Below are 142,910 nucleotides of genomic sequence, written 5' to 3'. Positions count from 1 at the left end.
GCCAGAAATAGCCAGAAGGCCTGGAGTGGGGGTGAGCTGCGGTGGTGCAATCCCGAGATCCCGGCACTCCAGAGGCTGAGGCAGGAAGAGAGCAAACCTGGGCTACATCAGAGTTCTAGACTAGCCTGAGCTAGAGAGAGAGACAGATGTTGGGAAAGAAAGAGAGGAAGTAAGGGAGAGAGGGAGGGAGGGAGGGAGGGAGGGAGGGAGGGAGGGAGGGAGGGAGGAAGGGAGGGAGGGGAAAGGAAGAGAGGAGGGAGGGAGGGGGAAGGAAGAGAGGAGGGAGGGAGGGAGGGAGGGGGAAGGAAGGGAGGAGGGAGGGAAGGAGGAAGGAAAAGGCACGCAAGTCTTGTTACAATGGGCATGGCAGGCCCCACCCATGCACATCCAAGTCCAGCGATGGGGCACAGCCTGAGAAACCAGACGTGCAGCGTGTTCCCAGGGCGGTCCCTGAAGCACGCCAGCAGCACGTTCGTAAATGGCCTCTATGGTCCAGCCTGCGGCGGTGGAAGGCGAAAAGCAGAGTTAACTAAAAAAAAGCGGCGTTAACTAAAGCAGCCAGGAGGTATTGAATCGGCTCTAATGGGCTCTGAATAACACTTGGAACTGAAGCAGCCTCAGTGTCACTAACGTATCCTGCGGGGTTGGTATCGATTACTAACTCAACAGAGAGTAGACTTGCCGAGCAGGCAGGCCGGCCTCTAGGCACACCTGTGAGGGGTCATTTAGATGAGTTAGCGTGAGGGAGTCTCATGCTTAGGTTAGTGGGGAGACCCACCCTAAAGGAGGACTACACAGTTCCCTGCCCTTGGTCCTGGCCTGCATATAAACAGAAATGTTGCTGAGTAGTCCTTTTTTAAAAACTATTTTAAATCTATTTTCTTTTATGTGTGTGGATGTTTAACCTGAATGTGTGCTTGTGCCTGGTGCCCTCAGAGGTGAGAAGAGGGTGTTGGAGTCCCTGGAACTGGAGTTAGGGATGGTTGTGAGCCCCCATGTGGGTTCTGGGAACCGAACCCAGATCCTCTGCAAGAGCAGTAAGTATGTTTAGCCACTAAAACATCTATCCAGACACATCCAGCCTGTGTGTGTGTGCGTGTGCGTGTGTGTGTGTGTGTGTGTGTGTGTGTGAGTGTGTGTGCATGCCTGCATATAGGTCTGTGTGAGGGTGTTTGTTGGATCTCCTGGAACTGGAGTTACAGACAGTTGTGAGCTGCCATGTGGGTGCTGGGAACTGAACCTGGGTCCTTTGGAAGAGCAGCCAGGGCTCTCAACCACTGAGCCATCTCTCCACCAGCCTTTTCTTTTTTTAAATATGTTTTATGTCGTGTATGAAAGAGAAAAAGAAATAAAAAGGCGAGCCGGCGGTGGTGGCGCACACCTTTAATCCCTGCACTCAGAAGGCAGAGGCAGGTGGATCTCTGTGAGTCTGAGGCCGGCCTGGTCTACAGAGTGAGTTCTAGGACAGTCAGGGCTACACAGAGAAACCCTGTCTTAAAAAACAAAACAAAAAAGAAATAAATGAAAGGAAAGGACATGGCTGTTCCTACAAACGGTGGAGAAGGGCAATTTAGATCTGTGGGAGAGCAAAGTCTGAGGCGGGACATCTGGGAGAGTCCAGAGTGGACGTGACCAGACTGAGCTGGACCATGTGAGGGGGGGGGGACCACAAGGCACAGCGGCCAGAATCACCGAAGGCACAAACAGTGTGGGCAACCAAAATGGCCGGATTATGTAAGGAGAGTTGACCTGGAGCATTCAGGGTAGGGGACCTGTAACCGGTAGGGACTGGAAAACCTAGGACCAGCAGCCGCTTTGATATGTTAAATGGGTACCTCGGCCCTCTGCCCCGGTTTGACACCCAACAGTGTGGCCAGGGGACCCCCTTGTCTTACTCTCGCCCTGTGAGGAGCCGCCCTCGCTATCGCTATTGCCGTTAGAAGATGGCGCTGACATCTGCTGTCAGTTGGAGTTAACCGTTAGAAGATGGCGCTGACATCTGCTGTCAGTTGGAGTTAACCGTTTAAGCTGTGCCTCTCCCGTGGCGTCATCTGGGGTGATGTGCAAACCACCAATCCCGGCTCTACACGTCTCACTCGGAGCTCCTAGGCTTATATAAGGGGCTGGGTTTCTTAGCTTGGGGTCTCCCTCTAAGAAGCTGATCATCTATCTCTCAAGATGCATTAAAGCTTTACTGCAGAAGGATCCGAGTGTTCTGCGTCGTTCTTGCTGGCGAGACGGTAGCGCGGGACATCTGGTGCCGAAACCCGGGAACTCTTCAACATCGCCGGTGCCGCGGGAGACCCCTCGGAAGACGGGGTGGATTCAGAACTGCAGGGACGTAAGTTCAGAGAGGTATGCTTTATCCTGAATACCCCCTTTCTCGACTTTGGCCTTAGTTTGTCATCACCGTGGGACGGGTCAGTGGAGGCTTTGGTGCTAGTCCTGTTTGTCCTTCTCCTTCATCGTGGCTGGTGCTGACAGAACGGCGCTGTCCGTCTGGCGCTGTCCGTCTGGCGCTGTCCATCTGGCGCTGTCCATCTGGCGCTGTCCATCTGGCGCTGTCCATCTGGCGCTGTCAGTCTGGTGCTGTCAGTCTGGTGCTGTCAGTCTGGTGCTGTCAGTCTGGTAACGGAGTTGAGCGCGTTTTTTAGATAAGCTGTCAGCGCGATGGGGTCGTCACAGTCAGTGGTTACAGCCTTACAGACTGTGCTAAAACAAAGAGATCTTAAAATTGCACCACGAACACTTCAAAATTTTGTGAAGGAGGTAGATAGAGTGGCACCATGGTATGCTTGTTCCGGGTCCCTCACTGTGGCCTCATGGAACAAGCTAGGTAAAGAACTAGACAGGAAGCATGCAGAAGGAGATCTCTGCTTAGGTACCAAAGCCATTTGGAAGCTAGTTAAAAACTGCTTGGAGGATGAGGCCTGTCACCCTGCTATAATAGAAAGTCAGGGAACCTTAGAGGAAGTTCAGGATAGCATGTCAGAAACTGAACGGAGTGAGAGAATGGGAGCTCGCAAAAGAAAAGACATGTCTAAGAAAAAAGGCCCTCCCCAGGAAGTTAAGAAAGGGGGAGAGAAAGAAGGGAGTTATCATTCACCCCTTAACAAATCTAAGAAAAAGAAAAAGCCAGAATCTAGTCTATACCCTGCAGTAGAGCTAGAAGCCTTGGAGCTAGATAATTCTGATTCTGACACTCTGGATTCTAGCGAAGAAGGTGGTCTAGAGGAGGAGGTGGCACGGTATGAGGAAAAAGATATCACCCTGATAGACACCGGCCACTGAAAACAAAAATGAATGTGAGGCCACCGCCTATAAATCCGGCGGGCTCACGCCTCTCAGCGCCTCCGCCAGTATGAGCTTCGGCTGAATACTGGTACTGACTCCTTTTTACCTTTAGAGGAACGGAGAAAAATACAAATGGCTTTTCCAGTATTCGAGAATGTGGAAGGCGGAAGAGTACATACCCCCGTAGATTACAATCAAATTAAAGAATTGGCCGAATCCGTTCGTAATTATGGGGTCAATGCTAACTTTACCACATTACAGGTGGAAAGGCTTGCTAATTTTGCCATGACTCCCACTGACTGGCAAACGACAGTGAAAGCAGTGCTTCCCAACATGGGACAATACATGGAATGGAAGGCTCTCTGGTATGATGCAGCCCAGGCACAAGCTAGAGTTAATGCCACGGCTGAAGATGAGAATCAGAGGCAGTGGACATTTGAAATGCTGACAGGTCAGGGTCAACATGCCCTTAATCAAACCAACTACATCTGGGGCGTCTATGGTCAGGTGTCGGCCGCCGCTATTAAAGCATGGAAGGCCCTCACAAAAAGGGGAGAGTCCAGTGGACACCTTACAAAGATTGTCCAAGGACCCCAAGAGCCATTTTCAGACTTTGTGGCCAGAATGACAGAGGCCGCCAGTCGCATCTTTGGTGATTCAGAACAAGCTATGCCCCTGATTGAGCAACTTGTCTATGAACAAGCAACCCAGGAATGTCGAGCGGCTATCGCCCTCGCAAAAGCAAAGGTTTACAAGATTGGCTCAGAGTGTGCAGGGAGCTGGGGGACCCCTAACCAATGCAGGACTAGCTGCCGCCATTTTACAAACGCACAGGTATAGAGATTTATCTAATCGAAAAGCTTGTTTTAATTGTGGGAGAATGGGGCACCTTAAGAAAGATTGTCAAGCCCCTGAAAGAACAAGAGAATCGAAGCTTTGCTATCGTTGTGGTAAAGGTTATCATAGGGCTAGCGAATGCAGGTCAGTCCGGGATGTAAAAGGGAGGCTTCTGCCCCCTATTGAAGAACCCAAGGTACCCCAATCAAAAAACGGGTCACGGGGCCCATGGTCCCAGGGCCCTCAGAAATATGGGAACCAATTTCAGAAAAGCAATCAAGAGGAAGTAGAGGTTTCCGAGGAACCTCCGGAATGGACTTGCGTGCCGCCTCCGACTTCTTACTCATGCCCCAAATGAATGTTCAACCGGTCCCAGTCCATTCCCCTGGACCTTTGCCCCCTGCCACCATTGGGCTTATTCTGGGCCGTGGCTCCTTAACTTTACAGGGACTCATTATATATCCTGGGATTGTTGACCCATATCATAAAGAGGAGATTCAAGTTCTCTGTTCTAGCCCTCGGGGTGTATTTTCTATAAAGCAGGGAGATAGAATTGCACAACTGGTGTTGCTGCCCTCCCTCGGGGATGGAGAAACCTACACTTTACAAAAAAGGGCTATGGGATCTTCTGGAAGTGATTCAGCCTATCTGGCTATACCCCTAAATGAGAGACCTACAATAAAATTGTTAATTAATGGAAAAGAATTTGAAGGGATAATGGATATCGGGAGCAGACAAAAGCATTATTTCACTCCATTGGTGGCCGAAGTCTTGGCCCACTGTTGTTTCATCTCATTCTCTACAAGGTCTTGGATACCAGTCCTCTCCTGCCATCAGTGCCTCAGCCTTAACCTGGCGGGATGCTGAAGGCAAACAGGGATGTTTTACCCCCTATGTGTTGCCACTCCCTGTAAATTTATGGGGACGAGATGTGTTACAAGCCATGGGCATGACCCTAACTAATGAATACTCCCCCAGGCATCAGCCATTATGGCAAAGATGGGGTATACAAATGGTAGAGGCTTGGGTAGGCAAGAACAAGGCAGAATAAAACCCATTACACAACACGGAAATCGGGGTAGAAAAGGACTGGGTTTTATTTAGGGGCCGTTGAGGCTTCACGACCCATACCATGGAAAACAGAGGAGCCGTTATGGGTCTCTCAATGGCCTCTATCCTCTGAAAAATTAGAGGCTGTCACAAGATTAGTGCAAGAACAGGAACGGCTGGGGCATCTAGAGCCTTCTACCTCCCCATGGAATACACCAATTTTTGTTATTAAGAAGAAATCTGGGAAGTGGAGATTACTCCACGACCTGCGGGCCATTAACAATCAGATGCATCTTTTTGGCCCTGTTCAAAGAGGCCTTCCTTTGCTTTCTGCACTTCCTCAAGATTGGAAGCTTATTATTATAGATATTAAGGATTGTTTCTTCTCTATTCCACTTTACCCACGGGATAGACCAAGGTTTGCCTTCACTATCCCTTCTCTTAATCATATGGAACCAGACAAGAGATTTCAGTGGAAGGTACTGCCGCAAGGCATGGCCAATAGCCCAACAATATGTCAGCTATATGTGCAGGAGGCTTTGGAGCCAATTAGGAAGCAATTTACATCTTTAATCGTTATCCATTATATGGACGATATTCTTATTTGTCACAAAGAGTTAGATGTTTTACAAAAGGCTTTTCCCATGCTGGTGGCTGAATTAAAACAGTGGGGATTAGAGATTGCCTCAGAAAAGGTTCAAATTGCAGATACAGGGCTCTTTTTGGGCTCAAAGATTACTCCCAAAAATATAGTTCCTCAGAAAATAGAAATTCGCAAAGACCACTTACAAACATTAAATGATTTTCAGAAACTTCTGGGAGATATAAATTGGTTGAGGCCCTTTTTAAAAATTCCATCTGCTGATCTAAAACCCCTCTTCGATCTCCTGGAGGGTGAGCCTCATATCTCCTCACCCAGAAAATTTACCCCTGCCGCCCACCGAGCCTTACAGATGGTGGAAGAGGCCTTACAGGAAGCACAATTACAACGAATTGAGGAGTCACTACCTTTTAATCTGTGTGTTTTTAAGACAGCTCAATTGCCAACTGCAGTCCTGTGGCAACATGGACCATTACTTTGGATTCATCCAAATGCTTCCCCTGCTAAGATTATTGACTGGTACCCTGATGCTGTTGCACAGCTCGCGCTTCGCGGAATAAAAGCAGCTGTTACACATTTTGGCAGGGATCCTGATTCCTTGATTGTGCCTTATACTGCTGCACAAGTTCAGACCTTGGCAGCCACATCTAGTGATTGGGCAGTTTTAGTTACTTCCTTTTCAGGACAAATTGATAATCATTTTCCAAAGCATCCAATTTTACAGTTTGCCCTAAACCAGGCTATAGTGTTTCCACAAGTGACAGCTAAAGACCCACTCCCAGATGGGACTGTGGTGTACACTGATGGATCAAAAACTGGTATGGGAGCTTATGTGGTCAAGGATAGGGTTATATCTAAACAATATAATGAAACTTCACCTCAAGTTGTAGAATGTCTGATAGTACTGGAGGTTCTTGAGGCTTTTCCAGGACCCCTCAATATTGTATCAGATTCCTCTTATGTGGTTAATGCAGTTAATCTCCTTGAGATAGCTGGAATAATAAGATCCTCCAGCAGAGTTGCTAACATCTTTCAGAAGATACAAGCTGCCTTGTTAAATAGGAGATTTCCTGTTTTCATTACCCATGTCCGAGCACATTCTGGACTCCCAGGTCCCATGTCCTTAGGGAATGACTTAGCGGACAAGGCTACAAAGCTGGTGGCCGCTGCCTTGTCTACCCATGCACAAGCAGCAAAAGAATTCCATAAGCGCTTTCATGTGACGGCTGAGACCTTGCGCCGTCGTTTTGCTCTATCCAGGAAAGAGGCTAGGGAAATTGTTACTCAATGCCAGAATTGCTGCGAATTCTTACCTACTCCCCACATGGGAATAAACCCACGTGGCATTAGACCATTGCAGATGTGGCAGATGGATGTTACTCATATTCCCTCTTTTGGAAGGCTTCAATATGTTCATGTTTCTGTTGACACCTGTTCTGGCGTAATGTTTGCCACACCCCTAACAGGGGAAAAGGCCTCATATGTGATTCAACATTGCCTTGAGGCCTGGAGTGCTTGGGGAAAACCCAGAATTTTAAAAACAGACAATGGACCAGCATATACCTCTCAAAAATTCCGACAGTTTTGTCGGCAAATGGATGTTACCCATCTAACTGGCCTACCTTATAACCCTCAAGGACAGGGCATTGTGGAACGTGCCCATCGTACACTCAAATCATATCTGATTAAACAAAAGGGGAGTATTGAGGATGTTCTACCCTCGGTACCAAGAGTTGCTGTATCCATGGCACTTTTTACCCTTAATTTCTTGAACTGTGATGCCCAAGGCCACACTGCGGCTGATCGCCACAGTTTAGAGCCTGATAGGCCAAAAGAAATGGTAAAATGGAAAGATGTCTTGACTGATCTCTGGAAAGGCCCGGATCCTATTCTTATAAGATCCAGGGGAGCTGTGTGTGTTTTTCCACAGGAGGAAGAAAACCCCCTGTGGATCCCTGAAAGACTCACTCGAAGAGCTCCTTCACAACTCCAGAATAAGAAGGATGGAGGCCAAGTGGGTGATGAAGACTCTCCTACTCGGGATGATGGTTCCTAGTATGATGGGAGAGTTACGGTGGGCCATCATGTCTACCTTCCCCTACCGATGCCAGTGATGCAGAATGCCCAGGTGTTCCCTAGATTTTTCACAACTAATAGAGAGTTGGGGCTTGCCTTTTTGCCTTTAGATCCTCAGATACAGAGTTTTCAGGATGAGAGAACCTTGTCATTAGTAGGAAGCTTGTGCTTTACTGTGATTTCTTCATTAAAGGATAATTTTATTCATATGGATCCAGAAAGATCTAATGCTAATCCTTTTGAATTAATGGAAGCTGTACTGATCTTTCTCCTATGATAGTGAGAAGGGACAGATTACTTTTGATTGGAAAGGGGCATTAGGCAACAGTCTGAGTGAGGGACAGAGCTATGGATCATCTGATTGGTCCTCCTCCAATGTTAAGTATACCCCTTTTAAGAGAACTAATTATTCAGCTGCCCTTTATTTGGGTTGTGAGTAATGATACCTTAGGTAAGAATCAGAAAGAAATAAATTGCTCTGCTTAGAATTGTTTTTATGCATTATGCTGGGATGCTATTAAGCACCCTTTTGCTTTGGTAATGCGCATGCCTCGATTTGTTCCAGTTCCTGTTGAGACGCCAAGTAATTTGAGTTTGTTTAGGGAAAAGCGAGATTTTTGGGATCTCTGCTATTATTGTGGGCCTGATAGCCACCGCCGCGGTTACTGCTTCGGTTACCGCCTCGGCCCTTGCACTTTCTGCCACTGTGCAGACAACTCAAACCATTAATGAACTATAGGCCACTGTGACCATGGTCCTAGATAAACAGGCCACTGCCAATTCTCAGATACAAGGAGGCCTGATGTTGGTAAACCAACAGATTAATTTGGTTCAGGAACAATTGGATATATTGTGGCAGATGGCCCAATTGGGATGTGAACAAAAGTTGCCTGGCCTTTGTGTCACTTCAGTACAATATGAGAATTTTACAAGAGCAGCTAACCTGTCACAAGCTCTGTCTCAACATTTATTACAGAATTGGACTTTTGAGTTTGAGCAGACACTCCGTGAGTTGAGAATGGCGATCCTGCAAGTGAATTCGACGCATCTGGATCTTTCTCTGATGGAAGGCCTCTCCTCCTGGATTTCATCTGCATTTTCTTATTTTAAGGAATGGGTGGGGGTAGGATCATTTAGCCTAGTTCTCTGCTGTGGAATAGTGTTGATGCTTTGGATGGTGTGTAAGCTCAGAGCCCAAACAAAAGAGACAAAGTGGTGGTGGCACAAGCACTTGCTGCCTTAGAACACGGAGCCTCCCTGACATTTGGTTAACCATGTTAAAGCAATAGGTCGCTGGCCTCCCAGCTCTTGCACCCCACGAGGCTAGTCTCATTGCACGGGATAGAGTGGGTAGGCTTCAGCAGCCCAAGGAGTTGCAAGGCTAAGCACTGCACAGGAGAGGTCTGCGGTATAACGACTTTCTCCTGGGAGATAAGTCATCTTGCATGAAGGTTCTATGTCATGATCTCCTTCCCCCAGAAAAAAGACATCGGACTGGTCAGGACTTCCTCTGGGGATAAGACCCTGGAGAGGAGCTTTGTACATGTTCCGAATTTGCACATGGGGATTTGACCTCTATCTCCACTCCAAAGTTGTGGGTGTCCTATTGCTTCAAAAATAAATGAATAGGGGAGATGTGAGGAGCCGCCCTCGCTATCGCTATTGCCGTTAGAAGATGGCGCTGACATCTGCTGTCAGTTGGAGTTAACCGTTAGAAGATGGCGCTGACATCTGCTGTCAGTTGGAGTTAACCGTTTAAGCTGTGCCTCTCCCGTGGCGTCATCTGGGGTGATGTGCAAACCACCAATCCCGGCTCTACACGTCTCACTCGGAGCTCCTAGGCTTATATAAGGGGCTGGGTTTCTTAGCTTGGGGTCTCCCTCTAAGAAGCTGATCATCTATCTCTCAAGATGCATTAAAGCTTTACTGCAGAAGGATCCGAGTGTTCTGCGTCGTTCTTGCTGGCGAGACGGTAGCGCGGGACATCGCCCGGCCAGGGCATGTATAGAATACAAGAACATGTCCTGGATTGGCGCTGGACGTTAGCAGGCTGTCAGCCGGATTGGAATTTATCAGAGTTGGGGGAGAATTCACTCCCTGAGATCTCCCAGGGCTTGGTGTGGCCAGAACCACCGCTCAAGCCTAATTAGATGAATTAAGTACCCGAAGGCGCTGGCAGGACTTCGGCGCCTGGGGCACAGTGAGGCTCTGCCTGGCAGAGGCTGATGCCCAGGGAAGGTGGAGCGAGGGCAGGGCACCCTGCCATCTCTGGCTTGAGCTCAACTGGATGCCTGCATCCTGAACATCACAGCAGGGAGACGCTGCGGCCAGGTTGGTGAGAAAGCGGAGCTTGAACACAAGAAAGAATTTGCCGTTCTTTCACTTTGACGCAGACCACGTGGGTTATGCTCAAAGAGACCCTGGCTGAGACCCCTCTGTGTAAGCAGAGGGACAATAAAGCCAGGTGTGGAGGTGCAGGCTTGTCATCTGGTACTCAGGCAGCAGGAGACCACGAGCTCAAAGCCGGCCTGGGCTGCATAGTGAGAGCCTGTCTCAGAAGAAAATGCACAGAGCAAAGCAAACTAAGTAACAACAAAAAGTAACAGCGCAGAGGGCGTGTCTGTCTGCACGGGGCCCTGGGGTCCAGGTCTGTCGCCCCACACCCCGGGTATGGTGGCACGAGCCTGTAATCCCAGCAATTAGGAGGCAGAGGCCGGACGACCAGAAGTTCTATGTCATCCTGGCCTACAGTGAGTTGGAGGACAACCTGGGCTATGAGAGATTCCGTCTCAAGGAATACATAAACGGGGTACGTTATCCCCGGGTCTTTCCCTGAGACTCCCCCAGATGTGACCCAAGGCCTCAGTTACAACAAGGTCACCTCTCCCGACCCCCAGAGAAAGGACTGGAACAACTGGCCCTGGGGTAGGGTGTGATCACGCCCTAGATAGGTCACTTTTCCAGCGGGCCGTTCTTTTCCACAGCAGCTGACCCACAGACAGCTGGAAAACTGGCCGGCTCAAGTGGGAGGGATGAGGGACAGGAGGAGGGTGGCAGAGGTGGCCTTGACCCTGCCCTGCCTTCCACCTCCCAGCACATTGGTGGAGTGACCGGAGGTTTGGCTTGGTTTGAAGCAGAGACAAGATTACAAATGTAACTTGGGAAGATGAATTAAGTATCCAAAGCTCTCTCTCTCTCTCTCTCTCTCTCTCTCTCACACACACACACACACACACACACACACACACACACCCTGTCTCTACCTGTGTATAAATCACTTATGCCTAAAGGTTGGGTCCCAGAGCTCACATCTCTGAGCACAGAAAAGCCGGGTAACGTTGTCATGACTTTTAATCCCAGCATCCCAGAGACCGAGCCGGATGATGGAAAGACTAAAGCCAGCCTGGGCTACATAGTGAGACCTTGTCTGAAAACAAGCAGGGCTGGGGATGTGTCTCAGTTGGTGGAGTGTTTGCCCAGCATGCCCGGAGCCCTGGGGTTAACCCCACCAAGCACTCTGTAAACCGGGTGTTTGCACACACCTGTGACTGCTCGGAACTAGAAGCAGGAAGGTCAGAAGGTCAGTGTCACCCTTAGCTACTTAGAGAGTTTGAAAACAGCCTGGGCTACTTAAGCCACCGTTTATTTATTTATTTAAATTTATTTATTTATTTGGTTTTTCGAGACAGGGTTTCTCTGTTTAGTCCTAGCTGGCCTGAAACTAGGTCTGCTGTAGACCAGGCTGGCCTTGAACTCACAGAGATCCGCCTGCCTCTGCCTCCTGAGTGCTGGGATTAAAGGCGAGTGCCACCACCTGGTTTAAGACCCCATTTTAACAACAAACTAAAAGTAGCCTAGCATGGCATGAAGCCTTACATCGAACCCCAGCACCACCCTCCCCCCAAATCAAATCAAATGCTGTCCCAGTCACAAATCCCCACTCCATAAAGTCCTGAGGGCCCGGCAGTGTCCATGGTGACTTGTCCCCAGATGACCTTACTGCAAAACTTAAACTCCTCCTCAGGGACTCAGGGGTTTCCCACCTGAATCTTGATTCAGGTTCTCCTAAGGTCCCCTTCCCTTCTGCCTCAGTTTCCCCTGTTGTCAGAAGACATGCACCAGGGTGCTTATTTAGGGTTCCTCGGCACACACCACGCCCATTGTCACCTTGCCGTCACACTTCCTCCAAGAGATAGTAGAGGACAATGACAGGGTGCAGTCCAGGTAGGCTACCCGGCTCCCACCTCCCTCCGTCAGACTCTACTGTCATCTGTCCCTTTGTGAGCAGGCCGGCGCCAGCCCAGCTCCCCTAACCCCACCTTCCCCAATGAGCCTTCCAGCCCGGGGGGCCACTCCTGTCTTGGGAGGTGAATGCAGTCAGCAAGCTGCTGCCAGGAGAGGAATGGAAACCTGGCCCTGACCGTCAAAGCAGGCGTGACGGGGCTGAGTCTGGGGGGTGGCCGGTTGGCCAGGCCGACTCCGTCCCCTGGGCAGGCCCGCCTCAGCAGCCTGCCACGGGGCTATTTTTACTCGTGCTAGGAAACAGTGTGATTTATGTGTGGCCTGGTCCCCTTCAAGGCCGGATTATAAATACACCCAGCCCCACAATATCATTCGCTTGAAGAGAAAGCCCAGGCCCTGGCCTGCATGGCCTGCTTCCCACCTCAAATGCTCACCTGGGTCCCTGAGGCTTTAGTGGCTTTATTGTTGGGGGTGGGCGTGGGCTCTGCTCACAGTGGGGAGAGAGACAGAGAAACAGGATTAGGATGGTCAGAGGAGTTAGGGCAACAGAACGGACCCGGGAGTCAGGCAGGACGTAGGAATGGCACTTCATCTTTTCCAAAATGAACAGCAGGAAGCCCCTCCCAGAGACTATTTCAAGTGGTTTTGAGCCCCAAATTGGCCTTACGCAGACCCTGCTCCTTCCTTTAGTCTGGCCTCAGACACCCTTCCATTTGCCAACTGTGGGAACTCAGGCGAGACCTATTCATTTCTCTGATCCTTGGGGCTGGCAAGATGGCTTAGAGGGTTAATACACTTGCCACTATGCCTGATGACCTGAGTTCAATCCCCAGAACCTACATGGTGGGAGGCGAGAACCAATCCAGTCCTTCAAGTTGCCCTCTGACCTCCGCACTCATCTGGACACGTGTGTACCTACACATACACAAAATAAACAGATGTAACAGAGAAATTTTAAAATGTAAAATTTATCTTCTCCTCTGTTTCCTTCTGGAAAATGGACGTTAAGATGCCTTCCAGGAGGGATGGAGAGATGGGGATCCACGTCTGAAGACCTGAGTTCGATCACAGAACCCACCCACACAGTAGGAGAGGACTAATTCCCCGACGTTGTCCTCTCTGACCTCCACACATGCGCAGAGGTGCGTGCCCACACCTACACATGCACACAGGATAAACGAATAAAACACTATTTTTTGTTTGTTTGTTTTTTGTTTTACAAGACAGGGTTTCTCTGTATTGTTTTGGCCTCAGACTCACTGAGATCCACCTGCCTCTGCCTCCCCAGTGCTAGAATTAAAGGTGTGCGCCACCACCACCCAGCACACTATTTTTTTTTTTTTTTTTGGTTTTTTGAGACAGGGTTTCTCTGTATTGTTTTGGAGACTGTCCTGGAACTCACTCTGTAGACCAGGCTGGCCTCGAACTCAGAGATCCGCCTGCCTTTGCCTCCGGAATGCTGGGATTAAAGGCATGCGCCACCACTGCCAGGCAAAACACTATTTTTTTTTAAACCCACTCTTTTTTTTTTTAAAGATTTATTTATTTATTACATATACAGTGTTCTGCCTACATACCAGAAGATGGCACCAGACTGAATTGTAGATGGTTGTGAGCCACCATGTGGTTGCTGGGAATTGAACTCAGGACCTCTGGAAGAGCAGTCAGTGCTCTTAACCTCTGAGCCATCTCTCCAGCCCCAAAACACTATTTTTTAAAAGCTGTATTTTTGCATGTTGATATGCATGACATTTAGGGAGGTCTGGGCTGAAGAAGGACGTTTCCAGGACCAGTGATGATGGCTGACATCACTGGTTTCTTTTGATGCTTCGTTCCTTAAGTGGAGACGGTCACCGTCACATCTCTCCACCTCCCTGCTTTTCCACCAGGAAGACAGGCCCGGCTGCTTGTCCACCAGTTCAAGGACTCTTGTGGAAGATTACTTTAACTGTGTAAAGGTGTGTTATATTTGTTTATGCTGCATTTGTGTAACAACGTAAGGCTGTGTGTTTAATTATGTAAAGATGTGTTGCTTCTGTTTCACCTTGCCTGCCTAAGACACCTGATTGGTCTAATAAAGAGACGAACAGCCAATAGCTAGGCAGAGAAACGACAGGCGGGGCTGGCAGGCAGAGAGAATAAGTAGGAGAGAATAAGGGTCACACGGGGCAAGAGCCGCCCAGTTAGACACGAGAAGCCGTGAAATTCTAAGATTTGGGAGGAAAGTCAAAAGCCCTGAGGCAGGTGGGCAGTAATGGTGCCCAGCGCTTGGGAGGCGGAGGCAGGAGGATCTCAGTGTATTCGAGGCCAGCCTGGTCTCCAGAGCAAGGTCTGTTGCACAGAGAAACCCTGTCTTGAAAAACAAAAAGCCCTAGAGAAACAAGTTAATTTAAGTTAAAATAACTAGCCAGAAATGAGCCTAAGCTAGGCGGAGCACTCATACTAACGAGTCTCTGTGTCATGATTTGGGAGCCGGACGGTGGCCAAAAAGAAAAAGTCTAGGACAGAGGACCACTGGGAAGACAGAGAGCACTCTGTTCCCTACGTGGTGCAAAGACGTGGATATTCAAACCCTACTGATCATGAACTCCTTTCTCAGGGCTGGGGAGATGGTTCAATTCATAATATGTTTTCCTGTGCAAGCATGAGGACCCCAGGCCAGTCTCCAGAACCCATGTAAAAAGCTGGGTTGTGGGCCCTGAGAAGATGGTTCAGTGAGTAAGAGCACACCCTTGGCAAGCATGAGAATCCAAGTTCAAATTCCCTAGCACTCATGTAATTCCCTAGCTGGGCGAAATTACACATGCCTAGAGAGAGCCAGATCCGGAGAGCTCATTGGCCGCCCATGGCTCAATGAGACACCCCAACCCTCGAACCCACCCCCACTCTCCAACCCCCGCCTTAGCCCCCCTCCCCCACCTGAGGCTGAGAATGATAGAGAAGGCTATTAACTGACACCCCAATCTAGCCTTCACATGGGCACCATGGACGCTGGCACCCAGCCACACACATATAACACATGTACAAATGCACCTTCCTAAAGTGGGTGGTTCCACCCTGGGCAGGTGGTCCTGCTTGCTAGAAAAAAGCAGGTCGATGTGGGTGGTGACAGTGCACGATTTTTAATCCCAGCACTTGGGAGGAAGAGGCAGGCAGATCTCTGAGTTTGAGGCTAGTCTGGACCGTAGAGTGAATTTCAGAACAGTCAGGGGTACACAGAGAAACCCTGTTTCAGTTTGAGGCCAGCCTGGTCTTCAAAGAGAGTTCCAGGACAGTCTCCAAAAACTACAGAGAAACCATGTCTCGAAAAGAAAACAAACAAACCAACAAAAAAGAAGCCCTGTTTCAGGGGAGTGGCGGACGCAGGTTGAAGGGTCACAGAGATGGCTCAGCAGTGAAGAACACTGGCCACTCTTGCCGAAGACCTGAATTTGATTCTCAGCACCCACAAAACAGCTCAGCAGTTGCCTGTAACTCCTGTTCTAGGGGATCTGATGCCCTCTTCTGACCTCCACAGGGACCAGGTCCACACACCAGGTACACACGACATACATGCAAAGCAGAGCATCCATCCACTTAGAGTGAATTAAGATATAAAATTGGAAAAGAAAGCAGTCTCAGCAAGCCATGGGGAACAAGCCTGCAAGCAGAACCCCTCCATAGTGCCTTCCTTGAATTCCTGCTACAGCTTTTACTGTAAGCCAAAAAAAAAAACCCTTTTGTCCCCAAGGCCTTTATCTCAGAAACAGAAGACACCAATCATGCTGAACATGTAGTTCTCGAAGAATACAGAAAGTCTTCCTCAAGTCTCTTCAAACACTTCCTCAAGTCTCTGTTTTGTTATCCACACACAGTTAGACCTCCCACCCAGGGCATGGACCACTTCTGTGTGCAGAGTTCAGTACTAAGTAAGCACTTGTCAAATGCCAGCAGACAGAAGAAGGACTGGAGAGCATGGAGGGGGTAAGGGTGAATGCAAAATGTTGGTGCAGAGCAGCCTCTTTCCGAGTATGTGCCATGGCCACAGACAGGTTGGAGCAGATGGGTGGGTGGGAGATAGGTAATGGGTGAATAGTGGTGGATGATGGAAGGACAGGGAAAGGCTGGTAGGTAGGCAACGGACACAGTATGGGAGGATGGTGGATGGATGATGGACCTCAGAAGGATGGTGGATGGATGATGGTCTACAGAAAGATAATAGAAGTACAATGGGTTATGGGAGGATGGTGGATGGATGATGGACTATGGTGGATGATGGATGGATGATGGACCACAGAAGGATGATGGATGGATGATGATGGACCACAGAAGGGTGGTGGATGATGATGGACCACAGAAGGGTGGTGGATGATGATGGACCACAGAAGGATGGTGGATGATGATGGACCACAGAAGGATGGTGGATGATGATGGACCACAGAAGGATGGTGGATGATGATGGACCACAGAAGGGTGGTGGATGATGATTGACCACAGAAGGATGGTGGATGGAATGGAAGGATGATGGATGGATGAAAGTCCTTGGATGGTGGATGGATGATGGACTATGGTGGATGATGGATGATGATGGACCACAGAAGGATGATGGATGGATGTGATGGACCACAGAAGGGTGGTGGATGATGATTGACCACAGAAGGATGGTGGATGGAATGGAAGGATGATGGATGGATGAAAGTCCTTGGATGGTGGATGGATGATGGACTATGGTGGATGATGGATGATGATGGACCACAGAAGGATGATGGATGGATGTGATGGACCACAGAAGGGTGTTGGATGATGATGGACCACAGAAGGATGATGGATGGATGTGATGGACCACAGAAGGATGGTGCATGATGATGGACCACAGAAGGATGATGTATGGATGATGATGGACCACAGAAGGATGATGGATGGATGTGATGGATCACAGAAGGATGGTGGATGATGATGGACCACAGAACGGTGGTGGATGGATGAACAATGGTGGATGTGTCATCCGCATGAGAGGAGCATGTGAGGACCAGGGAGTTAAAAGGAGGGGGAAGGATGAGTATGAGGGGTGCTTTTTCTGCCCGTGTACTCTCTCCATCCTCCTTTGACACTCGCAAGGCCATGGTGGGCCCGAGCAGGGACCTGGAAGGTGGTGAGGGCTCTGGGCAGAAGTGAGGTGGGGGCACTAGTCTGTCACCCGAGTCCTAGAGCTGGAGGGACTGCTCTTCACTCGCTATTATTACAGTTGTGGTCTTATTTGACACGGGGCCTCCTGTGGTCCAGGCTGACCTCAGGCTTCCTGTTAGACAAGAATGAGCTTGAATTCTCAATCCTCCTCCTCCATCTCCAAGAGACTAGGATTTTATAGGTGTGTCTGCCATGTCCAGTTTATGTCATGGTGGGATTCAAACCCTGGTCTTTGTGAATGCGAGGCAAGCGCCCACCAAGTGAGCTACAGCCTCAGCTCCCTTGCTTCTCTTCTCTCTCTTTCTTTCCTTACTTCCTTCTTTCTTTCTTTTGGTCGGAGTTTTCTGTGTAGCCCAGGCTGGCCTTGAACCGTCAGTCCTTCCACAGCCTCTCAAATGCTAGGTGGCAGTTGCCTACTGCCATGTGATTTCTTCCTTCCATTTTGGACAAGAAAATCAAGTCCCACTTGGGTGTTTCTTACGAAAAAGAGTAGGGTCTCCCACTCCCAAACACACGGAGCCTGCTGAGCGCCTGCATTATGTAACCAACCACGCTAAATGAGGAAAGGCCCCGGTTTTGAAGCCATGGAAACCGAAGCCAGAGGACAGCAAGCAACTGATGGACGTCAGAGCTGGAGACCAGGTGTTGTGGCTCTCCAGGAAGCGGTGTCCCATGGGAGGAACCCATGTCCAGAGCTAGATGTCAGTCATTTCCTTCCTGAAATCAACGCCAAGGAGGCACAGCAGCCCAGTGCTTGCCATGCACCCCAGATCCCCGTTCCGGAAAGCTCGTCAGCTGGTTTAGCCCCCTGCCCTAGCCCAGGCTTCCTCTTTGGGGGCAGCACCTGGAAGGGGGCAGGGTAGGGTGCCCAGGACAAGGCACTCAAACCTTCAAGAAGACCTTGTCTTTCCAGAGATTAAAAAAAAAAACTCTCAGAGAGTAAGGGCCCAGCCCGTGGGGTGCCAGGGAAGGAAAACCCCAACACCCTTTTCTCCACCCCAGGCCCCAACTTCTCTGTATTTATTTATTTACCTTGGAAAAGGCCCCAAGGCCTAGGCAGGAAATGGGCCAATTCCAGCAGGCTGAGCTGGGGAACAAGGAGCCACATTGTGTTCCCTGACTGCATTCCCCACCCTGGGCCAGCCACAGAAGCCCTGGGACAGGAGGCAGCATGGGGACCCAGGCAGGAAGGAGGCGTGGCCCCGAGCTGCCCGCGCTCAGAGCCGGCGGTGAAAGGGCTTCTGTGTGGGGTGGGACCCAGGGCTGCAGCTTGTGGTCCGTCTTGGGATGGACCAAGGCTGAGGAAGGGGTAAGGAAGGATGGAGGGAACCCTTCAAGGACCCCTCCAAGGCTAAGGTACCCGGTGGCTGACCTGCGAGCCCAGGATGGAGGGAAGAAACCTCCAGAGGCAGCTAACCTATCATGCTTACCCTGGGTCCAGCCTAGCATCTGCCCCACGTCTCACCAATCTCTGGTCGTCCTATCCATCCACTTCAGGGGCCTGAGGTTGGACGAGGCTGTGGTCAGAACTAGCTAGGGCCTTCGGACCCGATGTCCACGAGGAGAGGTTTGGGGAACCGTGACCTAAGCCAACTCTAGATTCTTCTTTCCTGGGAAGCCCGTGCTTGGGACCTGTTCATGCCTGCGTGTGTGCATTCACTCACTCATATACTCATCAGTTCAGTTATGCACCACTTGCTAAGTCAGGCACCCGTTCCTGTATGCATTCACTCACGCATACGTTCATTAATTCATGCATTCATTCCTTCATTTGGACATGCATGCGACTCAGGTCTTCCTGTCCACTGGACCAGTCAGCTCTTCACGCTTGTCACACCGCGCACCTCTGTTGACTGCTGACAGCAGCCTCACACATTCTCTGTAGTCTGTACTCTTGTTTCGGAGCAAGCTCAGGCTGTCGTCCAGCTTGCCACGTGGTCAAAGATGGCACTGAGATTCTGACCCCCTTGCCTCTGTCTCTTGAGTGTTGACATTGCAGGGCTGAGCCACCACCCTTGGCTTATGTGGTCTGAAGATGGTGCCCAGGCTTACTGCATGCCAGGCAAGCGTGCCACCAGCCAGCCCCAGCCCCAAATACGCCTCTGAGAATATCATCTTGACTTCTGTTTCTATTGTTTTGTTTTTCTTTCTTTTGAGGCTCCTTTGTTTGTTTGTTTGTTTGTTTGGTTGGTTGTTTTTTTGTTTTTGAGACAGGGTTTCTCTGTGTAGCCCTGTCTGTCCTGGAACTGCTCTGTAGATCAGGCTGATCCTGGACTCAGATCCACTCGCCTCTGCCTCCCAGTGCTGAGATTAAAAACAAGTGCAGCCACCACTGCCCAGCTCTGATAATGTCATCCTTTTAATTTAATTTATTTACTACTTTTATTTTATGAACATTGGTGTTTTGCCTGCACATTTGTGTGTGAGGGTGTCAGATCCCCTGGAACTGGAGTTACAAACAGCTGTGAGCTGCCCTGTGGGAGCTGGGAATTGAATCCAGGTCTTCCGGAATAGCGGCCAGTGAGACGTCTCTCCAGCCCCCGTAATGTTATCTTTACCTCAAAAAAACAACAAAAAGCTGGGTGGTGGTGCGCACCTCAAATTCCAGCACTAGGGAGGCAGAGGCAGGAGGATCTCTGTGAGTTCAAGGCCAGTCTGGTCTACAGAGTGAGCTCCAGGACAGCCTCCAAACCAATACAGAGAAATCCTGTCTGAAAAAAGAAAGAAAGAAACCAAAAGAAAAAAAAGATCAACAAGAAATGGAAGCTATTGTGTCAGGAGACCTAGGTTTGGGTCCCAGCCCCACATGATGGCTCACAGCCGTCTGCAACCTCAGTTCGGGGTACCCAATGCCTCCTCTAACCTGAGGGTCACCAGTCGTGCACATGGTATTGTAGTGATTTGAAGGAAAAATGGCTCCCAAAGAGACTGACGCTGTTAGAAGGTGTGGCTTTGTTGGAATAGTTGTGGCCTTGTTGGAGGGAGTTTTGGGGTCTCATATGTGCTCAAGCCACACCCAGTGTCCCAGTTCACTTCCTGTTGCTTGCACAAGATGTAGACCCTCAGCTACATCTCTAGCACCGTGTCTGGGTCTCCAAGCCCCAGACTACAGGGAGATTAAGCTGTTTGGGTTCCCAGGGACTGAGGATGGAGGACAGGGTCTCTGCTCCAACCCAGTGACCAAGGAGGACTAGTGTTAGATGAATCCAGCCAGCCGGAAGACAGAGCCGGTAGACCTCAGGAATGGACTGGGATCCAGGCCTCCAGCCGGCGGGGCATGCATATGCCAACACCAGAAGGAAGGGAGTACATTGTGTCTTTTTCTATTGGTCTCCAAATTCTCAAGCATTTGCTGATGTTTTGAAAGTAACATTTATTTGGGAGGCTGTGGAGCGAGCTGCAGCACGTGTGGAGTTCTCTTCCCACCGTGTGGGTCCTGGTGATTGTGGAAAGCACCTCTGTCTGCTGAGCTGTTTTGTCTGCCCATCTCCGCCTTGTTTTGAGACAGGGTTGCTCTGTGAGCCTGAGGCTCACCATTGTGGCCTGGTCTTCAAACTCCTAGTGTCTGATTGTCTCCACCCCGGAATGCTGGCTAGGGTTAGAGGCATATGCAACCACGCCTGAGTCTGCTGTTGGTGCTGGGGATTTGAACTCAGGTCCTCCTCCTTTCACAGCAAATGCATTTCCCCATTGAGCATCTCCCCAGCCTCCAGAATACTTTTACCAATATGATCTCTTTTCTCTTTGTTTCCTTATTGCATTTCTTTTTATGTTTTTATTGAGGGAGAGGCAAGACGCATGCATGCCAGAGCATGGATCTGGAGGTCAGGGGACAGCTCTTTCTAGCATGTGGGTCTCAGTGACCGAAGCCGGGTCAGCGGGCTTGACGGCCAGTGCTTCTACTCACCGAGTTCTTTTACGTCTTTGCATAGCTTTCTGCATGCTAGAGGTCACCACACACAGGAGAGCATCCTCAGCCTAGTTTCTGCATTCCACCAGTTCAGGGACTGGAGACGCAGGATCCCGATGAGTTTAAGGCCAGCCATAGCTACACACAGACACCCTGTCTTAGAGAAACGAACACATTATTGTTGTGCCCACAGAGTCCCCAGAGATCACCAGGAAGATAGACACATTAAACTGCAAACGCAAGGTTTTGATTGTTTATTCAACCATGACAGGGACCCAGTCTAGCAAGCCGACGCAGCAGCCTCCAGAGGGAGTGAAGTTCCCTGTCTACTGTTAGGTTTTTTTTTTTTTTTTGGTTTTTCGAGACAGGGTTTCTCTGTGGCTTTGAAGGCTGTCCTGGAACTTGCTCTTGTATACCAGGCTGGTCTCGAACTCACAGAGATCCACCTGCCTCTGCCTCCTGGGTGCTGGGATTAAAGGCATGTGCCATCAACACCCAGCCATTCTGTAGTTTCTATGGCATTATCTTGTTACTTGCAGGTGGCCTGTTGTACATAGATACCAATAGTTTTCATAACTATATCCTGGAGACTATAGGGGAGATTTTGGTCTCCCCTGGAGTTTCTTTTGTGGCCAAACAGTTCCCAGGAACCAAGTATCTAGGAGGCTAGGGGGGTCTGGAGTTTCTTTGTTGTCCAGTTTGGCCCTGGGCTCTGGGAGGCCAGAGGATCTGGAGTTTCCTTGTGTCAGAGGCCTACGTGTCTTTCCTGTAGCCTGTCATGGCTGCTAAAGCAGGGGCTGAGTGAGGGTCTGGTCCCTTTGTTTCTAGATTATTAGAAGTGAAGCCTTTGAGCTTAGTTTGCGCCTTTCAATTATCCCTAACGCCCTTGCCACTGAGCTGTACTACAGCTCTTGGGTGGGGTGGGGGAGGTGCCCTCAGCTTTCAGAGGCGTTGGATTCCCCTGGGTTAGAGCTGTAGAGGCATTCGGCAGCACCTGAGGCATCTCCACACACCCCTTCATGGGTTCTAGACAAGTACTGAATGTGTACTGCTGAGCTACATCACAGCCCCAAACCCTATTGTGAGACAAGGTCTCACTATTCTGCCCTCACTGTGAAGACCAGGCTGGCCTCCAGCTCAGACTTGGGCCTGCTTCGGCCTCCCGGGTGCTTGGATTAAGAGTGTGTGCCACCAGCCGGGCTGTGGTGGTGCACGCCTTTAATCCCAGCACTCAGGAGGCAGAGGCAGGCGGGTCTCTGTGAGTTCGAGGCCAGGCTGGACCGAACCGACAGCCTCCAAAACAATACAGAGAAACCCTGTCTCGTAAAACCAAAAAAAAAAAAAAAAAAAAAAAAAAAAGAGTGTGTGCCACCATGTCAGGCTGATCCCTTTTATTTATTTTGAGACAATGACACTGAGGAAATTGAGGTCCCTCATTGGACTCATTAGTAAAGACATTGAAGGCAGGCTCAAATGGAAGCCGGAGGACAGTTTTAAAGAAAAACCCAGGGCTGGGGGTTGATTCAATGGTTAAGAACATATGTAGCTCCTGTAGAGAACCCAACACCCACATAGCGGTTCATGACCACCTGTAAGTCCAGTTCCAGAGGATCCCACACTTTCTTCTGAGCCCAGAAGGCATCAGGCACACACACGTACGCGAGGGCAAAACACTCAGACGCATAAATACATCGGAAAGAAAGAGAGACAGAAGGCAGGTGAGCTACGGATCTTGGCAGCTGCCTTGGAGGACATACTGTTTGGGTTTAACCAGCAAGGAGGCCAGTAACATGATGGACAAGCAGCCACATGGCAGGCAGGGAGGGGAACTTTGGAGGGAGAATGAAAAAGGCCCAGAGAGCTGGGGAAAGCACAGTTGGGCTCTGGGGCCAGCATCCGAAAGAACAGGTGGACAGACTACTGGGAGAAAAGCCCCTGTCTGAGTCATGGGGACAGGAATTCTGGGAAGAAAAAGTAAATAATCTCATTAAAGGGCTAGTTATTCCTTCTACCTCTTCAGTTTGGCTTCGGGTGAAGCTGCCGTCCTGAGAAGCGGCCCCTTGGCCGTATGGTTGCCAGTCCAGATGGATCAACTCTTAAGGGGAGACAGTGGCAGGCCAGCATCCAGGAGTAGGTTCTTCTCTTTCTCCAAATCAACTGTACTACCAGAGATTCACCGAGGTGTATTCATCCATCCTTGAATTCACTTTGCAGCCCAGACAGACTTTGAAGGCTCTGTCTCAGTGGTTCTCAACCTGTGGGCCACAACCCCTTTCACAGAAGACCATCAGAAGACAGAGATTTTACATTATGATTCACAGCAATAGCAATATTACAGTTATGAAGTAGCAACAAAATAATTTTATGCTGGAGGGGTCACCACAACATGAGGGACTGTATTAAAGGGTCACAGCGTTAGGAAGGTTTTGCCTCAGCCTCCTGAGTACACTAGGGTTCCAGGCACATACCACCCTGTCTCTTGAGAAGCCTACATTCACCAACCCAGTGAGCTTCCTCCCAGTTCTTAATGTAGTTGTCTCTGAGTTCTTTCTTTGACAACGAGACCATGGAAAACACTGGACAAGGCCCTCACACCTCAGGGCCCTCTGCTTCCCAAGCCATTACTCCCCATTACATCCTGCCCCTCCAGTATCCTCCCACAGTTGTGCTAACATCATCACGCTGGCCCCACACGAACGAACGAATGAACGAACGAACCTTTGTGTAAGCATTGCAGCTCAGAAGGAAAGTATTCTGGCACTCAGGAGTCACAGAATACTGTGTGTTACAGCTCAGATGGAAAAGTATTCTGGCACTTGGGAGACAAGGAATACCGCAGGTCACAGTAAGCATAGCAGCCTACAGCCTTGCTTCAGGGAGAGGCTTCCCTAGTGTGTCAGCTTTGTTCTGGCAGGAGAAGGGGGCTTCCAAGCAGCTCTGGTTCCCTGACTGTAACAACTCTGATCCACTGGGGAAAGGTTCTGGTTCCATGGAGAAGGTCTCACTCAAACCTCATTCAAGGGGTGTATTGGGAGAGAAGAATCCATGAGAGTTTCTGCCTCTGCCAGGGTAGAAGACAGCAGCAAACTGAACAGGTACAGGGTTTATGTAGAGCTTCTTTTTTTTTTTCTTTCTTTTTTTTTTTTTTTTTGGTTTTTCGAGACAGGGTTTCTCTGTAGCTTTGGAGGCTGTCCTGGAACTCACTGTGTAGACCAGGCTGGCCTCAAACTCACAGAGATCCATCCTCCTGCCTCTGCCTCCTGAGTGCTGGGACTAAAAGTGTGCACCACCACATCTGTTTCTTTTTTTCACATTTATTTATGGGGGGGTGTGGTACACATGCCTACATGCCTCAGCAGATGAGTGGAGCTCAGCGGACAACTCTACAGCATACGTTCTCTTCTTCTGCTATGTGGACTGAACTCAGGTCCTCAGGCTTGGTGACAAGTCCCTTTACCCAATGATCTATCACACAAACAGACAGACAGACAGACAGACAGACACACAGACAGACAGACAGACACACACACACACACACACACACACACACACACGCACGCACGAACGCACGCACGCACACGGTTGCAAGCACCTTTACTCAATGAGCCATAACACTGCATTCGTGCACATGCACACGCATGCACGCAGGCACCACATCTTTTTTGAAACAGGATGTTGCTGCACACCGTACTTAGCCTTGAAATCATGCTAGTTCTCCTGCCTCAGCTAAAGAGCTCTGGGATTACAGGTATGTGCTGCCATGTCGTGGCTATCTAAGTGCCCTCTGCCTCGGATCATTGCCACCTCCACGGACCAATCACTAAATGTCCAACTTAGATCCCGAGCAGCCCTAACTGCCCAGACTAGACGGGAAAGACCTCGGATGGGCCTCGGGATAGCAAAGTTCATCCATCCTGGGGGTGAACAGCTAGTCAGTCAAAGCGGAGGACGCTTTGGTAAAGCCAGGAAGTCCAGCCAGGCCCTGGCAAATGTTACTGGGGCAAGATGAGGCCCTGGCAAAGACTGGGTGCCCCTCCCACCACGCTGATTCCCACCCTGGGCCATCTGCCACCCCAGAGGAGGGCTGGTGTCCTTTCGGGAGAGGCTTGCTCCTGAACTACAGCCTAGGGCACTGGCCACAGCCTCAGGGAGTATGGGCATCCCTATGGCAGCTAGAGGCTTCTCTGCCTGGTTTTTTGAGGCCCCTCCGGGCTGGGAAGGGCTGTGGAAGTTGGCAGGGCCTCTCTCCTCCCAGCTAACTCAGCAGCTGAGGCTTTTTTTTTTTTTCACTCGTCCGGGCCGCTGCTGAACTGGATAAATAAGCAGGAGAGTCCAACGTCAACGAAACAGGAGCTCGCTGAGGCCTCAGCTGCACAAAAGCCGCTTTGAGCAGAGGCGGGCAGGAGGCGCCCGGGCAGTCAGGGCTCCCCCCAGCCCAGCCAGGCTGCACTTGGCCTGCGTGCTCGCCCACGCCTTTTCCCAGCAGCGCCCCGGCCTGCTCGCTGGAGCTCCCGCCTGCCCGCCTGCCTGCTGCAGAGTCTGGTTCTCGCTCCCCATGCTAGACGACTCTTGCCGCTTTATAAGGATTCCCTTGGCTCTGTATTGCCCCAGGGAGGTCCCCAGTTCTGTCTGGGGACCTCCGTTTTACTCCACCAATCCCTCCGCAAAAACGTAATGCTCCTCCCTTCCTCCTCCTCCTCCTCCTCCTCCTCCTCCTCCTCCCCCTCCTCCCCCTCCTCCTCCTCCTCCTCCTCCTCTCCTCCTTCCTCCCCCTTGTCTTTTCCTCCCCCTCCCAGTTTTTTCTTCTTTTTGGTGTTTTACGACAGTCTCTTGTAGCCCAGGCTGACCTCAAATTCCCTTGTAGCTGAGAATGACTTAAATTCATGATCTTCCTGCCTCAGCCTCCAGAGTGCTAGAATTAGTTGTGCCGCCACGTTGCTCATAGGAATTAAATGGGATATGAATTAATTATTAATAAATGGTGATTACATTTAAGTTCGCACACCCCATCTCTGATGTGTAACATTGATACATTCGTCAGTTCTGGTTATTAACAATTTAATTTTATAGTATGACATTTGTAATTTAGTTGCAAGACATTCATTATTTGAACCCAGCATGGTAATGACTTCATAAGTATATTATATTCATATGCCAGAATTTGGATTATATTCTTTTTTCTTTCTTTCTTTCTTTCTTTCTTTCTTTCTTTCTTTCTTTCTTTCCTCCTTTCTTTTTCTTCCTTTTTTTTTTTTTTTTTTTTTTTTTTTTTTTTGAGACAGGGTTTCACTGTGTAGCCCCAGCCGTCATGGAACTCCCTTTGTAGACCAGGCTGGCCTCAAACTCACAGAGATCCACCCACCTCTGCCTCCTGAGTGCTGGGATTAAAGGCGTGCGCTATCACCTCCTGGTCCAACTATATTCTTAAAATACGTGCGACTTGGGGCTGGAGAGATGGCTCAGTGGTCGAGAGCACTGACTGCGCTTGCAGAGGACTCCAGTAGTGTTTCTGGTTAGGTCGCTCACAACCACCTGTAACTCCAACTCCCGGGTTATCTCATGCCCTCTTCTGGCTTACAGGGGTACCTGCACTCATGTGCACACACACAGTGATACAAAAATAAAATAAATCCTAAGGCCAGGAATGATGGCACACACCTTTAATCCCAGCACTCAGGAGACAGAGGCAGGCAGATCTCTATGAGTTTGAGGCCAGCCTGGTCTACAGAGAGAGTTCCAGGACAGCCAGGGATACACAGAGAAACCATTTTTTTAAAAAGGAAATATTTTTTAGGGTTGGCAAGATGGTTCACTGGGTAAATGTGCCTGCTGACTGCTGACGCCCTGAGTTCTGTTCCCACGAGTCACATGGTGGAGGGAAGAGCCAGCTCCTTCCCGTTGTCCTTTGACCTTGAGTTTGCATTGTGGCACACACACTGTGGCAGGCATGTACCCCTGCCCCATAAATAAATCCATGGAACACAAGTTAGAAACACTTTTAGCCTTTTTAAAATAGTTTCACTCTGTAGACCAGGCTGGCCTCGAACTCACAGAGATCCATCAGCCTCTGCCTCCTGAGTGCTGGGATTAAAGGCGAGCGCTAAGTAGCTCCACTAACATTTTTCTTAAAGTATATGTGTGTTGGGGGGGTGTTTGTGTGTGTGAGCATAGCCGTTCATGTATGTAGAGGTCATAGGACAACCTTTGTTGTTGCTTGTTGCCGTGTTCACCAGGCTTGGTAGCTTCTGGGAATTCTCCTGTCTCCACCTTCCCAGCTCCCTGCAGAAGCATTGGGATTACAGGTGCTGGCTGTCACACCTGGCTTCACGGCGTCTGGAGATTTGAACTCAGGTCCTCCCACTTATACGGCAAGTGTTTTGCCCACCGAGCTGCCTCCCCCACCCTTTTGAAGCAGTTTTAATGGTCCCTCTCATTCAGACGTTCTTTTTACACAATGGACATTTATAGGCGCCAACTCCAGGCCAGGTGCCAAAGCCTTGTGGGGCATGGCACAGTGCCTTCCTCCTGAAGCTCCCAGGTTTTGTAGAGCACAGGCTCCGGAGCAGCTGGCTGTACTTTCCGGTGGGGTGTGGGGTAGACTCGTCCACACAGAGGCTATGTCAGACCTGAGGTGGGGTCTGGGCTCACCCTAGAAGGGCAGGTGATTGGTGGTTACAATGCAAGAAAAGCCTCTGGGAGGGTGGAGGCGGGGAGTGGGGAGGGTGGGAATTCGGGGCAGAAGGCTGTCCCTTCCCAGAGCGGGCCCCTGGCCAAAGCCCCTGGGAAGCCTGGCATCTTCCAGGGAGGTGGAGCTCTGGGGTCTCCCAGTGGGGGTGGGCATGGATGGTGACCTCCCTCCATCCCTGTCCTCATCACCTCCCTTTCAGTGAGTGCCTGAGGTATTGTTCCTCTTTTGTAAAGAGGGGGATCGGGAAACAAAGCCGGGTGGGTGGGCAGCCGAGGGGCCTCTTCTCTCCCCAGGCAGCATCTACACCGAGGGGTAGGCGGTTCTGCAGGGTCCCATACTCACACTATACCTCTGACTTCCCAGGAGCTGGCCGTTGCCATAGTGACAGGCAGGCCCTGCATCCCACTGGCCCTGAAGTACCCTCCCCACCTCCAGAGTTAGGGCCCCCAGTCTTTTGCATCCTGGAGTGGGAGGCAGGGACATACAAAATCGGGCTCCCAGGCCAGGCTCTGTCTCCTGGCTGACTGAGGAAAGGACAACTCCAGGGAGCCTGGTCACTCTGACAGGTGTTCAGGAGGCAGGGCCAACCCTTGAGATAGAGAAAAGTGCACACTGACCCTGGTGCCTGCGGTGACTGTGGTGCTCTGTAAAAAAGGAGGGGACGGTAGACTGAGGTCCCTGGGGTGGGTCAGGGCAGTGCGGGCCCCAGAGCTGACCTTATTTCTGTTCAGAAGAGGTGGGGACTGCCCCTAGGAGGTGATGGTTGAGTCTACTGTGGTAGATGGAGTGAGACAGGAGAGGCATTGGAGTGTTCATGAAAGAAAAAAAGAAAAGAAGAAAAAAACTCAGCCTGGTGGTGGTGGTGGTGGTGGCGGCGGCGCACACCTTTAATCCCAGCACTCGGGAGGCAGAGGCAGGCGGATCTCTGTGAGTCTGAGGCCAGCCTGGTCTATGGAGCGAGTTCCAGGTCAGTCAGGGCTATGCAGAGAATCCCTGTCTCGAAAAAGCAAAACAACAACAACAAAAACAAAACCTTCAAGAGTGGAGGGGTGAGGACAGATTCTGGGCTGGGAGGGAGGCCTATGGAGAGAGAGAGGTACCTTCCTGTCTCCTCCTCCCCAGCAGGACGACCTCATATGTGTATTACACTGCCTAGCTTTGTATGTAGGTGCTGGGGATCCGAACACAGGTCTGCATGCTTGCCCAGAGTTCTTGACTGCCTAAGCCACCTGTGTTTAGGGTCTTGCAGTGGTGCCTCTGGGGACTGCCGGGGCTGAGTGTGGTGCACAGGGCTGGCTGCGTTGTCACAAAACTCCTTCTCTTCAGTCCTTCCGGAGGTAGAGGGGCTGGGTACATGCCAGTGACAGCATATGCTCTTCTTTGTCCCCGCCGCCGAGCTCCAGCTCGGCTCCCAGGGAGTTGAGAGACTGGGAAATGACTACCCCGTTTTCTCACTGTCCCATCTCCTTCCTGAATCCCAGCTCTAAATATAGCAGGAGGGCATTGGTCAAGCCGGAACACTTGGGCATCTGACTTTCCGTGAGTCAATGTGTGTGTGTGTGTGTGTGTGTGTGTGTGTGTGTGTGTGTGTAAGAGGGAGACAGACAGGCAACTTCAAGCAGGGAAACAGAGTGCCTGCCAGTCCTGATCCCTAAGAGGCTTGTGAGTCTGAGTAAATACTTTCACCTCCAAGCTTGTACAGTGGCCACTGGCTTTCCTGTAGGACCATCATGAGGCCGAAAATATCACTATGAAATGCCTGGCTCAGGCAGGGAGCGGTGCGTGCCTGTCATCCCAACACTTGGGAGGTGGAAGCAGCGGGGTGACAAGTTCAAGGTCAGCCTTTGATGCCAGCTTGGACTACACGGAAAAAGCGGCAGAAAGAAACATGGGGAGTTGAGATTGGCCAGGGGTTAAGGGTACTGGCTGCTCTTCCAGAGGACCTGGATTCAATTCCCAGCACCCACATTCCAGTTCCAAAGCACTCTTCCGGCCTCCTAAGATACCAGGCACACACACGGTACACAGGTACACAGGCAAAACACCCATACAAGTAAATAAGAAAATCTGAAAATTAAAAACAAAGCAAAACAACGACATTGAAAACAAAAGGAGAGCCCAGAGATGGCTCAGCATAAAGCTCATGGTGACCTAAGATCAGTGGGCAGGTCCCATCAGGAGAGAACTGAGTCCCCCAAACTGTCCTCATGAGCATGAAGTTTTGTGAGTGTGTAAATCTGCGCTTGCATCTCTCTGTCTCTGTGTGTGTCTCTGTGTGTGTGTGAGTGTGTGCATGTGTCTCTCTCTCACACACACACACTCACACAGGTGTGTACGTGTGTAACTAAATTTAATGAAAAGAAAACCAAACCACCAAGGCTCGGCGAGGGCGAGTGGATTAGCTGGTGCAGTGCTCATCTAACATACACGAGGCTCTCTGGGTCGTTTGCTCTCTAGAACAAATGGGGTGGCGGCTCTTGGGAGGCAGGAGGATCAGGAGCTCAAGGTGAGCTTGAGGCCAGCCTGGGTTACATGAGACCCTGTCTCAAAAACACCAGGATCAACAACAAAAACACCCTGAAAAGGAGAGGGGGGAGAAGATGAGAAGGGCATTGCTAGGGCTTGCTTGGGGCTCGGAGACCTTAGGGTGATCCCCTCCCCCCTGGGAAGAAAAGGGCACACCTGACATAGGGAGGGTATGAACGGGTATGTTCCCGGGGACAGCCGAGTCTGCAAGGGAACGGAAAGGAGATGTCGCCCACACATCTCCAGCATGGCAGAGAGGCGCGGCACCTTTAAAGCGCGGCGAGGGCGTGCCCGGCGAGACGGCCCCGCCCCCGGGCGTGCCTTCCGACTGACCACGCCCTCGGGATCCGGAGCTGCGGCGGCGGCGGCGGAGACCGCGCCGGCTCTGGTTGGAGTGGCGGCGGCGGCGACGGCGGCGGCGGCGGCGGCTGTTCCTCCAAAGGCGCCCGCGCTCCGGGACACACGTGGGCGGCCGGGAGATGGCGCGCGGCTCGCGACGTGGCGCGCAGATCCCGGGACGCGGGATGGAGCGGCGCGAGTGAGCCCGGGCGGCCGCGCCGCGGGGCGATGGCCGCGCCACCGCTGCTCCGCGGGGCGCTGCTGCTGTGGCAGCTGCTGGCGACGGGCGGCGCGGCGCTGGAGATCGGCCGCTTCGACCCGGAGCGCGGCCGTGCTCCTGCACCGTGCCAAGCGGTGGAGATCCCCATGTGCCGGGGCATCGGCTACAACTTGACCCGCATGCCCAACCTACTGGGCCACACGTCGCAGGGCGAGGCGGCCGCGCAGCTGGCCGAGTTCGCGCCTCTCGTGCAGTACGGCTGCCACAGCCACCTGCGCTTCTTCCTCTGCTCGCTCTACGCCCCCATGTGCACCGACCAGGTCTCCACTCCCATCCCCGCTTGCCGGCCCATGTGCGAGCAGGCTCGCCTGCGCTGCGCCCCCATCATGGAGCAATTCAATTTCGGCTGGCCGGACTCGCTCGACTGCGCCCGACTCCCCACGCGCAACGACCCGCACGCGCTCTGCATGGAGGCTCCCGAGAACGCTACCGCAAGCCCCACAGAACCCCACAAGGGCCTGGGCATGCTACCTGTGGCACCTCGGCCCGCGAGACCACCGGGAGATTCAGCTCCAGGTCCCGGCGGCGGTGGCACCTGTGACAACCCCGAGAAGTTCCAGTACGTGGAGAAGAGTCGCTCGTGTGCTCCGCGCTGCGGGCCAGGCGTCGAGGTGTTCTGGTCTCGGCGCGACAAGGACTTCGCGCTTGTCTGGATGGCTGTGTGGTCTGCGCTGTGTTTCTTCTCCACAGCCTTCACCGTCTTCACCTTTCTGCTGGAGCCTCACCGATTCCAGTACCCCGAGCGCCCCATCATCTTCCTCTCCATGTGCTACAACGTCTACTCCTTGGCTTTCCTGATCCGAGCGGTGGCAGGTGCACAGAGTGTGGCCTGCGACCAGGAGGCAGGGGCTCTGTATGTGATCCAGGAGGGCCTGGAGAACACAGGCTGCACCCTGGTCTTTCTGTTGCTCTATTACTTCGGTATGGCCAGCTCACTCTGGTGGGTGGTTTTGACTCTCACCTGGTTCCTGGCTGCAGGCAAAAAATGGGGCCACGAGGCCATCGAGGCCCATGGCAGCTACTTCCACATGGCAGCATGGGGCCTGCCAGCTCTCAAGACCATCGTGGTCCTGACGCTGCGCAAGGTGGCCGGAGATGAGCTGACTGGACTCTGCTATGTAGCCAGCATGGACCCGGCAGCCCTTACTGGCTTTGTGTTGGCACCTCTCTCTTGCTACCTGGTACTCGGCACCAGTTTCCTCTTGACCGGTTTTGTGGCTCTCTTCCATATCCGCAAAATCATGAAAACAGGTGGCACCAACACGGAGAAACTGGAGAAGCTGATGGTCAAGATCGGAGTCTTCTCTATCCTTTACACCGTGCCGGCCACCTGTGTCATTGTTTGCTATGTTTACGAGCGCCTCAACATGGACTACTGGCGCCTTCGGGCCACCGAGCAACCGTGCACGGCCTCCACGGTTCCTGGAGGCCGAAGAGACTGCTCGCTGCCAGGGGGCTCCGTGCCCACTGTGGCTGTCTTCATGCTCAAAATCTTCATGTCCTTGGTGGTGGGCATCACCAGTGGAGTCTGGGTATGGAGTTCCAAGACTTTCCAGACATGGCAGAGCCTGTGCTACCGAAAAATGGCAGCTGGCCGAGCCCGAGCCAAGGCCTGCCGAGCCCCAGGGGGCTATGGCCGTGGTACCCACTGCCACTACAAGGCCCCCACGGTGGTCTTGCATATGACTAAGACAGATCCCTCTCTGGAGAACCCCACACACCTCTAGAGACATAGGCTTGGCTGCTCCATCCTTGCCTTCCCCTCCCCCGTCAGAGACAGCTGAGTAACAGCTGCCCAGCTGTCAAGGTCAGGCAAGTGAGACTCGGGGGGCTAAGGAGTAGGGTGGGGAGCAGTAAGGCCTTGTTCTTCTCCCAGGGAGCGGACCTAGATGAGGCCCGAGAGGGTCCCAGGGTAAGAAGGGGCAGAAGAGGGCAGGGTCGAGTCTGGAGTTTATTTAATGATGTAATTTATTGTGGCATTTCTCTGGAAGCTGTGACTGGAATAAACCCTCGTGTGGCACTGCTGTGTCCTATGTGGGCTGGAAGGAGGGAAGACAAGACAGAGGGAGAGAAACTACATAAACAGAGTTGGGGGTGAGATGCCTCACCCGTTTTCTGGATCCCTGTGAAGCAGAGGGAGGAGCCATGGGTATCTGCATTATAAGGAGTCCTAGACTCTGTGTGTGTGCGTGTGTGTGCACGTGTGTGCGCGAGTGTGTCTGTGTTGTGGGTTTGTGTGTGGGTGCTTTCTCCTCTCACTTGTCTCAAGACTGAGACCCATGCCACGGAATGGCACAAGGACACCTTCATGAGAACCCAGGAATCTCTGGTGTAACATGGCTACCTCTAGCGCTAGCACAGCCTGTTTGGGGAAACAGGTAAGCTGCTTTTTCACACTTTGCTTTAGAAAATAAGGGGTCAGGGCTGTCAAGGTAGCTTGGTGTGTAAAGGTGCTTGCTGCCAACGGTGAGGACATGGGTTCAATCGCTGGAACTCACGTGGTGTTAGAAGGAACTTCCACAGATGGTTTTTAGGGGGGTGTGGCACAACCCCCTTATAACACACAAATAAAGAAATGTGGTGTCGTTTAGAAAGAAAGCAAGGGAGTCAGGCTGTTTCCAAGTCATCCCCTCTCCCGAGTCCAGAGGATGGCTGTCCTCATTGTCCATGAAGATTGCTGGGCACTGAGGATGTCACTCAGTTCTGCTCACCTATGCGTGAAGCCCTGGGTTCCATCTCCAGCTGCCTTAAAAGAGGCATAGCTGAGCATGTCTGTAATCCATGGGAGGTAGAGGCAGGAAGATCAAGGGCATCCCCCGGCTACATGAGACTCTATTTGGAAGAAAAAATAAAATAAAAAGGGAAAGGGTAGGCCATCTGGCTAGCAGTTGAGCCACAAAGCCTAAGCTGAGTTCAATTCCTTGAGCTCCCTTGGTAGGAGGGAACCAACTCCCACAAACTTCTGATCCCCCATAAATAGATATAAAATAATTTTCCAAGAATTGTTGTTTTGCAAGTTAGAAGACTTGTCTTAAAAAAAAGAAAACAGCACTGACATCAACAACAAAACTCTTCAATAATAGCAACAAAACAAAAAAACCCAATCAGGATAGCCACAAGCTATCTCCTATTTTTGGATGGAGGGAAAGATGGGGCTTGACTATGCATGCATCTTGGAGGTGAGAAGCTACTGAGGTCGGCGAGAGCTGTGTCTCTGGCTCCAGAACATGTGGAGAGGTTTGCGGTGCAGACAGCAACTGAGAATAAAGGGCCACACTCGGATGTGCACAGCTGCGTGGGTCACCCAGCACGTGTGTGGGAGGCCGGGAAAGCACCACATATGTATACCTGTCAGCTAAGGGAGCTCGGGCTACTGGGACCTGCCCCATCCCTGTGCCCTGTGAGGATGTGTGCCATCCACACATACCTATCCAGGCTGTTGATGTCAACTAGATGAATGTTTGTTTTCTGGTGTGTGAGAAAGAGACAGAGTTGTGTGTATGTGAGAGTTGACGTGTGTGTGTACATGGGCCAGAAGAGAATGGTGGAAAACTTTATCAGTTCACTGAACCACGCCCAGCTTTTTCTGTGGGTGCCCGGGGGGTTTGACATCAGGTCCTTATGCTCGTACAGCATGTGCCCACTAAGTTATCTTCCTAGTCCCCAGGCAAAGGTCTTGATCACTGTGCGTGGCAGCCCCCTCAAAAAGTTTTGTTTTTTCGAGACAGGGTTTCCCTGAGTAGCTTTGGAGCCTCTCCTGGAACTAGCTCTTGTAGACCAGGCTGGCCTCAAACTCAGAGATCTGCCTGCCTCTGCTTCCTGAACGTTGGGATTAAAGGCATGCGCCACCACTGCCCGACTTTGTGAGACAGTCTCTCTACATTATTTCTGGCTGTCCTGGAACTATATAGTCTAGGCTGGCTGCCTGATTCTGCTTCCGCAAGGCTGGGACGAAAGGCACACATCACCAGACCTAGTTAAGTAAGGAAGGTTTTAGAAATTGTTTTATTAAACCTCAGCCCTCACTCACTTCAGTCTGTTATCTTGCTAGCTGAAGTGGGAGTAGGAAACACAGGCCACCTCAATTCATGCAGTTGTCTTTGGGAGAAGCATGTGTATGCAGCTGAACTCTGCTATGAACTAGGTACTTGTACACACGACACTTTAGCTTTGCTGGGGATGAGCCCAGGGTGTGAAGCATACTAGACAGGCGGTCTGCCACCGAGTCACCTCCTCGGGCTTTCCCAGTAAATTCTTTAGTTTAGTGCGTGTGTGTAAGGAGCACTCATCATCCCATGTAAAGACCTTGCCTTGTATCTCATGCAAGGGTTCTTGCATGACAGCTTTGACAGCCCGTGTTGGGAGTGGGAAGGCAGTGGTTACTCAGGACTTGCTAAGGGACCTGTAATGGGATTCTGGCAGCTGGATACCTGGAAAGGGAAAAGCAGGGGGTCGCAACTGAGGGAAGCATTTAACGGGCAACCAGTGCAGCCCTCTGCCCTTGCCAGTCTGTGGGTAAGGGAGGTTAGAACTTGGCCATCTGTGCAACAGAAACAAGACTCTTGGCTTCTAGAGAAACCATGAGGGAAGATGGGAAGCAAGGATGGGCAGTGAAGTCTCAAGACTTCTCATTGGTCAGAGTGTGGGAGGGGAGGCAGGCCCTGCCAGCACTAGTCAGCCCTGGAGCATGCTGGGAGGCAGAGGAAGCACTGCCTGGAGCTTAGATGCCCAGGCTGGTTTCCCTGTTCTATAGCAGGCCATGGCCTGTCATAGGGGTGGGGTGAATGCTCGCTCCAGGTAGGTGCTATGAAGTGGGGTGTATGCTCCTGGTAGGTGCTATGCCGTTGTTTCACTTCCTGAAACACGTCTGAATTTCCTGGGCCAGCTTGAACTTGCGATCGTCGCTCAGTCTCTGTGCAGGCATGGCTTTCAGTAGCTACTTTACCATTCAGTAGCACTGAGCCCACCCCGTGGCAAGGAAGGCCTTGGAGGGAAGGGTGGGAGATCAGAGCAGGACCAGGGCCATCACTGGAGGATGGAGGTCAGTGACCTGTCTCCTGTTTTCACTCCGGACTGACTGCTTCCACAGGGCGGCAAGGCCTGGCAAGGAAGCACCCAAACGCCTGACTGCAACAGCGGAGCACAACTGGAACAAGGAGCTGCAGGAGCCAAGGGCATGCAGTTCCGGGCACTGTCCACGACTGAAACGACCTGGCTCCCGGGCCTGTGTTGCCCTCCACCGCCAAGAGAAAAAAGCCGTCAGAGCTGTCTCATCTTTATAAACACAAGTACATAATGTTTATTTGAAATCCAATTTATTACAAGTCTACCCTTAACTGCAGCCCTTCCTCCTTTAAGACAATTTAAAAAGCCACCATGCAGACGTCACTGCAGTGGAAATACCACTTTCTGCTACAGCACCAGTAAGCAGCAGGGAGGCTGAATCAGTGTTAGTGCTTACCCCAGCCAGGCCTACAGAAGAGGGCAGGGACCCTTCCTCACCACGGGGCTGTGCGGCACACAGAAGCCATAGCCAGGCCTTCCCCTCAGCCCCAAGAGTGGTGAGCCTCCTGACGTGGTGGGCTTGCTTTCCTTCCTTTAAATAAGGAGAGCTGAGGGGCTCACATTTTTTCAAATTCAAAATCGATAGAAAAGAAAGTTAAACCCTGTCTTGTACTTTTATCAAAATCTGTCATAAAAGGGAAAGCAGACTACAAACTTCTGCCTAAACACAACACAGGCTAGACTGCCTACGAAGGGCAGGGCTGCACACCCTGCCCCAGCTCCCGCTGCTGGCACCGACTACCGCCCACTGAGGAGACTCGGAAGGGAGGAGCACTAGGTCTGCAGATGAGCCCTGGAGGAACAAGGGCCCGCAGGAAAGGAGAGTGCCACCAGGGCAGAGAGAGGGTCCAACCCAGATCCTGCTGCCCGCTGGTCTCTCTGAGGAGGGGAATAAGCGAACACATATCATAGAAACTGTACTGTACATGTGCCAAAGCAAGATGACAAGTATTTTACAAGATGTTCTTTATACAATATCACTGCGGAAACAAGCAACTTTAGTAACTACAAAAGTCAATTTAAAAAATTAAACATTTGAACTTCTTCCTGCTCTTTTTCGGCTCCCTAGGGGCTTGTCTGGTTTGTGGGTGGGCTGGGCTCCAACACCCCTCTGGCCAGACCCATCAAAGCCAAGGTCATAGCATGATTGAAAGCAGGACTCCAGTCTCTATGGGAAGTGCCTTGTTTGCTTGGTTTTTGAGGTGGCGGGCTGGGTGGGGGTGGGGAAGGGCTGCCCCAACAGGGAGGGTGCTTAGGAGCAGCTCCAGAAGCTGTCCCTCTACTCTGCCATGATCAATTCAAAGCCCACACTGTCCCAAGATGCTGGTGAACACACAACTCTGTATGGCACTAGCTGATACTGTCACCTGAGAGGGAAAAGGAAGAGAGAGTGCGGACGTAAGAAATACGACTGTATATAAATATAAATTCAAAAAGATCCACACCTCGACCAGCATGGCCACATGATGCTCTTCTCCTACTGTGGGTACCATACCCTCTCTGGAGACCAGGGGGCTGGCACTGCTGTAAAGATGAGGTGGGTGGAGGAGGAGGGAGAGGAGGAGGGCGGAGCTCACGGGAGAGGCTGTGCCCAGGCCTCTCCCAGCTCTCAGAACTCAGGTGAGGAGGCCCATCTCTGCTGCTAGCTTTTCTGGGCAGGGTTCACCAGGCCAGGATCATACTCCCCAAGAGCCCCATGGGGAGTTGCAGAAAAAGCCCAAGCTTGGCATGATGGGCATCTCTGGATGCTACAGTCACTTCCCCTCTAGGTCTTCCCGGCTTTTCTTGCCTCTCCCACACCCTGTGGTGTTCTCTTCCTATCCCCCCTCCATGGCCGCCTCGCCTCACTAGGGCCCTGCCTCTTTACTTCTTCTGTCTTCGTCCCCTGGACTGTCCAACAGACTCTGAATCACTGTCCCCTTCATCGTCGGCGAGCCTATCGGGAAACTTCCTGCGTTTCCTGCGGACGTAGGGGTGGCCGGGGAGGTGTTTATGCAGCAGAGCCAGCAGGCACTGCTCTGTCTTCCCCATACAGCTCAGAACATGGCTGCCACGGCAGTTGTAGAGCTCAGCATTGGTAAACACTTGTTTCATGTCGGTGAGGAACTCTTGCACGGATCGGTAGTTCCCACATGAGCATTTGTTCTGCATGGTCTGGAAGTCCATGGGGTGATCGATCACATCGTAGTAGTCCTCAGCCTCATCTCTGGTCACAGGCTCCCTGTAGGAAAACACCAAATGAGAAACATGCATAGGCTTGAGGGCCACTAAAAAAAAGGGCAACCAGCCCCAGGATGCTTAGTCAGTCAGTGGTCAGCCAACCCAGGGGACAAGGCGTGTCCACCCCCTGGAGGAGGACCTGACTTCACTTTCTAAGGGCTGTCACTCCCCACTCCCTTGCCAAGACATGTCTCCAAAGGAAGGGACTGGAGCAGCCCGAGAGGCGGCCACTCACCGGAAGGGCCAGCTGAAGCGGTACTTCACCAGTTTGTGGAGGATTTCCTCACACTTTTGCAGCTCCAGACTCTGCCTCCTCGAGCTACGCTTGGTCTGAAGTACCTAGCACCAGAGGAAGCAAATGCCAGTCACTGTAGGAGTTACAGCAGAAGAGTAGACAGGACGGGGTAAGTAAAACAAAAAACCAAACCCATCTGCTAAAACAAAAGGAAAACAGTTTCATCACTTCTCTGGGCATCAAAGTTAGGGAATATTCAGGGTGGGTGGTGCTCTCAAGTCAGGGATAGAGATCAAAGCAGCAGAGAGCCGGCAGCAGGTGCTCAAAACTAGACACTAACCCTGTGAGAGATGGGCCCAGGATTATGGGCGTAAACAATCACAGAAACCAGGCAGCAGCTGACCCAGCAGTCAGCTCTGTGGGGCAGGGTATGCTTAGGAAGAAAAGCAGGGGTGTAGCTCCCTCCCCCGGCTCTTCCAGACTGAGAGGAGGTGGCTAAGGAGATAAGGGTAGGGCACCCTTCCAGGCAGCCACAGTCATAAGAACCGCACGCACGCAAGGCGCTGGCAACTTTAAGGACTGTTCCTCTCCCTAATGGCTTCCTTTATGTCCTCAAGTCCAAGCTCATGTGTGAAGACGAGCCAGTCCCCGAGAGCGTCCTCTAGTCTTCCAGCTCAAGTGAGGTCTAAAGCTAAACTACAAAGCTGACATGGCTGACAACAGAGGGTGGGGGCAATGTCTTAACAACTGTGGCTGCAGGCTAGCAGTGAGTGGCTCTGGCATTGCTGACATTCCCACAGAGGCCCACCCCTCTGGGCCCACCAGAGACACATGGATACTATTTTAAAGTCCCTGACGAGCTGCAGGCTGCTGCAAACTAGGGGCGACTGTCTGAAGGCTGGGCAGGATGCCGAGCATAGCAGCTCCTGGAGGCTGCAGCCTAGTCTGCCCAGAAGCCCATCCATCTGCTCCCTCAGCCCCCAGCCGGGGGGGGCGCCTCCTTTCCACCTGTTGCTTTGTGAATTCCTCATGGTGGACCAGAACATACAGAATACAAAGACTAGAGGGAAGCTAAGTAAGTCTTACCAGTTCATCAACTTCTGTGTCATCCACAGGTGGGGCCTTTGGCCGTGACCTCCTGGCAGAATGTGACTTCTTACCCGGTGGTCGGCCTGGCCTTGCTGTAGGGATGGCACTCTGCTTGCCCCGGATGGTCTTTCGAGGTCTCACTGAAATGAAACATGGGTTCAGAGCAGGGCGGAGAGTAGCACGCTGTGTGTTGGGAGAGCGGCGACTACGCGACCACACAGGCAGTGACTTTCTGCAGTCACAGAAGGCTGGGTCCCAGCACTTCTGGCCTGCCCACGTGGTTCAGTTGTATTCAGGACAAGGTCTTTGCAGGAGTCAACTGTCAAGTAACTCAGCAGGAAACCACTTCCTAGCATGGCAGCATGTATGGCTCTCCTGCAGCCCAGACTTAGCCCCGGAGAATGCATGTACTCACGTGCACGAGGGAATCTGCCCTTGCTTTCTAATTCCCAGTTACCCTACGCTAATTAACCAGTGTTTTCAGCAAAAAGCTTACTCACACTAAGGCCACAGCATTATGCAAATCCAAATCAAGATCTGCTTTCTCATGTTAAGACCATTTCCCTAAGAGTCCTGCCTGGCATCCCTATAGAGAATAAACACGAAGGCACTTAGACTACTTGTGTCTCTGGCTGATGACAGGTGCTCAGGGACAGGCAAACTAACATTCCTTGTGATGCCCTTGGGAGCATTCTTTGCAAGGATTAGCTTAAGGCTTCTCCTTCACTAAAACATTTTCCACGACCTTTTCTTGCTAATACCTGGGGTGGGGGAGATGACATTTGGGCAGCCATGTGGAGAACCAATGAATGGTGCTTCCCATTCTATTTCTGGACCATGCTAACCCTTAGTGGCTATTTTAAGGCTTCTAGCTCCAGACAAGGTTCATGAGGAAGGGAAGAAGCTGCTGCTCAGGTGCTAGGGCTTGAAATTGCACCAGGGAACCAACACTGATGGCCTGAAAGGTTGAGGACATCAAGGCTCTGAAACAGCAAACACTTACTAAATTCTTTTGGTAGGCAATAGCCCTAGAAGCCCAGAGAAAAGAAGGCCTCCATTGAGTACAGAGGAAGCAATCACTAGAAATCATGAAAATAAGACTCAACACACGGCTGCATTTGGCTGTCTTCAGACAATGTGCACCCATGCCGTGTCACTCATGAGGAGTCTCTTCATAGCATAGGATGGCTGACCCTGGCATACCTGAAGTCATACGCGTAGTGAACCAACAGTTAAGTGTGGTGGCACATGCCTATAATTCCACCAATGGGGAGGTATTTCAGGACAGCTCGGAAATATGTCTTCAATCAGAGCATTTAGCAGGCAGAAGCAGGCAGATCTCTGAGAGTTTAAAGCAAATCAGGCCTACACAGTTAAGTTCCTGTCTCAAGAAAAGAGTCTGAGATGGAAAGATCATTCAGTAGCTGTCGACTGTGAGGGAGGAAGCTAAGTTAGGATGGGCATGGAGGCCAGAACACACATGTACCACTGCAGTACCAAACACCTGCTTCTCTCTCACAGCATGGACAACTCTTCAGAGCCACACTGCTCTTGAGACCTGTGGTCCCCTTGCACCGGCCTATAAAAAAGCTGCTGAAAGGCTGGCTGGAGCTACTGGCTTCATCAGTGACAATATCAACAGCCATGAGTCGATGCTGTGAGCGTCACTGAGGAGGTCTCTTTTGCTGATGACCATCCCAGAAAGCAGACTGGGCCTCCCCAACGTCCCTATGACTTAACCACAGAAAACTAGCCTTCTCTTGCCAAAGTAGCAGAGCACGAGCCCTGTACACTCCAGGGAGCATCCATCAGCATGTGACATCTGAAATCAGCCCCGTGCCCCAGGCCAAAGTCACTGTGCAGGAGGATGGGGCCAGACCACCAACCTTGTCACAAACACGCTTGAGACCCACAGGTTCCACTCAATCTTAGAACTTTGCTGTTGGCTGATGCTTTGGAGACCAACCCAACCTTTCCCTGACAGTATAAAAGAAGGTTCTACTTTTAGTTATATATATATAAACACTGGTCATCTGGAAGAAAGAACAGTATAGACTCTTAACTGCTGAGCCATTGTGTGCACCCTCTCCCCCTGACACCTTGAAAATCAATATAGATATATGGCAGCTCAGTCACCCACAGCCACAAGAGAGACAGGCAATGCTGAATTTCTCTTACTAGTCAGGCTTCTCTGGTCAGGTTGAAAGACTGAGGGCAACCATGCCACACCAGACACTTACATCGCAAGCCAGCCACTTCGTAATCTTCCTCTTCCTCTTCTTCTTCCTCCTCCTCCTCTTCCTCACCACTCTCCTCAGCTTCACTGTCCTCAGAGGTAGACTCTTCAGTGTAATTCCTGTGAGAAGGAAAGGCCGAGTAGAGACACAGTTCTGTCTTATTCCTGAGTGGATTAAGAGAATCCCCGCGACAAGTCCATTGAGGACCAGGTAGAGCTGATAACGAGGAGACCCTCTGAGCACAGGCCAGTGTGCCTCCATTTGTTAAGCCTAAAAGGGTTAGGGGACACCAACGGGTGGGGGTGGGAATCCAGAACAAAATACAACCTCTTCTTCTTTCTACAAACAGTACAGAACACTATCATCTTTCAAAACGCCTGATAAGGTAACATTCCAGACACCAAAGCTGCCCCCAACCCCAGGGTGGACTGAGAGGATTTAGAGCCCAGGCAGGTGTTCATTGCACCTTGATGGCTCTCTTCCAGGGGTGGGACAGCTTGCCGATGACCACACCACAAACTAATCCCAATTAAGAACAGCTGGTCCAAAGCACTTTTTAGAGCAGCGTCTTGTGTCCCTACACCGGGAGGTGGGGTGGATGGAGGGAGAGGGAGAACTAACCAGCAAGGCTGTTAAAGTGTGGTTGAAATCAAACAGCTCTGCCTTTTACAATAAAGACAATCTAGTGGCTGTGAGAATGTCCTTTCTCAACCTCAAATGTCAGTGCAGAAAGCAACAGCAGCAACTGGGCAGATGTTAGGCGCCTTCAGAGGTGCTGGTCTAGCTGTAATGACAAGCCCAGAACAAAGCAGACCCTCTACTTGCAGGCCGCCACAGTTCTGAGGGGCCATCCATTCTAAGGGTGTAAAGACTTGGGAAAGCAGGAAAGCGATTTCAGCTTGGCCTCGGGCAGTTCACCCAGTGAACAGTGCTGTACACAGAGGATGCTAGATACCGGGAAGCCCAAGGGACAGCAAGAACAATAGTCTGTAAGAAGCACACAAACAGGAGAGCAGGGCCTCAAAGAGCTAAAGTGTCAAGAGACTCAAAAGTAAGGTTGAGGAGTCTCAACTTAGAACAGTTTTGTTTTCTGTATGCCCTTCTGATCTCTACCAATGAGAGGTCACAGATGGGAGGGAGGACGGGCTGAAAGTCACCTTAGAAGCCCAAGTGAGAGATAGGTGGAAGAACAGTAGGGGCACAAAGAATGAGGAGCAGGAGACTGCATCACAGACAGCTAGCTAACACCCGGTTGGTAATATTTGGCTAACTAATAAAGGAAGGGTTAATCCCAGCACTCGGGAGGCAGAGGCAGGCGGATCTTTGTGAGTTCGAGACCAGCCTGGTCTATAAGAGCTAGTTCCAGGACAGCCTCCAAAGCCACAGAGAAACCCTCTCGAAAAACCAAAAAAAAAAAAAAAAAACCAAAAAAAAAAAACCAAAAAAAAAAAAAAAAAGAGTGCATCCACAAGAGACAGCTGGTCTTGGTGAGTGCCTTTATTCTCAGCATTTGGAAGGTAAAGGCAGAAGGGATCTCCGAGTTCAAGGACATCCAGGATTACACAGAGAAACCCTGTCTTGGGAAACCAAAGCAAAAGGCGTGCACGCACACATGGCACGCGCACACGCTGGGGGGGTGGGCAGGGCGGGCGGCCTAACAGTGAAAAGCAGAAATGTCAATGTTAAACAAAACCAGATGGCTGAATGGCTGAGTAGATAAGAGCACTTGTTGCTCTTGTAGGACCGAGGCTCGTTTCCCAGCACCCACATGGTCGCCTGCAACTATCACAACTCTAGTTTCAGGGGAACCAAAGCACTCTTCTGACCTCCATGGGTAACAGACACACACATTACTGATATACATACATGCAGGCAAAATACTCACATATAGACGACCCAGACTCCTGACCCTCCTGCTTCCACCTTCCTAGGGTTTGGGATTACAGGCATGTGCCGCCATGCCTGACTTATGTAGTAGCAGTAGGGATCAAACCCAGGGCTTGTGCGAGCTATGTGAGCATTCTACCAAGTGACCTATCTCCCCAGCCCTCCACTTATTTTTGAAAGGAAAAAACTCTCACCTGCCACGGGAATTTCGCCTGGCGGTAGGAGGCTGGCAAGCGGGACACTGCCACTCACCATCTGGTACTTCATAGAGGGCCGGCCTCAGACAAAACAGGTGGAAGGCTTTATTACACTCATCACACAGGATCAGCTTGTCGTCCTCTCCTGCAAAGACAGAGACCACAGAGCACTGTTGGCAGCACAACAAACACACAGGGCAGCGCTCTCTTTTCTTTGTAGAGATTTGTTTTTATTTATGTCCGTGTATGTCTGCAGGAGTGTATGCCACGTGTGCTGAGTCTGCGAAGCCAGGTGGGAGCGCTGTCTGGACCCCTGAAGCTGGAGTCCCAGTGCACTGCCACCCTAGTCCTCCGGACAGCAGAGAGGTCCTGTAGGGTTGAGCCATCTCTGCAGCAACTTTTCTTCCTTCCAGACAAGTTTTCACTGGACAACCCATCCTGGCCTGGAGCTTGTGAAGGTCCTCCTAACCGCCCCCCAAACCATGAGACTACAAATACACACCATCAAATTCAGCTGCCTCTTGGTTGTGTGCACGTGTGTGGGGTAAGGGCTGACGTTAGCCATCACATTTAACAGCTTTCCCACCTTATATACTGAGGCAGAGTTTCTTACCTGAATCCAGAACGGACACCAATTCTGTGAAACCCCTTGTCTCCATCTCCCAAGAGCCAGGACAGGCGGGCCTCCATGCCCAAGCAGCATTTATGTGGGTGCACCAATGGAACTATGGTCCTCATGCTTGTGTGCAAGCATTTTACCAACTACTCAAGTTTCTAGCCTGCTTTTTTTTTATGCATTTGTTTTCTGAAAATAGGGCAATTCAGGGAGAGTTCCTAACGTATCTCCTCAGAACTACCAAGAACCAGGGCAGGACAATAATATTTGCTAAGAGGTGGCTGGGCTCTCAAGAGGCAGAAGCAGGTGGATATTTCTGAATTCCAGTACAGCCAGAGCTATATACTAAGACTTTAACCCAAAATAGTAAATAAAATGAAACAATTGTTAAATTGTATTTGTGTGTGTGTTTTAACAAAAAGGCAGCAACAACAATGACTGGAGATTCTGCTGTTCTTTTTGAACCCCAAAACTCTCCCACACATGTTTGGCATGGATGCTGATCTGGTTTCTTTACATTTGAAAGTACTCTATATAAACTTCATATGATTAATTCCCTTTGCCAACTTTCATATTAGGTCAGTTTTACAACAACTGAGTCTACATAGTGCTTCACTTGGAAACTGAGCACTAAGCTAGCTCATGAGGTAGCACTAGCCAAGGAGAAGAAGTAGGTTGTGAGGAGGATCTCAGCATAAAACATTTCCAAATTCTCTGCATTCAGGGAGAAAGGATGTAGTCTGGGTGCAATGTGCAAGGACTGCCCCCTGCTGGAAGAACACCGCTCACCTCACATGTGACCAATGCGCTAAGATGTCTAAAGGACTGTAGATTTTAGATCAACTACTTTGCTCCTGGAGAAACTCTCAAGACTGAGACAGCAGCGGCTCCAGCCATACACTGCAAATGTGAACACACACTGACTCACTCACCAGCATGAAACCGCAGAGGGAAAACTACCCTACCACACTGAGAATGTGCGCATACAAGGAGACAGTGCTGAAATTGTGGACCAAAACCTGCTTCAGAGGAAAAAGATTTTGAAAGTGTAACGCTTAGTCCCAAACACTTAAGATGAGCAACTCTCCTCAATATATACCTTTTTTTCGACAAACTTTGCATCTAGCGTTTTCTGCAGACATATCCCACTTGATACACGCATCAAGCATCCCAAGTAGAACGTGCATTCTGGAAAAGGTCTGTGCTTCACGGATTGCTGTCTTCCATTTTTCCAGAGCAGAGGCAACCTAAGCAGCAAGTAAAACAACTTACCATTATGACCATGACCTCGAAGCAACAAGAGGGCTAGGAATGAGTGAAGACAAATAAATAATAGAGTTCTGAGGATATCTGTCTCCTAGAGTTTCATTAAAGTCACCATTTATATTATAGAGTCCCAACCTCACCCCAACGCTACAAACGATAAACAAACTGGGCCAAGATCCCACCGACATTAAATATGGAGTGGAGATGAGAAGCAATCACTTAAGAATGCTATATCATTTAGAAGTAGGAACAGACACCAGCATAAGCATCAAATGTGTGGCCTACAAAACTCTGAGATGGCTCTGCAGGCACCTTCTTTGCTAGAAGTCTCCCAGATGGGAGTGCTGACAGTGGGCCTCTGGTTAGGAGGTGGACAGTATCCAGGACGGAGTTTACACGCCAAATCACACCACCAGCCGATTTCCTCATCACTACAAAGACAGCTATCCTGACTTGGAAGGGATAGAAGGCTGCACAGAGTCTGTCACAAAACACCATTCAAGCTGGGCGGTGGAGGCACACGCCTTTAATCCCAGCACTCGGGAGGCAGAGGCAGTGAGTTCGAGACCAGGCTGGACTGACAGCCTCCAAAACAATATAGAGAAAGAAACCCTGTCTCGAAAAACAAAAAACAAAAAAACCACACCATTCAAAATGGAAAACTTTGCTGCATCGACAGAACCTACCAACAGAACTGTTTCATGAAATATCTATGAGTTCCTTGTATGCAAATTCATGAGCCACTTTACACTTTTTGTTTCGTTCTTTTGTATAGCCCTGGCTGTCCTCAAAATCAGTCTGCCTCTGCCTTCTAAGTGCTGGGATTAAAGGTGTGTATCACCACTGCCCAGCTGTGAGTTCACTTTTAAATATTACACAGTACCTTATAAATTAATGAACTTTTAGAGTGTTTAAATGGGCTAGGGATTGCAAAGTGGTTCTTGCAGAGGACCTGGGTTTAGTTTCCACAACCCACATGGTAGTTCACACCAGCCCTTACCTCTAGTTCAGGGGGTTAAACATCCCCTCTCTTCTTACCTCTGTGGGCACCAAAAACATATGTGGTACACATACATATATGCATGCAGGCAAGCCACTCATGCATTTTAAAAAAATGACATGTGTTTAAAGATGGTGAATGCTAGCTACTCTGATTTGATCACTATCCACAACACTTGTACACATACTGAGTTATCACATTATACACTATAAATGTATACAACTAAAATAATAAAGAGTTGAGCCAGGTCTGGTATCTCATAGGAGACATGGAGGTCCTTATACTCACAGGTAAGTACTAAGGGACCTGGAATGTTAAACACACAGGGTTTTTGCTTCAAAGGAAGCATGTTACCTCCCAGAAGGCTGAAAGCAGACGAACTTTCTAGTCTGATGACACTGCGTTATCTGTGTGGCTGGAAACCACACAAGACCTGTCCCTCGACCCTTATCCTAAGCTTGCTTTTCTCAATCTACAGAACCCATCTTTATGTAGTCACCTCCAGTCTCTAGTTCACTTTGTGCTTTATTGGACACATGGGATTGAGTGTACACCAGGAAATTTTTGACCAAACCGTGCTGGCTTAAATCCCAGTACCAGACTCTGAAGTATGAAGCAACACTGGCTGCTTAGCTGAACTGAATTGAACTGCTTTCTCGATTCCCTTGGATCATCACTCTGCTGGCTGTGGCGGTTGCAGAGATTCCCACAGCGGCTCAGATCTCTAACTTCAGCCCTTGGGAGGCTGAGGCAGGATGATCACTAAGAGTTCAAAGTCAGCTTGAGCTGGAGTGAAACACTCTCATAGAAAAAAAAATAAAACATAAAATAAAAATTAAAAGGGCTATCAGAACACCAAACAAATCTGCTAAGAGGCTGAGACAGGAGAATTACGAGTTTGAAGCCAGCCTGGGATGTTTATGATAAGACCTAGTCACAAAGGAGACAGAGGCAGGAGAGAATGCCAAATAACATCCAGGATTTTCTTAAAATATACACTATCTTTCCCAATTTAGGGAAACAAAATAGGCATCAGACACCAGATTAGGACTGGAGAGTTGCTCAGAGCACTGCTGCTCTTGTAGGACTCCAGCTCAGCCCCAGCACCCGCGCCAGGGAGCTGACATCTGCCTGTAACTAGCTCCAGGGGAGCCGACGTCTCTGGCTTCTGAGTGCTGCATGCACATGGTACAAATATAGGTAAGCAGGCATACACACATAAGTATAAGCGAAAATGAACAAAAGTAAACTTAAAAAATACACACCCCAGATCATTTACTACAAAAAGGACCCAAGAAACAACCTTGCAGAACTAAAGAAACTGAAACCAACCCATATGAGAGACTAACATAAACTCATGCACTAGCCTGACACTAGCCAACGAATCCCTTGCCCTTGCTAAGTGGAAACTTTTAAAGCAGAGGCAGTGGAAAAATGTGAGCTGTGGCAAAGTTGACCTTTGATGGGAGCTGCAGGGCAGGATACTGTCGGGACAGAGTACAGAGAACCACTCAGCAAGCAGCCTGACTTTCCAAGAAGCTCTCCATGTCTCACTGTCTGCACTCAAAGGGACCTTAATGGGACTTAATTACCTGTTGGTCCCCAGGGAAAAGAAAATGCCACAGGAAAAATAAATAGCAAGGAAAGATGAGGCTCTTTCCAAGGATCTACCAATAAAAGCTTACACAAAGCTGGGTTAAAGGGCAACATGGCTTCATGGGGTAAAGATGATTGCCAGCAAGCCTGACAATCAGAATTCTACCCCCAAGGCCTACATGACTCCTGCAAGCTGTTCTCTGACTGCCACATACTAACTGTGGCACATTTACAAATGTACACACACAGACACAGACACACAGACACAGGCAGGTAGCAGACACAATATAAAACAAAAAAGTTGAGTTAAAAACAAAACTGTAAGGTGGGGCGGTACTGGCGCATGCCTTTAATCCCAGCAACTCAGGAGAAGCAGGCGGATTTCTGTGAGTTCAAGACCATCCTGGTCTATAAGAGCTAGTTCCAGGACAGCCTACAAAGTCACAGAGAAACCCAGTCTCGAAAAACCAAAAAAGAAAGAAAGAAAGAAAAACCCTATGTAGCATTTAGCAAAACAGTACCTCATAAATATATACAATGCTCAAAGAGTGTTTAAAGAGAGGAATGCTAGCTACTCTGATTTGATCACTATACACACTGTGCACAGACTGAATTATCTCACAGAACTCCATAAATTTATGCAACTAAAATAATAAGAAATTTTAAGTCAGTTCTGGTGACTCAGGTCTGTAACCTCAGCACTTGGAAACCTGAGACAGAAGTTACCTTAGAGATCACCTAGGTTATCTGAGTGCTAAAAGCCATTAAAAGCAATTTGGAAGGACTATCCCAGTAAAATACTGACAAAGGTGGGCGGTACCATTGTGAAGTAAACCAGGCCCTTACCCCAAATGATCCTCCCTGAATCCTGTATCACCTGTAGCCTAAGAAAGGAGAAACAACTGTGTACAAACTCTAGGTGTTTTAGAAAGAGCACTAGAATTTCTTGAACATTTTTGTTTGCAATCATATATGTACACATAAGAGGATTCTCTAGAACTGAAGTTCAAGAGAGTTGAAGTTGCAATGTGAGTGCTGGAAATAGAACCCGGATCCTCTGGAAGAACAGCCAATGAATGCTTTCAACTGCCTTGCCAGCTCTGTAGGAAACTACCTGGCTGTGGTGAGACTTGCTTGTAATCTCACCACCTGGGTGCATAAGATAAGATCGTGAATTGAAAAACAAAACAAAAGCAAAGACAAGGCATGGCAGCACATACCTTCATCACAGCACTTGGGAGGAGGAGGCAGAGGCAGGTAGAATCTGTCGGTTTATGACCATTCTGGTTTACTTAAGAGTTCCAGGCCTACCGGGAGTGGTGCCACACACCTTTAACCCCAGTACTGGAATAGGTGGATCTCTGTGAGTTCAAGGCCAGTGTGGTCTACAGAGCAATTCCAGGGCAGCCAGAGCTGCTGCACAGAGAAACCCTGTCTCGAAAAAAACCAGCCAACCAACCAAACAAACAAACAAACAAACAAAAAGAGTTTCAGATAAGCACTATGAGACCACTGTCTAAAACAAAAAGAAATCTAGATTTGTCTGTGACAGAGACAAATGTCATTTTAATCTTAACTTCAGAACCTAGCTCTCATGCCTACCGCTGGGAAGCTCTGACCCCAGCACCCCTCAAAAGTCTGCCGAGACACCACTCCTTTTCATCAGCACTGAAGGTGCGGACTCATGATAGCCTGAATTTCTTTTTTTTCCCTCTTTTGAGACACAGTCTCTATGTATCCCTGGCCTTGAACTCAGAGACCTGCCTGCCTCCATCTACTAAGAGCTGGGATTAAAGGCTTTCTCTGCCAGACCAGGTGTCTTGAGTTCTGAGAAGGTATGGGAGGACCTTTGTGTAGTAGAAACCCTTGTAAACTTCCATCTTTTCTGAGCTAGTGACCAATGAGGACACCAGCACAATCCTCTCTGGTGAAGCTGAGCAACAGCAGGGAGCCACAGCAACCAGCGAGCAACACTGTTCTGTGGGAAGGAACCAGGGCTCCACAGCTTACCATAATGCATGTTCAGGTACTTTCTACCTTACTATGTTTTCAGCATGCAGGGATCAGACCATAAATAGGTAACGCATCAGCTTGTCTACTACTGTAACTACCTCCCTACTTCTCATTCCTATACTCAGTCCCCTAAAGCAAGGATCCACAGCTCAGACTCAGTAACTTAATACCTTTGCTTCCTCTGCCATTTTTTTCTCTTCATCCACTTCCTCTGACTTTGTGGAGTCTTCACTTTGGACTTTCCTTTTCTTCTGTTTGGGAGCCATGAATCCTTGAAGAAATTTCTTTATGACACTGGCCTGAAGGGCAATGACACATTCACCAAAATCCTTCAGTTTCTCTAAGGATGTGACCTACAGGAAGGGATTTAAAAATGAGTCTGAGAGGAGGACAAGAAAACAGACAAAGAAGTCTGTCTATAAATTCCCAAACATGAATTACCTGCATGCCTTAGTTAAAGAACTATATCTTAGCAGTGAAAGGATCCAGAACACTGAAATTCCATCCAAGGAATCCTTCCACTCAGTAATTATTACCCACTATATTCTAGAGGGCTAAGGTATAAATGGTGTGCCTAGCCATGTGTGAGGCTGTGGATTTAAGTATCATTAGCACAGAACTAAAACACTGGCCAGAAAAGCAAAGACAGTTTTGGGAAAGCTCAAGCCTGTCTTCCTTCCTTTCTGGCTGAGGTCGGCATTGAGCTTCCCACTCTCGCATCTCCACCAACCTTTGTTTATGTTACAGATAAAGAAGCAGGCACTAAATCACTAACCCTGAAGCTGCAGAGGACCAGATCCCAGCACCTGTGTCAGGGGCTCACAACCACCAGCCACTGCAGCTCCAGGCAGGACAAGGGCACATGCGCACAGGTGGTACAGACCTTCAGTCCTAGCACGTGAGAGGCAGAGGAGGCACACCTCTTAAGTTGGAGGACAGGCTGGTTCCTAACCAGCCAAGGCTACATAGTTAACATTCACTGTCTCAAAAGAAAAGGGGAAGCCAGGCGGTGGTGGCGCACGCCTTTAATCCCAGCACTCGGGAGGCAGAGGCAGGCAGATCTCTGTGAGTTCGAGGCCAGGCTGGACCAACAGCCTCGAAAACAATACAGAGAAACCCTGTCTCGTAAAAACCAAAAAAGAAAAAAAAAAAAAGAAAAGAAAAGAAAAAAGAAAAGGGAAGCTGGGGTCGGGGTGCACACCTGTAATCTCAGCAGCACTTGGGAGGCAGAGGCAGGTGGATCTCTGTGAGTTTGAGGACAGCCTGGTCTACAGAGCGAGTTCCAGGGCAACCTCTAAGGCAATACAGAGAAACCCTGTCTCAGCAAAAAAAGGAGAAATACATAAATTAAAAATAAAAAATTTTTGATATAGGGTCTCACTAAGTAATCCTAGCTGGCTTGGAACTCACTGTCTGACCAAGCTGGCCTCTAAGTCATAAAGACCTGCTTGCTTGCCTCTGTCTCCCAAGTGCTGGCACTAAAGGCATGCAATACCATGTTTGCTTACATTTTTATGAAGATTTATTTTATTTTTAATTACATGTATGCTTCTCCTTGGAGTATATGCCCAAAGGGGTCAGAAGCATCTGGTCCTCTAGAGTTGGATGTATAGGTGGCTGTGAGCTGACTGACATGGGTGCTGGAAAATGAACATGAACATGGGCACTCTACCAGAGCAGTATGTGGTCTTAATCACTGAGTTACTCCATTGACACGCAAAATTGTATTCTTAACCACGGTGTTACATAAGGCATACCAATTTAAAACAATAGAGTCAGGCATAGTGGTGTACACCTTTACAGCCAGCACTCGGGAAGCAGAGTCAAGAGATTACTGTCTTTGAGGCCAGCTTGATCTTACATAGTGAGTTCTTGTCAGGACCACATAGTAAACCCTGCCTGAAGTAAAAGAGCAAGCAAGAAAGAAAAATAACCTGATGTTAGCAAGAGAAAGAACTGGTTTTGACCCATTTCCCCATAAATACTTAGCAAACAAAAGAGATGACAAAAAATTATATAACAAAGTTTTGGTCCCACATATAGTATGCAAACATAGACATGATTAAGCTTTATTTTTACCAGGTAAGACAGCAGCTCTGGAAATGTCTCCAAGCTGAGTAATAGCTTTCATGGGTATTCACTTGCCCTCTTACCCGGGCTTCAAACTCTGATGTTCCCTCCATGTAGCCGAGTCCTCCTTTCTGTAGCCTCGTTGCCACTTCAATAAGATCACTCCGCAGAAAGTTCAAGAGCTCCTGGTTGCCGTCACAAGATTTTAATCCCAAATTTGGCTTCCGAGCCAGATAAATGGAGTGAGTGATTTCTTGGTATCTACAGGAGTTGGGATGAGGAAAAACTTGTAGAGGTGCTTCTACATCTCCCAGCAGCTGATAATCCTCTTGTTTCTGTGTCATCCTGTACTTGACATGGATGCCTCACAGAAGCAGAATCATATGACATGCAGCTTTTCATGTTTGGCCTCTTTTGCTTAGCAGAGAGTTTAGATACCCGGGTAGCAGCACAAGCTAGTGCTTTACTCTTTACTTTTTAATGTTTACTGTCTTCTGCATGGGTTCTACGCAACCATCCCCCAGCTTTCACCGTCTTTAAGTGTGTGATATGCTGTTAGGACATGCCATGCTCTGTCTTTCTGCTGACCAACTGATGGGCATTCATGTATCTTTGATCTATCATGAGCACTGACAGATCAGTTTTGAACACTAATTCAGGTTGGAATGCATTTTTGCAATACCGCTTAACTAAAATGGCTCACAGCTTGGTGCAGGGCACACACTAGTCAAAGACTGTACCCTGGATCATGTATGACCTAAATGTGTATTTTCCCAAATGAATATGATGTTCAAAAAGATTTCAAGTTATGTCAACATCAATGTCATGGACTTATTTTTATGACTTTAATAGATTATCAACAAAAAACTAGCAATGGAAAAAAAAAACTAGCAATGGTTGTACACAGCTCTAGGCAAAAGCTCCTTGAGACCTACACCATCACACAGAGGTTAGAAGCTGCCATCCTGACTATACAGTAAATTCAAGGTCACTCTGGGCTACATAAGACGCTGTTTCAAACAAGCATGCAAGTTGAGGCTGGAGACATGGCTCAGCAATTAAGTACACTGGCTGCTCTTCCAGAGGACCCAGGTTTTGATAGCTAAACATCTACATAGTGACTAACTCCAGTCCCAGGGGATCCCTACCCTCTTCTGGTCTTCAGAACACTGCACACACATGGTACAGACATACATGCAGACAAAACACTTATTCACTAACATTAGTAAATTAAAAAAACAAACACAAACTGGAAAAAAGAAAACATACAAACAAGCCCAAACCAAAAATCATCTTGCTGCTGGACATCATGATATACAGTTTTAGCCCCAGCACTAAGGAGGCAGAGGCAGGCAGATCTGAGTTTCAGGCCAGTCTGGTCTACATAGGGACTCTATTTCAAAATCACATTGCTCAGATATTGATATTTACACCAAGAAAATGTGAACAAGAGGGAAACCCTACCTTTTCTCGAGTCTCTCTTTAAGTTGACTCTCTCTTATTCCCTGAGGATGAAGGCAATTCAGCAACTCGTCCAGCTCCTTCTGACTATCACACAGAAACCTGCAAGTTGGAAAAAGAATGAAAACCAAAGTGAAAAATGCAGAATTCCAGATTGTTTTCAGTCTAAATCTACTACAAGAACACCTAATTTACTATTCCCAGGAGTCTAATGCTAACTTTATTTAGGTTATGGGAGAAGTCAAGGTCTTCTGCAATAAAAGAGACCCAAAGTTAACTTTATTGGAAATCAAGGTCTCCTGCTACAATACAGACCTTTGTTTGTTTTTTTCTGAGATAAGGTTTCCCTGTGTAGTCCTGGCTGTCCTGCAATCTACTCTGCAGACCAAGCTAGTCTCAAACTCAGAGATCCGCCTGCCTCTGCCCCTTGCATGCTGGGATTAAAGGCTTGCGTCACCATGACTAGGCTAAGAGACAGACATCATAAAGGCAATAGAACATCTGCCCATACAACTTAAAAAAAAATTTAAGCCTCAAACTAAAGCAGCTAAGATACGTGACTGTACCAAACCTATTTGATGTAATCAAAAGTAGCAAACACCTTCTCTTTGCCTAATGAGTAAAATTTACTTAATGACTTATGTTTTAATTTTACTTTTACATGGCTTGCAAAGCATAATTACCAAATACAAAATACTTTGTATTTCTGACCCAGAATAGGAGCACGTGGCAATGCTACATAAGATATACTGCAGCCTGTCAATGGTGTCACACACCTTTAATCCCAGCACTGGGACACACACACACACACACACACACACACACACACACACACACACACACACACACACACACACACACACACACACACACACACACAGAGAGGCAGGCAGGTATCTATGAGTTCGAGGCTAGCCTCATCTATAAGAGCAAGTTCCAGTACAGCTAGGGTTACACAGAGAAACCCTGCCTTGAAAAACAAACAAACAAACAAACAAAAAAGATTATTGCACAGCAGACTTGGCGGTACACGCTTCTAATCCTAGCACTTGGGACTCCTGTACTAGTAAAACCAAAGTGAGCTCAAAACCAGTCTGGATTACAGAGCGAACGCCAGGCTGGTCTGAGTTATAGTGTGAGACTCTGTGTCTCAAGAATAAGGGTGAACCCAGCTCATAATACATGAAATTATATTATAAAGGGGACCTATTATAAAGAGGACCTATACGCTAAAATAAGCCCTTTCCTCCCCAAACTGTTTTTTGGCCACAACATTTAATCTCAGCAATGGAAACCAAATGAGAACAAGCAGAGAATCAAATTCTAAATTGAGAAAAATAGCTGGTTACCAAAAGATAATAGCTGGCTATCACATCTGGTCTTAAAACAGTGAGGTTTTTGTGTATGTGTGTGTGTGTGTGTGTGTTTTTTTTTTGATGTTTCTTTTGAGACAGGGTGTCATGTAGCCCAGGCAGGCCTTGAACTCCTGATTCTCCTGCTTCCATCTCCTGAGTGCTGGGATTACAGGAATGTACCACAATTCACTCACAGTTTAATGCAACTCATGCCCAACAGTAAGCTGATATACAAAACCAAGTCACACAAAATATCCTTAATGTCATTGTTTTAAATATTTCTGGGAAGGAATAAAAAAAGGCAAGTCAATGGTCTTCCTGTTACCAAAGGTTCTGTCCTTGCTTGGGCACCGTGGTCTCCACAGCAGCAGCTTCCAGTGCTGATCCATGGTGTGCATTCATGCTTGCATTTTTGCCTAAGTTTGCTTTCTTACCTAAGAAAAATACAAATGTTAAGTTTAATATATTAAAAACCCAACTCCATGTTAAATAATCTAAGCAGAGAGACGGCTCAGCGGTTAAGAGCACTAGCTACTACTCTTCCAGAGAGCATGGGTTCAATTCCCAGCACCCGCATGGAAGCTTATAACTGTCTAACTCCTGTTCCAGGGGATCCTATACCCTTACACAGACATAAGAGGCAGAAGCAGCCTGTAATCACAGCACTTAAGAGCCAGAAGCAGGTGGATCTCTGTTGAGTTCGAGGCCAGCCTGGTTTACAGAGCGAGTTCCAGGTCAGGGCCACAATAAATGAATGAATGAATGAATGAATGAATGAATGAATGAATGAATAAAACTTACTATGAAATTTACCATGTTTTCTGGCTGTATAAATTAGTTGTTTTCTTATTAATGAGTCTGTGAGTATTAAGTTTCTAGTAGGAGTCTCTAAAAGGAAGTACTATTTTAAAATAAAAACTTCTTAGAGAAATAAAATAGTTGAGAAGCAATCTTTATTAGGTTATTATAACTCAATGGCTCTTAACCAGGAGAGGAGTTGCCTGCCAGAGGACATGTGTAGGGCTTGGGAGACATTTGGACATGGCTACTGACATCTAGTGGGCAGAGGTGGAGATGCTGCCAAACTTTCAATTAAAGCCCATGGGAAGTTTTCTAACTACAAAGAAATCACTTAACCCAAGCTTCTTCTAGGATGAAAAAATTCAACACATATACACACTGAAGAATATATCTATCCAGAAGATTATACTTTTTAATCAATATACCCCATAACCAGCATTCAGATGAAAAATATTATCAGTGACCACTTAAAAAATTTATTCAACTTTGTTTTATGTGCATTGGTGTGAATGTATAAGATCACCTGGAACTGCAGTTGCAGACAGTTGTAAGCTACCATGTAGGTGCTGGGAATTGAACCAGAGTCCTCTGGAAGAAGAGCCAGCGCTCTTACCGGCTGAACCATCTCTCCAGCCCACTCAGTAACTCTTCTAAATCACCCATTTATTTATTTATTTATTGGAGACAGGGTTGCTCACAAGTGCCTGGGCCTCAGAGGATACCAGGCCTGTGCATATGTGGTGCACAGATACACACAGACAAAACAGCCACAGACATTAAAAAATAAAATCCATGCCCACCCATGTCATTCTGAAACCATGTGTTTTATTTCAAAAAGAGAACAAAAATCAGACAAGATGTTGCATACCTGTAATCCCAGCAACTTGAGAGGTAAGGCAGGAGAACCAAAAGTTCAAGGTTGTCCTAGACTACATAAAGAGTTCAAAGGCAGGACTCTGGGGCTAGGAGCAATCACTGACTGCTCTTCCATAGGACCAGGGTTTAAATCCCAGAACTGATAAGGCAGTTAACATATCTATAACTCTAGTTACAGAGAATCTGATGTCCTCCTCTGACTTCCATCAGAACCAAATGTACACAGTAGTACTACCTTGCACATGCAAGCAAAACATAAAGTTTTTTGGTTGTTTTATATTTTTCGAAACAGGATTTCTCTGTGTACTCCTTGCTGTCTTTGAACTTGATCTGTAGACCAGGCTGGCTCAAACTCCTACAGATTCACCCACCTCTGCCTCCCCAATGTTGGGATTTAAGGCATGGGTCACTACCACCTGGCATACTTCTAAATCTTAAGAAAAAAAAACCCTTCAAAACCTTCCTAATTATATGAGATAGCAAACAGGTGGTGGTCTCCTGCTTGGTGACAGCTCTGTTTTTGTGCCTCAGTCTTGGTCAACCTTCTGTACCCACCCACAAGGTTTTGAGACAGGCTGTCACTATGCAACCCATGTTGGATTCAGATTCACAACCTTGCAGCCTCAGAGTCATAAGTGCTGAGATTACCTTCACAATGAGCAGCTACTGACTTAAAATTAAATATCATCTATCTCCTCTTTACTAGAACTACAGTGAAGTGACATTCAGGACCTGATCTTTTTTTGCTGTCAAATCCTCAGCACACCTAAATTTGCTTTGCATAATACATGTTTCATAATTAATTTTAAAAGAAGAGAACGAGGGCAAGTAACTGTTTCCTTGGCCTACTACCTCAATTCTAGGCTTAACACCTTTACAAACACTTTTAAGGTACAAAATCTGAAAACTATGTCAGTAAAATCTGTATCCACATGCATCAGCTCCTCTCTGGTTTTACCAGGTTCTCTACACGCTGATCTTGAGCAAGCTTCGTGAGAAGCCAGGACCGCAATGAAGAAACACGCCCCTGGATAGGTGACAGAGCAAAGGCAGCCAGTCCTCAGTATGGCACCAGCTAGTTAAAGCTACAGACAGTCCCTAAGTTAAAGCTACAGACAGTCCCTACTTAAAATATCTTGCCGGGCAGTGGTGGTGCACACCTTTAGTCCTAGTACTTGGGAGGTAGAGGCAGGCGGATCTCTGTGAGTTCGAGGCCAGCCTGGTCTACAAGAGCTAGTTCCTGGACTGTCTCCAAAGCCACGAGAAACCCTGTCTCAAAAAACAAAAACAAAAAAAATATCTCACAGTCTGGGTGAAGGTACATATGTGCAATCCTGGCACTCAAAAGGCTGAGGCCTGAGGATTGATAGTTCCAGAATAGCCTGAACTATAGAGCAAGACACTGTTTCAAACAAAAATGTTTCATTTTTACAAAAGAGGAAGGTCAAAATACATTCTACAGAAACAGCACTTCAGATTTAATCTTTTTCCAAGACAGCAACGTACAGTACTGTTTCTTTTTTCTTTTTTTTCCTTTTTTTTTTTTTTTGTTTTTTGTTTTTCGAGACAGGGTTTCTCTGCAGCTTTGGAGGCTGTCCTGGAACTCACTTTGTAGACCAGGCTGGCCTCGAACTCACAGAGATCCGCCTGCCTCTGCCTCCCGAGTGCTGGGATTAAAGGCGTGCGCCACCAACGCCCAGCTACAGTACTGTTTCTTGAGCACTGGAGGAGCCCCAGCTCCCAGGAAGTCAAACCCTCACAAAGGAAAACCAGCACTCAGTGCTTTGTGCTGCTCCACACTTGAGACTTACTCAATGCACTCCGCACATGAACTCCTCCCACCTGTGACAGGCTGACACCATACTCTACGCCCACAGCCTCTGCAGCAGATATACTCACTGCGGGGACAGTAATCCTCGTCAGGTGAACTGTGCTCTTTGCGGTGATGCTTGAACCGGTAGTCAATGCTGTTATGTACCCAGCCCTTTTCAATGAATAATCCTGGGACTTCATTTGAGAAGAGCCAGTATCTACAAAGCACAAGCAGAACTTAATTAATAACATCCATAATAAGTGCTGAGACAGTGGGCAGGGAGAAGGCTGAATCACTTTACTGCTAAAGCAGTTATCTAACAAGGAGGAGCACCAATGACAGATGACAGTGCCTTCCTCACAATCTGACTCACAAAATTGTAAAGAAAGAAAACAAAGATGCCTTAGCATTTGAACTCATCTAAAGCCTTGTCATTTCTGTAATGTCTATTCTGTATCTTTAGATTCCATACAATGCAATAATTTAAAATACTTAAAAAGCACTCAGGAGGCAGAGGCAGGCGGATCTCCCTGAGTTAGAGGACAGCCTGGCCTATAGAGCAAGTGCCAGAAGACTCTAAAGCAACCCAGAGAAACCCTGTCTCAAAAAAAAAAAAAAAAAAAAAAAAAAAGCTGTGAGTCATGATGTGGGTGCTGAGACCCAAACACAGGCCCTCAACAAGAGCAGTAAGTGCTCTAAATCGCTGAACCATCTCTACAGCCCCCAAAATATTCAACCATTTTAAAAGAACTATTTGGATTACAGTTCATCTGTCTGTTATTTAAATTTCCTATCTATGGTATCTTCAAAGACCAGAGCAGTCTTTTTCCCCCTTCCACAGCACTGAGAACTAGAACCCAAGTTTATGTAAGAACTCTGCCACAAGCTACCTACCAATGAGCTTACCTAATTGTGAAAACTAGCAACTGGCACCAGTAATAGTCAATAAAGGAACAAGAAGCAACTATGCCTAAAACAGAAGTGGAAAACTGAATAGAACACTTCATTTGTAGCACCTTAGCTAGCTTCCTAAGTAAAACTATGACCACCCTCAAGACACAGAAATTAAGTCAAGTAACTTACCTGTTATGGTTGCGGTCTGTACCAATAGGCGTCCTGCGGAGGACGAGCTTTGCCTTGGCAATCCCTTCCTGGAAAGCCTTCTCAGCAGCCGCCTTGTGCTTCCGCATTCGTTCCTCTTCCGCTTCCCGTTCCAATCTCACTGGTAAAGATTAAAAACCAAAGAAGTATCTGGATGAAGTACATGTTTATGGGGCCTTCCTTTCTTCCTTTGCCATCCAAGTGGGACTCTCATCTACAATCCTCCTACAGTCCTTACATCTTCATAAGGTCAAACCCCTCACTGCCACGGGACCCCTAAACAGACCATGATGAATTAAAAAGAAAATGTTTCAGTCAAGCTGGATGTGGTGGCACACGCCTTTTAATCCCAGTGGAGGCAAGTGACCTGTGACCTCAAGGCTATCATAGTCTATACAGGGAGTTCCAGTACAGCCAGAGCTACATAGAGAAACCCGGCCTCAAACCTGTGCCCCCCCCCCCCGCCAAGAAATATTTCTGTGAAGAAGAACCTGACAGCAGTCTGTCTTTAATATGTATGTCTTTATTTTATTTAATTATTTATAGGCAGGTTCTACCTATGTAACTCTAGCTGGCCTGAAACTTATATATGGACCAGGTTGGCCTTCAACTCAGAGGTCTGCCTCCTGGGTGCTGGGATTGAAGGTGTCTATGTCTCTATACCCATTGTCTTAATGTGACTGACAGAAGCAAAACAAAACAAAAAAAATAATAAGATAGGAAGGACACATTGGGTGTTGGTGGCACATGCCTTTAATGCTAGCACCCGGGAGGCAAAGGCAGGTGGATCTCTGCGGGTTAGAGGTCAACAAAACAAGTTCCAAGACAGAGCTGTTACAGAGAAAGCCTGTCCTGAAAAAAACCAAAAACAAACCAAAACAACAACAAAAAAATTCCATCAATCTAGCCTTTAAGTTTTCCCCTATCAAATTCTACTACTGTAACAATGTCACAATGCTTACGTTAGCCCCTCTGTGATGACCACATCTACAGCATGGGGAGAATATAGAAAATGCATCTGCCAATAGATAGGATTTTTTAAAAATTGTATCTCAAGCTTCTTTCTGATGGCTTCTTTATTCCACAAAGAGCCAACAGACACATCGATCAGATTAGGAATAGACGAGCTACAGGGAAGTTGCTATTTCCCTCAATGCTGAATTTACAGTAGGAAGGTCATATCTTGTTCTGAGGTCTTGATTATATAGTAGAGAACGCTATAGGTTCTGGCTGTCCGTGGTTTCCTTCAGCCTCCTAAGTTCCCTGAAAGGGTAGTGTGAGAGAAGGAAAGGCAATCAGATCCAAAAGCAGCTTTGTAATACATAGGATTTTTTAGAAAATGAAGTAAAAATCTATTATTAAAAAATGAAGTGTAAAGGGGGCTGGAGAGATGGCTGAGGTTAAGAGCACTGGCTGCTCTTCCAGAGGTCCTGAGTTCACTTCCCAGCAACCACATGGTGGCTCACAGCCATCTGTAATGAGATCTGGTGCCCTCTTCTGACCTGCAGGAATATATGCAGGCAGAACACTATATACATAATAAACAAATCTTTAAAAAAAATGAAGTAAAAGTCTGTTTATTTGAAATTTCAATATACATTGCTTTAATTAGCTTAGTATGGTACCACATGCATTTAATCCCAGCATTTGTGAGGCAGAGCCAAGAAGATGTCTCTGCGTTCCAGGCAAGCCAGGGAATACAGTGAGATGCTCAGCAAAACTACAACAGAAAAGCTGGGGCTAGTGGTTAGTGGTAGAATGCTTGCCTAGCACACTGAAAACCCTCAGTTCGATGCCTGGAACCACAAAAATACAATCAAGTATGAAATTTGTGGCCTTTAATAAAGTTTTCTAGACTGGTTAACTATAATTACAGCAGTTACAGAAGATAAGCACAAAAGTAAACGCTAAAAACAGCTGGTGAAGACATGGAAAAACCAGAACCCTCACTCTGGTGACAGCAATGTAAAACTGTACCACCGATTTGTAAATGGATAAGCGTGGCTACAGAACTCAGTAATTCCTAGGCATGTACCTCAAAGGTACTATGTCTAGGCAAATTCTTTGCAGAGATTCTTATAATGGTATCACTAGTAATAGCCAAATTATGCAGGCAACCCAACTGTCCACTCATTGGTCAACCGTGAACAAATAACTTGTTCTTGAAACCATTCCAAATGAAAGAAATACAATATTAAAGGCTGTAGGTCATATGATTTGTTTGTTTGCTTGTTTATTTTGGTTTTTCAAGGCAGGGTTTCTCTGTATTGCTTTGGAGCCTTGTCCTGGAACTTGCTCTGTAGACTAGGCTGGCCTTGAGCTCAGAGATCTACCTGCCTCTGTCTCCCAACTGCTGGTATTAAAGGTGTGCGCCACCAACACCTTGCTGATTTTATTTTTAAAGGTTTATTTTTTACTGTGTACATGCGTGTGTCTGTGTGAAATTATATACACATGAATATAGTTGTGCAAGGAAGTCAGAACATGATGTTAGATCCCCTGGAGCTAGAAATACAGGCAACTGTTACCTGATGTGGGTGCTGGGGACAGAACTTGTATCTTCTCAGGGAGCAGTACACTCTCTTAACCACTGACCCATCTCTCTAGCCCCATGTAATTCCTTTTTTAAAATATTTATCCTGTGTGTGTGAAGGTCAGAGGACGATTTGTGGAGTCAGTTCTTTCTGTTATGTGGGTCCCAGGATCAAACTCAGGTTGCTAGTTGCGGCAGCAACTGGCACTGAGCTATTTTACTGGCCCATATGAGACTCTATTTAAATGAAATGCACAGAAAACATAAATTCAGAGAAAGATCAGTAGTTGTCAGAGGCTAAGAACAAGAAATGACTTTAAAGGTTCCATCTGGGACTGTCTTTTATGTCCTGGCTTCTTCCAAGTGATTTACATGCTACAGCACAAATGTACCTCTCAGAAAAAGGCTCTTGTGCACATATGCAATCCCAGGGCCGAGGAACTTCCTTGAGTTCAAGGCCAACCTGCCACAAAACACTACTGATAAATAGTTATTATTACATGGTTTACTACCATCTCCCCAATTGCTTATTTATTGAGTTAGGTGCTTTGCCTGTATATATGCCTACGCACCACTAGCCTGATTGTGGAGGCAAGAAGAGGGTGTGGGATCCTCTGGAATTAGTTGTGAGACTCCTTGTCGGTGCTGGAAATTGAACAAAGGTCCTCTAGAAGAATATCCAGTGCTCTTAACTGTGAGCACACGCACACGCACACACACAAACACACACACACACACTTATATACAAGTGCACAAAGACACTCTGCTAAGCATGGAGGCGCATGCCTATAATCTGCATGTTGAGGCAGAAGAATGAATGTAAGGCCGAACGAAGGCACACAATAAGTTTTAGGAAAGTCCAAGCTAATAATAAAAGCTTGTCTCAAAACTACGAGAAAACAAAAATATCTTAGGGAGTGCTAGGTTACTCTACACAGAACAAATTAATAGTTGTGACAGATACCCTACCATTATTCTAGTACTTCTGCTCCTCCTCTACCTACAAAAGGGCTTTCCCACACCTCTCAGGACAGTTTACCTTTTGTCTCTCTCTCCTGGATCTCCCGCTTCCTCTTAGCTTGCATACTAAGCAGCCTTCTGCTTTTGACAGCACTAATCATGTCATCTGCTTCCGTTTCGACTGGGTGCTCAATCTTCCCAGGCTCTTTCTTCCTGTCCACTTTGCTGAGCCCGTTCTCCTCTTTGCCGTTCTCTTTATTTCTGGCTTCCATCTCCTTCCGCTTTTGTTTCTCTGCTCTCTTCTTATCGTTCTCCTCCTTCAGCACAGCAAGCCGCTCCTTCCACAGCTCTGCAGACATCTGCTGTCTTGTTTCCATGTGGTCTTGCACAGAATACGTCATGAGGATCCGGTGGCACAGAGCTGTCAATATCCGTAGCTTCTCCTCTGAGGTCAGCTCAAAGAATTCTGAGGTCTCGAGCTTCTCTAGGAACTCATCTTGTACCTCGTTGTCCTCAAATGGTGTGGAATCTTTATTGTCATCTGTATCTGAGCCCTCACTGTCCTCCTGGACATCACACCTACGCAAGCAGAGCCGGACCAGCTCTGAGACAGAATGCAGAGTAAGGGGGATTTCCGACAGCTTCATCCCCAGTTCACCATAGTCTTCTGCAATTTCATCCTGAAGTAAGGTCTGTAGCAGAATGACCAGCACTCTGTTCAAGTACAAAAAGCCACCTTTATCTGCACTCAAGGCTTCCATTAGGGACACAGCAGTGATGGGGTACTGAGCATCAGGCAACAGCAACCCAGAGTAACAGCTCAGGAACTCTACCACCAGAGCCACATCCCCAAAAAGGGTATTGGGGAGCCCTTCAGGGGTATCTACCAGTCTGAATGCTGGGAGGTTTCTGCCACCTAACTCCTGGTCCTCATATCGCTTCTGCTTTTCTAACTTCTCCAGCATTTCTTTCTCTCTCCGTTCTTTGGCTTTTTCACGCAACCTCTCCTTTAGCTCTTGTCGTTTCTTTTTCAAATATTCTTTCCGTTGCTCTTCAGACATAGAGGCCCACCTCTTTTTATGTTCCAGGAGCTCGTAGCGTTTCTGCACCAGAGTTCGCAGCTCTTCTGGAAGGCGGGCTCTATCTTCATTGGAGAGGATACGTGCTGTTTTGGAGATAACGCAGGACAGGGCACTCTTCTTGTCCTCTTTGTCCTTATTTTCTTTGTAATAGGCAATCAGGTGCAGGGCAGCAGGGGGCAGGTGTTTATGAGGTTTGCCAGAGGACCTTTGCACACCCCCAGAACTCCGGGGGGCTCGAGTCATCTTCTGAGTCCCTTTGGCCATATCTAACAAAGTCATCTGCTTCATTTTGGTCTTGGGAGTCTTCACACACTTGTTGGGTGATTTGGAATTGCCTGTGGACTTCTGTCCGTTCAGGATGCCTTTGCTTCTGCCCCTGGCCTTCAAAGGTTTGTCACTGTGCTTCCCGGGCTTCTTGGTGGATGGGCCTTTCTTAGGAATGTGGAAGCTGTGTAGCTTGTTGGGGGACATTATTTTCATCACCTCTTCCAAATGCTCTTCTGGAGACTTGGAATTCTTTGAATTCTTCACTTTGAGCGGTGGGCCATTTAATGACTTCTCCAAGTGCACATGGCACCACAGCTTAGGGTTGAGTGGGGAACTCAGAGAAGGATTGTCTCTTTTAGGTTTCTTTGAGGGTTTCCTGTCTGGAGATCCAGTATTCCTCCTCTTGGTAGAGGGGTTTAGAGTCATGTACTAAAATTTAAGAACAGGAGCAAAATTACTTTTAAAAACTAAGTGTAGCAAGCAATATTTAGGCACTGTACTGGTGTTCTTCTCGACTATACAAGAAAAGCTACACATCCAGGACTACAACATAGTGAAACCGCATCTCAAAACAAAACTACATTCCACTGATATGGTGGAAGCACATCTGTGATCCCAGAACTTGAGCAGTGGAAGCAAGAGAATCAGAAGTCCCAGGTCTATCTTTGTTACACACACTATGAGGCCAGTCTGACTCCCATTACACTGTCTCAATGTCCTCCATCCCTCAAAATGTGCATTGTGGAGCTGCACAGTTCAGTGACAGGATACTTTCTAGTTATGTGAGGGTTTGGGTTCCACCTTCAGCTCTGCAACACAAGCCATCATCCTTTGACATTAGATGCTTTACACAGCTAGCTCTGTTTACATATGCATTAGTGGTTCTCATATACTTTAATGTAATCTACGAACACTTTCTCCAGTTGCAACAACAAAAAAAGTTAGGCATACAATTCCCAAAGTCTTTCCATTAGCCCCAGATTAGGAAATAAATGATCCAGAAAACAACATCTTGGGACTTTAAGAAGTACTACTGGGGGGGGGGAAGTATGACTACAGTTGGGACATAATATATGAGAGAATTAAAACTTAAAAAAACAAAACACTACTTTCAACCTGGGAGTATGGTTCACTTGCCTAGAATCTCCCAAGAAGGACTAGGGGTGTGGCTCAGTGGTAGAGCACCTGCCTAGAATCCCCCAGTGAGGGGCTGGGGTGTGGCTCAGTGGTAGAGCACCTGCCTACAACCCTCCAGTGAGGAGCTAGGGGTACACCTCAATGTAGCTCATGTGCCTAACATATAAAAGCCTGTATTCCATTCCTGAAAACGGGGGTTTGGATGGAATAGTCAGTCCTGTTCTTGAAATAGTTAGACGTTCACCCTTTAATTTCATGCTTTAGCTTCAATAGTTTGTGCTTTAACTAGAATATACTATTTAAATACATCCGTCTCAACCCAGAGGCCTACGTTACTGTGAAAAAATAATCATGTAGAGTGATAATAACACTGTTCAGATAAACAACCCTCCTAACCTTGGCTCCTGGGTTCTCAAACTCTTTTTTGTCCTCTCCCATGATGAGAAAACTACAAACTCTATAATTTCTCATTTTATACAGTTCTTAAGTTTTTTTCATTACATTTCATTATTCATCCTGTGTGTTGGGGAGTAGCCATGGTGGGTATGTGGAGATCAGAGGAAAATGCAAGGGAGTTGGTTCTCTCTTCCCACCATGTGAGTCTCAGGGATTGGATTCAGATGGTCGGCCTTGGCCACAAGTATTTACCTATTGAGCTCTATTGCCAGTCCTAACTGCTTATAATGTTTGAGTGCTCCCAATTCGTTTTCTCTGAGTACCTAGTCCATAATCCTCCAATCTCACAAGACTTTAAATCCATTCATTTTACCACATTTTCAACATCCTAACCTGTTGCCCCCCACTTAAAAAGATGGAGTGTCGGGGGTCACCCATGGTGGCTCACACCTATGATCCCAGCACTCAGGATAGAGAGAGGCATGAGGAGTCATTCCCAAGTTTCAGGTCAGTTAGGGTTACACACTAAGATCCTAACTGGAAAAAACAAAAAACAAAAACCATGGAAATAAATTAAAAAAAAAAAACAAAACAGAATCTCATCATAGTGCCCAGGATGGCCTGAAGATTCAGCACTCAAACCATGCTCCTAAGCAAGCCTGGGGAGTAGATGAGACTCAGGGCATGGACCACCATGATTGGCTTCCATCTTTCTTCACCTCAATTTAATTCTAGGCAATCTTACAATCCATCTTTTATAACCCTGTAATTCCCTTCAAAGTCTGTATTGACTTGGAAAATCCCAGCTTGCTCTGCCTCAGGCAGCACATGTTCATGGTAAACACGGTTAGAACAGAAAGTACAAGAGACCCACTGCTGGCGCACACCAGGAGGCCCTGGCTGGCCCACACTCAGTCTGTTCCCTCCAGCCACTCCCTTCCCACTGCTACACTCACCTGTCTGCCTGCCTAAGCCTCCACACCTCATTTCTCTCACACAGTTATTAAGAGGTAGCCTGGCATGGCTGCTCACACCTATAATCCAAGCACTCTAGAGGCTGAGGTTCAAAGACTGTCATGTATGAGTCTGAGGTCAGCTTGGACAACAGTGTGAGACACTACACGAGAATATAAACTAGGATAGTGTGGTATCATGTCACACACCTGGAATTCCAACAGCTGAGAAACTGGGAGGATTTCCTCATGTTCAAAGTCAGACTATATTATAGTATCAGACCCAGTTTCAAACAAAAAACTATTTAGGTGTGGCAGTGGTAGCACATGCTTTTAATCCTAGCACTAGGGAGGCAGAGGCAACCAGCCTGGTCTACAGAGCAAGTGCCAGGAGAGGCTCCAAAGCTACACAAAGAAACCATGTCTAGAAAAACGAAACAAAAAGTTTGTTTAAATATGCTTTAAAGAAGTTTAACTGATTTTAATATTGTAAAGAATGTAATTATAAGTGAGGTGTGTATTGTATAAGCCTACAATCCTAGTACTTGAATGACAGAGGCTGGGGGGGGGGATGTGGTTAGAAGTTCAAGGTCAGCCTGGGCTATATGAACCTATGTCTCAAAACTAAACAAAAACCAAAACATTTTAGTCAAAATAGTAATGTTTACAGCTAAAACTAAATGAAATAATCAAACAACAGTTCATTGTACCTAACAGGAAAAAGATTAATAACTTCTACTCTGGGAAGCAGCTATGTACAAGGACAACCCAAGACTTTCAATTCTTGAAAGGACAGGGCTAACTGAAGACAACTGTGGGAGTACATTGCCATAGGACAGGGAACAGACACAGACTACAAAACATGAGCTTCAGAGTCCCTAAGATGGACACAAGGTTTCCATCTAAGGTGATAGAAACTAAGAAAAAAAACCCTAAGAACCAAGAGGTCCAACAGTGTCAACTGAGATTTAGCCTGGCATGTTGAAGCACAGCTTAAGTTATCATGGCTTTCAGGAGGAGGAAGAGGAAGAGAGCTATTCAAAGAGGACAACCTGATCTACACAAAATTCTCTAAAAAATATTAAGAAAAAAATTAAACATTAAGGACAGAATCAAAGAAAGAAGCCCATAGTACCACAACAAAGCAAGTTGGGCATGGGGGGGAGGGAGAGGGGGGGGGAGAGAGAGAGAGAGAGAGAGAGAGACTAATCAAGACAGAGTTTCATTTTAACATTTTAAATAGATACCTTTAATAGGTATCATTAGAAGTAGGATGTCTAACTTAACCATTCTATTTTTTAAAATAAGGTGTTTTCACTTTTGCTTAGAAGTACAGTTAAGAAGAAGAAATAATATGGACAGTTAAGTGAGAAGAGTTCCAGCCACTACTTTCAAGCCATTGGTTAACATTTAAAAGAAAAAAAAACCTTTTTTCTAAAAAAATAAAGAAATGAACTCACCCAACCCCCTCCCAACAGGCCGGCTCCCGGGATGAGCAGTCCTTCAGTAGCTGGATCATCTCAGCATGGAGCATGCTGGGTAGTCACAGCCAAATGGGAGCCGGCATGGCTGGACTCAGGGGGATCTGAAAAAGTATAAAACCACTTATGTGCTAAGGGTCTCCCCTATCTTCCACTCAGCACAATTCCACAAGACTAACGTAGAGGGGGAAAATGGGGAAAAAATAAAAATTTTTTGGTGAAATTCCTTTCTCATTGCTAAATAATTATGACAGCAACATGAGAGGCCAAAAGAAAAAGAGTGTATAGTATTTTACTTTGTTCCCATCACAAAGAACAGTAGCACCAGAGCTGTATGGCTAAGAAAATGTTTCTTGGTCTGTAACAATGGGGAAATAATCTGCAGGAATTCAATCTGAAACTGAATTTAATAATAAAAGCAGTCCATCTAAGCAGTCAGACCAACTAGAAAACACTGTCAGTGAGTACCTGGTATCTTGGTAGGTGTGTTTCTGTCTGTGATTACATACACGAGTGCAGGTGAGCTGACTAACGTGGTGTGCTCAAGTAGGTGCTCCAGGTGAGAAGCAAGGGCTCTTCACTAGTCAGTCATCTCTCCAGGGCAAGTACTGCTTCTTACTACAGTAGTTTGGGATTTTTGTTTGTTTTGAGACAAGGGCCTCTCTATGTAGTCGTGTCTGTCTTAGCACTTCCTACACAGACCAGACAACATAGCTGAACTCAGAGATCCACTTAATTCCCAAGTGCTGGGTTGAAATCAGGTGCTACCACACGCACACAGCTCCAGTCTTTTTCACTCACTGCACAGAGATGGAACCCAGGGCCTCATGATAGACGAGTATTCAACCACAAGAGACAACCCCAACCTTTCTTACTCTTCTCACTCACTCATTATAACACAGCAGGAGCTTGAGGACAATATTCATACAGAGTCGATCTCCATCTCTGTATGTGTGTGTGTGTATATATATATATATATATATATATATATATATATATATATATATATATATATATATATTTTTTTTTTTTTTTTTTTTTTGGTTTTTCGAGACAGGGTTTCTCTGTGGCTTTGGAGGCTGTCCTGGAACTCACCTGGTAGTCCAGGCTGGTCTCGAACTCACAGAGATCCGCCTGCCTCTGCCTCCCGAGTGCTGGGATTAAAGGCGTGCGCCACCAACGCCCGGCTATCACCACCCATTTTTATTTGATCCTAATAAGCACTGGCTGTCCTCGAACTCAGAGATCTGTCTGTCTCTGCATCCCAAGTGCTGGGATTAAAAGTGTGCATCACTTTTTAAAATTTTAGTTACAAGAGAGTTACGAGAGAAAACGAACTTATCTAGCAATGCTTTGTTTAGCTGTCGAACATTAACAGTGGCCTTACCTTATATGGGTCAAGTAAAAAGTCACTGAATTTGCTAGGCAGGGAATATTTCTTCACCAGTTCATCTTCTACTACCCAAGGTGCATTTTCACCAGTGCCAGCTCTTAAAGCATTATGCCGAATAAAGTAACGAAGTATCTCCTTATTTGGGGGTCTCTCTGTTCTAATCAAGCTGTCTGCTGGCACATTGCTGATGATCTAGGTGAAAAGGTAACAAAGAAGCAGTTATACAATGAGAAAAAATACATCTTCTCCAAAAGAGAAAGATGAACCCAAATTCAATTAGGAGAGGGGAACCTATAAATTAGAAAAGGCAGAATTTTAAAACAGAATTTCAACTTAAACAATTCCTAGATAATTTGTCAATAAATTGTCAATTAAAGTGAGCATACATTTTCCAATGTCACACCAGCAGCGTCTCTAGTTACGACTTCATCCTAGGAAATGAGAAGTCTTTTAGTAGAAAAAGAAGATAAGGATTACCTAACAATCCATCCTGTGGTAGCGCACGCCTTTAATCCCAGCACTAGGGAGGCAGAAGTAGGTGGATCGAGTTTGAGGCCAGCCTGGTCTACACAGTAAGTTCCAGTACAGGCCCCAAAGATACACAAAGGAAACCCTGTCTCAAAAACAAAACAAAACAAAAACAAGCATACAAACAAAAACCGACCCTTCCAGGATTTATGCTTGGTGCATACCTATAATCTCAGAACTGAGAGGCTGAGAGAGGAAGACAGTGAGTTGTGACTAGCTTGGGTAACATATAGCCAGACCTTGTCTCAAAAATACACAAGAAAATCGGGGTAGTGGTGGCAGCAGTAGTGCACTCCTTTAGTCCCAGAACTCAGGAGGCAGAGGCAGGTGGATTGCTGAGGCCAGCCTGGTCTACAGAGGAAGTTCCCGGACAGCCAGAGCCACACAGAGAAAACCAAACAACAACAAAAAAAAACTCAAAAGAAAAAAAATGCAGTTTTTTGGGCGTCTCCAGCAGGAGAGCTGAGGATCCTCCATGTCTCATCAGCTACTCCAGTGACTATTTTATGCACTACCATTTCACTTCACACTTTAAAAAATTTAATGAAGCTAGCCAGGCATTGATGGCGCACGCCTTTAATCCCAGCACTCGGGAGGCAGAGGCAGGCGGATCTCTGTAAGATCGAGCCCAGCCTGGTCTACAGAGTGAGATCCAGGACAGGACACCCTATCTCAAAAAAAGAAAAAAGAATTTTAATGAAACCAAGAAGCTTATTCTGAGTAAATGAAAGGAACAAGATACAAAGAATACATTTACTATATTATTTCCCTACCTTTAAAAATCACTTGAGTCCTAACTACTGATAACCAAATTCATATTCACCAATGATCATCTTCAAGTGTGAGATGCAGATCACTTATTTTTTTGTTCACACTTTGTCTTCCTAGAAGCAGTGCTTACTATGGCTTGTGAACAATTTGTACCACAATTAGAAAAATAAATGGAAGTGGATGAGATCTCCAGTATGTTTTAACCAGCTAACTACTAAATGAGAGGTAAGAAACCCACCGAACCAGCTTTGTGTTCAGATCACTAACTGTAAAATAGTAGGAGCTGTCAAAATTCTAAGCACTGGGTGGGGGAGAACAACACAAAGAAGTGCTCCCCCACCCCCCCAAAAAACCATGATGCCACATTCCTATAATCCCAGCATTCAGGATACAGAGGCAGGATGACTGTTACAAGTTAGAGACCAGCTTTAGGCCAGCCACATCGACCCAGCAAGACCCCGTCTCAAAGCAAAAGGCTCTTCCCACAGGAGATCTTTCCCAAGGTTAGACCTCACAGAGCTAAGCAGCTTCTTGTATGAAAGGGCTATCTATCAAAACAGACATATGATCGATTGTCTTCAACATCCTAGTCCTCTTTCTATATTTTATTTACAACTTAAAAACTTTTGTTTTCTGACACAGGGTCTCATGTAGCCCAGGCTGTCCTCAAACTCTCACTGTGTGGCAAAAGATGGCCTTCCACTCCTGATCTTCCTGCTTCCATGTTCCAATTACCATGATTAGAGCTAGGAAATAAATTCTTGCTAACTGCTTTTAAATATATCCTGACTCTGAACATGCTAAAGAATATATTAAAAAGTAAAACTTGAAATAGCTCAGTGATAGAGTACTTGTTTAGTATGTAGGAAGGGCTGGAATTGAGTCTTAGTCCTATATGAAAAATTAAAAATGTAAAAGTCTCAGGAAAAAAGGCTGGAGATGTAACCCAATGTAAAATATTTGCCTACCAGAGCAAGGCCCTGAGTTAATAACCAGCATGGAAGTAGGAAGGGTCTAAAAAATAAAGTAAAAGCCGGGTGTTGGTGGCACATGCCTTGAAGCCCAGCACTTGGGAGAGGCAGGTGGATCTCTGTGAATTTGAGAGCAGTCTGGGCTACAGAGCGAGTTCCAGGACAGTCTCCAAAGACACAGTGAAACCCTGACTTCAAACAAACACACACACACACACACACACACACACACACACACACACACACACACACACACACACGAGTTAAGGATACTGTGAAATTTTACAAGATTCCATAAAAGCACTATAGGAGTTTACTTAAGTTACAATTATCTCTACTTTTACTTCGAAAAAAGCAAAAGAAAATTCCTTAGCAATGACATGACTAACAGCAACACGTTTCTAGTTGTCAAACTGAGATGCTCAAATGCAAAGTTATTCTTACAGTCTACTAATTCCTACAACAAAAAGGCATACTACCTTCTAAAGAAAAATGTGAGAAAACATTCCAAATTTCTGTGACAAACACATTCTTTTACATTTTTACTTAGCACATTTTCTCCAAGAAAACCACCCCTATAATATTTTCTTAAAATCTATTTATGTAAGAGGTTTAACCAACCTTATCTTCATTTTGTAGCTTCACATCATATTTGTGAGGCAGAAATTTTGGAGGAGCCCATTTCCTTTCTCCTTTTTTTAACGAAGTAGGAAGTTTTCGTGGAGACCTACGTGCTCTGTCATCTAGTCAAATCAACAGAAAATTAGCAAACAATAATTATTTTAATTTAACTTATTTACTCACAACTAATAACTTTGCTCAATTCCTCACTTATACCAGGCACTGGGTGATGTGACCCAAAGATGAGATTTAATACCTGTAATTTCAAGGAGCTAGTCTAAGAAGAAAGCCAGGTAAGTAAAAGACTACAATGCCACAATACAGTCTGACAAACACAAATACTCTGAGAGTACAGAAAAGTAACACTCTGGAAGGTGAGCATGAAACGCCTAAAAAGAATATGACTTATGGGCTAGAAAAATGGCTTGGATCTGGGTTAGATCCCAGCACCCACATGGCGGTTCAAACTGTCTGCAACTCCGGAGGAGCCAATGCCTTTTCTGGCCTCTATAGACACTAGGCACCCATACGGTGGAGACATACATTCGGGCAAAACACCTATACACAAATATATCAGGATAACTGCCAGTGCTCAATCCAACAACAACACAAATTAAAACAACCGGGGCTGGTGAGTGGTTCAGAGATTCGGAGGCTACTCTTTCAGAGGATCAAGGGTTAGCGCCCAAGCTCACATGATGACTCACGAGCATGTGATTCCAGTTCCAGAAGAGTCTAATGCCCTCTTGTGGCCTTTGTGAGCACTACATGCATGTGGTGCACAGACATACATGCAGACGAAATACCCAAATAGAAAGTAAAGTTTAAAACAAAAAACAAAAAAACAAACTGGGTATTTGGGTTTGATTCCAAGCACCCACATGGCAACTCACAACCATCTGTAACTCCAATTCCACAGAATCTGACACCTTCCAGCCTCCAAGGGCACCAGGCATGCAAGTGGTGCAGACATACATGCAGATAAAACACACACATAAAACTTTTAAAAATTCAAAAATAAAACAAGTCTTTAAAAAAAAACTCTGTACCTGGAAAGTAAGAGGTCATCTGCAACCTGATTATAAACTGTATCATAAGTCATTAAAAGGCAGTAATTAATACAGGCATGGAGGCAAACATTTGATATAGTTGTAACTCCAGAACAAGAGAGTAAGGCAAGTATGGGTCCCAGAGCAAATTACAGTCCTAGGCTGTCAAATGAGCCAGTGAAGGAAAGTGCCAAGTATAACGGCACAAGCCTAAAACCCAGTCTTCTCCAGGTAGAAGAACAGAAGTCAGGAGTTGAACTTCCCTCAGTTACACAGTGAGCTTGTGGCTAGCCTAGGCTACCTGAGTCCTTGTCCCAAAGCAAGAAGTAAAAAAATATAAAAAGACAGAAGTGAAATCATAATAGTACAAAGGAACCAGTCACCAGTTGGTCAGTCAGAAGAGATATCTCAAGCATCTTGGAAGGACCTAAGAGAATCATTGGGTATGGTGGTGAACCTATCTATAATCCCAACTGCTGGGAGGTACAAAGAGAAGGATCAGAAATTCAATGCCAGTCTTCGTTACAAGAGACTCAGGGTTAAAAAAAGAATAAAACATTAAGTCAAGTAAGAACACATAGCTAAAACATTATGTTCCTGTCCATATAGTAACCCTTCTCCCCACTCACAAAAACGATTTTCAGAATCACTATTATTTTGAGGGCTAGCAAGATGGCCTAGCAATTAGAGCACTTGCTGTTCTCCTGCAGAGGACCGAAGTTCGGTTCCCAGCACCCACACTGAATGACTCGCAACCACCTGTAACCCTGGATCCAGAGGTTCTTTTCTTTCTCTTGGTCTCTGTGCACCTACACACACGGTATACACTACAGAGTCACACACATACACTAACACAAATGGGATAAACAACTTCAGAAGAGAAACTGGAAATGGTAGGCACATGGATTCACAACAGAGCAGAAAAAATAGCTGAAATAACAACACTGAAAGGCCAGCTACAACCAATCTCAGAATTTTCCTTCAGATTACTAACTATAAGGTCTTCTAAAATAATCAGCATGGATCCAAAACATCTGGACACAACAGAATGGATAACAAAGTAGCAATTAAAGCAGTGAAGTGAAATCATTTATCAAGTTACAGATCATATATAACAAACACTGTGTAATCATTTTGAGACAAAAGGATTCTATTGCACTTATTTTCCTCATCTAAACAGTCCTAGTGAGCAGTTAGTTTTTAGTTCTTCTACCTGTAAAACATGATTTTAGTCTCCAGGTCTACAAAAATAATCTTTGGACACCACAGTGTTTCCTACCTAAAAGTCAGACAGAAGGAGACCAAGAGAAAAACTGTATCTGAAAGACAGCACACTAGCTTGCACTGACTGTAAAGCACAGGAGGGTTAGAATGTGCTCTGTCTACGTGGATCCCTGCCTCCTCTCTACACATGGGCGTTCTCAGCTTTAAGAGTAAAGGAAAGAGGGAAAGGCATGGGGGCACGCACTAACCCAGCACTAGGGAGTCAGAGGCAGCCGCAGTCAGACCACGCCAGCCTGGTTTACAGAGTAAGTTCAAAAAAAAAAAAAAAAAAAAACTAACCACCAAAAGGTAGGAAAGAGTCCTAGGTATATGTTGGTGCATAACTGCAATCCTAGAATTTAGGAGACAGGGACAAGAGAACCTCTCCAAATTTGAGGCCAGCCTAGACTACATATTCAGACTTTGACTCAAAAGAAGGAAAAAAGAAAAAGGACTTTTAAGCCACATGGATATTTTAGTGACCTTTTGAATTATAATGAATAGAATCACTTATAAAAACCTACTTATGCATGTGGTTGCTAAAGAATGCTAGATTTCTATATAACAACGTGCATAGACAGTCTCAACTCAGGAGCAAGGCTAGCATCATACATACTAATACTCTCTCTCCTGCCTTCATCCTCTTTGACTATGGTCTCCTTCTTCTCATGGTCCTGAGCCATTTGACTGGAGTTCTCTTTGTCACTTGATGGAGAATCACAAGCCCCATCAGATTTCTTCTCAGCAGCCTCTTCATCAGCTTTTTCCAAAGGATGAATCTTCAAAATCTTTACCTTGAGCATTTTCTCCTTTCCAACCTATACAAGCAATGGAGAAAATAAAGACACTTAATAAAGAAATAGAAAACATGACCCAGTATATATGCCTAATATGGTGATTTGAATAAGAATGGTCCCATAGGCTCATATATTTGAATGCTTAGTCACCAGAGAGTGGCACTATTAGGAAGCATTAGAAGGTAGGGCCTTGTTGGAGTGTCACTGGGGGTTATGGGCTTTGAGGTTTCAAAGGACCTGTCTCTCTCTGCCTGTGGATTAGCCACACGCTCCCTGCCTTGAAGACAGTGAACTAAGCCCCTAAAACTATAAGCAAGCCCTGAACTGAAATGCTTTCTTTTGTAAGAGTTACTTTAGGCTGGGTGGTGGTACACATGCCTTTAATCCCAGTGAAGGGCCCAGACCCTCACCCAGCCCCCTGCTTTAGCAGTCATGACAGGCTGCAGAAGAGACCCAGCAACATGTGCTTGCCTGACCTAGCCCCTCCTCCCAGTCACCAGGCAGGCAAACACCCCATGTGTCAAAGGAACCAATCAGAAGTTAGCTGGCAAGCTTTGGGGGTGCAGAGCATAGCAACCAGTTAGTTAACCAATCAACACAGGACAGGTTGCCCCCCCCTGAAGTGCACCAATCCTGAGACTGTTGCGTACCCGACACTCCCCTTACCCTACACAATAAACTCCCCCTCCTTGTGGTCGTGTACCCCACCACCACCACCACCCATAGTGATGAACAGACAATTAACTCGTTAATAATAAAAGACTGGGAGCTGGAGAGATGGCTCAGAGGTTAAGAGCACCGACTGCTCTTCCAGAGGTCCTGAGTTCAATTCCCAGCAACCACATGGTGGCTCACAACCATCTGTAATGAGATATGGCGCCCTCTTCTGGCCTGCAGACATACATGGAGGCAGGGTGTTGTATTCATAATAAATAAATAAATTAAAAAAAAATAATAAAAGACTGTTTGCTTCTGCATTGGAATGGGTCTCTTGGTGATTTGGGGGTTCAGAATTTGGGCACAACACCAGCAATGGGAAGGCAGAGGCAGGGGGTCCTCTGTGAGTTAGAGGTCTGCCTAGTCTACAAAGTGAGTTCCAGGACAATCAGAGCTACACAGTAAAACTCTTTCTCTAAAACCAAAAGACCCCACCCCAACCCCCAAAAAAGTTACTTTAATCATGGTGCCTCTAAATAAAACATTTTAACAAATAAAATGAGCCTGACACATTATCATGTCTTGGAAGGGTGGGAAAGGATTGCTTTGAGTTCAAAGCTGTCAGCAAGACACAGTGAACTTTAGGCTAACCTGGGCTTCAAAGACAGTTTCAAAAACCAACTAAACCAGTGGTTCTCTACCTTCCTAATGCTTTGACACCTCATGCTGTGATGACCCCAACCATAAAATTTTTTCATTGCTACTTCACAACTGCAATTTTGCTGATATGCAGGATATTTGGTTGTGACCCACAGGTGGAGAACTACTGGACTAAACTTAGCAAGATAATCTGTAATACACAGGAGGCTGAAGTAGGAAAGATCAGGGCCGATCTTCATCTCCTACATAGTGAATTCAAGGTCAACTCGGGCTACACAGCAAGACCTGTTTCAATGACAAAAGGAGGTTTTTAAATAGAATAAAATGGGGGTTGGCAAAAGGCTCAGAAGTAGCACACTTGCTCTTGGCAGAGGACAGGTGTTTGATTCCCAGAACCCATATGGTGGCTCACAACTATCTGTAATCCCAGTTCTAGGGGATCCAACAGGCACACATTTGATACACAACATTCATGCAGGTAAAACATTCATACACATAAAGTAAATCTTAAATAAGTGATAATATTTTATTACCCAATTCATGTACTAAATTACTAAGAGCAACTGGTGTGCTAACCTAAAATGGATGCCAAGTACAGTTCAAGAACTTGTGTGTTTTGATTTACTTTCTGAGAGAGGGTCTCGCTGTAGACCTGTACAACCTGAAACTCACCATGTAGAGCAAACTCATCTAACTCTTATGGTATCTTCTTGTCCTTTCTCAAGTACTAGGATTATAAGTGCACATCACCATACCCAGGTAAGAGCTTTCATTTTTCAAAACTAAACTATGTAAAACAATATCCAACCCTTACAGAGCCCATCTGCTAAAGGACTGTCTTTAGGTGCCTATTACAAATCAGTTGTCTGGGTCTTTTTTTGGATGTTAGTCTACTGCACTAATTGTCTTACCACAAAAACTAAATTGGTTGGGTATGGCACATGACTGTAACCCTAGAACTCTAGGAAATTGAAGGAGGCCAGACACAAGGAAAAGGCAAGCCTAGCCCTATGGGTTTCAGACCAGCATGAGCTACAATAAAACCCCATCTCAAAAGGACACAAAAACAGGGACTGGAGAGAGAACTCAGTGATTAAAGAGTACAGGGGACCTGGATGGTTCAAAGAACCCACACCAAATTGTTTATAATCACCTTTGACTCCAAATCAAGGAGGATCAGACACCTCTGGCATCCATGGATACCTGTATTCACATATGCATACCCACACAGGTAATTAAAAAGAAATACACACACACACACACACACACACACACACACACACACACACACACACACACACACACCTCAAAACTCTGTGAGTTTGAGACTAGCCTGATCTACAAGAGCTAGTTCCAGGACAGCCTCAAAAGCCAAAGAGAAACCCTGTCTTGAACCCTCCTCCAACAAAACAAAACACCCTATCACATTCTCAGTTTGCAAAGACAGGTAGCTATTTAAGCCAACATCTAGGCACTGACACGCAAAGTAAGGGCTTGCTTTATTTTTGTTTCTGAAAATATTTTCTTCTACTTAGAAAAGCATTTCCTGGATATTCCTGCTTTGGAGTGACTCCCACTCACTGAAGTTCTGGGCCAATGATAAAGGCACATGTCAACCTGAGTTGTGCAAGTTGAAAACTAACTCCAACAGGCTGTTCTCTGAACTTCACATATGTACTGTGGTACAGGAGAGCCCATACATGCATAAACATCAATATATAAACAAATAAATATAATGAAAAATTGTGTTCAATGAATCTGTCATACTGCTTAAAAGCAAGAAGGGAGGGGCTGGAGAGATGGCTCAGTGGCTAAGAGCACTGGCGGCTCTTCCAGAGGTCCTGAGTTCAATTCCCAGCAACCACATGGTGGCTCACAACCATCTGCAATTCAATCTGGTGTCCTCTTCTGGCATGTAGACAGAACACTGTATATGTAATAAATAAATAAATCTTAAAAAAAAAAAGCAAGAAGGGAAAGAAGAGAAGGCAAGAAAGCCTGTGTGCACGCAGGACTTCTCTTATAATTCCAATACAAGGGAAACTGAGGCAGGAAGATGCCCACAACTTAGAGGGCAGCCTGAGCTGCATAGTAAGTTCTGGGGCAGTATAGTATGTAGAGCAACATCCTAAGTCAAAACAACAAAAAATTAATAAAATTCTTTTTAAAAGTATTACCTCATTGGGTGGTGACAGCGCACACCTTTTATCCCAGCACTCAGGAGGCAGAAGCAGGTGATCTTTGAGTTTGTGGCCAGCCTGGTCTACAGAGTAAATTCCAGGATAGCTAGGGCGCCACAAAGATACCCTGTCTCAAAAAGCAAAAAAACAAAACACAGGATTTCTCCACTTTGAATATAGTATCAATTTCAGAACCAAGATGCAACAAAAAGTCTAGAGATATGATAGAGCATTTCCTAAGCACTCCAAAGCCCTGGGTTCCATTCATTAACACAGAAATAAAAAATATCAAATTACTACTGTCAGGCATTGTGATGCACTTGAAAGGCTGAGGTAAAACTATGAGCTCCAGGTCAGCCTGGACTCCATACCCAGACCATGACTCAAAAACAAACAAACAAAACAAAAAACAACCAAACATTAGGCAACCAAGCTAATGACCACAAGTCAGCACACTACAAAGAACAAGGCAGAGTCTAGATTTTAGAACCCACCCTAGTCTGCCCAACTTTCAGGGCATGAACGTAAGAATGCATTTTCTTCTTTCCTTCCTTTCTTTTGAATTAATTAATTAACTTATGCATGTCTGTGTGACTACAAACAGCGGTGAGCTGCCATGTGGTGCTGGAACTCAACAGGGTCCCCTGGAAATGCAGTAACCCCTGAGCCACCTCTTCAGTCCCAACAACGCATTTTCTTTATTCAGGTATTTTCTTATCCAGAATTCATCTCTGATACATATCAACATGAATGCCTATGGAAATGTTAGTTTGTGATTTCTTTTCGGATTCACCGTTTTATGTAGTACTTTAATGACAGCAGAGACAAATCACTGTGAGTTTAAGGCTAGTTGCTCGGTCCACCTACAAGTTCCAGGCCAGGCAGAGCTATTCAGTAAGACCTAGTCTGAAAAAAAACGAAACAAAGCCAGGCATGGTGGGACACACCTTTAATCTCAGCAGAGGCAGGTGGATCTCTGAGTTCCAGGACAGCCAGGGCTACACAGAGAAACCCTGTCTCAAAAAACAAACAAAAATGCAGGCACTTACCTCAAAGTCACACTCCTCCCCCACAGCATACTTGGTCATGATCTCCAGCCAGGCAGAGTCCACTAACTTCTCTAAGGAGGCTGTGTTATGGTGAACCATTCCCAGAACAAGCTTCTCATACCAGCTTGGGAATTCCTCCTTCAAACTAAACAAATGTCAAGTTAGCAAGAAAACACAAAAACTTCACCCAGAGTCAATTCAAACCTTTTATTTTTTTATTTTTTTATTTTATTTATTTATTTTTTGGTTTTTCGAGACAGGGTTTCTCTGTGGCTTTGGAGGCTGTCCTGGAACTCACTTTGTAGACCAGGCTGGCCTCGAACTCACAGAGATCCGCCTGCCTCTGCCTCCCAAGTGCTGGGATTAAAGGCGTGCGCCACCAACGCCCGGCTCCAAACCTTTTTTTTTAAAGACTTAACATTTTAGATCAATTCTAGGGTAACAGCAAAACAAATACTTTTTAAGAAAAAGAAATTTATTTTTGATTTTTTGAGACAGGGTTTCCCTGAATTGCTTTGGAGGCTGTCCTGGAACTCGCCCTGTAGACCAGGCTGGCCTCGAACTCACAGAGATCCACCTGCCTCTGCCTCCTGAGTGCTTTTACATTATGTTTTGCCTACATGTATATGCAGAAGAGGACATCAGATCCCCTGGAACTGGAGTTACAGATGGTGTGAGCCTCCGTGTGGATGCTGGGAACTGAACCCAGGTGCTCTGCAAGAGCAACAAGTACTCTTAACACTGATCATCTCATCAGCCCCCTTCTCTTTTTCAATAATCCCCCATCTCTTCTTACATTCTTAGTTATCAAAACATATAAAACATTTCCCAAGTATATTTTGCAGAATTTCTGGCCGTTACAGGTTTAGTCTGCTGTTTTGCTGCCTTGATATTATATCTAGATTATATCAACCCTTTACTTAGAATTATATTTCCAAAATACTTACAAGGTAAAAACACCCAAATACAATTCACTAACTCAATATATTCCATCCGTGCCCCAACCACTTAAATACAAACGCTGCCTCAGGGGGGTTAGTGTTATCCCCACCCAACTTTCTTGACACAGTCAAGGTGGTGCCAAAGGGCAAGGCTTCTGCTACTCACAGTTCAGCAACTTCCTGCTCCTCCTCCCAGGCCTCCTTGTGTGTTAGCTGACTGCTCCCAGTGCTCTTACATGTCCAGATACGCTCACTGTATCTTTCCAAGCGGGCTTCATACTCTCTGTCAGCAGTGGCTCAGGAAAACAATAGTCAAGTAACAAAGAACCAACACACTCAGAAAAGATGTATCTATAGAAAAAAATCCCAGTATCCTTTATATAATATAGAGCAAGATAAAATAAGAATGAAATCTGTTTAAGTCATAAATCCAAAGTGTAATTGAAGCATAATAACAGCTGGCCACATTTTACAACAAAATAGTAATAATGGGACCGCTTAGTTGGCTGAAGACACTGCTACCAAACCTGATGACCTGAGTTTCACCCAAGAACCCATATAGTAGAAGGAAAGAATTGACCCCAAGCTGTCCTTTCACTTCCTTGGGAACCATGTACAATAAATAAGTTGTAAAAAGAAATTTTAATATTTTGATACAAATGAACCTCAAATTATCAAATTAAAAAGAAAATCATAAAAAGCCAGCCATGGTGGCACATGGCAAAAGGCAAATTAAAATACAAGTCATGGGGCTAGAGAGATGGCTCAGGTTCAATTCCCAGCACCCACATGGCAGCTCACAACTGTCTGTAACTCCAGTTCCAGGGGATCCAACACCCTCACACAGACATACATACATGCAGGTAAAACACCAAGGCACATAAAATAAAGTAAACCATTTAAAAATAAAAATACAAGTCATGCGGAATAAAGACTTTTTATAGACAAGGGTCTTTTACTTGTAACTAGCTAGCTGATAGTGAGTTCCGGCTGGGATGGTGGGAAAGTTGCCACAGAGTACGTATGGCATTATTCTATTCTCTTCTCCCATCTCACTCAGGAAGTGAGTAAAACCATAAATCCAAAGCAAATCTACATGCCTCTCCTTCCAAGTGCTAAAGGCATGCACCACCATATCCGGCAGGAATAAGGATTTAAGATTAAATGAAACTGTAACACAACTCAGATGGTCAAAGTTTATTCCACAGGGGCTGGAGTGATGGCTCATCAGTTAAGAACACTTACTGCTCTTTCAGAACTCAGATTAGTTTCCCAGCACCCCACACAGTAGCTCACCAACCATCCATAACACCTGTGTACCTCCTGACCTCAGGCACCAGGCACACATGTGGTACATACACACACGTAAGTGAAACAGTTATAAATAAATCTAAAAACAAACTTTAAAAAACAGTCTACAGTAAGGTAAGATGACCACATCCCATAGGCAGTTTGGGGTAAATGCAGACTAGTGACTCATTTGCCACAAGCCCTGACATCTACCTTGGAAACACCTGTTCCTTCCTAAGGTTTGAAAAACAAATTTCAGGCTGGAACTGTCACTCAGTGGTAGGGCCTCTGACTAGGCATACACCAGACTGTTCAATTCCAGTATCACAAGACAAAATAACTACGGCAATTGCATGAACTCCTAAACATGGTTTTGATATACCATTTATTTCAGTCTTCTGATAACACTAACTTCATCAAACCATTAACTAGTTGTTCAGTCTTCCTGAGTGAGATGAGAGAACAGAATAGTGTGACTTCCATCATCCCAACTGGCACTATCAGCCAGCCATATTCAAATTCAAACAGCAAGTAACTGCTTTACTTCTGTGCACCAATACTAACAGATGCTATACAAGAAAACAAACTGAGCTGCAACTAGACCTAGCTGCCAATCCCAAAGCAACAGGCTTTATCTTGGCTCCAAAGTATTTAAAGCCAATAGTGGCACTCAATTGTAATCCCAGCACCTAGGAGGAAGGAGCAGCAAGTTCAGGGGCTCCAGGTCATCCTCAGTTACACAAGGAGCTTGAGACCAACTTGGGCCACATGAAACCCTATCTCAAAAAACAAAAACAAAACTAAAAGGAAAGGAGAGGATAGCTGTAAAAGGCTATGGAGTCTGTAGCCTCTAAACTCTATTTTAGGTTATCAAAAGAAGTCACTCATTCCCTAGTAACCACTCACAGAAAATGTCAATTGAGGTTTGTTTCAGCAACTGCTGTATATGTAATTGAGACAAAATGTCAAAGCAATTCTCAAAAGGTTAATCAATCTATAACTGATAAGGTACTTTCAAATCCTAGACTGTCATTATGCATTTGCTTTTCATGACTTCAAGAACTACTCTTACCACAATATGCTGCTTAATTCTCTTTAGCCTATAGCCTAGTAATGTTTCTTTCTTTCTTTCTAAAGTACCAGACTTTGGTGGCTTAAATGAGAATGGACCCCATGTGTTCATATATTGAATGCTTGCTCATTATGAAATTGCACTACTTGACAAGGATTAGGAGGTATGACCCTGTTGGAGAAAGTATGTCACTGGGGATGGGCTTTGGGGTTTCAAACCCCAAGCTAGTCCCAATGTCTTGCTCTTCCTGCTGCCTGTGGAACTCCCAGGTTCTCTGCCTATGTGTCATTATGTTCCTGCCATCCTCCCCATCATGACAATAATGGACTAAACCTCTGAAACTGGAAGCACCAATTAAATGCTTTCTGATATAAGAGCTGCTGTAGTTATGGTGTCTCTTTACAGCAATAGAACACTGACCAGCCGGGCATTGGTGACGCACGCCTTTAATCCCAGCACTCGGGAGGCAGAGGCAGGCGGACCTCTGTGAGTTCGAGGCCAGCCTGGTCTACAAAGTGAGTTCCAGGACAGCCTCCAAAGCTACAGAGAAACCCTGTCTCGAAAAACCAAAAAAAAAAAAAAAAAAAAAAAAAAAAAAAAAGAACACTGACCAAGACACTGACAGTTAGGCGATGATGTCACACGCCTTTAACCACAGCACTCGGAAGGCAGGCGGATCTGTGAGTTCAAGGCCAGCTTGGTCTATAGAGTTCCAGGATACCAAAGGCTGTTACACAGAGAAACCCTGTCTCGGGGGGTTTAAAAAAAAAAAAAGGCCAACAACATATGAAAGCTTAAATAGCATAACTAAGGGGCTGGATAGATGACTCTGTGGTTAGGAGCGCCTATGTTCGGTTCCCAAATTCCAAATTCACAACCATCTACAGAGTTCCAGGAAACCCAACACTCTCTTCTGACCAGACACTAGACATGCAGGTGGTGCACATACACACATACAGGAGAAACACCCATACACATAAATTAAAAAACAAGAAACCCATGTAACTAAAGATGGCCATGGTAATCCCAGCACTCGGGAGGCGGAGGCAGGCAGATCTCTGTGAGTTCGAGGCCAGCCTGGTTTACCAAGCGAGTTCCAGGACAGCCTCCAAAGCCACAGAGAAACCCTGTCTCGAAAACAAAACAAAAAACAAAAAAAAAAAAAACAAAAAAAAAAAAGGAGTGCTAACAAAGCCAAATCTTAGATTTGTTCTCGAATGCTTTCTTTTCTCTCTTTGGATCACACTGCCAACCAATTAACAATTCCAATCTGACATAATCTATTATATTAACTGAGCATTGTCATACACTGGTAATCTCAATACTTGGGAGGTGGTGACAGGAAGATTGTCCCAACTTCAAAGCCTGCCTGGGCAAGGTGGTGCACATCTTTAATCCCACACTCAGGAGGCAAAGGCAGGCGGATCTCTTTTTGAGTTCGCGGCCAACCTGGTCTACAGAGTGAGTTCCAGGACAGCCTCCAAAACAATACAGAGAAACCCTGTTTCGAAAAACAAAACAAACAAACAAACAAAAAAAGCACTGATTGCTCTTCCAGAGGACCCAGGCTCAATACCTAGAACCCACACGGCATCTCATCAGTAATTACATTCCCAGGGGATCCCACCCTTTCTTCAGACCTCCATGGGTAACATGCACATTTATGCAGGTAAACACTCAGACACATAAAACAAATGTAAAAGCAGTAACAACAAATAAATTATATATGCCAAACCTGATCCTAAAAAACCAATGTTCTAGCAAGAGTATCTTACCTGTGGTATTACCCTATCAAAGAATTTCCCAGATTCAAAGAAAGGTACAGTACAATTGGTGCTATCTATGATAGTGATAACTTTCAATCATTAAAGGCATGTTACGTGCAACTTCGTTTTCTTTTTTTAAGATGAAAACAATTGTGTGCGTGAGTGTCTGTGAATGCGTGAACGACAGACAGCATGCTATATATGTGAAGTAACTACAGAAACCATAAGAGGGTATTATATTCGCTGGGAGTTGGGGTTAATAGTACCAAACGGCTCAGTATACCCCTTATACTTGGAATTTATCTTTTATGAAGTATTATACTTCACTAGAATCAGAATGAAAAACAAAATCCACCTCCGATAATATTAGTATTACTATCAATAGTTCAAAAACAATCATGCAATCTGGGGTCCTCTGGTAGGGCCTCAAGTGCTCTTAGCACTGGTTTTTGAGACAGGGTCTCCTTGTACCCAGGATGGCCTAAAACCCCCTTTCCTCCTGCCTCAGTTACAGAATGCTGGGATTACTGCCATGAGCCACGAGTTAGCTTCTACTGTTTTCAATGAAGAGTACAAAGAACATACTGACTCATTGCTTTAAGTTAAAATAGAAAAATGTGCTGTAACTATACAATCAAAATAAAGAGAAAATTAATCTTGTTAAAAATATAGCCATAAATATAAATTGAGGAGTGGTAATACTTCAAATACAGCTGTTGCTCAACCATACATCTGCTCTCCTCTATGGAACCACTAATAGCCTCATAAAGAAATGTGCCAACCAGCCAGCCAATCTCTCTAAACCACCCTCAAAGTGTTCCCACTTCTGGAAATTTCCAGGAGAGCAATTCCCTTTAAATATGATCCCTTTTAAAGAATTCCTCTGTTAAAATGTTCTAAATACTGGTATAGGAAATTCTAAAAGAATGTTTATTAAAATAATTCAGGTTTCAGTTTTCATTAAGAGAATGTCCATAGGACTAGGAAAATGGAAAAAAAAATGAGAAAAGCCAGGTGGAACAGGGTGGTGGTAGCAAACACCTTTAATCCCAGTCACTCGGGAGGCAGAGGCAGGTGGATCTCTATGAGTTCGAGACCAGCCTGGTCTATAAGAGCTAGTTCCAGGACAACCTCCAAAGCCACAGAGAAACCTTGTCTCGAAAAGCCAAAAACAAAAGGTACTATGATGGTGCCTACCTAGCATGCTCCACGTGTACACCATGGCATACACATGACCACACACCCACTCCTACCAGACAATAAATAACAAATGCTATTGTTAATAGTTCCAAATGGCTCAGTATACCCCTTATACTTGAAATTTATCTTTTATGAAGTATTTATTATACTTCACTAGAATCAGAATGAAAAACAAAATCCACCTCTGATAATATTAGTATTATCATCAATAGTTCAAAAACAATCAATAGCTAGGCGTGGTCCCATACAATTTTAATCCTAGCACTCAGGAGGCGGAGGCAGGCAAATCTCTGTGAGTTTAAGAACAGCCTGGACTACATATGAGTTCCAGGTCAACCAGTGCTACATAGTGAGAACCCTGCCTCAATAAAAAAATAAACAAATAGATAAATGAATGAATGACATATAGAGACTGTTAGAGTTCCAGATACCATGGAAATTGCTTTAAAAAAAAACATGGTACCTTTGAAATAATGTACTTAGTAGAGTTAAATACACCTTAGATCATCTTTTTTTTTTTTTTTTGGTTTTTCGAGACAGGGTTTCTCTGTATTGTCTTGGAGGCTGTCCTGGAACTCGCTTTGTAGACCAGGCTGGCCTCGAACTCACAGAGATCCACCTGCCTCTGCTTCCCGAGTGCTGGGATTAAAGGCGTGCGCCACCAACGCCCGGCTCACCTTAGATCATCTAATTACATCTTATATCACAAACTGATGGGAGTAGACAAATACTTCAATAAATGGGGGGTGCTAGATGGCTCAGCAGTTAGGAGCACTTGCTGTCTTTGCAAAGGATCTAGGGTTAGTTCTCAGTGACAACCATCTATAGACACACACATGGTACATACACATACATGTAGGCAAAACACTCATGCACATAAAATACATGAATCTTTAAAAAGATTAATTCAATTTAAATCAAAGGAGGAGTTGGGGCATGGGGGCACAAGACTATGATCCTAGCACCCAGAAATCCCTCACTTGGGAGGCTGAAGCAGGATTAAAGAGCTCAAGGACAATATGGCTGTGTCACAGACACTATCTCAGTAGTACAGCAAGCACTTAGCACATGCAAGGTCCTGGTTACCATCCCCAATATCACAATTCCTTGTTCTTTCCTTAATTTATTTAGTGACATAGCTGAAGGGGCACTGGATTGTAATGCCAGCTCTCATCATTTATACTCACAGTATATGGCCTTTAACACACCAACTTCAATTCTCTTGGGCCCACTCGGCAAGCAGACAGGAGAGCTACATCTCTAAGACCCATTTCAGTTCAGAGACGCTACAGACATACATGATCAAAAGTACCTACATAAAGGCCAGGCATGGCAGTGCATGCCTTTAATCCCAACACTTAGGAGGTAGAGACAGGCAGATCTATGTGAGTTTAAGGCCAGTCTGGTCTTAATGAGTTCCAGGCCTAACAGGATTACAGTGTGAGAGAAAGAAAAAGAGGAAGAAAAAAAAAAAACCCTACACCGCTATAGTCAACAGTGAGGTTAAGTGCAGAGGACCTGGGTTCAATTCCCAGCATCTACATGTCAGCTCACAATCATCTGTAACTCCAGTTCCAGAGGATCCAATCCTCTCATTTGACCTCCAGAGGAACCAGACACACAGTGGTGCAGATACACATACAGGCAAACATCCATACAGATACAATCAAAAGGGAGGGAAAGACTCCTTTTCCAAGACTCTCCACAGGCGAACACTGTGATTCAGACCTGATGCTAACAAAAATGAAGCTGTCCTGGCTGCTGCTGGGGTGAAGGCCTACAAGCCCAGATAGTGGGGGTGGGGGAGGTTGAAGTAGAACCAAAAGTTCAAAGCCAGCCTCAGCAGTTTTAATGATAAAGAGTGTTAAGGATATAGGTGCAAGGTCTAGGTGCAATTCCCCAATATGGAGAAGAGGAAGTGAAATTATTCAAAATACTATATTAAATAAAGTCAAGATGAAGCTGAGCAGGTGGACATCTGCAATCCCAACACTTGGGAGGTTGAGGCAGGGGAACTGGGCATTCAAGGCCAGTTAGAAGTCAACCTGGGCTCCAAGAAAATTAAAGCAAACACGAATAAAGCAAACAAAGGCCGAGAGTAAATTAAAGAAGTTCACCAGAGCCCGTCCCGATCCACAGGCACAGCAGAAATCACAAGAATCTATCTCTTCAAAGGAAACGGGATGATGAAAGCAGCAGTGCATGTAAGTTTGACATGGAAACCTATCCTTTTTTAAAACAAGCCGACAGGCAGTGGTGGCAGGTGGATCTCAGTGAGCTTAAGAACAGCCTGGCCTACAGAGCAAGCTCCAGGGCTGTTAGACAGAGAAACTGTCTCAAAACAAATAAGCCTTAAAAGATTTATGGGACATTTCCCCCACCCTGCAAAAAAGATATACAACTATGCTTGGTCAAGAAATCAGAGCAAAGATTAGAAATGCAGAGACTTTCTATTTTAATGCATCAGTTTCGCATTCCTAAAGCAGAAACGTTAAGGATGTCTCAGTATTTTTCCTACTTTTGACGGTACTGAATGATGGCACAGGCCTGTAAGGTCGGCCAAGCTGAGAGAGGCAGGATTACTGCGGGCTTTGCAACTGGTTCAAAGACAGCGTGAACATAGTAAGAATTTGTGTCGCCAATTAGTCAATGAGTAGGTGAACAAATGAACAAAAAGATGAGAAAAAGAAGGAAAGGAAACAAGACGGCTGGGGAGGGGGAAGCAGGATCAGGAATCCAGGTTCAGTCTCGACCGCATTCGAGGCCAGTCTGATCTACACAAAGCATTCTCTCAGAAAAGAAAAACGAAACTTGTGAATTTTCAAGCCTGTTTGTTCCCTGGGAAAGAAAAGGCCACCAGTACCATCAAGGTACCTTTCTGCTCCCTCCCACAGTCAGTGCGTGATAAGTCAATGCCAGGTTTTGTGATGTACGTGGTTCTGTCAGTTCATCCCCGGCCTGGAGTCCACTCCGCAGGAGAAAAACAAAACCCACGACCCTCACCGGTGTCCCCCGCTCGGCCCAGACAAGACGCAGCGGAGGCTGGTGCAAGCCGGGTCACGCGGCCGCGCCGGTACCATTTCAAAAAACTTCACTTGACGGTTCCGTTGATACGAACGGCGAGAGATTAAAAATGCGCATCAGGAACCCGGCTTCCCTCCCCTGGCCACTCAGGGCCCGGAGCCAAGTTGGGGAGGAGGGAATCGGTGCTGCGATCGTCACCGAGGCCCCGGGGACAAAGTGAGAGGGAAGGATGGAGGCGCGCGGCGCCGGGGAGGGCGGCGGGATGGGTTCCGGCGCGGGGATCGCGGCGAGCCGGGGCCCAGGCACCGCGGCCCGCCGATGGCCCGCGGCCGTGACAGCTGCCCCGCGAGCCGCGCGCACGCGGCCCGATCGCATCTCGCCATCTCCATCCCTCGCCCCGCGCAGCCGCGGCCGGGCGCCCACCCCGCGCGCAGAGAAAGGATACTCCCGGGTGCGGAAGGCCTCCTGAGTGTGCGGGATGGTGAAGAGCGGCTCCTCTCCCGGCAGCGGCTTCACCAGCGGGAAGGGCTTGCGGCCCAGCAGCGGCGCCATCGCGGCGGCGGCGGCGGCGGGGACGGAGCGCCCGAGGCTTGGCCGCTCCGCCGCGCGCAGCTAGGCCCCGGCGGCTCCGGGCGGGCGAAGCGCCTGGCTCCCGGGGCGGTGGGGGAGGGGAGGGGTGAGAGGGCGGCGCGAACTCCGGCTTCCCTCAGAGCTGGCGGGACCGCGCCGCGGCCATGGAAGCCAGGGGAAGGCCGCGAGGGGAAGATGCCGAGAGAGTCTGCTCGCTCCTCCCGGCGGCTTTCACCTCACGCCGATCTCCGCCGCGGCGGCCGCCAGTCACGACTCCTCTCCGGCGGGCACGGGAGGAAATTATTGAAAAATGGCGGGAGATTCCCTTCCTCCCCCCCGCTGCCGGGCCAGCGCGCACACTAACTTGCTCCTCCGTGGCGCCCTGGGACGGGCGCTCCGATAGGCGGAGGGCTGGTCGGCGTTCGCAGCCTATTGGCTCAGGGCGACTGCCGCTCCGCGCCCCGGTCCCGCCCCCGGGGGCCCCAGCCGGGTAGTTTGGTTGCGGCGCGGCAGAGGGCAGTCTGGAAAGGTGAAAGGTCACGTTATGTAAGAGCCGGTGGCCGGCGCGCGGGCCCCCTGCGGCGGACTTAGAAAGCCTTGCACAGAGAAGACGAGGGGGAGGACGAAAGGTGGAGGACTCAAAGAGGTCGGAGCAGAGAGCGGCCCCGCCACAGACACAGACACAGACATTGCGCCATCTGTCACCGACGGCGACACCGACATCCGGGCACCCGCTGTCCGTGTGGCGCGCCGGAAGGGGGAGGGGGAGCGCGCGGCCAGGGGCTTTGTCTTTCCACTCGAGCTCCGCCCCCTTCTTAAAGGGGCCGTGCACGGCCACGCCCGGGACTACGTGGGTGGAGCTGCGCAGGGCGGGAAGTAAACCAGGCCCTCCCCAGGCATTAGGCATCGGGACGACTGGGATCCCCCAACCTTGCCCGGCCACCGATGTGGGCGCGAGGCGGAAATTAACAGTACAGGGAAGCATAGTGTAGAAGTTTCTTTTAAAATACGTGGGAGAGGGAGCTGGAGAGATGGTTCGGGGGTTCCGGAGGACCCAAGTTCAAATCTCTAAGAATATTATTAAGTGGAAGGATAGTGTAAAAGTTTCTCATATGTAATGTGTATTATATGCATACATATATTATTTATACACACATGAGGGTACATGCTTCTGAAGTTAGAAGATCCTGAGTGATTTCTTGGCCAGCCTGGGCTACAAAGAGTCTTACAGGCCATCCCGGACTGAACAGCAAGACCCTGTCACAATAAGTAAAATTGCATTTTTTCACTTTTTTTTTCTGGACAGGTGTTCTCTGTGTAGCTTTGTAGACCAAGCTGTAACTGTCTGGAACTCCAGAAATACAGAGCCGTGCAGCCCTGTATACATAGCCCCCATATGCATAATTTAAAATAAAATTAGGGAGGTCTAAAGCGAAGGCTTAAAGTGAAGAGCATGTCCCGGTTGGGCAGTGGTGGCACACGCCTGTAATCCCAGCACTCTGGAGGTGAAGACAAGCGAATCTCTGAGTTCAAGGCCAGCCTGGTTTACAGACAGAGTTCCAGGATGACCAGGGCTACATAGAGAAACCCTGTCTTGAATTAAAAACAAAGAAGAAAACAGACTGCTCTTGCAGAGGGTCTGAGTTGAGTTCCCAGTATCCACATGGGATGGTTCACAACTGCATGTTACTTCTGGACTCTGAAGGCACATGCACACTCGCACACACACCCTGCACATAATTAAATAAGTACATAGTGAGACTCTAAAATCAATAATAACAATAATAAATTTAAACTTACAGGCTGGAGAGATGGCTCAAAGTTAAGTTTGCTCTTCCAGGGCACAAGTGTTTGAGTTCCAGTACCCACAAGGAGGCTCACAAAAGTCTGTAACTCCAATCCCAGGAGGTATGACGCCCTCTTCTGGTCTTCATGGACATTGCACGCATATGGGGCACAGACAGACAAAACATACATACACATAAAACATTCTCCTGGATTTTTTCCTCCCAATAAACCTCTTAGATGAGCTTTGGGTGAAGATCTTCTTTTCCAGCAGAGCAGAAATGACCCTGGGCAGAGCAGGGAGAGCAGAGCCAGGGAAACCTTCACCTGGCAGAGTGGAGTTGTCTCCACTCTCCCAGGAGCAGAGCTTAACTGTAGCAACTTCACCCCAGAAACCCTCTCCTGCCAGAGCAAAACTGCTACACTGGGAAAATATCCCCAGCTGGAAAATCCTCTCCTGCCGGAGCAGAGCTAATACTCTGGGGTAGCCTTTCCCTGAAGCAGGGCTGTAAGCTATGCTTCCTGTGACCTGTGTATTCCTTGCCTCCCAAGTGCAAGAATATCTTTCCATCTGAGCTGTAACACTCAGTATTCTGTGACTCCCGAGTGCCATAATCCATCCCTGTCCGTCCCATCCCATCTGTCAAAATGCTTACACCCCAAGCAGCCAGTAACCCTGGCAGGGCAATCTATGACAAAGTGTTGGTGTGTCCAGACTTTTGAATGTCTCGTGGTCACAACTCAAGGCTTTTGTTTTTGAGACTGGTTTCTTTTAAGCCAGCCTGGCCTCTAATTTACAATGGCTTTGAACCAGAGCTGGGCTCACAGGTGTGCTGTGCTCAGTCAGTTTCTGCTGCTCAGGGGTTCAGATGCATCTTCAGGCATGCCAGGCAAGCTCTCCACCAGCTGAGCTACACCCCCGTGCGAGAATTTTTTCTAATCATAATTTTAGCATGATTACTCATTCAATGTATCCTCTCTCCCATTTGAATAAACAAATTAATGCTGAAGGACAGAGATTAAAGTCGGCAGTTCCCAGACATTCTCTACACCTCCTCCTGTGTCCATTCCCAGTCAGCAGTCACTGGTTTCCTGCTGGGAAAAGCACGGTGTGGAGATGCCCATCCACTGGGGTCCTCATACAATCCCTCACAGGACATGGTCCAAGCCTAGGGCTTGCCTTGTGCTCTGCCGCACGGAGCAGTCCTGGAACCCATTCATTCCACATGGGTCCTGTCACAGAAGGCAGCTCAGCTTCCACCTTCCTGTCTGTCCCACCTCAAAGCTGGGGCATGGTGGCCAGACTCTATACCCTGAGAACTTGAGAAAGAAGACTTAGGAGTTCAAGGTCATCCTAAGCTATATAGCAAGTTGGCACCCAGCCTGGACTATCTGAGACTTAAAAACAAATGGCCAGATGAAATGGCGCACATCTTTCACCCAGCACTCAGGAAGCAGAGGCAGACAGATCTCTGAGAGTTCCAGGCCAGCTTGGTCTATGTAGTAACTAGACCAGCCAGGACTATATAGCGAGACCTTGCCTCAGAAAAACAAGCTAAACCAAATAGGACAGAAAGAACAAAACTAGGGTTGGTGAGGTAGCTCAGAGGTAAAGTGCTTTCTGTCAAGCCCAAGGCCTTCTATTCACATCAGTCCCTGGGACCTGCATATTAGGAGGAGGATCAGCTCTTCTGATTGTCCTCTGACTGCCACACAGAATGAATGAATGAATGAATGAATGATGAAACGAACCCCTTCCTAGGGTCTACAGTCTTTTATACCTTTGCCCATCTTCCTCCTAATTCTGTGGGCATGACCTGGGCCTCTTTCTTATGTAGCCGTTAGCAGCCAGATGATGTCCAATCCACAGCCTTAAAGTCTTGTAGCTAGCTTCCTTTCCTGCCTTGCCAACAGTCTCCTACTTCTGGCGTAAACCATATTATAATGACTTTCTGACTTTTCTCTGGTGAGGGACAAGCAAAATGGCATAGCAGGTAAGGGACTTGCTGCGGACCTGAGCTTGATTCCTGGACGCAGTGAACTGAACTGACTTCCACTATCTTACTGTAGTTCACGCACACACATGCACAGACGCATAAAAATATTGTTACCAAGCTGGGCGGTGGTGGCGCACGCCTTTAATCCCAGCACTCGGGAGGCAGAGGCAGGCGGATCTCTGTGAGTTCGAGGCCGGGCTGGACCGACAGCCTCCAAAACAATAGAGAAACCCTGTCTCGTAAAAAAAAAAAAAAAAATTGTTACTACTTTTTGTTTCTGAGACAGGGTTTCTGTGTAACAGCCCTGGCTGTGACTTGCTTTGTATACCAGGCTGGCCTCGAACTCACAGATCCTTCTGCTTCTGCCTCCTGAATGTTGGGATTAATGGTGTGCGCCACCACCCAGCAAAAAATTATTTTTGAGACAGCCTCGTAGCCCAGACTGGCTAATCTGACTCTGTAGCCAAAATGATCTTGACATGGTGATCCTCCTGCCTCCACCGCTGAAGTGTGTGCTCACTTGTGTATGTGTGTGTATGGAGGCCCGAGGTTGACCTCAAGTCCTCACTTCATCTCTGCCAAATTCATCCAGGCAGAATCTCTCACTTGAACCCAGAGCTCACCAATATGGCTACCCAGCTTGCACCAGGCAGCCCCAGCCTCCGCCCAAGTGCTTCTGAAAGAGTCTCTCTGTGTAGCCCTGGCTGTCCTGGAACTCTGTAGACCAGGCCAGCCTTGAATTCACAGAAATCCTCTTACGCCTCTACCTCCCAAGCACTGAGATTAAAGGTGTGTGCCGCCTCCGTGCCTTCAATCCCAGCACTTGGGAGGCAGAGGCAGGCCTGGTCTACAGAGTTCCAGGACAGCTAGAACTGTTACACAGAGAAACCCTGTCCCAAGAGGAGGAAGAGCGGGGGGGGAACGACACCACACGGGGACACGACACTGCGAGCCACCACGCTAAGCCTGGTCTTCCTGCCTACCTATGTGCAATGCTGTGAGTACACTAGCGTGCCTTGTTTTACTTGGTACAGAAGATAGGAGTCCTGGTTGTTGAGCTGCCATGAGGGTGCTGATAACTGAACTCAGGTCCTCTGCAAGAGCAATACATGCTGCCCTTGACGAGCGAGACCCCCTCCAACCAATATATGTATGTGAGTGGATATATATAGATAGATGTATCATATAAATTATAACATACATTACAGATTTCATGTGTGTGTGTGTGTGTGTGTGTGTGTGTTGTGAGTGCCAGAGTCCGTCTGGAGGCGAGAGATCACCTGAAGGAAGTCTGGTCTTGAGTGTATATGTAGAGAGATGATAGACAGATGTGTCATATAAATGATAACAGATTACAGATTTCATGTGTGTGTGTGTGTGGGTGTGTGTGTTCTTGTGAGTGCCAGAGCTCACCTGGAGGCGAGAGATCAAAAAGAAAAGGAAAAGAAAAGTACTGGACAGGGTCAGCACGTAATGACTTCACAAGCATACACCCACCCCAAGTCTGTTCCCACAACCTTGTAGAAAGAAGCAATCAGACACTAACAAGACATATTTCAAATAGTTTAATTTTAAAAATACTCTATTCAGTGCTAAAATAGGTCTTCACTTGCTGTTGCCCATTTCCATTTTTTCTTAAACTTCTCTTTTTTCAGACAAAAAATAAAATCATAAAGTTTAATTAAACATGCAGATTTCAAAGAAAAAGGAACTTTCTAGAAAGTCTGAGCTGAAGCAGGTACTGTGGTCAGAACCTCCAATCCTGGCTGGGGTTTCTGCGGCTGGAGGCAGGGATGCTGGAATGCAATGGACAGTGAAAACTGGAAGCTGCGTGTGTGCGTGGTGAGTGTGGGGAAGTGGAAGGTTCTGGCAGGCACAGAGCTGGGAGCAGCTGGGGCATCACCAGAGGCAGGGCTGCCTCAGAACATGAGTGGTCTGCCCACAGTGCAGAGAGCCCCCCTGGGAAAGCATCTCCCCACTGCCCACAGTGCAGAGAGCCCCCCCCCGAAAGCATCTCCTCACTGCCCACAGTGCAGAGAGCCCCCCCTGGGAAAGCATCTCCCCACTGCCCACAGTGCAGAGAGCCCCCCTGGGAAAGCATCTCCCCACTGCCCACAGTGCAGAGAGCCCCCCCCCGGGAAAGCATCTCCCCACTGCTCTCCACATCTCTACCCATCAGCCCCTCTCTTCCAGCAGCAGCCTGCAGGGCCCTGGCCCTGTGGCTAAGTCCATGACTTTACAGTCTCCATTCAAGTTCAAGTAATCCTAGGCACTCTTCTCTAGGGCGCCTTCCACACCTTTCTCCTCGAGGCAGCGCCAGCAGCTCCGTGCAGTGGTTCTGGAGGTGGCAAATGAACCCTGATGCTCTGGCCTACTTGGGGTGCAGAAAGGACGTGAGTGTTCCTCTGCTCAAGAGCAAGCAGACACAAGTGTCAGGGACAGGAAGATGATGTGACGACCCCACGCCCTCCGTCAGCCTTCTAGCCCAGAGGGCTCCCACACACAGGCTCTGGACCCCAGCATCAGAGCTCGGCGAGACCAGAATGCAGTAAATAGAGGCAGGGGCCAGGAGGCGAGGGGCCGGGATGGTGCTAGCTTTCCAACGTGGTCTGCGGCACTGCAGGTTGGTCAACACAGAATCGCTTCAAGGGCGGGGCACCGGAGTCCTCCTCTTCCTCAGTGGTCTAGAAACAGCAGGGCAGAACATGAGCCACCCCTGAGTAGCCCTGCCCATTCACCACACTGCAGCATGAAGCCTGCCCTCTGCCTGCTCACAGGTGACCAAACCCTGACCCTATTTTAAAACCCGGTGAGTATTTCTCCAGCAAACTCTACACACAGCTTGTACTAGCCACAAAATTCCTAGGCTCTTTCCTTCTCTTCCTTGGAAAGGGGGAAAGCCAGGGACCTCTCACCTGTGTCTCTAGTGGGACCGGTTCTTCCTTCGTGAGGGTGGGAGGTTCATCTGCAACTTCAGATGCAGGCAGTGACGGCTCTGTAACAGTAGCAAGGTTAGCTCAAGATAGGTCTAGCCTGGCCTTGGTCTGGGGAGAGTTCCTGAGAGTCATGTCAGGGAGATGTAGGCCCTGGAAGCACTGTGCAGGCCTGCTGAGGTGCCACTGTCCCTCACGTAGGATGGGACAGTGTGACTGACCACAGAGGACCACCCTCCCAGCCTGGGTGCCACCTCCCTGTCCTATGAGGGGAACATTAGATAAGACAGATGGAAGGAGCTAGAGCAGCACATGGACAACAGCAGGAACACCAAAACAACTTCAATTCTGTGCCTTACAGCCAACAAGCCAAAAACAGAAGCTAACGAGGGCCAAAGATGTTATGTAAGGCGTCTCCACAACTCACCCTCAAGGATCTCCTGGCCCAGTGTGGGTGGCTGGGAGTCATCAGTGCGGAAGTCTGAGGTGTGTGCAGGGCTCAGGGACTCGCTCTGCTGGGGGCTGGGGCTTGAGTTGGTGCTGCTGTCCACCTTGAGCTGATACACATCCGACATGGAGCTCTGGTTGCTGTTCTCATCTGGAAACCAAACAGTAAACAAACAGCTGGGATGGCACCGTCCAAGGAGCTCAGCCAGAGCCACCAACAGTTACCCTGACGCAGGTGCCTCCAAAAAGGAAGCCAGAGTAGGGTTCCTGGTGCCTGGGAATTATCTGCAGAGTCGGAGCTGATTGCTTTGAGACAGGGGTCACAATATAGAGCAAGCTGGCCTCAGTGTTTCATTGATCCTCCTGGCTCTGCCTCCCCAGTCCTAAGTACAGGTGTGACTAACCACATTCAGCAAAAATCACTATGTATGGAGCTGAACTTACTATGAACTCTACCTTCCTGCCTTCACCTCTCGAGGGTTGAGCTCAGAGGCAAGACCTGTTTTGTGTGGTGCCGAGGACGAAACCCAAACTTCCTGGGTACTGAGTGAGTACTCTACCAACTGAGCCATATTCCCAACCCAAGCATTTCTACTTGACAATGTATAGTAAATGCAGCCAAAACATGAATACACCATTTGTACCCAGGGATAGAGAACTCTGTTTATATAACCATGTTTCCTATTCCTACCAATTACAGCTCTGGCCTGGTAGCACACTGAAGGTGGTGGTGCCATCTGTACTTCCCACAGCATACAGAATGGTAGCACCACATGTCTGGCCCTCAGGGTACCTGAAGGAGGCTGTGGTATCTGGAGGTGGTCACCTCAGGCTCTCAGGCACCCAACTGCTCCAAGGGCGAGAGATTATCAACTCTGTCTAAAGGCTTCAGATCACCAAGGAAATTAAAAGCTGAGGCTTCCACAGTTCCACCTCCAGAACGCCTCTGGCAGTCACAGTCCTGGTCACCTGCATTTGCTCCTTCCCTGAATGTCCCTCAGTTCAGACGTAACGCTGGCCTAGCCCAATGTGACAGCCTTGAACCTCATGGCCTCATAGCATGGACAGAGAGAACACTCCAACCGTGCAAAGACGCTAAGGTGGAAAGTGCTCCATGTCCCTGCACTTCTGAGAGCAGACAGAGGCGAGGCTGCCCTCAGGCCTCACTGTCTGCCAGTCGTTAACCTGTGGCCTGGCTCCAGCAGCTGGAAGCTGATCAAGTGTTGCTCCATGAAGCAGATCTGTGCTGACCTTCCTGCTGCTGGCTGGTATGACTTTTCTCCCCAGACTCCCTGGAAAGTTCCTATACATCTGCAGCGTGTGACAGGGTCCCGGTGTTCACTGGGGTGGACCGGCACACCCTGTGAGCCCTGATGCTTCCACTGGCCCCTGTGCATACACTGGTCACCTACTCTCACACTGTATGGGCAGTTCCTGGAGTTGCCTTGTCCCCAACATTCCAGTGCCAGGCACAGGAAGTACAAACAAAGGGATGAGGTGGTGACCAGGCTGAGGTCTCCTGTCTCTTGAAGCATTCTGACCACTGAACACCCTTGCCCTGTGTTCTCCTTCCTCTGTGACACTGACCTTTGTGGGGAGGCAGGAGGAGAGCAGGGACAACTGCATGCTGGGTAGCTTCACATACAGTTCCAAAGACACAGCCTGTCTTCCCTCTTTCCAAGACCACTGTCCTGCCCGCTAAAATGGAACTGGCACTTTTATCTGTGTGTGTGTGTGTGTGTGTGTGTATGTATGTATGTGAAAAAGCTAAAGTTCTGATCCTGGTCTGATGACACAGACCTATAATACCAGCCACTTGGGAGGCTGAGGCAGAAGAATTCAAGTTCAAGGGTAGCCTGGGCAACCTACAGAGATCCTATCTCAAAATGAAAATGGGGGTGTAGGCCAGGCATAGTGGTGGTGCACACCTTTAATTCCAGCACTCGGGAGGCAGAGGCAGGCGGATCTCTGTGAGTTCGAGGCCAGCCTGGCCTACAGAGTGAGTTCCAGGACAGCCAGGGCTACATAGAGAAACCTTGTCTCAAAAAAAGAAAAAAAAAGGGGTGTGGGGAGCTGCACACATAGCTCAGAGACAAAAGCTTGCCTTGCATTCATGAGGTTATAAATTCAGTTTCAAGTACTGACAGAAAACAAACAAACAAAAACTCAACAAACAGCAGCAAAGTGTTGTCACTTGTGCTCTGGCTCTTGAAGAGGGGATGACAGCAACCGCATGCTTTGTATCATGGGCTGACCGAGGGCAAAAATGAGGACTAACATGAAATTGCCTCGTGAGTAAGATGCTGTGTAGGGAGGAAAGGCATAGGAACAGGGGTTGTCGCCCTTCCTAACGCTGCCACCCCTTAGCACAGTTCCTCGTGCTCTGCTGACCCCAACCGTAAAACTATTTTGTGGCTACTTCATAACTCTGATTTTGCTACTGTTATGGATTATAACGTAAATATCTTTGCTTTCTGATAGCCTTAGGTGACTCCTGTGAACAATCATTCAACCACCAACGGGGCTGGGACCACAGGTCGAGAACCACTGCATTAGAAGGTGGTGCTACAGGGGCAGGGGTCACTCAGGCTGGCTAAGAAGACAGCAGCCTTGGCTGTGGGTGGCCTACTCTAAAACAGCATGATCAAACAGACACCCTAAAAAAGAGACAGTTTCTAGTGGGTAGTAGTGGCGCACGGTGTTAATCCCAGCAATCAGGAGGAAAAGGCAGGTGCATCTCTGAGTTAGACACCAACCTGGTCTACAGAGTGGTCCCAGGATAACCAGGGGGGACACCCACTGGTTCCAGAACTGTAGATACCTGGTACCCTCAGCTCCAAGCTTCACGTCACAACACTGGACAATGAGAATATCACCGTCCACCTTGCAGGGCTACCATGAGGGCCAATGGCAAAGCTCTCTGACCTGAAGTCCAGGCTAAAGCACAGAACTAGAATGCTATGTGTTAGTTTTCCAGAGAGAAGAACTCACCTTGCTGGGGACGGGTCCCAGAGCCTTAGACATGCAGGCAAGCTCTGCTGCTAAGCCACACTGCCAGGCCAGGAACGCTCTTTCTTAACATATACACTTTAACTTTTCACTATGTCTATATGTGTCTGTGTGTGTGAGTACACGTGTCCACGGAGACTAAGAGGTCAGATGCCCTGGGACCAGAGTTGTGAGCTGCCTGATGTGGGTCCTGGAAACTGAACTCATGTCCTCTACAAGAACAATTCATACTCTTTACCACTGAACCTACTTTTTAGTTTTTCAAAACAGGGTTCCTGACTGTACTGGAACTCCAAGATGCGCCTGCCTCTGGCTCCCGAGTGCTGGGATTAGAGGTGTGCGCCCAGGTATGTGCTTATCCCTGTGATGTGACTGACGTTCCCTGGTTATTTTGTGGATTTATTTTTATGTGTGTACGAGTGTTTTGCCTGTGCGTTTACACGGGTGCCACTTGTGTGCCTGTGGAGCTCAAAAGGCATCAGATCTCTTGGATCCCTGGGGTTACGGATGGTTGTGAGCAACCATGTGGGTGCTGAACCCTGATCCTGGGACCCTGCAAGAGCAACAAGTGCTCTAACCACTGAGATATCTCTCTAGCACCACATTTTCTAGTTTCTGAAAAGAAGATATAGAATCAACTCACCCTGGAATTCAAGAAGGAGAGAGGAATTGGCTGAGGCATCAGAGGGAAAGCCATTGGTTTCCCGGGTTGCTGAATTGTTCGATTTGGATTTTTCTTTCTATAAAAGGAAAAACAAGAGGACTATGACAGAGCTAAGTAGGAGCCTCACAAGGAGGGGGCAGGCACTGGCTATCTGACGGCCTCAGGGAGTGAGCAGGAGTAAGGGGCGCTGGGACCCCAGGAGCAGATGGAGCATGAGAAGGAGTGAGCTGGAGGCAGCTGATCAACAGCCGGGGAGGCGGGAACGCAGGCCCCCCACAGCTCCACGGTCTCTTCTGCCCTGACTGAAGCACTCAGCCAGCCCTCCCTTCCCTGTGTGGAGGAGTGAGGAACAAACACATGTACATTTGAGAAGGATCCTTCTTTTTTTTCCTTTTTGTTTTTCAAGACAGGGTTTTTCTGTGTTTTTCTAGATGGCTCTGTAGACCAGGCTGGCCTAGCAGAGATCCATCTATTTCCGCCTCCTGAGTGTTGACTTTTTTGTTTTTTGATACAGGGTTTCTCTGTGGCTTTGGAGGCTGTCCTGGGACTAGTTCTTTTTTTTTTTTTTTAATATTTCATTTATTTATTATTTATACAGCCTTCTGCCTGCAGGCCAGCAGAGGGCACTAGATCTCACTCAAGGTGGTTGTGAGCCACCATGTGGTTGCCCGGAATTGAACTCAGGACCTCTGGAAGAACAGTCAGTGCTCTTAACTGCTGAGCCATCATCTCTCCAGCCTGGGACTAGTTCTTATAGACCAGGCTGGTCTTGAACTTACAGAGATCTGTGTAGGGAAAAGAGTCCAGCCAAAGAAACACACATTGGCACTGCAACCAGAACCAAAGAAATGCACCCTGACCCTGAAACCAGTGCCAAAGGAACACACTTTGTCCCTGGAATCAGAGTCAGTGAAAGAAATACACACTGGCCCTAAAATTAGAGCCAAAAGGCTAAAAAGGACCAGAGAAAGAAACACACTTTGGCCCTGAAACCAGAGGCAAATCTGACCCTAAACCTGTGCAGAAAACCAACCAATCCTTGAGCAGATCTAGCCATCCTAAACTCAGGGATTGAAATCTGACCAGTCCCCATCCTGGAAAACTCTGCCCCCTAAGAATCCCCATATAAACCCTGTGTCTGTTCAACTTGTGGCTGTTTTGGCTGCCTGGCTGTCCGCTGCCACCCTGACAGCCTGGCAGAGGGCAGCCACTGTCTTGGATTCTTTCCTCCCAATAAATCTCTTTTTTTGTTGTTGTTGGTTTTTTTTTGTTTGTTTGTTTTTTCGAGACAGGGTTTCTCTGTATTGTTTTGGAGGCTGTCCTGGAACTCCATCTATAGACCAGGCTAGCCTCGAACTCACAGAGATCCGCCTGCCTCTGCCTCCCGAGTGCTGGGATTAAAGGTGTGCGCCACCAACGCCCGGACCAATAAATCTCTTGAATGGGGTTTGGGTGAGACCCTCTTTCACCAGAGCAGCAGGGACAGGGACCCTCTCCTGGCTAGGTGAAGTTGTTACACTCTGCTGGGGGGAGTGTGCTGGAGCTGAACTGTAACAACTTTGCCTGGGAAGCCCTTTCCTGCCAGAGCAGAGCTGATACACTTGGGAAGCTTTTCCCTGAAGCAGGGCTGTAAACTGTTGTGCTTACTGTGACCTGTGGTATTCCTTGGTTCCCAAGTGCCAGAATACTTTTCCATCCAAGCTGTAACACTTAGTATTTTGTGACTCCCGAGTGCCATAATCCATCCCCGTCTATCCCATCTGATCCATCAAAATGCTTACAATCCTCCTGCCTCTGCCTCCCGAGTGCTGGGATTAAAGATGTGCACCACCACTGCCAGCTAAAACGGACTTTTTTTTTTTGATCCCTAGTTAGGGAAAAGGGAACAATACAGATGTAACAGGGCAGGGCAGGGGAAAAGCGCCTGCTGGCTCCGCCTCAGTAACCGCTGCATCCCTTCAGGATGACCACTTGATCTCTGCTTTCCCTGACAGCACTTCAGACAGAATGATCGAGGCTGCCCAGAAGGGCCACAGTGAGAAGGCATGTGCACTGCCCCCCCCAGCACAAGGGCACACAAAAGTCAAAGTTGAAATCTGCTGTCTTGGCTACACCAACTCATGCTCTTCAGACCCAGTCACTGTGGATGCATCAGTACCTCAAACCTAACCCTATGAAGAAATCACTTACATTTATTTTTTCTTTTTCTTTTTTTTTTTTTTTTTTTTTTTTTGGTTTTTCGAGACAGGGTTTCTCTGTATTGTTTTGGAGGCTATCGGTCCAGCCCAGCCTCGAACTCACAGAGATCCGCCTGCCTCTGCCTCCCGAGTGCTGGGATTAAAGGTGTGCGCCACCACCGCCCGGCTTTCCTTCATTTTTTATATACAGACCTATTTCTTTTCTTTCTTTTTTGTTGTTTTGACAGTTTCTCTGTGTACCCTGGCTGTCCTGGAACTCACTCTGTAAACCAGGCTGGTATCAAACTAAGAGATACCATGAGTGCTGGGATTAAAGGTGTTAGAACTGTTTCTTTAACTGATTTGCTACATTTAATTGTTTATTTTGTATGTGTACACATGTAAACTTGTGTGCTGATCAGAGGACAACTTGGGGGAGTCAGTTTTTTTCTTCCCTAGGAATTGAACCTGGGCCATCAGGGTTGGTAACCTTTATCCACTAAGCCACCCTGCCTGCCCATGCAGACCCAAATTTAATGCAGCTGTAAACACTCCGTCATGTTTACAGAAACACACTTTTAGTAGTTACACAGTATTCTCCCCAGGTATTGAACATTGAGATTTAAGCTAGTTATAATTATGTTTATTACCACAAAGAACAAGACCATAATAACTTTACATTTTCTGAATTAGTTTTTACTCAAATGATTTTGAAAAAAATGAAACAAAACAACCCCATTCATTTTAGATCAAAACATATAACCATATAATTACTATTTCTAGAATGCCTGTCTCATTTTATTTTTTCACTTTTGCAGCCATGGGGATCAAACCCAGGATCTCACGCATACTAAGGACTCAAGCACTTACCATGGAGCCAGTGTACCAAACAACAAACCCTCAGAATCATCCTAGCAAATAAGAAAAACTGTAACCACAACTCTGTCACAGACATTTTAACAACCATGTGTGCCAAAATTTATGAGACAACTGTACTAGGCAACAAAGAAATCAAGTGATTTTTTAAAAAGATTTATTTATTTATTACACATACAGTGTTCTGCCAGGAGAGGGCACCAGATTGAATTGTAGGTGGTTGTGAGCCACCATGTGGTTGCTGGGAATTGAACTCAGGACCTCTGGAAGAGCAGTCAGTGCTCTTAACCTCTGAGCCATCTCTCCAGCCCTCAAGTGATTTTTTAAAACACAATAAAGAAAACTACCTTTAAAAAATGGCTGGAAGCCAGGCGTTGGTGGCGAACTCCTTTAATCCCAGCACGCGGGAGGCAGAGACAGGCGGATCTCTGTGAGTTCGAGGCCAGCCTGGTCTACAGAGCGAGTTCCAGGACAGCCTCCAAAACAATACTCTAAACCCTGTTTCGGGGAAAAAAAATGACTGGAGGAGTGGGGTGTTGGTGGAGCACACCTTTAATCCCAGCACTCAGAAGGCAGAGGCAGGCGGATCTCTGTGAGTTTGAGACTAGCTTGGTCTACATAGTGACTTCCAGGACAGCCTCCAAAGTCGCAGAGAAACCCTGTCTCGAAAAACAAAAACAAAACAAAACAAAACAGAAAAAATGGCTCAGCAGTTAAGAGCACTGACTGTTCTTCCAGAGGACCTGGGTTCGATTCCCAGCACCCACATGGCAGCTCATAAACATCTGTAACTCCCGTTTCAGGGGATCCAACACCCTCACACATGCCAGTAAAACACCAATGTATATAAAATACAAATAAATTATAACAAAATGGAATACAGATGGCGATTGGAGAAATGGCTCAGTCATATTGTGCTTGCCACACAGGCATGAGGATCTCAGTTCATATCCTCAGTACACACCTAAAAGCCAGATGTGGGGGCTGGAGAGATGACTCAGAGGTTAAGAGCACTGACTGCTCTTCCAGAGGTCTTGAGTTCAATTCCCAGCGACTGCTCTTCCAGAGGTCTTGAGTTCAATTCCCAGAGACTGCTCTTCCAGAGGTCTTGAGTTCAATTCCCAGCAACCACATGGTGGCTCACAACCATCTACAATTCAATCTGGTGTATATGTAATAAATAAATAAATCTTTTTTTTTTTGGTTTTATGAGACAGGGTTTCTCTGTATTGTTTGGAGCCTGTCCTAGAACTCGCTCTGTAGACCAGGCTGGCCTCGAACTCACAGAGATCTGCCTGCCTCTGCCTCCCAAGTGCTGGGATTAAAGGCGTGCGCCACCAACGCCCGGCCCGGCTAATAAATAATCTTAAAAAAATAAAAAAATAAAAGCCAGGTGTGGAGGCATGCAGGGCGCGCACACACACACACACACACACACACACACACACACACACACACTCACACAGATGCACTGTACTTCAGCAGCAGAAGGCTTGCCTAGCATATGTGATGTCCTGGGCTCCTCCCCAGCACTTCATGAAGTCAGGCATGATGGTGCATGACTATACTTCCAGCACCTGGCAGGCAAGAGGACCAGAAGTTCAAAGTTGTCCTTGGATGTATATGTATATATAGCAAGTCTGAGGCCAGCCTAGGCTACATGAGACTATTTCAAAAAGACAAACAACACCCAAACAAACAAACAAAAGCAAACAGGGGCTGGAGAGATGGAACAGCAGTTTAGACACTGGCTTCTCTTGCACAGGACCGGGGTTCAGCACCCACACTGCAGCTCACAACCATCTGTAACTCCACTTCTACAGGATCTGATGCCCTCTTCCGGCCTCAGCTGGCACCAGGCACGCATCTATCGCACAGGCACACATGCAGTCAGAACGCCCATGACAGCAAACACTCAATTTGATAAAGTAGAAAAAGAATAGGAGTAAACAAATGCAAGAGGCAACCAAAGCAAAGACTGATAAAAATTACAGAATAACTGCCTACCGTGGACAGGCTACAAATACACCAAAATCAAGTGCGAAGGCACGGAAAACAAGCGCACACGCTGCTGTTGTTTCCTTTCTGGTTTTTGTTTTCCTTGTGTGCTGTGTGTGGTCTGAATGAGAAAGGTCTCCATGGGTTACTGGGTTTCAGTCCTTGGTCCCTACCTAGTTGGTGGGACTGTGGAAGGGTTAGGAGATGAGGCCTTGCTGGAGACAGTGCTAGCTCTGTTAGGTCGTGCTTACACAAGCCAGTCATTTAGGAGAAGGGAACTCAGCCGAGAAAATGTCTCCATCAGATTGGCACGTGGCACATTTTCTTTTCGATGATGGGGCAACCCTTGGGCTGGTGGTCTTGGGTGCTATTGTAGTTGGGAATTTTACTGGCTGGCTTGCCTTTGGAGTTCTGGTAAGATATGAGCTCAGCTGCCGCCACTAAGCACCGCCTGTGTCTATTCAATAAGTTCCCTTTGAAAAGGGCCCTGCCACCTCCCATTCTGCTCTCCTCCTCTTCCTGTCTGTCCCACCACCTTACCCCCCTTCCCCACTGCTCCTGTCCCAGAAGCTGCCCTCTCCCTCCCCTTTCCCTTAATAAAACCCTCTGCTTCAGCTCTGTTGCGCTGCATCTTTTTTAAAACTACACCGGCTACGAGGAGGCAGGCTGGCCCGGGAAAAAGCAGCTTTCTCCATGGCCTCTGCTTCAGTCCCTGCCTCCACATTCCCGCCTTGGCTCCTGCCCTGACTCCCACTGCTTATAGACTGGCCTGAATGACAGTGACCTGAGGCTACGAGCTGGAATAAACCCTTTCTTTCCCAAGCTGCTTATGCTCATCCCCATGGCACCAATCAAAGTCTAAGGCGGAGGAGGAGGTGGGGGAGTGGGGTGGGCTTTGAATTCCCAAAAGACTCCCACTATTCCCTATTCCCAGCGTGCTCTCCGCCTCCTCCCGACTGAGCTCCCAGTCGTCCTGGCCGCTATTCCTTAGTTCTACCATCATGGACCCTAGCTAACCCTCTGGAGCCATAGACCCAATTAAACTCTTTTACAACTTGCTTTGGAGCAGGGTGGTGGCGGTGGCGCACACCTTTAACCCCAGCACTTGGAAGGCAGAGGCAGGCGGATCTCTGAGTTCGAGGCCAGCCTGGTGGAAGTGGACCCTACGTCACACACATCTGCACTGCCGCAGATGTCACACCACCGAGCTGCATCATCAGGCTACATTTCACCAGGATGCCCAGACTCGCTCTGGAGACCAGGCAGGCCACGACCCTATCTTCTTCCTGCTTCCGCCTCCTGAGCAGCTGGGATTGCAGGCCTGTGGCCCTAGGTCCAGGGTGGTGGTTTGAGTAGGAGCGGCCCTTAGAGACTCATATATTTGAATGCTTGGCCCATAGGGACTATTAGGTGGCCTTGCTGGACTAGGTGTGGCTTTTGTTGGAGGAATAGGTCACTGGGAGCAGGCTTTGAGGTCTCAGATGCTCAAGCCCGGTCCAGTGGCTTGCTCTGCCTGCTGCCTGCGGATTCAGGTGTCCTCCCTCTCCAGCACCATGTTTCATGCTGTGATGACAATGGAGTAACCCTCTGAACTGTAAGCCAGCCTCAGTTAAATGTTTTCATTTGTAGGGGTTGCTATGGTCATGTTTCTTTACAGCAATACAAACACTAAGATACCTGGTTACTTGTTTTGCTGTTTTAGAACTCATGAGGTAAGTGTGGGCTACCATACCCAGTAGGAAAAAAATTTTTTTTGTTTTGTTTTTTGAGACAGGGTTTCTCTATGTAACAGTCTTGGCTGTCCTGGAACTCTCTTTGTAGATCAGGTTGGCCTTGAACTCACTGAGATCCACCTGCCTCTCATTCCCAAGTGTTGGGATCAAGGTGTGCGTCACCACAACCCGGCCCAGGAAAAATTTATTAAGGCTGAATTTAAATGCATCAACTACATCTTAAAAGATTAATTTTTATCTATGCTAAATTTAAACACTTTGCTGTTGTTGGAACCCAGCATTATGCTGACCCTGCCCCCTGACAATGGGTGGGACATAAATTTTTTTAAAAAAGAAAAAAAGGGAAAACACTACATAAGGAAGTTGCCAAGCCTAGCAATGCACAACTGTAATCTCAGTACTTGGAAGGTAAAGGCAGGATGAACAGATATTCAAGGCTTTCCTCTGTGCGTTTGGGCCAGCCTGAAACCCTGCCTTGGGGAGGAAAAAAAAAAACCAAACCCACAAACAAAAGAAATAAGAAAATGACTCTGAGCAAACTAAAAATGGGCATAAGACCTACATGGGCCCTTCCCTGAAGGACATCGAGATGGTGAGCAAACACGGAAAACGCTTCCGCTCCAGAGGAGGTCACCAGTGCAGACACGCTGCGGTCTGCCTGCCGAGCCTAGCCTATGGCATGCAGCCATGTTTCCACTGCAGTGTGGCCTGGTGGAACAAACTGGTGTCGTCACTCTGGAAAACAGTCCAGCATTAGTTACTACACCCCAAATACACACTGGAGATACATCCATCGTCTGGAATGCTAGGAATGCTCCTGATCACCACACTAAACACAAAAGCTCCAGGGGCACCATCCTGTGACACCCAAGCCAGGAGAGATGCAGACACACACATACAGGACATACGAGAGAGGAGTGGAGGATAGCATGCTTGCTGTGCAAGCATGAGGAACATTAGATGCCCAGCTCCTTCCCATGGGAAAGCTGGGCAGACGAGGCAGCCATTCTTGCTACCACAGTGCTAGGAGGAAGGGATCAGGATCCCTGGAGCAATCTGGCAAGCTAGCCTAGCTGGGTCTAATTCAGAGAGCCGAGCTCAGTAAATCATCAACCTCTGGCCTCCTTGTGTGCAGACACGCACATGCATACTACACACAGAAGGGAGAAGGGAGAAATTATGGTCAGGCCTGACTGCGTATGTCTGTAATCCCAGCACTCTAGAGGTACACGCAAGATAATCAAAGTGTCAGCCCACAATTCAGAGGGAAACACTTTACCAATAAAACAAAATACAGTCAGGCACAATGCACACACCTTTAATCCCAGCACTCAGGAGACAAAGGCAGCAGATCTCTGTGAGTTCAGGGCCAGTCTGATCTACAAAGCAAATACCAAAATATCTATCCAGGGCTACATAGAGAGACCTTGTCTCACCCCTTACCCCCACAAAGAAAAATTGTAAACAAAGAATAGAAAAAGAGGAAAAAGAAAGTTAAGTTCTGCCGGGCGTTGGTGGCGCACGCCTTTAATCCCAGCACTAGGGAGGCAGAGGCAGGAGGATCTCTGTGATTTTGAGACTAGCCTGGTCTACAGAGTGAGTGCCAGGACAGCCTCCAAAGCCACAGAGAAACCCTGTCTCGAAAAACCAAAAAAAAAAAAAAAAAGAAAGGCTGGGTGGTGGTGGCGCACGCCTTTAATCCCAGCACTCGGGAGGCAGAGGCAGGCGGATCTCTGTGAGTTCGAGGCCAGGCTGGACCGACAGCCTCGAAAACAATACAGAGAAACCCTGTCTCGAAAAACCAAAAAAAAAAAAAAAGAAAAAAAGAAAAAGAAAAAAGAAAGTTAAGTTCTATACTGCAAGGAAAAGAAAAAAACAGGACCAAAGACTACATGAATGGATTTCATAAATATAGTGCTAGGCAAAACAAGAAATAAATAAACAAAAAAAGCAACAACAAAGACACACAAAGTAGATATTTTATGATTCTTTTTATTTTATGTGTATGAGTACATTGCCTGCATTTATGTCTGTGCACTACATGTGTATTTGGTGTCAGCAGAGGCCAAACCAGGGTATCAGAGCTCTTGGAAGTGGAGTAACAGAGTGTTGTGAGCCACCATGTGGTGCTGGGAACAGAACTCAGGTCCTCCGGAACAGCATCCAGGGCTCAAAATTGCTGAGCCATCTCTCCAGCCCTACGATTCCTTTGTATAAAGTTCAAAATCCCTAAAAATGACCAGAGTTACAGTAAGCAACACGTGAGAGTGGTCACTAAAGGTGACAGAGTTACAGTAAGAAACACGTGAGAGTGGTCACTAAGGATGACAGAGTTACAGTAAGAAACACGTGAGAGTGGTCACTAAAGGTGACAGAGTTACAGTAAGAAACACGTGAGAGTGGTCACTAAGGATGACCAGTTACAGTAAGAAACACGTAGAGAAGAGGGCGGAGTGAGCACAGGGTCTCACAGTCAGCGAGGCGCATTCTTGGACCACAGTGTTTTATTTACTCACTTGAGACAGTGGCTCACTATGCAGCACAGGCTGGCTTAGAATTACCACTCCCTGCCAGGCGGTGGTGACACACACCTTTAATCCCAGCACTCGGGAGGCAGAGGCAGGAGGATCTCTCTTGTGAGTTCCAGGTCAACCTGGTCTACAGGCTCCAAAACAATACAGAGAAACCCTGTCTCGAAAAATAAAATAAGAAAAAAGGACTTCCCTCCCACTTCTGTCTCCTGAGTGCTGGGATTACATGTGTGCATTAGTCACCCAGCTGAATCTAAATATATATACTGCAAGGACATTGACCTATTAATAGACTGAAGAGTTATGCTTAAAATGTGCTTCTATGCACACACAAACACACACACACACACACATACTTTTTCAGTGCTAGAGAAGGAATCTAGAGCCTCAAGCATTAGGGGAGACTGACCACAGAGCTACCCCCAAACACTGTCTACACATTTTTAAAGGGCTTATGTTACATGAATGCTTTGCCTACATGTATGTCTGTACACCATGTGAATACCTGACGTTGGATCCCTTGGAGTTACAGGCAGTCTGTGAGCCACCAAGTGGGTGCTGGAACTGAACCCAGGTACTCAGCAAGAGCGGCCAGTGCTTCTTTAACCTGACCATCTCCCCAGCCCCTTATTTTCCACACATTATTATCTGTGCACAGTGGACAGCACACGTCATGACATGTGTGTATGTGGAGAGTAAATTCTATGACCTTGGCTCTTTCCCTCCACCTTTACGTGGATAGCAGGTATTGGATAAGGTTGCCAGGCATATGCAGCAAGCATCAACACTATATGTTTTTACTTTTTTTAGTTTTTTTGAGACAGGGTTTTGCTGTGTAGCCCTGGATGTTCTAGAACTCACTTTGTAGATCCACTTGCCTCTGCCACTTGAGTAGTAAGATTAAAGGTGTGCCACCACTGCCCAGCCTAGATTTATTTTACTTTTTAAAAAAGATTTATTTTATTATGTATGCAATGTTCTGCCTGCATATATGCCTACACGCCAGAAGAGGGCACCAGATCTCATTACAGATGATTGTGAGCCACCATGTGGTTGCTGGGAATTGAACTCAAGACCTATGAAAGAGCAGTCAAGGCTCTTAACCTTTGAGCCATCTCTCCAGCCCTTAATTTGCTTTTTATTTATGCATGTAACTGTATGTATGAACCCATCCACAGGGACTGGAAGAGGGAATCAAGTCTCTCGGAGATGGAGTTACAGGCATTTATAAGTTGCCTGATATAAGCTCTTGTATCTGAACTCTGGCCCTCTGGTAGGGTAGTAAGTATCCTTAACCACTAGCCATCTCCACCTCTATAAATGGTTTTCTGAGACAAGATTTCATGTAGCCTAGGCTGACTTTGAGCTAACTGCTGTGGCTGAATCTGGCTTTGAATCTGATTCTCCTGTCTGTGCAAGGATCTAAGATGTGCACTAACATGTCCAGCTTGCATGTTGTATTTGAATCTTAGAATAAAGATTAGGAAAAAGACTATTGACAATATGGGTATTTTATTACCCTGAGGATTGTGTGACTGTGGTCAATGGAAATAAGAAAACAATGAGAAACTAAAAAGGAAGAGCTCTATCCATAGCGACACATGCATGCGGAGTCTTCAGAATGAAGACAGAAAAAAACAAGAAAGAGAAGGGGCTCCTAGTCCCATGCTGTGTGTACTTCCCCCAAGACTGAGAATGGAACCCAAGGTCTTGCACACTCAGCAAATGTTCTACCTCAGAATCATATATCCCATCCTAGACATAGGTTCTACAGAGAGTCTCCATATAAACAAGGTACTTTTCATGAAAACATGGACACCCAAATGAACCCAGGGGCAATGACTCAGACAGGCATGTGGCATAATTACATGTATAAATATACTGCTTACACACTGGTGGGGGGGGATAACTGATCATAGCAGGAGGCAATTAACTCTTTCGTTTTTAGGTCAGGGTCTTGCAAAGTGGCCATGGCTGGCCCTGGGATTCTCTGCCCCTCAGGTGCTGAGAGTAAAAGTGTATGCCACCACATCTGGCTGCAAATCCTTTCTTCAATGGTCTGATAACAAATGTTGTTTAGGGGGCTGGAGAGATGGCTCAGAGGTTAAGAGCACTGACTGCTCTTCCAGAGGTCCTGAGTTCAATTCCCAGCAACCACATGGTGGCTCACAACCATCCATAATGAAATCTGGTGCCCTCTTCTGATGTGTAGACATACATGGAGGCAGGATGTTGTATTCATAATAAATAAATAAAATCTTTAAAAACAAAACAAAACAAAAAAAAAAAAACAAATGTTGTTTAGGTTCTGTCAGCTGGGCTACATACTCCTTTCAGTCCACTCTGAGCTACAAAGAGAAACCTAGTCTGAAAAGCAAAATACAGGACCAGAGTGATGGCTTAGTGGCTAAGCCCACTTGATACTTTTCTGGAGGACTCAAGTTTGAGTCCCAGCACCCATACGGTAGCTCACAACTGTCTGTAATCCCAGCTCCAGGGGATCTGACACCCTCTTTTGGCCTCTGCAGGCATTGCATATGTGTGATATGCAGGCAAAACACATATACACATAAAATAAAAATTAATAATAAACAATTTTAAAACGTGGAGGGGCTGGAGAGGAGGCTGGGCAGTTAAAGAGTGCTCACTGCTCTTGCAGAGGATCCTGGTTTTATTTCCAAGACTTAGAGAGTGACTCACAGCCATCCACGACTCCAGTTCCAAAGCATCTGATGCCCTCTTCTGACCTTCCTGGCAATCAGTCACAGATATGGCTCACTGTGTACATGCCGGCAGAGCACCCATGATGGAAAACAACAAAAGAACTACGCTAAAAATCCAGGGGTGGGGCTTCCGCTCAGCCTGGCTGAAGAGCAACAGAGGAGTGAAGAACAAAGGAAGGCTTGCACAGCCCAGGACAGGACAGCTGAGGGGTTTCCAGCTGGGCCCCTTAAATTAACTTCTATACCATTAACAGGCGCAGTCAATGAAAGCAAGAAAATAGTGTCTTGCCAGGCGTTGGTGGCGCACGCCTTTAATCCCAGCGCTTGGGAGGCAGAGGCAGGCAGATCTCTGTGAGTTCGAGACCAGCCTGGTCTACAGAGCGAGTTCCAGGACAGCCTCCAAAGCAATGCAGAGAAACCCTGTCCTGAAAAACTAAAAAAAAAAAAAAAAAAAAAAAAAAAAAAAGGAAATGGTGTCTTCTGTTGTTTTTCCCACTTACCTCCTTGTTATCTGTCACAGGCACCCATTTGAATATCCTCAGGGATGTGTCACCCACAGTCACCCATTTCTTCTCCCTAGAAGATGAGCATTAATTAGAATAAAGCACATCTGTTGTTGTGGTTGCTAACTACACTTTCTTTCTGCTTCTCAACAGACTGTGCCTTTGATCTGGAATGCCTCTCTCCTTCTCTATCAAAGTACCAGAAGAGAGGGTAAAAGCTAGGAATGTCTGTGCACACTTTTAATCTTAGCACTTGGGAGGCTAGGGCAGGAGACTGCCACAAATTGGGGGTAGGGGAAGTGAAGTTAAAGGGTTTTTACTCTTTTGCTCTTTTTGAGGGGCCTACCACCCAGTTCCCAAGTTAATCACACTCAGAGGCTTATTCTGTGTTATAAATGCCGGGCCTTACTCTTACTCCATGAATTGCTGAATCGATGGCTGGTTGGGTGGCTGGGTGATTCCTAATGTCCTCCTCTACCTGCTCTCTGGCCGCTCCCCCTCCTCATTTCTCCTTCTCTGCCTGGCAGCCCCGCCCATCCTTGCTCCTGCCTCGCTATTGGCCGTTCAGCTCTTTATTAGGACCACCAGGTGTTTTAGACAGGCAACAAATAAAGAAAATGAAGCATAAAACAAAAGTCACACACCTGAAAATAATATTCTACCACGGAGGAGGCTTTGAAAGGTAGTGTTAAAGGGCTCACTTAACATGAACAAATCCTAATTCTGATCCCCAGTAAATAAAAGTCAATGGAGATAATTCCTACGCTTCTCAAAACTGATTTCGTTTATCTTCGACTTAAGGGCCCCCCAAGGATGAACAATTACGGGAAAGGAACAGGTAGTATTTGCATGCTGGGTAATCAAGACTACTCACAGCCAAAGGCTACACTAAGGAAATTTGCACATTTTCATCTTGAAGTTCAAAGCTTTGTAGCTACCCTTGTGAATCTGGACTGGGATTACAACACAGTGGGAGGCACCAGTCTAGCATTGCCAAGGCTCCATCCCCAGCATACAAGCAAAAACAACCCCACCCCATCTCTGTCCTAGTAAGGTAGAAAGGGCAGAATTATCACCATTCTAACAAAGCAAAGTCACCCTAAGTTCAACGATTAAGGTCTCACATGTCTCTAGATTCAATTGATCCAGGTAAACCAATCAGCTTCAGCGTTACTTCTGCTTGGGGTGATGGGAGAAGCAGGACTGGAGTCTAGGGCCTTGGCTATGCTAGGCAAGGACTCTACCATTAAGCAACCCCTAGTCACTCAAAATGCTTCTTTTGCATTTGTTTTGTTTCTGTGCGCTCGCGCGCACGCACACACGCACACACGCACGCGCACACACACACACACATACACACACACAGAGTGTGGCAGGGACTCTTAAATTGCCTAGGCTGCCTAAACTTGTGACCCTCTTGCCTCGGCTTCCGGACTAGCTGGGATCACACCCCTACAGCATCAGGCCCATTTCAAGCCTTTTTTCTTTTTTGTTTTGCACTGCTGGGGACCAATGGTAGTCAAGGACTCTACCACAGAGCTCTACCCCAGGCCTCAAACTAAGTACAGGATTCTTCATGAATTTGCATGTCATCCTTGAGCAGGGGCCATGCTAATCTATTTTGTATTATTCCAATTTTAGCATATGTATCTCTTTTTTACTATGTAGGAACTCGGAACACAAATCAGGTTATCTTCCTTGATCATTCTCCATTCTTATTAAGTCAGAACCTGGGGAGCTGGACAGTTAAGAGCACTTATTCCAACAGAGTACACAGGTTAAATTCCAAACACCCACATGGTGGCCCACAAGTGTCTGTAACTTTAGTTCCAGGGGATCTGATGCCCTCTTCTGGCCTGTTCAGTTATCAGGTACACACATGGTACACACACACTCATGCAGGCAAAACATGGTTGTAGGCTCTACCCCAGAAAGAGGGAATGGGGGCGGGCTCAAGGTGAAATGTCTTGCAGTTCAATCTAATACAATTAAGGAAAATTCTATGAAGGTGACCTGATCTAGAATCTCAAAATGTGGTTTAGAGGAACCAACACTAAAAACGCCTCTGAATATTTATTATTCTTTATGTGTGTGGGTGTTTTACATCCGTGTGTCTGTGCTTCATGCACACGCTATGCCCACACATGCTGACTGGGTGTAAGGTCCCTTGGGACTGGGGTTACAGTGGGTTATGAGCTGCCATGTGATGCTGAGGATGGAATGCAGGTCCTCTACAAGAGCAGCTGGTGCTTTTAACCACTGAAACATTTCTCCAGCATTCAAACTTAAAATAAAAAATAATAATAAATTTATTTATGTGCCTGTGTATCCGAGGGTGAGTTTATGCACTTTTGTGAGCAAGCCAGAAAAGGTATTACAGATGGTTATGAGCTGCCTGACAAGGTGCTGGGAGCCAAACTTGTATCTTTTGCAAGCATAGTATTCCAAACCAATAGTCCATCTCTTCAACCCAGACTTTTCAACAAAACTAAAGTTAACCAGGCACAGAGGAGGCCGGTTTATCATTTCCTTACCAGTAATTAAAAACGTAAAAAAAAGGGAAGGGGGATTAAGAATTACATAGGAAGGCTGATCAGTGGTTACTATTTCCTTTAATCATAGCACTTGGGAGGCAGAGGCAAGCTGATCTCTGAGTTCAAGGATAGCCTGACCTATGGGGCTAGTTCCAGGACTGCAACGGCTACACAGAGAAACCCTGTCTTGAGAAAAGGAGAAGAGGAGGAAGAGGAAGAGGAGGAAGACGACGAAGGAAGAAAGAAAGGAAGGAGGGAAGGGAGAGATGGAGAGGGAGGGAGGGAGGGAGAGAAGAGGAGGGGGAGGAGGAGGCGGAGGAAGGGGAGGAGGAGGAGGAATTTCATAGGAAACAGAGGAAAGCCATGCCATGCCATAAGGATTAAAAAATAATCTCGCCGGAAAGTGGTGGTGCATTCTTTTAATTCCAGTACTCGGGAGGCAAAGGCAGGAGGATTTCTGTGAGTTCGAAGCCAGCCTGGTCTACAAAGTAAATTCCAGTCCAACCAGGGCTGTTACACAAAGAAACCCTGTCTCGTAAAATCAAAAAACAATAGCGCTGGGCGTTGGTGGCGCACGCCTTTAATCCCAGCACTCGGGAGGCAGAGGCAGGCGGATCACTGTGAGTTCGAGACCAGCCTGGTCTACAGAGAGAGCTCCAGGACAGCCTCCAAAGCCATAGAGAAACCCTGTCTGGAAAAACCAAAAAAAAAAAAAAAAATAGCCTGTGTGCTGGCATGCGCCTTTAGATCCGGCACTAAGGAGGCAGGGGCAGGCCGATCTCTGAGTTCAAGTTCCAGTCTAAAAATCAGCAACAACAAAAAGTAACGAAATGACCAATCATTAAGTTAGGGGGAACAGGCTCAAACGGTTGGGTCACAACAGTTTAATGCAATGAGATCTTGAGCTAGGCTCAATCTGGTTTTGCAATAAACATGTGCAGGACCGCTAAGAGCAAATGTATCGAAAGTGCGCTGGCTGCGGGTCGCTGATCTACGGCTATGATGGGGTTTCTGTTCCGACAGTCACGTGTTTACAAACTCCTACTGAATTTCAATCACTTATCCCACGTAAGACTTGGCAACAACGGACATCACCAGGCAGTTGTGATGCGCAGGAGCGGAAGCTTAACCGGGAGCCGCCAGGGAGCCCTTCCGCGAGGTCCTGCAACCCGCAGGAAGTGCAGCTCCGCGTCGCCAGGTCCCGCCCAGCTCCAGCGGCCGGAAGCAAACAAATGAGAGCCGGTGGGCGGGGCCGCGGGGAGACAGTCCTTTTGATTGGCTACTGCGAGCGTGGACTCTGACTTCACGCCGACGCCGGCGAGCCCTCCTTTCGCTTTTTGACTCCGGCCCCCTCCCCCCAAGGGCCGGCCTCTTGGTTCCCACCCTGCCTGTACGTGTCTGGCGGTCGTCGGCGCAGGGTTTCCCGCAACCCCGCGTCGGCATTCCCTCCGCTCCCGCCCCTCACCATTTCCGCACTTTCTCGATGGCCGCCATCACCTTCTTGATGTCATCTTTGGCCCGGCTACGGGTCTCGGCCCGGACCGAACGGCCCGACATGGCGGCGGCGGGGAGTGGCTTGGGGCCAGGACACTGCTCCCTAGACGCGGGATATCACGCGCCTCACGCGTCGTCGTCCACCCGCCGCCGCCGCCGCCGCCGCCGCACGTCACCGCGACCGTCGCCCCCCCTCCGAGCGCGCGTGCGCGAGGAACCGCGCGCACCCGCCCGCCCCTTGGGCCCTGGAAGGTCTCAGCGCGCTTGCGCACCCCGCCCGGGGCGTCCCTGCTGTGCGCCTCGAGAGACCCTTGGGTTCCTCCTGGCCGCAGGCAGAGCTTAATGTAGCCCGCACGTGGTGTGTGCCAGGCGAGGCGGGGGTGGTGGTGGTGGTGGGATGAGATCTTAAAGTCACCGCTTTCCTAGTCTGCTGCTCAATAAACTTAAAAAAAAAAACCAAGATCATGATCATTATGTATGCCCTTGAACAGAGAGCCTCCTGCTTCTACCTCCTGAGTGCCGGTGTGTGCCACCACACCTGAGGAAAAGAAAGTTTAAGAGTATGTTTGGTACAGAGGACAATTTATGGGAGCGGGCTGTCCTGTGGGTGTCAGCTTGTCAGACTTTGTTGCCTTTAAGCACATTTACCCACTAATGTCGTCGTCCCCCCCCCCCGTCCTTCAAGGAACTGTTATGCTCTTCACAGAACCGCAGACCTGTGTCATCACTGTCCGGAACGTCTTTGCTCCTCAGGTAAAAATAGCTGTGTCCCAGAGTCAATTTCACACCTTTCTTCCTCTGGATTTCCCTTCGTTGTATTCATCTATTGATACCCATCTGGGATTTTTTTTTTTCTGATTGAATCGACTACTTTTCCAACATCCAGCACAAACTGCAGCTTTTCCTTAATATTCTGCACCTGACTCATACTTTGTTCTCTGTTGTCATGGAATTCTGCACTTCTGGATAAAGCAGTGCCTATTTTCTGTGCATTGGACCAACTACTGAGGTCCTAAGTGTTTCTTCTTTGGAAGAACTTCTGGGCCAGGGACTGTGGCAAGCATTTTTAATCCCAGCACTTGGTAGGCAGGAGCAGGCAGATGTCTGTGAGCTCAAGGCCAGCCTGGTCTGCATAGGGAGTTCTAGACAAGCCATGGCTATAGAAATAACAAACTTCCCATAGAGTAGAAAATTCAGGCTGGGAAGTGGTGGCACACACCTCTACTCCCAGCAGCTGGAGGCAGAGGCAGGAGAGTCTCTGTGAGTTCGAGGACAGCCTGGTCTACAGCATGAGTTCCAGGACAACCAGAGCTAAGAAAACACATTTCTGATACAGTGGAAGATGCAGACTGGCGAACAGGTATGTGAAAGGCAGTGCTAACAGAAACAACAAAGGAGGTGCACACATAGTTACTTACTGGAGTATAGAATTTTACCTGCAGTTCCAGGGAAATCAGGAGTTCAAGGCCATCCTCAGCTACATTGAGTTTGAGGCTAATTTGGGTTTCTTAAGACCCTGTCAAAGGAGAGGAGGATGAGAAATATCATTCAGAGTGTCCCCTCATAAACGTGTAGGTAACCCTGAACTTGACAAACTTCTCATTTATGATTGTCAGCCTCTCAGCTAATGAACACCATGGCTGGATAGTATGTGTTCATTGCTGGTAAGAGACTCCTGAAGAGCTCCTTCCTGCTAGGTGGATGAGCCTAAGTAGCAATGAGGGGAAAGGATTACTCTTGAAATAACTGGGTCAAAGGTGATAAACCAGTCTGTGGTGGCACAGAGCTTTAATCGGGAGGCAGAGGCAGGCGGATCTCTGTGAGTTCGAGACAAGCCTGGTCTACAAGAGCTAGTTCCAGGACAGCCTCCAATGCCACAGAGAAACCCTGTCTCGAAAAACCAAAGAAAACAAACAAAAAAGGTGATAAACCTGTTCCCCAAACCCAGCTTATTCATGGATACCCTCCTCCCAACCCAAAACAAGTACAAGGCCCAATACCTGACAGCTATGTCTAATGTCTCTTTTCCCCTACATCCAAGCCATTGCCAACAGGAACTTCCTTCTCTCTGCCCTCACGTTTCTCTACCATCTTCCTTTTAATTTTTTTTTTTTTTTTTGGTTTTTCGAGACAGGGTTTCTCTGTATTGTTTTGGAGGCTGTCCTGGAACTCACTTTGTAGACCAGGCTGGTCTCCAACTCACAGAGATCCACCAGCCTCTGCCTCCCGAGTGCTGGGATTAAAGGCATGCGCCACCAACGCCCAGCCCTTTTAAAATTTTTGTTAGTTTTTTGTTTTGTTTTTTTGTTTTGTTTTGTTTTTGGCTTTTTGAGACAGAGTTCCTCTGTAGCTTTGGAGGCTGTCCTGGAAGTCACCAGGCTGACCATAGATTGGCCTGTCTCTGCCTTCCAAGTGCTGGGATTAAAGATGTGAGCCACCACTGGCCGGCATTAGAAATATTTGTGTGTTTTAGGGTCTCCTCATGTAGCCTGGAACTGTATATTGTCCAACCTGAGCTACCGAGCAAGACCCATTCTCAAATAAACGGCATGGAGTGGCATAACTCTCTAATCCCAGCCCTTGGGAGATGGAGGCTAGATCAGAAATTCAAGGTCAAGCTAACCTCAGCTATGTTGTATTTTCAAGACTATCCTGGGCTCCATTAATACCTGGGTTTTGGGGAAAAAGGAAATGGTAGGCGTGGAAGCAGAGGAACGTTCAGTGGCATAGCCCTTGCTCAGAGCCATCCAGCAAAGTATGGGGTGTGGCTCAGTGGTAAAGCACCAGCTAAAATCAGGGCTGGGGACAAAGCTCAGCATCCGAGTATCACACATGCACAGGACCGCATACAAATAGACCCCTGAGACTTGTAAAGCCCCTGTTCTTCAGGGATCACTTTGTGGGTGGCAAAGTCGAAGTCTCTGTGGAGAAGCACTAGGAGCACCTGAGCTCACACTGGTTTTGGAGTTCGTGTGGGCCGCTTCAGCTCCGCAAGTCCCCATTTCTCCGTCTGCAGGGCAGTCTCAGATCTGTGCTACCTCAGAAAATAACACAGGGTAAAACTGAGCTATGATGGCACATGCCTGCAGTCTGAGGATTCAGGGGATTGAGGCAGGAGGATCTCAACTTCCAAGCCAGCCTAGGCCACACAGAAAAGAGAGGCTGTATGAGGTTATTTGCTGTGATGGTGCTGAACATGAAAACCCAGGGTCTTGCACACACAGACAAGTCCTTATTCACTGACGGACAGCCCTAGCCTTCGGACGTCAGCGGTGCTTCCAGTATGTTACTGATTTTAGCAGAAGGCATGCTTATTGTAGAAAATACACATAACACCGAAATAAAGCTTGATGTGTTGTTCCTAAGATGCTAGCGTCTGAAAAGGTGTTTTGGAAAGTGCCTATGCAAGTCACTCTCTGGAGCTCCAAACAGTCATCCAATACTCTCCCTTGGCATCAGGGCACCATAGGCACTATGTTTATGTTTACTGTGTTAAGCAACAAATATGAAATATCCAGGCTTGGAGGGTAACTCAGAAATAAGAGTGTAGTTTACCATAGTTTATCTGTACAATGTCTATCCCCAACACTCTCCCCCTCTCCCTCCTTCCCTCCCTCTCTCCCTCTCTCTCTCTCTCATATATGAAGTATCCAAAAGGAAGAAGGGAAGGCAGGCTGGTGAGACCGCTCAGTGGATAAAGGCACCAGTCAGACCATTACGTCAAAATCAAGTACGACTGGTGGACACCCAAAAATGTCTGACAACAAGGTGTCAAGAAGATCCTAGGGCCAGATCCTAAAATCCAACAATAGTTATGGGAGCAAGAAAACCAAGCACATGCTGCCCTATGGCATCCAGAAGTTCCTGGTCCACAGCATCAAGGAGCTGTTAGTGCTGAGTGTGCAGTCTTTCTCTTATGCTGAGTGCCTCCAAAGTTAAGATTAATGCGAATGCCTTGATCCATTGAGCTGTCTCACCAGCCCAAGTCTTTCCTTCCATTCAGCATGCCCTCATGTTGGCCATTCTAGGAGATCCAACATCCGTGGCAAAACAGCAATGCACATAATTTTTTTTCTTAAAGGTCTGAGTAGCCATGAATGACATGGAACTGGCTGTGTTGATCACACAAATCTTGAGAAAAAAACTTCTCCTGCCTCTGCCTCCCAAGTGCTAGGATTATAGGCATGCACCACCACAATGGCTAGAACAATTTTTTACATGAATACTTTTATTACCTGGACCCGTCACTAAGAATCTGCAGGCCTTTCTATTTACTTCTGTTTTCTCAATTTTAAATGACTGGTGAAAATAGGCTATCCACTGTCAGTTTTCTTTCCTTTAAAAATTATTTGTTTTATTGTTTTATGTGTTTTACCTGCCTGCATATACAGTCAACACATGAGTATCTGATGTCTGCCTAGGTCAGAAGACGGTGTTGGGAATCGAACCTAGGTCCACTGAAAGAACACGTCCTCTTAACTACTGAGCCAACTCTCCAGCCAGTCATTTTCTTTTAACTAACAATTTCATTTTAGTGTATGGATGTTTTGCCTACATGCATGTCTGTGCACCATGTGCATGCAATGCCTATGGAAGCCATTAGAGGGCATCGGATGTCCTGGACCTGGAGTTCTAGCTTTGAGGCACCATTGTGGGTGCTAGAAATTGACCCTGGGTCCTCTGGAAGAGTAGCCTCTTAACCACTTAGCCATATCTCCAGCCTTTCCATTAATTTAAAAAAATTTAGCCAGACAGTGGTGGCGCACACCCTTAATCACAGCACTTGGGAGGCAGAGGCAGGAGGATCTCTGTGAGTTCAAAGCCAGCCTGGTTTACAGAATAAGTTCCAGGACAGCCAGTGCTACACGGAGAAACCCGGTCTGGAAAAACAAAACAAAAAATAAATTATTGTGTATGCATGATACGGGCAGTCAAAGAACAGTCACTGCTCTCTCCATCTTCATTGGGACCTGGGATTGAACTCAGGTTACAGGCTTGTGTAGCAAGATTCTTTATCCACTGAACCATTCCTGCCTCAGCCTCCTAAGTGATGGGATTATCAGGTAAGTTACCACCATGTTCAGCTCCCCCCCAATTTTGAAAAATTAAAAGTCTTCAGAAGAAGTGTTAAATTTTGTGTTTTAGACAGCCTGTGTAGCATAGGGCCGACTTAATGGTTTTTCAATTTCAACCTGCCAAGTACTGGGTTACAAGCATGCATTACCACACCCTGTGTAAAATCAGTACATCAATGCTGCCTCCACTCTTGAGGATCATAAAAACTTGGCAGTCACTTTTCCTAGGGCAGTAAGAAAGGCACTGTTGTATCTCTGGGCAGTCTGTGCAATGACCTTTTGTAAGGCTCTCAGTTGTTAAGAAATTCACAGCTACCAGGCTCAAATAGGCAGGCCTGTCAGCCCTGCTACTCAAGAGGATAAAGTTAGAATATCTCAAGTTCAAAAGCAATTTACAAAGTAAAGGTAAAAAGAGCTGTGTGTAGCATGTCTTGAATCCTAGTACTCAACAAGCTGGGCAGGTGGATGTCTATGAATTCCAGGCCAGCCAAGGTTACAAAGTGAGACCGTCTCAAACACACACACACAAACACACACACTGGGTTTGGGGGAAAGACCACATATCTAATCCCCGTGTAATGAATCCACAAGGCAAGTTGGACAGGACATCATTTATTCCCATTTTACAGATGAGGAGACAAACTCAGACAGTCGCTGTGATCACCCCACTCCAGACTGATAGGGAACACACTGACTCCAGCGGCTCAGGATTCTTGGGTTCCCTACCTTCCCTCTGCAGCCACAACACCAGTTACTTCTCAAAACAGACATTCCAAATCAAGCAAGAGCCTTTTCAGATGCTTCTGACAGCCACAGCAGACGTCCGCCAGACCCCACAAGCATACACAGCACGAGGGAGGTGTGTTCGGAAACCCAAATCTGGGTGTGGCCACACTGCCCTCAGTAAGAGCGCACAAAAGAATGCCAGTTTTTTGTTTTGTTCTGGTCAATTACTTCTAGTCTGAGTTCTATTTATTGAGAGCTTACTCTGTCCCAGGTACTTGACTTGGGACCCAGAACAAGGCAGACAAGCAAGGGTTCCGCCCTGTGAAGCTCATGTCCTAATGCACTCTGCAGCAGCTCACACGCCAATGCTGGAACTCAGTGGCAGAGTGTTTGCCCAGTGAGGGCTGCAGCTACGGCTGAGCAGGAGAGCCTTTGCTGAGAGTCTCCCAGGGAAGGAGGAGCAGAGGCTGAGCAGGAGAGCCACTGTCTAGCATCTCCTAGTGAGGGCTGCAGCAGGGCTCAGCAGGGGAACAACTGTCTACCCTGCAGGAGGCTCTGGATTCCACCCCCAGGACTGCAAAATGAAAAGCAAGGAACAATTCTTAAGTGCCAACGAGACTGGTGAGCTGCCTACATCAGGGTTTGGTGCAGTTCCCAAGGGGGCCTCATTTCAAGGTAAGGTACCACCACTTCATTTCTCCGACACTGGTAACTTTTGGAGAATTCTTAAACAATCCGTAGCAGCCACCATTGTGCGTCCAGGACACATGCATTCCAGCCCACGACAGTCTCTACCATTTCCTCCCATCTCACAACTAGGTGACCTGCCTAATTCCCACTTTTGCTATGCAATTGACTGCCCTTGTCACTGGCACTGGAGCAAATACATAGCCAAACAAGATCATTTCAGAAACCATCAAGTCATACAAAAGAAAGAAAAGCACCAATGCAACCAATAGGACAGGATTGGTGGAAAGGGCTACTTCGGATGGAGTGTCTGAAGAGGCAACTGTTTGGAGGCAAAGTTGCCAAGGACTGAATCGCATTGACAAGTCTGCCAACAGAAAGGAAAAATGCTTGCAGCAAACAAGAGGGACAAGCCCATACCTGGAGCCTGTGAACTGCTTGGGTCAGCAAAGAAACAGCAAGAACGTGGTGGGTTGGACCATCACAAAGGAAGGCCACAAGAGGGGCTAAATATCACTCCACTATGCAGGCCACAGCCTATGAACTGCTTGGGTTAGTAAAGAAACAGGAAGAATGGGGTGGGCTGGTCCGTCCAAAGAAAGAACACAGGAGGGAGTAAATACCACTCCACTATGCAGGCCACAGCCTATGAGCTGCTTGGGTTAGTAAAGAAACAAGCTAGATCAAACACAGGAGGGAGTAAATATCCCTCCACTATGCAGGCCACAAAGATAGTTCAGGGTTTTAATCTAAGAGCAGAGGGAAGCCTTTGAAGAGTTTTTAACTGGGAAATGGCATGATCTGTTTTATGTTTTTCAAAAGCTGACTTGAAGTAATGTGGTTGGAAACAGAAGTAGTATATAGTAAGTGACAATGGCTAAGACCAGGAAGGTAGCAGAATGTACAAAAAGACAACAGGTGCTGCCAGTCATCAGGGTGAGAGGGGTGACAAGGGAGCCATCAAGGTCAACTTCAGGGCTGCGCCTTACTCTAACACTCTGTAGCTATGGGATGGCTGGAAGAGGGAGGGCCTACGTGTAAGCAAGAGATCAAAATTAACTGGGATGGATACTTTTTGCTAAATTCAGCCTTCCTAGATTCCTGACATCTTCTTCACCCCTTGGATCCAAGCAGTCTTCAAATTTATGTCTGAGATCCAATATTCCATTGGATGTACTCTGCTTCATCCCCATTCTGTCTTAAGTCCACTACTGTCAAGCCCCATGTTTAGATCCCCTGCAGCTGGGAATGAAGAAAAGCATTTCACAGACACCACTTTCTAGGTCCCTCCCACCAACTTTTACCTTTGGCAACAGGCCCAGTCTTGTCTAAATGTGTTAGCCAGCATCACTAGCTAGTTTCATGAAGCAGGCACTGAAGTGATGAGTCCAAGAGGTCTCCAGCAGAGAGGAGTGCCATGTTAAGATGGCACTACTTCTCAAGGCACTGAACCAAAACACCATATGCAACCAAGATGAATGAGCAAGCCAAGCCCCAAGAAACTTGGTTGCAGACCACAGTTTGATCCCAAGTTTACCTGACAGTTAATGGAGTTGGACAGCACTGTTTTACTCCATGGCCAGGAACTTTGGAACACGCTCTTAGCCTCACAGCATCTTTTCAAGAAGGCCACAGAGAGCATCGTTCCCCATTTTACAAATAAGAAAACTGAAGCCCAGAGCAAAAAAAAAAAAAAAAAATCTCTAGTCAAGGTCTCTCTCCATTTGGAACCCGGAGGTCCTGAAATTTACTATGTAGTTCAAGCTGAACTTGAACCCGATCCTCCTTCCTGTCTTTGCCTATATAGAGTGCTGAGATTATAGAACAGTGCCTTAATTATTTCTTGCAGGTAACAGGAATCTCGTCTAGGTGGAGACTCACCTTGTAGCATTAAAAAACACATTCTGCACCCTTATAAAACAGCCACCTTGTTCTCTGGTGGTCCTCAGGTTTTACCTTAACACTCACAAACTTCTTTGGGTGTCAGGGTCTTTTGCCACACAGTCAAAGGCTTTGTTCTGTCTCTCTTCTCTCTACCCCTCTTCTCAGTACTGGGTGAAGACAGAGTCCACCCTGGGGCCCATGAGAAAACAGCACCTTTCAGTTTGGGAGGAGTCAAACAAGAAGAGAGATCTAAGTATGCAAGAACAGTTTCAATGGGAAAAGTGGGGGCCACCAGGAAGAATATGGGAAGTTCCTCCAGAGCCACAGTCACTTCTTCAGGGCACCCAGGTTCTTTAGGGCCTCCTGGGCCTGGGCCAGCTGCTGCTGCAACCTCTGGCGTGTGCTCTCGCTGGATGCTCGCTTCAGGAGGCCCTGCATCTCCTCTACCACAGCCCGATGGCCAGGAGTGTTGTGGAAGAGCCGCACGGCACGGTCCCCACAGGAGGCCAGGAAGCGGCCAGTGATATCAAAAGTCAAGTCAGCAATACACTCCCCATGGACACACTCGAAGCACTCCTCCTTCTCCCCACGCCTCGTGTTGAAGAGATGAATACTGGTGCCAGTGGCCAGGGCCAGCACATGGGTGTCAGGGGAGAGTGCCAGGCGGCAAGGCATGGTGCTTGCCTCTTCAAAGCAGCCTGTCCTTAGCAAGTAGGGGTCCTGCTGCTTCTTGTATTCCACATCTGTGTCCCACAGCTTCCATGTGCCGTCCTTGGAGACAGAGGCCATCCTGCAATGTGAAAGATCATAGCTAGAATCCCAGTAACCCCAGCTTGGAAGGGACTGCAGCTAGGAAGCCAAGTCTGCATCTTGCCAAGAATCAAATCCTCCACCCATGTCAGACCTACAGCCCAGGCCTACTGCTCAGCTGGTTCACACCTATAACCCAGCACTAAGGGCTGAGGTAAGGGCAGGAGGATCAATGTGAGTTCAAGGCCAGCCTGAGCTACCAGGAGAGACCCTGTCTCAAAACCACAAGCAGAACAAAACAAAACAAAAAGATTGCCAGGCAAGGCAGTACACACCTATCTACATCTCAGGACTTGAGAGAGGCAGGTGGATCAGGACTTCAAGGTCAGACTTGGCTATCTGTATTAAAAAAGACTAACCAACCAAAAGAACAAAGGAAGAAAATGCACTCACCTCCGAGAGTCATTGGAGAAAGCGAAGGAGTGGACAGAGGCAGAGTGACCCTTCAGCTCAAAGGCTCTCTGCACCTCCTGGAACTCCCCTTTCTTCCCGAAGCAGACCTCCCAGACCTTCACATCTGGTGTGAAGCCACACGAACCCACAAACCTGTCACAGAACCCACACTCTTAAAGCTCAAATAGAGACATCTTGTTCCTAACAAATCTTAGACATCTCTCTTTCCTGACAAATAGTACTTTTTGGTGCTGCCAGGCATGGATCTAGGATCTTATACAGGGCTAGAGATCTACAGCTAGAGCTCCAGCCTAGGAACCTTTTTAAAGTTTTGTGCCAGGTATGGACAATCCCAGCTAGTCTGGAGGCTAAGGCAGGACCATCTCAAGTTCAATGCCTTCCTGAGCTAACAGAGTAGATGGGAAGGAAGTATGGAAAACTTAGCAGGATCTTGTCTCAAACTAAAATTAAAATAACAAGACTGGGTGTAGTGATGCCCACTTCTAACCCCAATGCTAGAGGCAAGAAGAGGTGGCTCTCTTGTGCACTTGAGACGACCCTGATTTATACAGTAAGTTCCAGGCTGGTAAAGACTCCTCACTAGATTCCGTCTCAGAACAAATAAAACCAAACAAACATTTTAAAAGGGCAGGCATGGTGGCACACGCGTTTAATCCAAGATCTCAGGAAGCTGAGGCAGGCAGATCTCAATGAGTTCCAGGCCAGCTGGTCTACATAATAAGTTCCAGAATAGCGATGGATATACAAAGAGTCCCAAAGCCAGTAACAAAACAAGTGAAATGAAGTCCCTAAATAAGTGAGGGCTTCCAATGGTGTGCAGTGGTTGAGTGTTTGCCTAGCATGTGCAATGCTCTGGCTTCCACCATCAGCACTGCAAAAATAAATACACCTTAGGTAAGAAATAGACACTAGAACTATGGGGGCTTGCAGGAAATCCTTCCACTGTTTGGAGAGGTACCACTGATAGCCAGATGTCCCCACCCACGCCTCAAAACCACCTCAGCTCTGTACCTGTTCTCTTCCTTACCTGCTACATGGGGAGATAACAGCGTAAGTATTATTCATCTGGTTGGTGTTGATTGTGTACAGCACCTGACCTTTCAGATTCCAGATAAGAACAGTCGTGTCACTGGAGGCAGTCATGATGAACTTCCCTGACGAAAAGAAAGTTGTAAGGCCAAAGCTATGACCAGACCAACTGTCACCTCTAAGTATGGCTCTTACTATATGGCTCTCATGGACTCGAGGGAAGCACAGGGTCACAGCTCCTCGGTCACATGGACGACAGGTAAACCTCAGGCACTGTCAACTCATTCAACAAATACAACTCAGAAGGCTGGCAAGACTGCTCAGTGGGTGGAGGTACTCGTCACCTAGCCTGATGATCTGAGTCAGCTCCCATGTGTTGAAATGACTGGGCTGACTTCTACAAGTTATCCTCTGACCCCCACATGTGCGCTCTTGCTCTCTCTCTCTCTGTCTCTGTCTCTCTCTCACACACACACAGTTAAAAGGGAGGGGGTGGAGAGATTGCTCAACAGTTAAGAACACTGGCTTAGTCTGCAGCTCACACTTGGCTGAACCTCTACTCCCAGGGTACCCACAGCCTTTCTGGCCTCTGTGAGCACGGCATGCAGGTGATGCACAGACATACACTCAGCAAAACACCCAACACATAAAAGAAAAATAGATAAATATTTACAGCAGACAAAACAAAGAACAAGTCATGACTCAGGCACTTTCTCATGCCTTCAGTGAGCTCCCTCCCTACCTGTGTCAGCAATGCCAATGTTGATGATGGATGCCTTGTGCTTTTTAGGGAAGTCCTCTGGGGTGGCTGTGAAAGTAAATCCCCCGTCTTCTTTCTTGGTCATCTTAAAGACACGGAGGGTGTCCCCATTGGCCAGCCAAACAATGAAGGCTCTAAGAGACAGCAAAAGAGAGGTCATTTCTTTTTTCTTTTTTTGGTTTTTAAAGACAGGGTTTTTCTGTATTGTTTTGGAAACTCGCTCTTGTAGACCAGGCTGGCCTCGAACTCACAAAGATCCGCCTGCCTCTGCCTCACAGGTGCTGGGATCAAAGGTGTGCGACACCAATGCCCGGCTGAGAGGTCATTTCTCTTTTTTTTTTTTAAGATCTATTTATTTAGTACATATATGCCTGCATGCCAGAAGAGGGCACCAGATCTCCTTATAGATAGTTGTGAGCCACCATGTGGTTGCTGGGATTTGAGTTCAGGACTTCTGGAAGAGAAGTCAGTGCTCTTTTTTTTTTTTTTTTTTTTTTTTTTGGTTTTTCGAGACAGGGTTTCTCTGTGGCTTTGGAGGCTGTCCTGGTACTAGCTCTTGTAGACCAGGCTGGCCTCGAACTCACAGAGATTCGCCTGCCTCTGCCTCCCAAGTGCTGGGATTAAAGGCATGCACCACCAACGCCCGGCCGAAGTCAGTGCTCTTAACCACTGAACCATCTCTCCAGCCCGAGAGGTCATTTTTTGAACCTGGACAAAAGCCTAAGTGTTCTGGATCCCAGGGAAAATCAAGATTATCCCTCTTGCTCTATGGTAGTGTCTTTTTTTTTTCCTCTTTACATACCAACCCCAGGTACCCCTCCCTCCCGGTTCTCAACCTCCCCAACTTCCCACCCATCTTACTATAGATCCCTTGATTCAAAATCTTTATTTTTTATTTTTTTGGTTTTTCGAGACAGGGTTTCTCTGTATTGTTTTGCAAAATATTTTTTTTTAACTTTAAAACTTTTCTTTGTCCACCACATACCTGATGCCCTTGGAGGTCAGAAGAGGACATTGGCTCCCCTTAGAGTAGAGTTATAGACAGTTGTGAACTGCCATGTGGGTGCTGGTAATTGAACGTGAGTCCTGTGTTAGAGCAGCTAGTATTCTAAACTCCTGAACCAGCCGCTCAAAATCTCATAAAAACCATTCAGAGGGTTAATGAGATGGCTCAGCAGATTAAAAAGCACTTGCTTGGCAAGGCTAATGTGACTTAACTCAGGAACCCATATAGTAGAAGGAAAAAACACAAACAAACAAAGAACAAAATACAGTAATTCAAGGACAGGATGTATCTCAGTAGTAGGCTCTGGGTTTGAGCCTTAGCACTAAAACATTAAAAACATTACAAAGTACCCCCCTAAATGGAAGAGGCTTTGAGACTCCTAAGGCCGCACCCAAGGTTATAGAAATAGTAAACAACAGCCGGGTGTTGGTGGCACGCGCCTTTAATCCCAGCACTCGGGAGGCAGAGGCAGGCGGATCTCTGTGAGTTCGAGGCCAGCCTGGTCTACAGAGTGAGTTCCAGGACAACAGCCTCCAAAACAATACAGAGAAACCCTGTCTCGAAAAACCAAAAAAAAAAAAAAAAAAAAGTAAACAAGTGCTGGGAAGAGAAGGATGCTGGATACACAACCCCAAGACACAGCTTTTGTGAGGCATGACCCACGATACAGAGGGGACGGCATTTTATGATTTGGCTCCCAAAGAGTAGTCCATTATTGTTGGTTTTTCAAGACATGGTTTCTTTTTTGTGGTTTTGGAGCCTATGCTGGAACTCACTCTGTAGACCAGGCTTGCCTCAAATCACAGAGATCCGCCTGCCTCTACCTCCCAAATGCTGGGATTAAAGGTGCGTACCACCATTGCCCAGCCAGTACTTTTAAACATCCTCTTACCCATATTCCTGTAAGCAACCCCAATAAACTCACTGGTTTCCAAAGCTACACACAGTGCAATCTCTCTTTGGTCTATTATTGATGCCCTATCTAGGTTACACGGACGTTTGCGGGCTGGAGAGATGGCTCAGTGGTTAAGAGCACTGGCTGTTCTTCCAGAGGACACTGGAAGGTCACTGCATGGCAGCTCACAATTGTCTGTAACTCCAGGATTTGACATCCTCAGACATGCATGCAAAGCACCAATGCAAATAAAGTAATTAAAAAAAAAAAACAAACGACTGCTCATATTTCCCTGAACAAAGGCACACAAGGCCATACTGAACCCCAGCTCTGCGGAGACTGAGGCACAAGTTCAAGGCCAAGCTGCATTATACAGTAATAACAATAAACAAGGCCCTGTGTCCTGTCTTAACCAACACACTAAAACACTAACAAAAACTCACAAGGCAAGAAAGGCTGAGGGTGTAGCCAGCATGTGTGATTCCCCAAGTTCAGAAAAGAGAAAAAAAGAAAAAAGGATCCTCCTAGTCATAAGAGTTTCTAAAATTCATGGCAAAGCTAGATTTTAGAACATCCAAAAGAATGACTTTCCCCTCTCTGCTTCCTTTTTATAGAGGCTGCAGGAGGTGCCCACACTATGTAGGTGCTCTCTTTATGTCATCCCAAGGCAGACTCTTGGTCCCTCCTCACTAACCCACTGGACTTGGGAAGGCCAAAGCTAGGAGCTGGGCTTTTGCAGGCAAGCCCGAGGCTCTGTCCTGTCCCACCTGCAGTCAGGACTGAAGCGCACCAAGGTGGCATGGTCCAGCTCCACATTGGCTCTCATGCTACGGTGTTCCCGCTGAAGGAAATCTTTGGTGCTCCAGATTCGGACAGTGCGGTCATCGGCACAGGTGGCCAGATACTTGCCATTGCTACTGAAGTCCATGCAAGATATGTTCCCACTATGGCTCTGAGGAAGAGAGTTCAAAAGGACAGATGAGACACTCTCCAGTGGGTTTCGAGGCTGAACCTAGTGGTCCTGGTGCCTGAATGACCAACAAGCCAAGGACAGAACAGAATAAACTAGCCCTGGTAGTTCTGTTCTATAATCCCAGCTACTCAGGAGGCTGAAGCAGTAGGATCTCAAGTTCAAGGCCTCCCTGGGCTACAGAGAAAATCTGAAGCCAGCCCAAGCAATTTGGTGAAACCATCTCAAAATTATAAGTATAAGAAAATAAACAGCGGGGTGTTGGTGGCATACGCCTTTAATCCCAGCAGATGGATCTCTGTGAGTTCAAGGCCAGCCTGGTCTACAAAGCAAGTTCCAGGACAGCCTCCAAGACAATACAGAGAAACCCTGTCTCAAAAAACCAAATAAATAAATAAATAAACAGTAGAAAGTAGGCTAGGATTTCAGCTCAGCAGTAGAGTAGCCTAGAGTTCCCCATAAGGTGCTCAGCTGAAGAGCACCTATGTAGAATCTGACAATCAAGGACTGGAAGTGTGTCTCAGTGACAGAGTGCTCATCTAACACGCATAAGAGCCTGGATCCAACCCTGGGTACTACGGGGAGGGGGGGAAGCAGAGAGGTCAGAATGGGGTATGTCTACTCTCTTGGTAAGCATTAGAGGCACATGTAATATGCACAGATTACTACAAAGGATAAAGTCTGTGGAGTTTGGGTCTTCATGTTCTCAGGCTGCATGTGTTCAGTACCCAGGAGTACCAAGTACCTTTAATGCTGCAGCCAGAAGGCGGTGGGTAAAGTTGTGTTGCTGAGGCTTCTCCTTGCGAACCTGCTGATTCTGTTTCTGCTTCTTGGATCCTGACTTCTTGGCTTCATTTGTTTTTTGCCCTAGAAGGAATGGTCATGTCATTTATCCATGCACTTACCTTACTGAGTACCTAGGACTTACCCAGGCTCCGGGTGGAGTACCAAGGCATGAGCCAGGTTTGGCCCTTGTCCTTGAGGAGAGAAAGTGATATGTGCAGAAAGAGGCTTGGGAGGTCTGGAGGATGCTTCAGTAGGTAAACTGCTTGCTCTCCAAGTGTGAGGAACTTGAGTTTGATACCTACAACCCACATAATGCCAGGTACAAAAAAAAAAAAAAAAAAAAAAAGCCAGGTGGTGGTGATGGCACACACCTTTAATTCCAGAACAGGAGGCAGAAGCAGGCAGATCTCTGTGAGTTCCAGACCAGCCTGGTCTACAGAGCAAATGCCAGGACAGCCTCCAAAGCCACGAGAAACCCTGTCTCAAACCAAAACAAGAACAAATGCCAGGTACAGCAGCATTTGGCACGCACTTATAACCTCAGCACTAAGGAGGTGGAGCCAGAAAGGTCTCTGGGGCTCTCTGGCCAGTCAGCCTGATCTAATAAGTTCCAATCAATATGAGAGAGACCCAATCTCAACAGAAGCAACCAGCATTCCTAATGATACACAAGGCTGTTCTCTGATTTCCATGTGCACAAGATGTATGTCCATTTCCCCACCCACAGGGACATTTAAAAAACAGGACGGGGGCCAGGGATATAACTTAATGGTAGAGGACTTGCCTAGCATATACAAGGTCTCAAGTTCAATGACCAGATATATTAAAAACAAACAAACAAATGGAGCTGGAGAGATGGCTCACTAGTTAAAAGCACATACTGCAAGGTGGCACACGCTTTTATTCCCAGCACTTTGGAGGCAGAGGCAAGCGGATCTCTGTGAGTTCAGGGCCACCTTGGTCTCCAGAACGAGTTCCAGGACAGCTTCCAAGGCAATACAGAGAGAAACCCTGTCTGGAAAAAAATCAAAAAATAAGAAAAATTTAAAAAAGCATATACTGCTCTTTCAGAGAACCAGAGTTTACCTCCTGACACTCAAATCAGGTGGCTCACAACCAACTATAACTCTAGTTCCAGACAGTATGGCACCTTTGGCCTCCAGGGACACCCGCACAAACATTGACAAACCAACAGGCACATGTACATAATTTTAAAAATGTTTAAGCTTTTTTTTTTTAATTAGAAAGGCTTAGAAATCAGACCTGAGTTCAATTCGGTCTTCATCACTGAGTGATCTTTTTTCTGTTTTTAAAGCCACACTGAGGACTGAAACTATAGTCCCATGCATGCCAAGGATACACACTCTACATCCCCAGGCCTCAAAGTCATCTTGCAGAGGCTGCTTGCTGAGTCTGTACAACTGGCCCTGAGCTGACACAGCTGGGTGGGCTCTTGGCCAGTGTAGTGCAGTGTGGATTCTAGTCCCGCATCCCAATGTGGGCAACAACACACAAGAAAGCCTGAAGAATCTCATTTTGGGGAAGTTATTTAATTGAAACCAGGCCTGGTGGTCTATGCCTACAATTCTAGCACTCAGGAGGTGGAAGCAGGAACACTAGGAGGTCAAAGTTGGACTTGGCTACATAGTGAGTACAAGGCCAATCTGGACTTCCCTTTCTTAAAGCAAAAAACAACCAAGCAAAAACACCGAAGTCTGAGAATTGAATGAGACAATATAATCAAGTTACAAGCCAGAAGTGCTCCTACAATGATGAGAAAGTACAAGAGAAGCCATGTGCAGTCAGTGTCACACGCCGGTAATCCCAGTAAGAGCGTGGGGCAGGAGGATTACAAGGATTGCTACGTAGTGATAACCTGTAATTAAATCAACCATTAGTTTATCTGACAGAAATAAAGTTCAGGGCAGGGGTGGGCTGGAGACATGTCTCAACTTGGTAAGCCATAGTAAGCCTGAGTTCAAATCCACACAGTGGAAGAGAACTGACTACCAAGAGAGAGTTGTCCTCCAACCTCCACACAGGCACGGTGACACACAAAATGAGATGCCCCCTAGTTCTATGAGGAACTACAACCTAATGGACTTGACTTGCTACATACAATGGGCCTCTACTATCCATGTTGACCTCTGGAACCACCGAGATGCTGGTCTTTTGTGAGTACTGGGATAAAATGTAGCACCTTAGGTATCATAGGAAGACTGAGCTGTGCTCCTGGCCTCTCAGAGTGGGATCCTAGGTCTAAGGCTGAGTCACGTGCCCAGCCTCTAGATGTTGTTTTGGAATCCCTGCCTTGTTGGGTTTGGACACTATCTTTCTTCTTTGGCCATCCTTGAGCTCATCACAGGTGGAGGTAGGGTGGGGGCGGGGCGGGGTGTAGCTCAGGGATAGTCACTTGGGTTTCACCTGTGCATCCCAATGCTCTCGAGACTGAGGCAGAAGAATCCCAGAGTTGAAGGCCAGTCTGGACTACAATGAACCTGTATCAAAACAAAAGAACCCACCGCAATGGGTTCCAGATCCCCGACTTCCATTCCCTGAAAAAAAAAAAAAAAAGCAGGACCACCCTTGTTCCCTTTATAGTATTGACTCTCCTGTGGAATTTAATAATTGTATTATTTCGCTGGCATTTTCAGATGCTTACAATTCAGATCTACAGTGTAGATGGGCACTTTTACATGCTTCTAATTTACTGAACGAATTAAAAAGAGCTTATCAATAGTTCAGCCACCGTTCCTGCAGGTCAGAGTTGGCCGAAGAGTATTTCCAAATGACCCCACTTTCCAACTACGTGACCACATAGCAAACTTCGGGACTTAGCTAAACTAAGTTTTCGTAGCAGCCCCGGGGGCGGGGAGGGTGTGGTGGGTGTCCCAGGAAAAAGTCACCTACAACCTAGGGCCGTAGCACCCAGGTTCCAAGAGTCCGGCCCCTGGAGGGTAACCAACCCCGAAAGGGCGAGCCGCTGTCTGCACGGGAGGTTTATCTCACAACCGGGGAGAATGAGGTTCGTTGAGTCTCCGGGCTCCTCAGACCACGCGGCGGCCGGGATCAAAGTCCCCCCCGGAGTCACCGCCACCCGGGTCCGGTATACTTACGGACGGGCTGGCTAGTTTTGTCCTCCTCGGCCCGCAGCCAGCCTCGGGCCACCGCCGCCGTGGCCACTAGGGCCAGCAGTCCCACCAGCAGGGACAGCCCCACGAGCTCCGGCATCTGCGGCAGCTCCATGTCTGCAGGACCGCGGCTGCCACCTCAGCCTACGACGCCGGCGTCCTCACGTCTCGGCGCACGAGGGGCGGGGGAGGACAGTTGGCGCGCCTCGAGGGGCGGGACCAGCCGGTGTGGAGCTCCTTGGGGCGTGGCCTGGTCCAAAGCGTGCCTCTGGGGGCGGGGCCCAACCCAGACAGTGTCCTATGAGAAGGAACCTGGCGGTTGGCGCGCTCGGCGGGGCGGAGCTTGGCCGCGTGCGCGCCTCGAGGGCGGGGCCAGGCCGTTAGCCGGTTCTGTGAGGCGGGGCCGGGCGGTTGGAGCGCTCTGTAGGGCGGAGCCTGACTGCTTGCGCTGCCCGAGGTGCTGGGCCCGGCCGCCGGAGCGCTCTGTAGGGCGGAGCCTGTCCGTTGGCGCGCTTCGACGGGCCGGGCCTAATTGTGGGGCAGAGCTTGACCTTTGAAACGTCCTGACCGTTTTAGTGTCTTGGTGGTCTGAGTGTTAGGAGGAGTACGGCCTGGCCGTTAGCTCGCCCTGAGGGGCGGGGCCTCGCCCGTTTAAGTGAACCGCTTCGTGCGCCTTGAGGGGCGTGGCTTGGAGGGATTGACAAGAGGAGGCAGCACCTAGCCATTGGACAGTCTTTGAGGGGCGGAGCCTGACGGTTAACTGATTGGATCGAAGCTGGGTCTGACAGTTTACTTCGGCACACAGACTCCACGCTCTCTCCGCCTTTTGATCCTTTATTAAAAGCATCGTGGCCATTCTGGATCCTTCCAAGGGACAGGGCAGAGGCTCTTACTCCCACTTTACCTATGCTGCTGCCGGGGAAGAGAAATGCCCTACCGATGGTGTGGAACAGCCCCGCAGAGACCTGGACAGCAAGTGTGTTGTGCAGAGACAATGGCATGAGCATTAGAAAAGAAAAGGCTAGTAAGGTCGGAAGTACCCGGAGACCCTGGAGCGCTGGCTTCATTCCAGCTGGTTATTACCGGAGGGCACGGAGCAAAATCCATTCACTGCGTGTTTTGCACTAACACCGAAGTTAGAAAGCAAGCCAAGTGATAAGCTTAATGGTAGAGGACTTGCCTGGCTTGTACAAGCCCTGGGTTCGATTCCCACCACTGAAAAAGAATAAACAAAACCAAAACGTTGGGGCTGGGGATGTAGCTCCGTCTGTTGGCTGGGTGTTTCCCGAGCTTGTAGGAAGCTGAGTTCTTCAGCACCCCACGAGCCTGTAATCCCACACTAGGGAGCTGGAGGCAGGAAGACCTGAAATTCAAGGTCTTCTTAGTGAGTTCCAGGGCATCTTGAGTTAAAAAAAAAAAAGAGCTGGGCATTGGTGGCGCATGCCTTTAATCCCAGCACTCGGGAGGCAGAGGCAGGCAGATCTCTGTGAGTTCGAGGCCAGCCTGGTCTACAGAGTGAGTTCCAGGACAGCATCTAAAACAGTACAGAGAAACCCTGTCTCGAGGAAAAAAAGAAAAAAAGAAAGCCAACTGGAAGTCCTTGCAAAAAATCCTCCAGGGAGGCGATAAATGTCTGAATTTGGGTGTAGCCTGCAGAATGGAAAGAAAGTTGAAAAGGAGGTACTAATCTAATATGATGATGATAATGATGTTTGTTTTGTTTTAGACAGGGTTTCCGTGTGTAACAGCTCTAGTTGTCCTGGAACTCACTTTGCAGACCAGGCTGGCCTTGAACTCACAGAGCACAACGGGATCAAGGGTTTGTGCCCCCACTACATGGCTAATTTACTAGTATTACTTGGCCATGCTAGAGATCGGATCTGGAACATTCACTATGCTAAACAGCTCTGCACCTGAAGCTGCTACCTAGTCCCTAGAAGAGAGATTCTTTTCTTTTTTTGCGGGGGTGGGGGGGTGGGGGTCTAGTCATGATGGCATATTCCTTTAATTCCAGCAATTGCAAAGAAGCAAGTGGATTTCTCTTGAGTTCAAAGACAGCCTGGTCTATTCAACAAGCTTCAGGCCAGAGAATGCTGCATAGTAAGATTCTTTTTTTTTTTTTAAGATTTATTTATTTATTACATATACAGTGTTCTGCCTACATGCCAGAAGAGGGCACCAGACTGAATTGTAGATGGCTGTGAGCCACCATGTGGCTGCTGGGAATTGAACTCAGTACCTCTGGAAGAGCAGTCAGAGCTCTTAACCTCTGAGCCATCCCTCCAGCCCGCATAGTAAGATTCTTGACTCAAAAATTTTTTTTTGCTGTGAGTTCGAGGCCATCCTGGTCTACAAAGCGAGTTCCAGGAAAGCCTCCAAAACAATGCAGAGAAACCGTGTCTCGAAAAACCAAAAAAATGTTTTTTTGCATTATGTATGTGTGTGTGTCATACATGGGTGTTTGTGTGTACGTGTTTGAGTGCATGTGTGTGCATGTGTGTGAAGGCCAAATGTTGATGTCTGTTGATTTCCATGATTGCCCTCCACCTCATATACCCAGTACTGGAGCAGGGTAGATCTGGAGCGTGCACTTTTGGCCATTCCGACTAAATCAATTTACTCCAAGCATTCTCTGTCTGGGATTACAGACACCATGACATGACACACCCACCCAGTGTTTAAGTCGGTTTCTGATAGCCTAAACTCCAATCCTCATACAAGACAAATGCTTTACCCACTAAATCTTCTCCTCTTAACCTCTGAGCCATCTCTTCAGCCCCGCACTAAGTCTTCTCCTCGGCTGGAAAAGATCTCTGTTGTTTCCTAAAGCAGGGTCTCAATATTGCAGCCCAGACTGGCCTTAAATTTATGGCAATCCTCCTGCCTTCTGAATACTTGGATTACAGGAATTTTCTGGTTTGGTGTTAATCTAGGAGTGGCAGGACAGGGTCACTGTGTTATCCTAGATGGCCTGGAATTCTCTTTGTAGGTCTGGCTGGCCTTGAAGAATCAATTCTTCTGCTTCATTCTCCCAAGTACTGTGAATATAGGCAAATTGGGTGTTGTTATTTTGTTTTGGTTTTTTGTTTGTTTGTTTTTTGATGCAGGGTTTCTCTTTGTAACACTCCCGGCTGTGCAGGAACTCATTGGCTTTGAACTCACTGAGCTCCTCCTGCCTCTGCCTCCCAAATGCTGTGATTAAAGGTGTGCGCCACCACTACCCAGCTAAGTGCATTGTTTAAAAACTAATTTTTTTGAAAAATAATTACAGGCCCTAGTGGTGGCGTACCCCTTTAGTCCCAGCACTCAGGGAGGCAAAGGCAGGCTGATCTCTGTGAGTTCGAGGCCAGCCTGGTCTACAAGAGCTAGTTCCAGGACAGCCTCCAAAGTCACAGAGAAACCCTGTCTCGAAAAACCAAAAAGAAAAAGAATTACAGGGCCCAAGAGATGACTCAGAAGTTAAGAGCACTTGACTGTTCCTCCAAAGATCCTGCATTCAATTTCCAGCAATCACATGGTGGCTCACAACCATATGTAATGAGATCTGGTGCCCTCTTCTGGCCTGCAGGCATACATGCAGGCAGAACACTGTATGCATAAAAAATACATTAAAAAAGAAAAGGTAGAGAACAATGAGTAGTGCAGTCTTACGGACATTTCCACTAATTTCCTTCAGATATAATCAGGAATTTGGCATTGCTATAAGCTGCAGGTTTTACCAAAAACCAGACATATCCTGAAAGATAACATTTGGATTAGAACTGCTTCATTGGGGGAAAATGTTCCTAGAACTGGCACGCCACAGCGAGCTTTGGCGCTCCAAGATGGGTCTTCACTAATGTGCCTGGCCTCACAGTTTCAGCCCTGCTGCCCTGGTCACAAGGACCCTCGAAAGTCACAGGCAAAGACAGAAGCCGAGAGACATAGACAGACAGACAGACACAGAGGTTATCTTCAGTGAGGAACTTCGTTCAGTCAGGGGGGGGGGGCTCATTTCCTTCCCTTTGCCCTTTTCAGGGAACTGGCATCAATTCAGCCCAGGGCAGTGGGGTGGGGAGTGCTGGTCTCTGCCATCTACAAAGAAAGCTGTCTGGGTTTTGGTTTGTTTGTTATGCCGGCTACTTTTTTGTCAATGTGGCACAAACAAGTCACCTGGGAAGAGGGTGACTAATTGAGGAACTGACTCCATCAGACTACCCCGTAGGTGTGCTAGTGGGGCCTTTTCTTGAGGCGTGGCTGGGGTGGGTGGGCAGTTGGGTCCAGCCCTGAGCATATGGGTCTGGGCTGTATAATAAAGGTAGCTGAAGAAGGCAATAAGCAGCGACCCTCCGTGGCTTTGCTTCAGACCCAGCTCCCAGAGTTCCTGCCTTGGCTCACCTCAGTGACCACTGGGACATGGACGTACAAACCACGTAAACCCTTCTTCCTCAAAGTTGCTTTTGGTCTTTGTTTTATCAAGCAATAGAGAGGCAAACTAGGATGTTTGTTTGGTCTGATTCTCTGAGACAGGATCTCAATATGAGAAAACTCAGGAAAGCCTAGGCTGGCCTCAAACTCATGACCATGCTGGAGTCACAAGCATCACTAACACTGCTAGTTGGGAAGGGTTTATTTTTGTCTGCTTTTGTTTTGATTTCTTTTTTGGTGACATTGTTTTTTTTTAACTATTTACTTATTTTATGTATATGAGTGAACCTGTCTTCAGGCACACAAGAGGGAATCAGATCCCATTACAGATAGTCGTGAGTCACCATGTGGTTGCTGGGAATTGAACTCAGGACCTCTGGAAGAGCAACCACTGCTCTTAACCACTGAGCCACCTCTCCAGCCCTTTGTTTTGATTTTTGTGACAGGGTTTCTCTATGTAGTCCCGCTCTCCTGGAATTCACTCTGTAGACCAGGCTGGCCTCAAACTCACAGATCTGCCAGCCTCTGCCTCCCAAGTGCTGGGATTATATTGTCTGGCTGAAGTTTCACTTTAAAGAAGCATTTCAGGGCCGCTGGGGCAATCAATGGTCCGGGCAGTGAAGTATCCAGTGAATGAAACGAATCTGGTGTGTGTGTGTGTGTGTGTGTTGTACGCACATGTCCATGTGGTTTTGTGCACATTTGTATAGGTGCATGTACAGGCAAGAAGTTGACATCAGGTGTCTTTCTTGGTCAATCTCCAACTTCCCCTAGGTCACAATTTCAGTGAAGTTTTTATTAGTAGTTGTATTATGATTCTGGGTCCACAAGCACCAGGTTTCAGTTCAGTTCCTCAGCACCAACGTAAAAGCTAGGCACGGTACTGCACGTACACAATCCCAGTGTTGAAGACATGGAGACAGGCAGATCCCTGAGTCTCTTGAGTGAACCAGTCTAGCTGAATTAGCCAGCTCCAGGTTCAGGGAGAGACCCCATGGCAAAACATAAGCTGGATTTTTGCTAAGGGTCACATTGAGCTCACTCTACCCCAAGGGACCACCTTTAAGACTTAGTACCAGGACTGAAGACGTTCAGACTAAGCAGCTACCAGACTGCCCTTCGGGCAGTCACTTCCCAATGAGAACCAGACAGAAACTGCTGACGAAAGGTCTGGCCTGGCTCCATCTTGCCTCTACTCTGTCCTCTGTCCTTCTCCTCAGGTAGTAAAGAGGGACCTGGGTACATGATAGTCTCTATCCCGGGACCCAGAATCATAACACAACTACTGATAAAAACTCACTGGAAAAGTAGTAGAGACTGACCACGAAAGTCACCTGATGTCAACTTCCTGCCTCTATATGCACCTATACACATGTGCACAAAACCACATGGACATGTGCACACACCACACACATGCAGACACATTTCATTCCCCAAGCCTTTTACGTGTATTGGTTCATACATTTAAAATATTTTAAAATCACATTCATTTTGTGTACATATGCATGGGGGGCACAGCTTCTGGTACTCCTGAAGGCCAGAATACAACATATAAGACGGGAGCTGGCTCTGAGCTGGTTCTTTTTCTCCACCACTTGGGGTCAGGAGATAGGGTTTAGTTTACTAGACTTGGCAGCAAGCCCCAGAATGAACTCAGCCATCCTGCTGGCCTCAGACACTTTTTTTGCTTCATTTAATCTTTCTACAGGTCTCATCTCAAGATTAGGAGACATACTCTAGGACCTGGGTAATCAGCTTTATAAGAAACACTTATGGAGCTGGGCGTGGGTGGTGCACACCTTTAATCCCAGCACTCGGGAGGCAGAGACAGGCGGATCTCTGTGAGTTCGAGGCCAGCCTGGTCTACAAAGTGAGTTCCAGGACAGCCTCCAAAGCTACAGAGAAACCCTGTCTGAAAAAACCAAAAAAAAAAAAAAAAAAAAAAAAAAAAAAAGAATAGAAACACGGGGCTGGAGAGATGGCTCAGAGGTTAAGAGCTTTGACTGCTCTTCCAGAGTTCAATTCCCGGCAACCACATGGTGGCTCACAACCATCTGCAATGAGATCTGGTGCCCTCTTCTGGCCTGCAGGCACGCATGCAGACAGAACACTGCATATACATAATAAATAAATAAATCTTCAAAAAAAATCAATCCCTAAAAAAAAAAAAAAGAAAAAAGAAAAACAGAAACACTTAACAGTGGGGCCTGACTCATGGAAGTATTTTGGTAGGGGCAGATATTCGACAGTTAGATTGAGGCCCTGGGTCCAGCCTCTCTGCTTCCTGGTCAGCCATGAAGTAAAGAAGCTCAGCGACACATGTCTGCAGCCGTCCCTTCCCCCACAATGGACTTTGATGATCTGAAACCACAGGCACAAACAAATCTTCCCTCAACCTTTCTCTGTCCG

The 142,910-nt window shown here is 47.4% G+C and overlaps 4 protein-coding genes and 1 non-coding gene across 6 annotated transcripts; 1 reads left to right on the top strand and 4 right to left on the bottom strand.

Annotated features, from left to right (window-relative positions):
- The first annotated feature begins 30,772 nt into the window (after positions 1 to 30,772).
- Positions 30,773 to 33,029, top strand: Fzd9 (frizzled class receptor 9). Its single transcript, XM_005080362.4, has one exon. The coding sequence runs from the start codon at positions 30,958 to 30,960 to the stop codon at positions 32,734 to 32,736; it is 1,779 nt and encodes a 592-aa protein (XP_005080419.1). The 5' UTR covers positions 30,773 to 30,957; the 3' UTR covers positions 32,737 to 33,029.
- Positions 33,030 to 36,279: 3,250 nt separating this feature from the next.
- Baz1b (bromodomain adjacent to zinc finger domain 1B) lies at positions 36,280 to 90,585 on the bottom strand. The gene is made up of 19 exons (XM_040731287.1): positions 90,393 to 90,585; positions 81,762 to 81,878; positions 80,655 to 80,799; positions 75,928 to 76,129; positions 73,000 to 73,121; positions 70,103 to 70,300; positions 63,479 to 65,177; positions 59,889 to 60,027; positions 58,892 to 59,022; positions 55,641 to 55,749; positions 53,964 to 54,062; positions 52,583 to 52,760; positions 50,600 to 50,782; positions 45,654 to 45,801; positions 43,936 to 44,083; positions 41,858 to 41,973; positions 39,615 to 39,757; positions 38,529 to 38,632; positions 36,280 to 38,294 (listed from the first exon to the last, which is right to left on the bottom strand). Exons 1-19 carry the CDS (start codon positions 90,497 to 90,499, stop codon positions 37,937 to 37,939), a joined length of 4,446 nt encoding a protein of 1,481 aa, XP_040587221.1. The 5' UTR covers positions 90,500 to 90,585; the 3' UTR covers positions 36,280 to 37,936.
- A 5,848-nt stretch (positions 90,586 to 96,433) lies between these two features.
- Positions 96,434 to 118,132, bottom strand: Bcl7b (BAF chromatin remodeling complex subunit BCL7B). Of its 2 annotated transcripts, none has more exons than XM_021233146.2 (6): positions 114,309 to 114,402; positions 113,891 to 113,966; positions 101,332 to 101,428; positions 97,660 to 97,830; positions 97,215 to 97,294; positions 96,434 to 96,983 (listed from the first exon to the last, which is right to left on the bottom strand). In XM_021233146.2, exons 1-6 carry the CDS (start codon positions 114,311 to 114,313, stop codon positions 96,891 to 96,893), a joined length of 522 nt encoding a protein of 173 aa, XP_021088805.1. In that variant the 5' UTR covers positions 114,314 to 114,402; the 3' UTR covers positions 96,434 to 96,890. The 2 variants fall into 2 exon arrangements, with proteins under 2 accessions (XP_021088805.1, XP_005080418.1); XM_005080361.4 differs by lacking the exon at positions 114,309 to 114,402 and adding an exon at positions 117,893 to 118,132 and having other exon boundaries at positions 96,439 to 96,983.
- Positions 115,452 to 115,554, bottom strand: LOC121134086. The gene has a single exon (XR_005871114.1). It is a non-coding gene; the product is annotated as a U6 spliceosomal RNA (small nuclear RNA).
- A 5,460-nt stretch (positions 118,133 to 123,592) lies between the features above and the next one.
- Tbl2 (transducin beta like 2) lies at positions 123,593 to 136,305 on the bottom strand. Its single transcript, XM_005080356.4, has 7 exons — positions 136,080 to 136,305; positions 132,923 to 133,044; positions 131,975 to 132,159; positions 129,289 to 129,440; positions 128,545 to 128,671; positions 127,497 to 127,649; positions 123,593 to 127,083 (listed from the first exon to the last, which is right to left on the bottom strand). Exons 1-7 carry the CDS (start codon positions 136,207 to 136,209, stop codon positions 126,621 to 126,623), a joined length of 1,332 nt encoding a protein of 443 aa, XP_005080413.1. The 5' UTR covers positions 136,210 to 136,305; the 3' UTR covers positions 123,593 to 126,620.
- Between the last annotated feature and the right edge of the window lie 6,605 nt (positions 136,306 to 142,910).

The sequence above is a fragment of the Mesocricetus auratus genome, unplaced genomic scaffold (genome assembly GCF_017639785.1).
Source record: "Mesocricetus auratus isolate SY011 unplaced genomic scaffold, BCM_Maur_2.0 Super-Scaffold_100025, whole genome shotgun sequence".
Lineage (NCBI taxonomy): Eukaryota > Metazoa > Chordata > Mammalia > Rodentia > Cricetidae > Mesocricetus > Mesocricetus auratus.
Note: the sequence above shows the minus strand (reverse complement) of the source record. Positions and strands in the feature narration are given on the sequence as shown.

Excerpts from the sequence above, each read along its gene's own strand:
- Fzd9 (XM_005080362.4), top strand. The coding sequence starts at position 30,958 with ATGGCCGCGCCACCGCTGCTCCGCGGGGCGCTGCTGCTGTGGCAGCTG.
- Baz1b (XM_040731287.1), bottom strand. The coding sequence starts at position 90,499 with ATGGCGCCGCTGCTGGGCCGCAAGCCCTTCCCGCTGGTGAAGCCGCTG. Across the intron at positions 80,800-81,761 it reads GAGCAGGAAGTTGCTGAACT|TTTGAAGGAGGAATTCCCAA; the intron begins GTGAGTAGCAGA and ends ACATTTGTTTAG. Across the intron at positions 38,295-38,528 it reads CGCTTCAGCTGGCCCTTCCG|GGAGCCTGTGACCAGAGATG; the intron begins GTGAGTGGCCGC and ends GTTTTCCTACAG.
- Bcl7b (XM_005080361.4), bottom strand. The coding sequence starts at position 117,984 with ATGTCGGGCCGTTCGGTCCGGGCCGAGACCCGTAGCCGGGCCAAAGAT. Across the intron at positions 101,429-113,890 it reads CTGTGACAGATAACAAGGAG|AAAGAAAAATCCAAATCGAA; the intron begins GTAAGTGGGAAA and ends TTCCTTTTATAG. Across the intron at positions 97,295-97,659 it reads GGGCCAGGAGATCCTTGAGG|AGCCGTCACTGCCTGCATCT; the intron begins GTGAGTTGTGGA and ends CTACTGTTACAG.
- Tbl2 (XM_005080356.4), bottom strand. The coding sequence starts at position 136,209 with ATGGAGCTGCCGCAGATGCCGGAGCTCGTGGGGCTGTCCCTGCTGGTG. Across the intron at positions 129,441-131,974 it reads CGCTTCAGTCCTGACTGCAG|AGCCTTCATTGTTTGGCTGG; the intron begins GTGGGACAGGAC and ends GCTGTCTCTTAG. Across the intron at positions 128,672-129,288 it reads CATTGGCATTGCTGACACAG|GGAAGTTCATCATGACTGCC; the intron begins GTAGGGAGGGAG and ends TCTTTTCGTCAG.